The 124216-nt window shown below is 34.6% G+C and overlaps 6 protein-coding genes and 1 long non-coding RNA gene across 8 annotated transcripts; 2 read left to right on the forward strand and 5 right to left on the reverse strand.

Moving 5' to 3' along the window:
* Positions 1 to 27604: 27604 nt before the first annotated feature.
* Positions 27605 to 85539, reverse strand: LOC114874331 (membralin). 2 transcript variants are annotated; one of them, XM_029183514.2, is made up of 13 exons: positions 85353 to 85539; positions 84205 to 84619; positions 83888 to 84123; positions 83569 to 83791; positions 83362 to 83485; positions 83038 to 83272; positions 82871 to 82961; positions 80436 to 80493; positions 69297 to 69377; positions 60976 to 61108; positions 37385 to 37484; positions 31708 to 32125; positions 27605 to 30296 (listed from the first exon to the last, which is right to left on the reverse strand). In XM_029183514.2, the coding sequence occupies exons 2-13, from the start codon at positions 84466 to 84468 to the stop codon at positions 30070 to 30072; spliced, it is 2190 nt and encodes a 729-aa protein (XP_029039347.1). In that variant the 5' UTR covers positions 84469 to 84619; positions 85353 to 85539; the 3' UTR covers positions 27605 to 30069. The 2 variants fall into 2 exon arrangements, with proteins under 2 accessions (XP_029039347.1, XP_029039346.1); XM_029183513.2 differs by having other exon boundaries at positions 69297 to 69380.
* LOC114874338 (cytochrome P450 9e2-like) lies at positions 72020 to 74674 on the reverse strand. The gene has a single exon (XM_029183522.2). The coding sequence runs from the start codon at positions 74318 to 74320 to the stop codon at positions 72776 to 72778; it is 1545 nt and encodes a 514-aa protein (XP_029039355.2). The 5' UTR covers positions 74321 to 74674; the 3' UTR covers positions 72020 to 72775.
* Positions 74628 to 76760, reverse strand: LOC114874336 (cytochrome P450 9e2-like). Its single transcript, XM_029183520.2, has one exon. The coding sequence runs from the start codon at positions 76728 to 76730 to the stop codon at positions 75195 to 75197; it is 1536 nt and encodes a 511-aa protein (XP_029039353.2). The 5' UTR covers positions 76731 to 76760; the 3' UTR covers positions 74628 to 75194.
* Positions 77884 to 79537, reverse strand: LOC114874337 (cytochrome P450 9e2-like). The gene is given in 2 exon segments (XM_029183521.2): positions 77884 to 78620; positions 78623 to 79537. Coding segments are annotated over 2 exon segments (1509 nt in total). The 5' UTR covers positions 79518 to 79537; the 3' UTR covers positions 77884 to 78006.
* Positions 85540 to 85661: 122 nt separating the features above from the next.
* LOC114874347 (FYVE, RhoGEF and PH domain-containing protein 4) lies at positions 85662 to 88009 on the forward strand. Its single transcript, XM_029183544.2, has 8 exons — positions 85662 to 86008; positions 86082 to 86212; positions 86275 to 86496; positions 86556 to 86742; positions 86827 to 87239; positions 87313 to 87450; positions 87557 to 87721; positions 87790 to 88009. The coding sequence occupies exons 1-8, from the start codon at positions 85912 to 85914 to the stop codon at positions 87961 to 87963; spliced, it is 1527 nt and encodes a 508-aa protein (XP_029039377.1). The 5' UTR covers positions 85662 to 85911; the 3' UTR covers positions 87964 to 88009.
* A 394-nt stretch (positions 88010 to 88403) lies between these two features.
* On the forward strand, positions 88404 to 101217 carry LOC114874345. The gene is made up of 3 exons (XR_003789092.2): positions 88404 to 88576; positions 100753 to 100929; positions 101082 to 101217. It is a non-coding gene; the product is annotated as an uncharacterized LOC114874345 (long non-coding RNA).
* LOC114874344 (voltage-dependent calcium channel gamma-7 subunit) lies at positions 90198 to 121331 on the reverse strand. The gene is made up of 10 exons (XM_046287587.1): positions 120297 to 121331; positions 107148 to 107294; positions 106094 to 106953; positions 96866 to 96958; positions 96211 to 96354; positions 95533 to 95621; positions 95046 to 95201; positions 91898 to 92110; positions 91640 to 91815; positions 90198 to 91320 (listed from the first exon to the last, which is right to left on the reverse strand). The coding sequence occupies exons 3-9, from the start codon at positions 106431 to 106433 to the stop codon at positions 91651 to 91653; spliced, it is 1200 nt and encodes a 399-aa protein (XP_046143543.1). The 5' UTR covers positions 106434 to 106953; positions 107148 to 107294; positions 120297 to 121331; the 3' UTR covers positions 90198 to 91320; positions 91640 to 91650.
* Positions 121332 to 124216: the final 2885 nt, after the last annotated feature.

Below are 124216 nucleotides of genomic sequence, written 5' to 3' on the forward strand. Positions count from 1 at the left end.
GAATCGCTCGCATTTATAACACATGGAAATCAGCGAGCTTTTAGAGGCTGCATGGAATCTGCCAAATACAATCGCATATCAATGCACGTTTATCATGAAAACAGTGGGTTAAACGGAGTCAGGCGGCTGATATATTCCTGACAAATTATCTTCTGATTTTGATTGCTGGAATAATCGCAAAAATTTTCTTCTACATTCAGAATAAACTAGCTATGGTAAATAAGCAATCGTTAAGGCGATTGAAAGGCATTTGTCCACAGAAGGGGAAACTGTAATCGTTTGATTCGGTGAATTTAATAGAATCATTTTCTGTAAATAGTATACTATTCCTAACAGAAGACGACTAAATTATTCTAGCTTTTCAGAAAATAATTTACTGCTGGAGGCTGTTTTATATTTCTTGAAAAATTGAATACTATTACAAGAGATATGAATTACGTTAAGAAATTTTCCACGTGAAAAAAAATAAGGAAAATTATGGGAGGAATTTCAATGAAATTTTATTCATTTTTATTTTTCTTTTTTCTATGGAATGCATCCTCTTCAAAGTAACGTGTCGTGAATTCGAGTTTACTGTTAATCGAATTCTCGATAATTCCAATTTCGTTCAGATTCAATTACCTCGAGTTCCGCTTTAATTCGAGGCCTCGTTCTCATTAGAGTTTTGTTAGCGCTTAGATCAAGCAGACGATCAAACTTGCTGAATCCGACACATTTGAATCCACTTATGGTAGAATAACAAATACAGAAAAGGGTCAATAACTTTTTCTTACAGAAGCCTCAATAATTGTATTTCAATGAAGAGAAGATTGAAATGTGTTAATAATAATTATTGCAAGGTAAATTAGTGTAGATACACTTATCAATTTGATAAAATGAAAACTATACTTGGAAATCTCAAGAAGAGTTAATTAAATTAAAAGGAAAAATTGCTATCAAATTTGTTTAACGAATATTTTCTCAAAAATCATAAATACAATACACCAACCGTCCATACGAAAAAGAGGTGAAAAAAGAAAAGGAATCTAATCGATCATAATCTCCGGAAGGAAAGCTTCGCACGAACGGGCACCTCTCTCGAAACGGATCGACATGAATCCGAAGTAAATCAATTTAAGAGAGATGGAAGAAATCCAGAACGGATAGACAAAGGGTATCCTGGATCAAGAAAAGAGATAAGCTGAACTACGTGAAATCATCGTCCCTGAGGGATCGACCAATCGTCGCTATACCAGCTTCCAAGATAAACTCTTGGCACGTCTTCATTAGAGTTTTCTAGTCTATTTACGGGCGTGGAGAGACTTCTCTTATTACTGGACCAAAAACAACATGCCCTGTCTCATTCGTATCCTTCGATCCGCATACGAGCCTGTATCACACTCTATGTTTGTCCTGTTGGATCACAAGTTTCCTCCTCTTCTCGTCTACTCTGTCGTTCGTTGTTTTTTCAAGATCTCCTAGTTGCCTACAGAACGCAACGAAACTCTCGTTTAATGGTACTTTAGCCGAAACCATTTCTGACGAAGGAAATACTCGAGAAACGAGCCAATAAAAGCGTTCGCTTTCTTTAAGTAATCACCTTCGCGAGATGATCGTTCCTTTTGAAACACCTTGCTACACGAACCATTGGCAGAAGATTGTTTATTGAATAAAAATTTAATAAAAATATAGGTACTGGTTTTATATAGAATTTTTTTATATTTGAAATTTGTCCATTAGTGAAATTATATAAATTAATATTATTTCAAGCTATACAAGTCATATTATATTATTTTTTAAATAATGGTAGCAATTGTTGCCTAATTCAATTTTTAAATTTATAACTTGTTAATCTTTATTTATAAAAGGAAAAAATTAAATAAAGGCAATAATGTTTCAAGTTTCCTGATATTCGACCGGGATGCAATTTTCCCTTGAACACAAAATGTAACGTTAAAGTGAGAAACATGCTCATTTCCGGTAAAAATAAATATACATGTACCTCCTGCATTGTTCCCCATGTAATAAGAACCGATTTGCTCTATATTATACCCCACATTAACCCTGCAACGAGGGTCCGCCTAATAACGAGCAACTTACTCTTCCGCGTAATACTATTATAGATTAACAATGTTCGACTACACACGCATGAAATACTTTGGTTGTATAACTTTCACCCCATGGGAAAGAAAAATTTAGGACGTTATAATGTGGGTAATATTTTTTGCAATTAGCGTAAAATTTTAAGAAAAAGAAAGAAGCGGTATATTTGATTAAATTTCAATTCGTTTGTGAAATGTATATTTAACAAGATGAAAAGAGGATCTTTGATACAATATTAAAAATTTCTACCTTTCAAATATCTAATTTCGCTCATTTGGTAGAAAAATTATGATTATATTTCTTGAAATGAAGACATAGCTATCTTTGCTATTTTTAATTAATCCATAGTTAATAGAAACTCTATTGCAATATTAAGTTGTGCACATGGATTTCAATCAATTAAAATTAGCTGAATCTTTAAATTAAGTTTTTGTGAAGTTATAGACATTTTAAATTAAATAAATATAAAAAATAATATTCAAGTAATTATAAAACCCATTATGCAAGTAACTTAATACAAATTAATTTACAAAGTAATTTAATTTACTTATCCCTGATGAAATTCTTAATTATTCATCTTTTTATTAATAGTGCTAACTGAAGAAAAAACAAAAAATAAAAATTTTAATCCACAAGTATGATCACATTAGATAATAATATTTAGTATGTAATTATTTTGAATTGAAATGGATACAAAATAAAAATAAAAAAAATAATGAAATAATTTTGCACCCCAAGAAGACTTTAACGCAAGTTTTAGATCAAAGTCCTGTGAGGGTTAAACTAGGCCAGAGAGAAGAAAAAAGGTGCGTGAGCGAGAGGAAAGAAATTGAACAAGAAAAATACTTCTTCCACGAGAAATTTCAATATCCTGGTTTGTGCTTTACCAGCCTGCCTACCTCGTCTACGATCCACGGGGGAGGAGAAAAAAGAAGGTAAAGAGAGTCCATAAGGAAGAGAAAGAGAATCGTGTGGCTCTCATGACACTCTCGAGAGGTTCTTCTTCGTTCGTGACTCCAGTAGACATCGGGGGATCACTTCTTTCTGTTCGTCGGTTCCCCGTCGAGAGCCGTCCTTCCTGCCGGTTAATTTAATTCTTAAACCGAGAATAAGGGGTGGCCGAGTATGACGAAAAAGAAGGCCATTCTATGGAGAACATGGAAAGCCACCGTGAGGCCGTTTCCTTTTACGGTGAGCTCTATCCTGGATGATAATTGGTATAAGTGTTACTCTCAGTGAAGAGGGCTTTTGCTCTTTCGAGCCATGCTATTTTCACTGATTCATTTTTTCTTTCTTTCCTTTTCCTTTGTTTTCACGTCTCCAGACGATCGTGTCTTGAAATCAACACTGGATTTTATTTTTTTAGTAGATTTTCGTAAAGTCAAAGTGAAATGTCAAAGATAAATAAATTATTCTTTAACGGTGTAAATATATCAATTATTTAGGGGTAAAAATTTTTGTTAATAGCCCTTGATTGATTTTTCTCAATTTTAATTACTTTGTATCAAAATAAAAAAAATAATTTATAAATAAATCTTCATTTGATTCTTTACAAAAATAAAAGGATCAAAATCGATGGAAAATCATTTTGCAATAACTTCGATTTTTACTATTTCCACTTCGTTCGAACAGCTTGCCGGAAGGCAAACGATTTTCTTGCCATACTCCTACGTAATATGGTTTATGAATTGTTTTCCATCAATTTATCGCTTCAAAGGGAAATTATTTACGCGTAACAGACTGCCGGTGAATGAGTTAAAGCAAAATCATCTTCGCGTTAATAGACCGTGCGAGCTTTTGATACATTGCTACTCATTTCTGTCACATAAACACGTACAATATACAATAATTGTATCACATAAATATAGATTAATATACCCGTTATCGTGCGTTAGTTTCATTCTAATTTCCATGTTCTAACGTTGTTCTGGAAGAAGCCGGTGTCCACAATGTGGTTAGGAAATGTCTTCGGGGTCTGCCTTGGCTTTCTCAGCAGGCAGCTTAAAAGGCAGGTAAATAATCCATTTTCGCAGTCTAACGCATTTACTCGATCCGCGGTTACGTTCACTTCCTGTACACGACCTTACTTTCCAGATTACTCACGATAAGGAAGCTACACGGAATTAAAAAAAGAAATCCTTGAAGTAATTATGAAGGAACCTTTTTGGCGTAGGCAATCGTTTTTAAGCACGTTCCATAGCAGAAGAAATTTAAGATTTATGATAAATTTTATGATATCACAATACATCTATAATTTTTTTATCATTTGGTTAATCATCTCCTTTGGTTAAGTCATCATTTTGCCGATTTCGAATTTATTTAAAAATTACCAATTTTTGAAATTTGCAAATTTTCCCTTTTTTCAGACAATTTGTTATTTGTCTTCATTTCGAACACCTATAAATTTAACCGTCCATTAAACGTCGAGACGCAAAAATACGAGAAAACCTAATCCATCGAGATCATCGGGTTTCCAATTACAAATCTGTGCGTAATAACGGCTCGGTGATCCTTTTAGCGAACAAAAGGCATCGGAGAGGAGAACATTTAGTGTAATTTTCAAGGTATCAATGATAGCGTAGGAGGAGAAAACGCGATGACGGAGATGACAGGAAGGACGAGGCCGTGAATGGTGAAGGTATCAACGACAAGGCCGACATCTCGGCAAGGAACAACAACGGAAGAAGCCCGTACCGGCTGCAACGGAGCACCGGTACGAGATATTCTCTAACAAAGGCGACATAAGTTACGTAAAGTGGCCCTATACGCCCTCGCACGACTGGCTATTCTTTACTGACTACCATACAACACTGGAACACGTCCACCTAGCCGAAGAAAGACACACAGAGTTGTACACCTACATGTACCTACTAGGTGAAAAACAGCAGAACTGTACAGGGGCTTTCAAGAAAAATGGTACTTAAATGGAAAATTAATTTCAAGTTTTTAAGATACAAGGTAACATACACAGTTGTTGATCCCTATACGATGATTGTACTCTTTTCTTAAAAAGGTACAAGATAATGCATTTCTTAACTTTTGGGCGGCGGACCATGAAAAATGCCACAATTTTATATTTCCTTCTTTTGAAGGAAAAGAGTTATATGGGGGACAACTGTACACGTTACCCTAAGCCTTAATACAGAAATATTCAAGTACTGTATTTAAGTACTAATGAAATTGAGAGTAATACTTCAAAATTTATTAATAGAAAAAAAGGCACTGATGGATAATCAACAAATATACATTTCTATTTAAAATAACGAAGGTGATATTAAAATTTAATACTGAATTTTCAGTCTATCTTCTATTATTTCAAAGCCATAGTTTTTATAACTCCTTCCATGATTTGCTAAAAAATATTACCATAAAGAATTTATACGAAAAAGAATGCAATCTTTTTTGAAACATTCTGTAGAAAGAATCCGTCACTGAAAAGAAACACTTGGACTCCAAATATTAAACAACCCTATCTTACCAGAAAATAAAAAATCAACAATCAACCAATAATTCATGTAAATTTCAATTGATAATGACCTAATATTGTAACACTTCAGTGTATTGATCTCTCCTAATGAAATACCCTGTACAGACGGTGGATTCGCGTCTCTTCGAAGAAACAGAATAATCCGTGTATATGTATGCCTGTATATACAGGGTGTAACGCGGGTAACGAATGTTATTGATGTCCGGCACGATAGTACAGGATGGCACGCCCTTATTGTCATTTTATACGATACCTGCCTCCATTTTCGGTCACAAATATCGGATAACGGCGCAGCACTGTCGTACGGGACGTCCCTTTTTTTCGGTTGCGTCGTACACGACGACGGCTATTGGCTTCGTACGGCAAATTGGACGACAACGGATCGTTTCCCCGTAGGAAAATCTGTTCTCCGCCACGGAGGTGGTAACGTTTCCCTTTTTCCGTCTTGCCTTTCCACTTTTTCCTACGACGTTCCACCGTTCGATTCTTTTCACTCCTCTATCCGGATCTTTCCTTTTATCTTAGCGCGCTTTTTTTAATTAGTTATTTACAGGGAGTAATTAAAAATGGTATTATCGGAGGCATAAAGGGACTTTGTACCTCTTCGATACCACGACGCGTGTAATTACAACGAGGAATCCTGATGGACAGTATCGGTTGTGATGAAAATACTGGATCCTGTGGTAATTAGAAGAAAAAACTGTAGAATTTAGAAAATATTTCTGATAATTTTACAATCAATTCACTGAATAGTTATTCGTCCGAGTACTGTGTAAATCAAAGAATTTTTTAAATAAAAGAACCACCGAAATTTGTAGAATCGAAAATCGTAAATAGCATAATCGTGTGCCGAGGGTAATTGGTGTTTTTTTAAACGTTTTAATCCCCCTGATTTTCCCCAGAGTATTGAATATCAAGCCGTTCGTGGCCGAAAATCGATATAAGCTGTCGATTCAAGCTGTAAATCCGCCAGCTCGTCCGCTCTAAAACTCTGAATACCAGAACAGCATGGATCAAAGATTTAATGTGCAAACGTATTAAAATCGCAGCAGATAAATGGTGATGGAAACATAAAAAAATACACGGGATTTAATATCGAATGTGTTTTTTGTATGGACATACAATGTCTTTATCCCTGGAAAATCGCGACATTTCTATTTAATTTCTCAATTATATTCCAAGTTGGAAATTACAAAACACGAATGGCAATTAAAGTACAATTGATACTTTAACAGTGATTACTTAGAATAACGAAAACCTGTTTCCAATTAAATACGACCACTGTGGACACCGAATATTTACTTGTTCAAAATTTACGGTGTTATTTTATTTCGGGTGAAAATTGAAACAAATAAAAATATTCGAGGAGAAATTTCATTGACATTGTATCAATTTGGTATTTTCAGGAATTCGACATTTTTGCTTAATAACTTCGATAAATATCAAACAATAACATTTATATCCTAGTAATTAAATGAATTGAATATGAAAGGATTGAAAGCTGCAAGAACACGTGCAACGTTTTCCTGGAAAGCGTGGATATCGCGGAAATATCGGCAGAAAGGGAGAAAGAAAGACACGTGGAAAATTGGTTGCACCAACAGAAAATTTGGCGACATTCGATGGGCGGACTAAAGCGAATTCCCGGTGTCTCCCTTGGGAGCTCGGTACCGCCGGAAGTTTCTCTCGGCTTGTGAAATGAGAAAACCGCCCGGTACTCTGCAGCGATGCAGTCGATATCCGCCATCCATCAGCCTCGAGACACCAAAAACAACGACTATTGGGTTTCGCACGGCACCGCACATAACAACCAATCACCCGCAAAACAATCAGTTGTATACGCACATCCTACGATTGATGCCCGATACCCGCCAACAATAAAGTAATTAATAAAAATCCAATTGAACGATCGGGATCAACTACATTTCTATGAACACGATTCTTCATTAAAAGGTTAATTACGATTGGTGGTAAAATATATTAAAAATTATTGTAGTTAAATTTTAATCGCTTCAGTTCACCCTCGGATGGCGGACCATGGAGAGAATCTGAATTCTATTGTATGAACTACAGTGTTTCTTGCACATGTTTTGTAAGATTGATCAAGACTCCACTGTTTAAGGGTAAAATATTAATTTTTTGAAACTTTTATTTTGTTATTTAACCAATTATAAATGGCTAGTGGATAATATTATGAAAATGTAATATTCTTCCTCTGATGTTTCAAAGTAAAATTTCTTTACTGCTGCTTCACTAATTTACCTTGGAAAATTTTCATAACTTTACTAAACTTTTACACTCACATACACACACACATTTTTGAAACAATACTCGGCAGACGTTGCGTTGGTTGTTTATCGAGACTAACGAAGGCAAACGCTAATAAGCAGAAATCTTGCCAGAGTCTTCTTGTATAATTAGATCCGTTTTGAACCTTAATATAACGAGAAAACTCGGGAATAAGTAGGACATCCGTTTAGTGAGGATCGCGAGACATTTATTAGTTAATAACTAGAAGAAAATGGACGTAATGTTGGTTTAAATGTTTCTTTTCTTTGAAAGTTAGTCTTCCTGAAATGTCTAAATAAAACTTTACGACTTATTCAAATTTCCTTTGAAACTGAAGTGACATAAATATGAAAATCATTTAAGGAGAAAAATTTTGATCATTGGTAGGACATTCGAGCATTCTTAAGGAAATTACAGGGACATTTTTTCCACGCTATTCACCGAAATTATGAAGGGTGAACGCAGCCGGTGCAATTGGCGAGGGTGTCCCTTATTCTACTCCTTAAATTCCTTCACGAAGAACATGCAGGATCGTTCCGTTTCCTTGACAAAGGGCCCAAGACGAGAAATTCTATTCGATCCTTTTATATACTTTGACGATTCCTCAGAAATACACGACAGTTATAATTAAGTAAAAATTTGATATAATCAATTAATTTTCTGAATAACTATGAAATTAAAACACAAAGTAGATGAGTAACGAAATACAATTTGAAAAATTATAAAAATCTTTGAAATTATACTATCAGATTCGTAGCCACAAAGTGAGCAATCGAAGAACAGGATTATAAAATCAGCAGAGCAACAACATCGCAAAGTACCCTTGCTTTATAACCATTCTATAATGGATACTTCAGCTTGAGATCAGAAACATTTATAGACCGTAAAGCATCCTTAGAGGCACCATAAATGTCGTCATAATTTACAATTGAAAATTAGTCAAGCTACGATTTGCATCTACAAAGAACAAAAATATCTGAATGATAAAAATTCAAAATAAAAATTCAACCAAAATTAAAATCACAAATTTCTTACTTCATGGAAATTAATATTCCAAAAATTATGATTTTAAAATAAATTTAAAAAATGGTTATGTTAAATAATATCCACTTTCAAAATTGACGTAATTCCTACTCTAATGTTTCTTACTCACAATGCCAGATCTGTTTTCAATTTTAATCAGTTAATTGGTAAGATAAGCAGTGCCTGTTCTTTTCAGTTAAAGGGATGATGTAATTCGAGCAATATCGCATGATCGAATGAGAAACGATGCAACAGAACCGTGCGGTATTGTACCTTGAGTGCATCATAAAAGTTTAATGCAAAATGAAGTAGTTTCGCGTGTTGTTTTCCGCTTTTACCACTTTGACTGGCACAGTAGAAATATCTGTGTATAGTCCGGCGCCCGGTAATAAGAGAAACTATCAAGAATATTAAAAATTTATTTTCTTAACTCTCTGTAACCGAAGTTCATAAAATTTCTTTTTTAATAAAAAATCAAATATCGGATATTTTGAGGCATTGCAAACCAAATTGCAAAATTAAACTAATACTTTGTATTTCAGTTAGCTTCATTCAGAAAGGGTTAATTGAATGTTTCAACTCTCTATTTCGAGTTCATGTCTAATTTTTGTCTAATTACTTGACCAAATTAAAATACTAGTGAGAATCACCGGTCGACTCGTTAATTTCTTCGTTAAACTCGACTTCGTCTAGCAGTCTTTCGCGTAAATAAACGACAAAAGTCGTTACAAAAGACGTGGCGAGCATACTTGACGCGGCAAACGATTTATTTTTCATCTATTTCCAGCTCGTTTAAAATGTGATTAGACGTCGCGAGCAGAAAATAAGCGAGAAAACTCGCCGCGGAAATTTCGCTCTTCGCTTTTAGCGCAACAATTAAACTTGCTCCTTTTAGTTTCCTCCCTTTCTGTTTTTAACGAATAGTAGAAAAACATTCAGGTTAAATGTAAGATTTAACGAGAAGTACAATTTACCGACTGTTAAAAAAATGAAATGTACTTAAATAGGAGAAACATTTTTCAACGGGTTAATCACTAATTTAATATCCAATTGATTGCATCAATTAAAGTGACAAATTGCTTGGGAAATAATAGGCGAGAGAAGGAACGGAGGAGAGAAAATGGCGAGGCCGGGATTGGGACAAGAGAGATTAAATTAATAGATAAAAGATCGACCGAGAAGTTCGATAGATTAAACAACCGAGAATAATAGGCAGAAAGTGGAGCGTAGATATTCGGAATTAGATAAAGAGGGCGTAATTTGTACCTCAAATGTCATTTTAGAAAACAATACTTCACCAAAAACAAAAGATTATTATACTCCTAAAGGAAAAACAGGACATGGAGGATGGTGAATAACAAAAGACAAAAAAGAAATGGATCCAAGATTCATATAATGGAGCAAGACCTATTATTTGTAAGAAAAGAGCCTGTATCAATTTCCATTGTTCTGTTTTTTGACCTCGAAAGATCAAAGTCACCTCGACAAAGTATCATAATGGAGCAAAACATATTTTTTAGTTTAACTTTAGAAAAAAAAACAAGGAGCATTAATTAGTTTAATGTTTTATTTTTCTTATCCAAAGAATTTTAAAATAATTATTTTCACCTATACTTTCACAATTAATACTGAAAGGGGTGTTAATAAAGATATTGTAATTAAAATAAAAAAGTACATAAAAGTCAATCCTTTCAGGATTAATCATCAAATTCGAAGAACATAATTCTTTTTTTTTTTAAGGAACAGATTTTTAAGCTGATCAATGCAGATGTCACGTCATTAAATCTACAAAGACGTAGCTACCTTCCTGTTCGTTTCACTTTCTTCGACTACCACCTTGTCAGACAAATATTTCCTTGCCCTCTGCTCGCATAACGAGCACGTCGAATAACAACGTTATCCGTAACATCGTGGTTGCCTAGTTCGAAACCCATGGCGAATGTTTTCTGCCACTAAACTATGATTAAAACGTTAGCTATGCACCAAGTCAGCTACGAGTAATAGTTCATTTTAATGAATATTAGGGTCACTTGGACCTTGTACCATATGATCAAAAAAAACATTTTCTGAGAGCAGAAGAAGTTGAGCAAAATTTCTAGAAATTTCGTAATATGATAAATTCTTAATCAAATGAATCATAAAGAAACGGGGGATTTTAAATATCAGATGATCGACTTGAATTGTATCATTGGATTTTATATCGAATCGCTATCAGATACAATAAAGATTATGCGATTACACAGACAAGATAACACAATTGATTTTCTGTTTACATACTGTGATAGAAAATCATTTAACGGCTGATGTAATATTTTTAATTTTTTTATTTGTAAAATGATTAAAATCTATATTTTGAAAAACAATATTTCAAATAGCAAACAGAACAAAAGGAGGACTATAAATTATCAATAAGCAATAGTGTAAGCAAAATGCAGAAGAAAGTTTCATATCTGTAGAAATTCAACGACTGTTTAATGCCAGCCGATACATCTTGGCAACGATTAAACGAAACCAGTTGTTTCATACTCATTTCGTCTAGTTTCTTATCCGGTAACAGATTGGAATCTACGGTTGCCAAATTGATTGTCCGATCGATCACGAAGTTCGCGCCAGATCGAGTGGCAAGATATTGGTCCGCACGACAAAATACATCGCACTACGGATACTTGGCATCTTTGCGCGATCGATCATTGAGAAACAGATGATCGATACGTTTGCCACCGTCTGCTGGATGGAAGTTCACCGCCACCGGATACGCTATTCGACTGGACACAAGTTTGACACCGTGCGCCTCAAGTATGTGGCAAATGACGATAGGTAATCCATAACGATTCGAGGTCAACCATCCAACCAACTTATACTTATTGTTATTAAATATGCAATAGTTTAAACGGGGCCGGCTTCGATTAGTCGACAAAGTTTTTAATAATATTATTTTAATAAATTGTGAATAGCTTTAGCGATATAAGACGGGAATCTTAAGGTTTCGATTTGAAAATTGAAGAAATTAATAATGTAACATGGGAAAGTGAAGACTTAAATTGGGAAAATTAATAATGCAAGGTGAACATTGAAGGTTTCAATTTGAAAAGTGAAAAAATTAATAATGCAAGGTGGAAAACTGGAAACTGATATTGGAAAATTGGAAAAATTAATGATACGAGGTAGAAAACTGAAAGTTGAAATTTCAGAATTACAGAAAATAAAGAAAATTAATGACTACTAAAGAATTAATTTCAATGAAAAAGCATAAGAATTCCTATGCCGCGTGTACAGGTGTTATAAAACAGATGAAAACAGATGAAACAAAGTGTTGATAAAAGTAATATTAAGAACGGTAGACGGCCCAATAGGATGAAGCTTGAGGATAAGATAATATATTGGAGAGGAATTGCAATGGACAGAATCACCCCTTCGCAATTTGCTTCGAGGCATCCGTACTGGACTCTTTCATTCCCTCTCTTTCTGTCTGATAGAGGACCATCTGACAACCAATTATCCATCCAAGACGAAGGGAACGTAGGAAAAAGAGATGTAGAGTATGCTATGAACGAAACGCAACGAGAAGTTTGATTAATAAAAGTCGAATAGTGTAATGGGCCCACGTCTAAGAATAGATTGTTCTGCGAGTGATAGTTTATCAGAGTCGACCTTTCCTTTCCTTTGTACGTTGACTTGAAATTTCATTTCAACCTGGCGCGTAGCCAATCATTCTCCTGTTTCTTTCAATACGCTTCGATATTAATAATGGTAATATTAGAGCTTTTAAAAATTCATTTTTGTCAGAAAAATAATTCATAACACTTTATACGATACGTTTTTTAATACAGAATTAATACGACTGTTGCAGTGAAAGTCCATATAATTAGTCAGACATAAGTCGACCGCTGCAGTGAAAATACACGTAATTAGTCAGACACTCCATAGACAATAAATTTTTTAAATCTAAACTTCTAATTTATTACATTATTATTATTCTTATATGGGAAATATCCAAATGATTTCATTTAAACAAAAAAATGCAACTGCATTTCTATGATGCACCATGCACAAAAGTGCATAAAGCAAATTTTAACAATACTAACTCTACGCCATTAAATTTTCTTTTATTCAGAAATCAATTTTACTGACAGATGGTATTTAACTTTAGTGGTGTAAGTGACGTCCTATCTGACCACGATGGGGTTAAAATGTAGATGGGCACTACAGTTTACGAAACGCTTGAAAACTAACAAGCCGTACCCGTTTAATTAACAGAGAAATCCCAGCGGCCAATGCGAAAAGCCTAATTCCTTGGGTTACCGGTGCTCAAGTCGAACAGAGAACTTCAGCATAACATGCTACTCATTGGCATTCAAGCTCTCCTCGTTACATAAAGCTATCTTCAACGTTCCACAATCTAGACGATGACCTCGCAATTAGCAATGGCACGTCGAGTTTCACCATTCAGTCCTGCGCGTTTAGCCATCATGATAATTATAATTAACACATAGTTGCAGCTGCAACCTCCTACCTACGATATAATTCCTTTGAGTTCACGTGAAGAGTACTCCCGCTTAAATGGAATATACAGGGGAACCCGGTTATTAAGCCTGCTCGTATAAACGTTGCATCTCTCTGTCGTCCAAGCTGCTGTTAACTTACCCCGGAAACATGGATCGTTGTAATAACGGTAAACTTGCAACGAGTTCCCTTTAATGGACCAATTATTCCGTGCAAATTGCAAATCGGGAGCAGGATCAGCCGTGCAAGAACGAGACTTCCTTTGCTCGATCGCAAACTCCAGTTTAGAATTTAACAGATTATTGAAGAAGTTTCATTTAAGAATAGAAAATTAACACTTTGGGCGTCGAGGAGGTCACCAATGACCGGTGCCACTAATGTAATACAAAATTTGAAAGAAAATTTTCAGAAGTTCGTCAATGTAATGGAAAAATGAAAATTTCAATGAAATTCGTATCTCGTATCTTTTCTCAAACGTCATAACTATCGGTGGAATTTTAATAAATCGCACAATGGAATTATCCGTCTAATCTTAATATCCGTTACCGAACACGCTCTTTCACAAGCGATCGAGCTTGAATATCCAAACAGAAATCGGAAGCGATCATTCGTATCGAATGAAACGCAATGTTCGAGTTTTCTTCGGTGCTTATATTAAAATTTTTTCTTATTCACGGTTGTTCGTCAGGAATTCAATCCCAAAAAAAGAAAGAAAAAAAAAATGAAAAGAGGATGAAAACGCAAATTTGCAGTTATTAGAGAGAAGTTGTACAAGGATTGGCTAGCGGGTCGAGACGGGTATCGAAAAGGGCACAAAGATGAAATTCTTAGCGAAGCAGATAAGAATAGAAGAGCATCGGCTGTCGAGAATGGCGGAATTAAATTTATTCAGGCAGTGCCAATAAGTCGGAAAAGTCCTGCCCTAAAAGCCGGAATCCGCTCGGCTGCGATCCATCCCCGATTCTCTTTCCACTTTGACTCTGTTTTATTGTGAATCGAGGATGTTCCTTCTGCCCAAATAACGCTATTCCACGATGAAAGTGTTTTAAACATCCACCGCCAGTCGATTCGATAAATAAAAATTAAAAATTATCCAATTACCTCAGAAATTGAAATGAAAAATTCCCGATCAAAATTACTCAAAAATTGGAATAAATAATTCATAGAGAAAAGGATGGTAATATGACCCCTTCCCGAAATTTCATATTCCTTCCTACAATCTGATTAATTATTTACATTGCTTTAAATTTGTGCAGAATCTAGGTAAACTGATAAGGTTGTTTGTGACAAAAGGTAAAAAGAAAAATAAAGATTACCACCCTATTCGAAATTATTCGAATACCCTAAATATATAAATATTCAAATATTCACAGCAACCTTAATAAATATTAATTTCCACCCTGATCTAACATCCACTGATCCAAAGTAAAAAAAATTTAATCTACATTCTTATCAGCATAGATAACCATAAGCAGAAACACCTGTTCGCTCGCAATGGTATCACACTTTTCAAACCGATACGACAATACGTGTGTTTCACACGACGAGTTTTGTGTACACTGAAAAAACGGATGCGCCCACGACTCGACACGGTTTAGCCACGGTGATTCCTCCCGAAAGGATAGAAAAGGAGAGGGAAAGCAAAGGAAAATGGAAAGGGAGGAAGGGATGATGCGTTATAAATAAAGCGGCGGCACCTGGTACACACTGATAAACCCGAAAGGCTAGCCATGCGCGAAACAAAGGTTAACTTTGACGGGCGCTAACCCTATACAAGCGTATAGGTTGAGGCAGCAAGCGTGATGAAGCAGCCGAGAAACAGGACGCCGTGATACCGGATGTATCTTTCGATATGTATTATAGACGCTTCTGTTCGATACCGTTAAAGCACTTCCTCGACTTCTATTCCGATCATGTTCAGGCCATTGTGAAATCGTTCGTACGCGAAAGGACCACCCTCCGCCGTCTCGCGAAATCACTTTTAATTCGTCAAAGCTGTTTGTTTGACTTTTAACCGGCAAAGCCCGTTTCCGGTGGAATTTCGTCGTCTTCGTTTGATCGACAGGAAGTGAGCACGAGATGATCGAAAATTCGAGAATTTAAACAGATTCGACGAAAAACTGAAGAAAGACGTTTGAAGGGTCATTTCGACCCGCTTACACGAATAAAATAAATTATTAATTGAAATTTTCCGTTCGTTTATAATTTCAAAATGTTCCCGTTTTATGGAAAGAGGATTTCGATGAATGATTGAAAGTAAATTTGTTCGAAGAAAGCAGCTTTATGCTTTTATAACAAAGTGCATGAAAATTTATATTACCTATTTTTTATTAAACATTTCCCGGCTATTTTCTCGACGCGGAACGAGGCAAAAGGAATCTGACGAGTTACAAAGCTGAAAAGGAAGAAATCGGAGCCAGGTCTGGCGATAGTTGGTCGTTCGTAACGAGAGAGAAAATACGTTCTGACGAGGAGGAAGCTGAACACGAAATACGATTCTCGCCACTTGTAAGCATAATATTTCGATTTTTGTTCGAAAGATCGCCCGGTAACGAGAGAAGTTTCATTCATAACGAGTACCGCCAGTCGACTACGGAATTTCTCGCTTCTAATTTCCTTCGCTAACGATTCGGTCGAAAGATGAAACGGAACGAGTTAACAATTTTTATTTTTATTTCTAATTTTTTTTTTTATCTCGATACTTGATAACGAGTCAAAAATCGCAGTAAATAGCTGCCGGGTGTGCACCACACACCGGTAATTCGGCTAAGTAATAGCATTTTCCACTTGGATGTACGAGTTAATGCACTGACAATGCATCCAATGCACACGACTGCTTGATTTTTCCGATAAACCGCGCAACTTGATGGATTCACCGCGTTTGACCGGAAAAACGTTATAAATCGAAAGTTTAACGTTTCACGCTCGCTCGAATTTCCGCCTCGCAAACAACGATTTCGAATTTCTTTAAAAATATAGAAACACAGCAATTGTTCAAGTTGAACAAAATCACTGATTTCGATGAAAAATTCTAATTGGAAAATTATTCCAAACATTATAAATATATTAACCGAAAGCAATTTTTCCATTCCGCATCCTTTCCTTAGTGTATATTAATTTGATTTTACAAATATGTGGATAGAGAAAAAATGGCAGGCTTGAAATAAAAAAATAAAATAAAAAGAGACATACGACACGGAAAGGGTGAATTTCATCTCGAGGCAAGAAACAAATTCAGTTTCGTCCGTTCCGTCGTGTTAGTCGATTACATCGGCTTCGAGTATTCAACAGCAGCATCGTAGGTGCAGCATGGATCGTGGTTTGGATGCAGCATGGCACACATAATCATATTGGCATTCTATTAGGCAGCGTCTTCTCCCTGGCAGCTTCAGCTTCCTCCCTTCCGTCTAACACTCTCTCTCTCTCTCACGACCCCTTTTTCAACCCCCGTACACCGGCAGACTGTCGTGCAACCCCTCCGTGCACACGTCAATCGATAGTACAACGTGATTATAATATCTCGCTCATCCAACGAAATAAAGACTCCGACACCCTACGTGCTGGCTTGCTCACTTTTACCTTCTCGATATACCAGAAGGATTTTTGAACAGACGACGTTTCGAGAAATTTAAAGGAATTTTCTTAGAAATAAAGGAGATTAATTGATTCTATCATTGTACATCACTGAGCGTAAAATAAAATAAAAATTTTGATACAAGAGCTTAGAACCTAATCGCGTTTCAGCTTACGTAAATAGTAAATAATTAATGTATGAGGAAAATGTAGAATTAAAGCCGAGAAACGAAGAAAAAACATTTAAAAAATCACAGAAACACAAATACACGTAGATCCATGGGAATTTCAGTAAACACGCGGTATCAAAAGATCAAAAGTTCACCGCGTCTCTATCAGATTGAAAAACGGTGAAAGTGTACGTGTGCGCGAAAGGTAACTCGTCTTTTGCAAATCTGTCAATATTAATCTCGCTCCTCTCCCATTAAGCAGACACGCATGAAAATACTGGAAAATGAACGCGTTTCCTACGTCTGAACCGGCCCTCGTTCAAACGTTACTAAATACCTTTCATTTCCGCGAAATGAATCCAGTTGAAAATCGTTTACCAAGAACTAGCATTAATTGGAAATCCACGGTAAAAACAATCAAGCCTGATCGATTTAAAATCAACATTATTCGATGCTGAAACAACGGGGATTCACGATTGTATCCGCGGCTCAAAAACGTACGATTTTTATCCGTCGATTGAAACCAATTTCCACTTTGCGTGGAAAAATTCAAAAGAATCCTGTAAAATTAACGCAAAATCCGGAATTTTTAGCACGTGATTTCTGAACAAGTTTAATTGCAAGAATAATTTTAAAATAACAGTGTAAAATTTAGAGAAAACATATAATGTGTAACAAAAAATAAAGTTAAAATTGAGACTCTCTCCATGGTCCGCCACCCTAAGGTTAATTTAATTTCACAAAAAGATTGTACAAGAATTATTGCAAATTTATGGTTGATTATTGAAAACGACTCTAATCCGGATTACATCGTTAATGTACTTCTTTTCAGGTCAGATTCGATAACTGTAAATTAATTGTGCCGAGAGCAAGAGACGAGCAGGGTGAATAAATGAGAAATCAAGATAAGGAAGGGTGGCCATAAAAGTGACGGAGTCGTAGAGAAACGCAGCTTTGCTGAAGCGAAAAGCGAATTCATGTGATCGGTAGCGCGTAAAATTATTCGAAAAGTTATTATTCATGTTGGCTGTAACCGTGGCTATGGCAACACGTTGGAATATGAAAATTCATACGCATTCACAGGGAAACAGAAACTTCTCCAGATTATGTTTCTATTAACAGCATCGTTTGTCTATTGTAATATTTAACGCATCATTTTTACACATCGAAATGTAACCGAAAACCTAACTTCATCAAAACAAAATTAAAATCATATCCAACATTCATTTATTTATTTTATTTATACCTAAAATGATACTGCATTGCATTTATCAAAAATATATATTATTTTTTAATTTCAATGTTCATTTTATTATAAAATATCTTTCAAAGAATAATATTTTTAATTAAATAAAAAAATTCGTCCTCTAATTTCATTGTAAAAATTTCATTATATAACTTTTTCATTTATACTTTACAATGCATTTGTTATACCTACAATAATACTACACTGCATATACCACAAAAAGAAGAAATTCTATATGAAAAATGGAAATTTAAAATATCAGAGCTGGTTTAGTTCGAAATCTCGATTGACTGAAGTTCTACAACATAGCGGAAGTCAAAATTCATGATTTTACATTTTAATTAAAACTTTCGCTCTCCTGTTTTCAACGTAAATTATATAATATCTCCGACGGACAATGACCTTGTATTTAATTATAAAAACTGTACATAACAATTGAGCTTTATTAATTAAAAGAATTTTCACGAAACTCTGAAAAATTTACACAAAGTATTAATTTCGTAAACAGAAAATGTGACGAGTGATAAATAGATGATAAAAATATTTCTGTACGTCCTGAATAGAGCTCGTGTTCCATTAAATATCGTGGGAAACGGCGAAGACAAGGGACGATTATTAACCAGATCATAAATATGGAAAATGAATCAGCCTTGCAGAGGTCCATCCCTTCGTTCAGAGGTACGACCTCGAAAATACAAAAATTTCTCGCATAATTTTTAACACGATAGAAGCAACAGCTGAACGAGGAACGGGAACGAATAGAAGCGACACGAATCGATAATGGAACGGTACAAGCGAAGCGTATAAAAATTGCATTATCCGTTCCTTGACGAACACCTTGTCGGATTTAATAATTTGACATCGACGATACGAATTCATGATTTCATTGCCCCTTTCCGAGCCTGCATTTCGCTTATCAACCCGAAAACATATTTTCAAAACTACATTATTTCTTGAAAAATTACTTGTTACATGCACCATCAAAATTCTTTTTAAATAACTTCATACTTTTCAGTGAATTTCAAACCATAACAGGGGTGTGTTTCAGCTTTAACATCTACTCTATTTTAGTTGAAAGAATGATACTTTTTGAAGTTTAAATTTTTTTAATTTGAAGTAATTAAAAATTTTTTTAATTTCAATTCGCAAATTAAACCCAATATTTCTAAATTAATATAAATTCAAAGATACCTATTTTCTAATATGTAACTGTTACAATTTATTGCAGATTAAAAGATAAGAAGTACAAAATATTTAAATACAGGGGTGTACGAGGGTGTCAAAGTGTGTTCGAAGAAAAAAAAGATGGAAATAAAGGGAGACAAACGTTTAGCATGCAAGAGAAGTAAACGTCGCTCATAAAGGACAAGAGGAATCCACAATGAACCAATAAGCGAATAATTCAGCGAGAACAACCCTCGTGTGTTCCCGCTGAAGAAAAATTGACGAGCCCCATAAAATAAGAAGATAATATATTACCCGAAATTTTCAACTTTTCCAAATCATTACACATCTAATTCAAAATTCTTATGAATTTTATTTATTAATTTGGCAAATATTGTATATCAAGGAGTTTTCTTAATTACCCTCTTCAAGTGTATCAATAGATCAGTTTGTTGGAATGGCCGCTTGATATTCCTTGAAACTCGGAAACTGTTCGCTAGCTGGCCATGTTTCTCAGCGGCGTAGGAAAGGCTTCAACAATATTGTAATTACAACATCAAATGGTCGATTAACACAAATTTAACGGCCGCGATCTGCGTCTCGGTTGGTAATTAACTTGGTGGCGACATCAAACCGATTAGCACGCTCCCTTGAACCGAGTTTTCCTCCATAAAGCCGCGAATCGCGAGAAGGTTTCGCCTTTCCTGTTTGTAATCCATCCTTTTAGAATTTACTTTACACAACTTGAAACACTGGTGATTTAAAAGTTTTGTAATTTACAAAAGGAAAATTACCAAACCCTTCCTTCAGAATATAACATAAGGTGTCCCGTGCAATTGGAACAAACTGTGACCTTAAAATGATATAAGACGGAAAAAAAATTATTAGAAAAGTGCATAATCCCATTAAAAAAAAAATGAAATTGATTTCGAAATCTTTGAAATGCCTTCACTTCCGATACTAACACATGAATCACGCGATGCTTCATTCGACGCCATTAAATTTTGTTTTAATAACATCCCTTTCTATCTTTTAATCTTTTAAAGGTACAGCATGTCCTAATTGCACGAATAATGTTGCATTTTCTAAACAGCGCTTCCTGGGTCAATTATGACCAGAACTTACAAAACATGTATAAGAACAATTGTGGCTCTCTCCATGGTCCGCCACCCGAGGGTTAATTGTACAATTTGTACAAATGTAATAATTATCCATACTAATTTCTAACTATTTATCCTGGATTTAATGTTCTCAACCAGTTATCATTATAAAAAATTGCAATCCCAAAAGTGATCGTAATAAGCAGATTCCATGATAAAAATTCTTTTCTAAAGAACATTGGAAGCGATGCAAAAGACAACGGTGTTAACTTTTTAAGAACTATTCGATACCGCGGGTACAATTTTACACGGTTTCGATGCTGATGGTCGCGACCCATTTAACCAGCTTGTTAGGTGTACCTTTTCCTTTACCCGTCTCTTTTCCCTTCCTTTTCTTGTGACACTTGAAAGTTGAATTTAAAGCTTTCTAATGGAGGAAAAGTCGTGTTCGCCGTGGAGAGGACGATCCTCCAGCTTATATCCCTTTGCGAGAGTGCAGAGGTGCGAATATAATTGCTCGATCTCGAAAGGAAACTACGGAATAATAGTGTACCGTATGCGTACACGTATGCGTGTGTACGTATTCATGTAAAAAGGCTAAAGAGATTGAGAAAGGTAGGTGTAGACGCGATGTCAACGGAAAAGAGAAGCGTTTGATGTTTGAGTAGGTTGTTGGAAGTGTCTACCTATTCAGGCTGGTGCTGGAAAAATATCGTAAATGCGAAGCACTCGGCTTTCCACTTAAATCGACCAGAATCACTCTTTCTCTCTGTGTACTTGGATGCTGTACGAATGTTCCTATCGATCCTGGTAATTACTTATGTAAGCCTGGAAACTCGTGGCTCGCGTAAGTCTTCCACGCTGCCAATTGAACGACAGTTATTAATTCGAGATCTTAATTACAAAAGGTGACTGGGAACCGTTTATCTCGATTAGAAGAATCCTTTCGACATAAACGTTTTCACGAACATCCTTCGAGCTGAAGGATTTTTCCAGACTCGAAAAGTGGAGAGTCTAACAGAATTTCATGACAGAAAAGTATCGTAAAATGGTACTTATTATACATCAATTTAAAGCTTAAGGTTTAACGAAGATAACTACATAAAGGTTTTGTTAATATTCCTAACTGAACTTAAGATATTTAAAATTAAAGATACAGTACTTGTTAATCGACTTGGTTGGCTTTGTTTCAAGGACCGGCGATTTTGTGTTAATGATATTTATGAAATATTTATGTAGTTATTTTTATTAAAATTTAAGCTTCAAATTGATGTATGATAAGTCATATTTTACAATACTTTTATGTTATAAAATTATATAAAACCATCAGGGTCTTCATGGTTAGCAATGCTTCAAAATGAGAACCATATCGAATGAAATCTGTCGAAAGGAATAGCATGAATGCATAAAATGAACAGTAAACCTGTTCGGTCGAGTGGATGTGTATTTACTCGTTCTTAAGAGGAAAGTCAATCAACGCAAACGTTCCAAGTAATTGGGCAACTATTAGCGACGCACATGTGAACGAAGCATTCGATACGGAAGTATCGGTAGAACGCGCGACGAAAACGGATCGTGTGTGAAATTAGACATTCACGCGATTTGATTAGATTGGGAATGGATTAATTCGATCAAGTGGAACCTGGCATAGGTACAGGGGAGGGATACGAAGTTGGCAACCTCGAGTGGAAATCAAGGGGAAACCCTTACCATAGGCGTAACGAATAGAATCTACATATGTCACACGAATTTCCCATACTATATTTAAATATATATATTTACCTTCGTTTAAACTCTACTAGTTCGATAGAAATTCATTTATAAATTGGAATTAGACATTTATATAAATTATAAACCTTTTCTTTTTTCAGAGTATTCCTTCAAATGCATAGCTTGCAAGCCATTCAAATTGTGTCCTGAACTCTTTTCTTATCATAAAAAATAAAAGACGTATTTAGAAGGCTTTCTTTTAATTCACACTTTGTATAAAGGGGAGACAAAAGTGTGACGAAAAAATTGTTTTATTTCTATAAAAAAAAGTATCCCCTTTTTCATGAATATTTTTTAGAACTTGAATGCATTACAAGATGTTACAAATACCGGTTTACGCCAATGGAGTTGGAATTCTCACCCTTCATCGTGTAAAGCTTAAGCCAGGTCGTATTTCTACTTAGTTTCCAATAAAGATGGATCGTTGAAAATGGAATCGTACGATTCAACACCCACCCTGACTTCCTGACTAGATTATATAATTATCAGCCAACTATAGCCTTTATGACTATTAACAATATCTATTGGTAAATAATAAAACGGTTTTTCTGCGTTTGGTATGGTACATGAACGTACAAAAGTTAAACATTTCAAGTAAGTTCGTGTTCTGTGGCAGACAAGTAGCAGAACTTTCTATTGACCGAAAATGCGGGTGGTTCCATTGCTTTGGTCAAAGTCCAAGACACTGGAACTACAGTGGTTCGAGAATTGTTATTATCGGGAAACCATTAAGTTCTGTGGTTAACTTCGTGTATCTGTGATGAACACATCCGTAAATACACGTTTGAACGATGAATATTAGTTAATTTGTTGCTAAGTAGTTACATTTTCAAGCTAAGTGTAAAATATATTGAATTATACCTAATACCCTTGTTTGAATTAAAAAATCAAATAGACACTAATTTGATTTTATGCCAATTTTCAATTGTAAGAGAGATAAATAATATTTATATCAACTGGTATAATCATACCAATACTATAGCAACTGTTAACACATTATCTACCAGCAATAAACAAAAAAGATAAGTATTCACTTTATAACTCAACAGCAACTAAAGAGTAAAAGGTATAATTCTTTCTTGCAATTTCCTTTTAATTAAGGTATACTTAATCTTTATTATTCCAACTGAGTTATAAGAGAATTTGTAATAATTTCAAGAAATTATTGATTGGTTTTTTGTCAATAACCAATCGTGTCGAAAAGTTTACTATAATAGGCTTCGGGTAGATTATGTATTAATAGTTATTTGTACTAACTGCTTATAAGGTCTTCTCAATTTAATGAGTACAAAAATAGTATTTGTCACGAATTTCTACTGTTTTCATAGTAAAGAATTTGAGACATTTTTTATAGCAATTTTATGTAGTTTTATAGAATTGTCTGATTTGAATTGCGATGCGTATACGAATACAAGAGAAATACGTCAGCCATTAGCTAATTAATGAAATTCCCTGCAGTGCCACGGTGGCTTAAAGTACAAAAGGACAGAACACCAAAACAACTAACGTTTTTGTTTTGAAATTAGTACAGCTCGAATTTTTAACTGATGTAGAAAGAGAAAATAAATATCAGTACGTATAAACATTGCATAGAGATAGATAAGTAATTACACTAAATTCTAAGCAATTAATTTTGAAATACTATCATATTAAATTTCAAAATAATATGATATATCACAGTAACTTTACGTTAACCAAATAATATAAAAATGTTAAAAATTTAAATTTCTCTATATTTTTCATAAGGAAGTAATAAAGATTTGTGCAAGCAGTAAAGCTACTTTAAAGCAGGTCATATTAAATTTCATGTAAAACAAATTTTGACTTGAACACTGCAATACTGTTATTTATTTTCTTTACATACTTTTTTGTAAATTCAAGATTTAAATTAACCCTAGAAAGAAGGAATCTATTTTTCTTTTTTTAAATAATATTAAGTTCAATTCTAAAGTATTATAATTGAAAGCACCAATAACCATAAATTTTGGCAAAGTTTCTAAATAAGAAAACTAATATTTCCAATATTTTCTGATTGATATGCTTAATCAGCCTCAACCCTCTCCTTCAAGAGATAATAAATTTTAAATCTGTAATAATTTTAAAACAGTAATAAAATCAAATTTTTAAGATGGTCAAAACTAACACTAAATATAATTAAAACCAGTATTCTGGTAGTCCCAAACGATGAAAAATAGATTCCTTATTATTTCTAATTCATTTATAATGTAATGATCCTTTTATCTAATAATAAGTTGAATTTCAAAACTAAAAGTACCCTATTCGATTATCCAAACAATGTGTCTCATTAAAGTTCTACCTTCCATCTAACGGGAGAGTTTGAAAAGACAAACTACGATTTCGTTCGACAAAGTAAAAAATCGTTTAATAACGAGTGAGGCAAAGTAGATAGACGAGTACTCTTTTTTGCCGTGGAAAAAGACTGCATCACTATGATGCCTCGTTGGGCTTGTTTCTGCAAGCGACAGTCCATTGTTTCACGGATAAGCCGTTTTTATTAAACCGTATGATTATTCCGACGTCGGGCTCGACAGAATAAAAAACACCGATCGATGTTTCAGGCGTGGTCATTAAATGCAATTAAGCTTACCTTGTGTCGAGATGTACGCCTGGTTCTACGTTCTCCAGATTTCCCTGGCAACTCCAGACTGACCCGTCCAGGCTGACCCATCTAGACGTCCCACCGATCAAGCACATCAATAATTTTACACTTAGAAACGCTATTTTATATGCGTATAACGTTTCCATGCACGCGATAATCGAACACGACATTCCCGAGTCGTGGTTCAGCGAAGACTAAAAGGTAAACATCTACAAATTCAATAAGAACCTGTGTATCGCAGTTGGAACTCGGCGAGACAAAAATGTAAACATCGGATTAAGACCCGTTACGATTAGGCGACTCAGTGATACATTTGAAATATTCTATAAAATACGTTGATGGAAAAATATTTTCTCCGTTAATTATTTCTTAATAATGATAAGAATTTTCGTTATCTATTAATAACCCTTGCAATACCATGTATTTTTAAATATAAATGCTTATGATAATTAATTGAAATTTTATATTTTTAATGTATTTAAAAATTATGTAATGAAATGAAAATTATTGTAAGTAAATTATGTCTGTTATTAATATTTGCAATACCAAGTATTTTGAAGAATATATTTCTATAATAATTTATTAAAGTTTTATATTTTTAATATATTTAAGAATAAAGGTTTAAACTTACTGTTGCAAACACTTATTTTAGTGGGAATTTTTGTTTGGTAATGCAAGGATTATAAAATAAAGAAAATAATTTTTATTCACGTAGTAAAGAAAGAAAAAATTAACGCGTTATTCCTCAAGATACAAGCAACCTGTTGACCAAAGGATCGAAGAAATACGTTGGTCGGTGTTTGTTCAGACAGTCGATGCTTCCAGTCGTAGGAAGTATTATAGAGATTGAAGCTTGTCCCACTCTTTTGCGGCGTAGATCCGATTCAAGATGCAGAAGGAAATGTTCTAAGAAGGCTTAAGAGGTTCCAACGTGGTCCGCAAATCGCAAACCGTTTTCTCTGGGACTATTTCAAGGAAAACGGAAGAAGCAGCGAGGTCAAAGGAAGAGGAGAAAAGCAGATCAGAAACGGACTTAAAAAATAGAGAAGAATCAAAATAGATATTCAAGAAAAAAATAATAACGAAGTGGAAATAAAAAAAAAAAGAAGACACAAATTTTCCAAAAGATTAGGAAAATCCAAGACAGACAGTGAAGAAAATAAAAAGGGAATCGTAAGAGAAAAATGAGACGTTTGAAAAAGAAAAAAAGAGATAGACAAAGAAATGGAACGAAGAGGGGAGATATAGGAGAATGTACTTTTGTTTGGGCTTGTACGTGTAAGGGTAGAAGGCAACCCCGCGGGCAGCCAATCAAATAAAGTAGTCCGAGGTTGCTTTGCCGGATGCAAATTTGGCCCCCGTGGGCTTTCTGTTTCCCCTCCCCCTTTTCCCTTCTCTTTCTCTCTCTTCTTCTATCTCACCCTCTAACCCTAGCAGAATCTGTACACGAGTTTCCGGGACACACGAAAATCCTTTAGCTGCCCACCGATACTGTATATTCCGCTCCATTGTATTGTTCACGCGAGCCCTTTTCAATTCCGATCTACCGGAAAGCAGTTCGTTCACTCTTCGTCTAAAGTCGATGTCCAACTGTGTCAGTGAAGATAGAGAGGGATGTTAATCTTGCAGAAAATAATTCAATATAAAATTGCTATCTGTCTTTACACAGAATAAATAATTTTGTATATAACAAAATATAAAAACGATATTTCCCTTAATATTTAATTTATTTCTAGTTTATATTTTTTAGGCTAATAATTTTTAAATAAAATATTCTATTTGAAATCTACTAACTTTTATTAGAGGCACTCGAGGAAATTGTCTGGCTTTATTTTTTGTAATAAAAAATCAGAGGAGATTTTGTTAATTCCAACTGTGTATACGTGTAATAGATAGTAGTGTCTGTGTGTAAAAGAAGAGGAGGTCGACATCGAATCGCGGGTCTCGTTCCTAATTATGTCGTAATGAAAATAAATTGTTACATTTGTACGACAGTCGTGTCTGTTTGGTCGTTTTAGTAGACACGTCCTTCTCTCTCGATTCATCCCTTTCCATCGGGATTTTCTTCCTTTCCACCCGAACCTTGCTCATCTTTTTCGACTTCCAACGCCACCTGTTTGATTCCCTTTAAGGTACCGAACCACTATCTATTTGTCTATTTCGGCGTTTTCACGCTTCCCGCATCTTCGATGGAGCCGAGATCAACCCCGACGCTTGTCCCGCTTGAACAATCAATTCCAATTTCACGGGAATCTCTTTTAAATCTTACATCTTACGTATTTCGCCCGCAGTCGTTCGTTCGAGGATCTTCCGAGTAAAAGAAATTCAACGAATCGAGTAATATAATCCACTATACAACCCTTAATAATTTTCAACCCATTGATTGTAATTATTTATGTTTATAATCAATAATACAGCTATGTTTTGATAGCTGTAATTATTAATTTCATTTATCGTTAATTAGTGATAACCGAAAATAGTCATTAGCACCTGATCAGGTGCTATGGAACCAATTGTAAATTCAAGAATACAAAATAAATAAATAATAAGGAGTTGGATGGTTCAAATAAACCATAATTGCGACACCTTTACATTTATTCGTAATCAATCATTAAAAGTAGCAGTAATACAATTGGTAATTTAATTAACTGTGGTGCAATATTATGTACATTCAAAAGAGAGAAAGAGAGAGAGACTCTTACGAAGTAAGTAGTTTAAGAAAATATTTTACACGGGTAGCTCGAATTCCAAGATATTAAAAAAAACGATCAATAGTCGTTTACTTTACAACCCTTTACACGAAAACGTATAACCAGCTAGACGTTTCGTATTTACCCTTTCTTTTTTTTCTTTTTTTTTTTCACGGTACATTTTTACATATACACACCGAGAGTAGAACGTTGATATAATAAGGAATAAATACATATATATGTATGTATGTGCAGTAAGTATCTCTTTAAAAGTTCTGTCACCAATTAATCCTTCTTACTCTAAAATAGCTCAACAATTGTTCTCATGGTGTTCCATTCGAGCAAGTAAAATTTAACACATTAAATGCCGCATTGAAAACAGACACGTGTTGTCAATCATGTCATCATTTTAATTATTCAGATCAGGATCTTTTTGTTTTTCACTTGGTACCTTGTGTAATTAATATTAGTTACCACGTGGTACTTCACGAAAACAATATAATATCTATGCTACTATTTTTAAATTTCTTTCATTTATTGGATTATATTATATTTGTAATACTAGTCATTGACGACCCCAATGGCATTCAACGTGTTAATTTTGCCAGAAACACATTTTCAAAATGAAATCGCAACTAACTAACTAATTTATACTCGCGACACAAAGACCCGCCAAAACAACACGTTTCACCCCCAAAACGTATGATACAATATAGCTTATATTACAATAATCAGCCGCCTTAAATGATACCAGCATGTCAACATTGAAACCTTGCTGATTGTCATAAAAATGTACACTTTAATTGTTCTCGACAGCAAGCACGTGAAACGTTAAATAAATGCACGTGAAAGAATCGATATCGACACGTACACTCCCCATCATAATTCACGGGACACCCAAAATAATTCTGGATTATTTTTTTAATTTAATCATTTATTCCACGCACTGTACTGGAAATAATTTTAAATAATTCCTGTGCAATTGGTGTCAAACACACTCCATGATTTTTTATAAAATGGCCAATCTCGTAGCTAAAAGGCGTAGATCTTCAAGGAAATTATGTAGAAAAACGACTTGTATTTTGAGAATACAGTAACTAATACATGATTTTTGGTAAAATTCCTGTTTATACTTTATTGGCCCTGGTATTCATAAAATTACTCAGTAGCCATTAACGTGTATCAAAATCATTGAAATAGTGATTGCAAAAGTTCTGTCGTTTCATTAACTGCCAAATTATCTCCTTTAATTATAATCATATGAAAATAGTAATAAAAGGGTTAAAAATAAAAAATTTTGTAGAAATCTTGGAAAGGTGTCACAAGATGAAGTGAGGAACATATAGACATATAGAAAATGAACAAAAATTAAAAAAAGAAAAAACAATTTTATTATTTGAACAGACACAACTTTTGCATTCATCTAATTACTAAAAACTGCCTCTCCGTTTTGCTACCGAATAAAAAACTACCCTATTTGCTCGTATCTTTTACGATCTACATTTTTCTCGTTCAGTCGTCCCTAAACACGGTAACGAACTTTCAAACTCGTCTCGCTTCCTTCAGGAGTTTCGTCTTTCTGGCCGACCTCGGGGACGCGATATTGCATGCGTCAACTTCTCGTAAGAAGTAAGAGAATATGTTTCCAGGCCCATCAGTTATCCCGTTTGATCCCTACCGATCCTCGGTTACTCGTTAAAACCTAACACCTGATCGAAAGATCAACAACCTGTCCACGACTTTGAGACATCGATCGGTTATAAAATAAACGGTGTTCCTCAGCCGATTTTATAGTCCAAGGCATATAAGGTGGGTCAGCTAAAATCGTACAATTGGGCACAGATGATTCTATATTAAAAAATAAATTTAAATTGTAAAATAAAATTTTGTTTGTACACTGTTTCATTTTTGAAATAATCAAACTTGAAAATTATTCGAGTATGTACTTAATTCTTGACTGTAAATATTTGCAATTTTCAAAATAATTTTTCCAAATTAATACGGACATTTTCAATTTATTTTTTTATATTTAATCATCTTCTGATCGCATATACATTCAAGTGCAACATAGGCTACCTTTGGTTAGGGATAAATGTAAAACATGGATAAATAGCCGGAGGGTTTACAAATTATCTGAATTAAGGGGAGCCTAAATTGCAACTGAATGCACCACCCATCCTGAATCACCCTGTACAACTATCACCCAAGATATCGATCGTCCTGCGATCCTCAAGATCTCAGAGTCGCTGGGACGATCCTGTTCGCAGATGCAGCCACGCTGAAAACGACAACCTTTCTCTTCTCCTAGGCTATCCGCAATGCAACTGGCATGGCTCGAGGCGTTTAACATTCCTACTTGTCCTGACAGGACGTCGTTTCCTTTCGCGTCGCCTCGGTCGCCTCGATCACCTCGAAACCTTCCGACGTAGAAGTATCGGTCGATGATCCATTGTCCGTTGCCTCGACCGAGGGGTTCCCGTTCCCGGATCCAGCCGCCACCGTTTTCGGTTCCTCCTTCGTAATCTCGATCGTCTCTGTAACCGTGCTCGAAGCTGTCGACGTCGTCAGACCGTCTGTTGCTAAGATTCAAAGCAACACGTTGTTCAGCTTCGCTGGGTGTAAAACTGTTCGGGACGAACAAGCCAGGGAAATGCGAACGAAATAAGGCGACTAATTAGCGAAGGGACGGTGAAAATAACGACGATGAAAACGAAAATTCAGAGAAAATCAGAATGATCGTTTGACAAGGAAGACGTCGAGGAGCTGTTAATTTGAACGTCAACGGTTATGGAATCACACTTTGTTAACCTTTTAGCTGGAGAGATGAAAATTCTGCTATATTAAATTGCTAATTAAATCCGAAAATTTGCACATTATTTTATAATATCTATACCCCTTATAATTTGTGAATTAGTTACTGGCAGTAATTATTATTTATAAAATTATGAAATTTGTGCAAAAATGAGAAAATTCAATTTTAAAACCGAATCTTTTTTTTATCTTGTAATAATAAACCTTGATGAATCAGTAACGAAAATACATTTGGAAATTCATGATAAGCGTATCAAACAACAACGTCACACGAGTGCGAAAATTACAAAGTGAATAAAAACGACAAAGTGTCTTTTATGAAAATTAATATTTCGCGGTGGATCAATGGAACGAAAATAAAGTACAATGAATATTCATTAAATTTACAAAGCGCAATGTTATTCCCAAGCAAAGCTTAACAGATATTCTGCAGAAAAATCATATTGGACAAAAAATAGATACATGGAAAAGCTGAAATGAAACTAATATGGCAAAAGAGTAATTTGTGAAAAGAGTAATTAATGTTATTTTCTCTGATATTTACTCTCATTTCACTATTTAAAGGAATTTTTTCATTGAATCGTTTAAAAAATTGTTCTTTTTTTTCTAGAAGAGTATATGTTGTTTTATCAACAGGAACTATAATAACTAAATCGTCCTTAATAACGATATTAAATGAAAGTTATTTGACATATCGGTTTCGTTCGTTAAAAGGATGATCGATTGCCCGAATCAACGAACGACGCGTGGTGGATGAAATTAAAAGCGAGGAAAATAATCGGCGCCAGTGCAATGGTGCGAATTGAAACGCGATCATATGGATATCGTATGCCAAACAATACTAACGCTTTTGAAGTGACGTTTTGTATTAGCGACACAAGATCTACAAAGTGAACATTCAATGCTGTAAAACAATTCAAATCGTGCGAATTTTCTCCTGAACACCCCAGCAGCAAAAATATTAAAATTAACCATACTTTATATACTTTCGAGAGAAATGACGACAAATGATGATTTAATAAAATATGGTAAATTAAATTTCTCGCTGATAAAATAAAATGAAATGAAAATTAAAATAAGCAACGACAGGAAAGTTTCGCAACTGAACATGCACGTGCAAATGGGACACATGTATAATTTCTGAATAAATAATAAAAATTCTAAACTACCTTCACGTACCTTCTTGACTTTCTTGCTGGCTGGACTGTGCTATTTTCGCTGTGTTTGCAGTTTGCTCTTGAGACTGAACCGTTGCCAAGTTGTCCGCTTGAGAATGGACATCATTGTGCGTCTCGGCGGTCGTAGATCCACGCAACTCCTGAGATTGAACCTCAGAAGTGCTTGAATCCGATTCAGAATGCGTTGGGCTACTCGAAGAAGACGTTTCCTCTGTACGTTCGTATCCCGCTGTTGGTGCACGCGTTGAAGTAGGTTCAGACGATGGTTCCGGGCTGGGCAATGCTCTGTTCAAGCTTGGAGAAGGTTCGAACAGACGTTCAACTATTCTTGGCTGAGGATTGAACAGAAGATTTTGCAACTGAGCCTGTTGCAGGATCACGGGCAACTCGTAATGATGGAAAAAGTAGAGCATCGAATGCTGAAATCATAAGACAGTTGATTTGATTATTTCTAATCAAGCGTAGAGTAGAAGCTGAGTACTATGGACTAAGAATAATTTTTATTTTTAAAATTGAGAAGAAATTATTCATTCCATAATGTGTATAATGGGTTAACTAAACAGTGGGTAGTGTTTTTTTATTCTAAAGAATTTCCAATATCTAATAAAAGTATCTCTAATAAATTGAACGATGATAAAAAATCAAGTGGTAGCTGCAGTAGCGAAAGGGTTGCTATTCTTTCAACGTCTTTATTTGTTCCACAAGGATGCAAAATTATTCATATCGTATATGCACTCGGCAGAATGTTTGCAACTACGGTTGAATAAGGGTATTGCGATCGGTAGCGCGTTCGGGGAGTGAAACGATGATAGAGAAAGGGGGTTACGAAGGGTGAGAAGAGAACGAGAGAAACGATATAGAACAAATTTGGCGAATTTCCATATAAATTTGCTGGGCACGAGCGACGTACACGAATACGCTGCTGTTCGCAGAAACAAGCGATATCACGAGACCGTGTGCTTCACGTAACACTTTCGATGTTCGCCACTGTAGCCACTATAAATTCGCAAACCAAGTGAAGCCGTTTTAATAACGTTTCGAATTAATGATACGTGATACGTGTTTATTAATTGGTTTACGCGAGTGGAGACATTTATTCACGTTTGATGTTTAAGGAGATGTTTCGAATTAAATTGACAATTAAATTCGTGATTCTCTGATGAATTTCATTTTAAAATAAACTTCTGTAAATAAATGAAAAAATCATTACATAAAAATGGCAAAAAGATGGTTTCTGGTTTGATTGATAATTATATAATAGGAAGTGGAATAATAGAATTATTTTTGTTGAAAATTGATATCAATTGATATCATATCATAGTGATCTTTAGAAATATGACGCTAGCATTAATTTTATATTACCTCATTCTATTATTTAAAAATCTCTTTGTTAATATATCTAACAGTAGAATGGATAATTATTCTCCACAGAATGTAACGTAGTATGTATATTTTAATAATTACGTAATTAAGAACAATGGCAGAGTTGATTTTTCGAAAAATAGAATCGTAATTAGTTGTTGGGGAGTGGATTTTCCGAGTTGAATGAGGTAAAATGGAAGGAGTGTGTTTTACAAGAGATTCTACAAGGATCCTGATGAAAGTTCTGCTATTGACAGTAACGATAGCGAATGAAAAGCCATTGCTTTGCAGCCTAGACCTGCCATCGCTCAAACTTAAGTTACGTAAACGTAGCCAGGACAATGCATTTGACAGTTCAATCGATGGGAATAATTTAATGGCAACTTTGTATTTCAATGAGCAAATATAAATACCATTCAGTTTTAGCTGGCCGTGTAAAATTCAATTTTCAATACATCTTCGTGACGTCCCCTTGGCTTTGCTTAATGATCCATACTTTCTACTCAAAATTATAATCTTCTATTATAAATGAATTAATAATTTTTGGTCATTATTTATAACTCGTATAGACTAAAATTACTGATAACTTTATTTGTTAATTTATAGTTTTTTACTTCAATTTTATTTTCAATTTTATTTCAATTTTACTTACAATATTTTAATTTTATTCATAAAATTTTTATTTCAATATTTTTAATGTAAGAAAAATAATAAATTTAGTAGATATAACTTTTTTTTTTCATTCAAACCATACAATTATTTATCTCAAAGTCATGTCACCTATTTTATTTCTAATAATTTAAATTTTGGAAGACCATAATTATGCGTATTATATCTACGAATGGTTAGAATTTCGGGCACAGAAATAAATTTTTCAGTCCGCCAATTATACGCCAGGTAATCTGATTCGATAGCGTACTTTGATAATCCAATGAATCATAATTAGATCATCGCGATGGGCGTATTAACAGTTATTATTATAATGGCGTTACAATACCTAGCTGTTGCGTTAATAACTACGTTCGATATGTACTGTATATATATTTTGCGTGGAAAAATTAAATACCATTAAAGTGTAATGGAACGGCTAATTAGCCGATAAAAGATACGAATGAATAACAGATTGGATTGTTTTATACGTGGATAAAAGGTGTGTGCCCACTTTATGACACCGTTGAGGATTAAAAGTGTGTGACAATTTATTTTTTCCCAATAATTGTCATAAAAGAAAAAAAAAGAAAACAATAAAAAATCCATCATTTTAATTAATTTGGTGGTTCTAATATTTATATAATAATTGAATTTAATTCAATTGAACAAATCATTTCATTTTAAAAATAATCCATTTTCTCAATGAATTTTATTCACTTATGGTTGTAGATTCAATCACGCAAAAAGTACAGTGACCGAGGTATCACGAATTTCGACATTATTCCTCTAGCATGGAAATTAAGTTGCTCACTCTTGTCCCGGTCACGATTAACATCTGCCGATAGTTAAGCGGTGCTCGTTAACAGGAGCAACCAGCCAGGGTCAAGCTACGATCAGAAAATTATTTCTCAGGAACGAGTTTACGAATAGAGCGAGCCGCAGGAAAATCTGAAAACCCGCAAGGCAACAAGAAGCGACTGGATAAACCTAATCATTGCCACCAGCTCTCTCTCTCTTTTTAGTTCAACCGCGCGATCTACAGGGTGTCCGCTCCAAACCATAATCATTTTAACACACTTCACTAAATTTTGTTAAATATTATCTATAAATTTCCGTTTAAAAGTACATTTAACTTCAAGTTGAAAAAATTGAAGAAAATTTGGAAATTTGGAAAAATTCAAATGTAAAATAATTTTTGCTAAAATTATAAGATTATTTATGGAGTTATATATACTCGGGATCAAATCAAGCTTCCCCAGGAAAAATAGTAATGTCCCCGGTTCTCACCCTTCCCCATTGGCATCCACGGAAAAAATGACAATGCAGCAAAAGGGGTCTCGCATCCAGAAACCTGTACCCCTCCCTCCTTGCATGTAAACCATTTTCAAATCACTTAATATTATGTAATATAAGAAAAAAAAAATTAATTTCCTAAAAACATTTTCCGTATTCTAGATTGCAATCTTTAGGTAGATAATTTTATTGTTTCATCGAATAATCGTGAAATATAATAAGAGGTATGTTTGGTGTGGACACTGTGTATGTTCCAATCTCTCTGTCGTTCCTTTTCTGTATAGATAAGTGTTCAAGCGATTAGCCCTACGGCGTGATTATATGCCGGTCGATATCGATGTCATGGCCGTTGATTATCCAGCAAACGAAAATCCGATTTCCTCGGTAACCTGTTTCAGTCTAGCCATCGTTTAAACTCGGCTTTCCTTTTTCTCTTGAGCGCGAATCTCCTATCATCCCCTGTTCTCCCGTCATTCTCCGATCTACCTTTCAGCCGTGTTCTTTTTCTGAAACGATGCAGATTCGTTTCGTTATACTCCGGACGAATCACCGTGGATACCATTTCCTTCATGTCGACGACAGGTGCCCGGTCTCGAGATACCTATTTTCCATATTCAGCCGTATCATTCCTCCCTTCCGTCTCTTTGCCCGCCTTCCCTCTTCCTACTACTTCTTCTTTTTCTCTGCCTTCTCCTTCGTCTCTGTTAAGCTATCGGTTTGAGCGTTTCATTTTGACGGTGTTTTCTTTTTTTTTTTTTGTAGCTGGACTACTCTGTCTGGCCTGGAAGAGTCGTTTCTCTCCAGGATTTTTATGTCGCTCTGGGCGCGAATGTATTGATTGAAACTGTGATGGAAAAAGAGACACAGACTGATCGAAAAGTGGCCTCTATTATTTGTCTTCGATTTTGCAAACATAATTTTAAGATCGTTAAATATCGAGGTGTGGGTACTGAAAGTTAGCCATTTCAATTTGTTATCACCCGATTATTATTCATGTATCAAATAATCTGATCCAATATCCAAACGTAAATAAATCATTTTACACAATTTTATTTGCAACGAAAAATATTTGAACGTAAGCATTTGAATTTTTAATTGCCAAATGAAAATTTCCATTGTATGCCTGTCACTGTGTCCGACCAATCCTTGTTTATACTACTTATATTATGACAACTATGATTCAGTTCTTTCGCTCGGACGACGGACCATGGAGAGAGGCACAATTTTAATTTAATTTCGTAACAGGCTCCGCTGTTCTAGGGTTAAATATACATCTGTACATTGTATAAAATGTAGTTTCATAAAAAATGATTATGCTCTTGGTTAATCAGGCGAATGAAATTTCCGACAATATACCATCGATTTAATTCGACCAGGCTCGAAGGTGAAATCGAACGAGCTCGCCGCACGAGGAAACATATTTCCACGCGCAACGAACATCCGGAGCTAAGCAATTTGAAAGGCAAACACATTTGCAGCCCTCTTGAGAAATTTCTCGCGATCGATGTCAGAGATGATCGATCGGTAGACGGAACGAGAAAGGGGAAAAGTACTCTGTGACATAATTTCCAAACGTATTGGCCGTTGTTTGAGCAAGGGTTCTTTGATAACTGGCCACCTCCTACCACGGGGAACGTTAACTTTGTCCCACGAACATATTTATTCGCCGCTCAAGTATTCTCAAGTAGGTCGCAAAGTATTCCTGATTAATGCCCGTTTTCAACGCGAACGAACCCACCGCCGATGTCCTTTGCAAGAACTTTCCTCTTTCCCGTGGGAAAGCTTACCCGAACGACAATTATTTCGCCATCCACGACCACTGCTTAATCCCGAAACATTTTACCCGAGTACATATTTGCGAGAACAGGCTTTCATCCTTGCAAAATGTTCGCGCATTTCTCTTCTCTTAAAGAGGTATTCTCACGGCGAACAAAAAAAAAAAGGATCGTTTCCTTTGAATTCTTTTCTTCTTTTCTTTCAAGGAACATATAAATCTGATTGAAAATATTTTTTCGGTATATTGCTAGTATTTTTGCATTCACAAAAAAGTGAAATTCTTGTGAGAATAATTTATTTTAGAAACATTTTGTCCCCGAGAGTGGGCAGAGTGAAATTTTAGAAAGAACAAAGGTAACAAAGTTCCAGAATACGGTGAATATTCCGAGAATTTTAGAGCAAGCATTTAGAGAAAGAAGGCGTGCAAATATAAAGGGAAAAAGTTTTTCACCGGTGCTACGTTTATCTTCTATTCGCTTTAACTCGTTCAAGTTTCCTCTTTTACTATATTAAACTGTTAGCCACCTCTTTTCTATGTAGGCGCTATAAAAAAATTGTAATACAATGAAAATAATTAAAAAGAAGGAAATGCTTACCTCTATGAAAAGCCAAGATGTAACAAGAGCCAAACTGCTGTACTGTCCATTGAATCGGTAATGATACGCGTAGAAGGAAAAGTGATAGAGATAGAAGAATCTGAAACAAAAATATTAAAAGAACCGTCATTTTTTCTACTTGCAAACAGCATCAAAGTTACTTAACAGATTACGCAACTATCCGATATTTACGGTATATTGCCAATGGTGCAACAACATGGACGCTTTATCGATCACATTGTATCGGGTTCCTGCCTATTGAAATATCAAGGCTGACGCGTTACATGGAACGGAACGTCATTATTGTAACTGAAAAATTACACACAATGGATTGCAGAAATATTCGTACACAATTATTAATTTCTCTAAAAAATTTTTCATTTGTTCAAAATTCAGCCTAAATTGTTCTTTAACCCTTCGAGGAGGGAGTATTCTTAAACCTGCATAGAGTATTATTAATTTAAATTAAAGGAAGTAATAATTTCATTCTTTAAAGCATATATTATAAATCTTTACTGCCTACACTTATAGCTGTGTTTTGTATCAAAAATATAATGCAATATGTATGGGATTATAAATTACTATGACAATTATGTATGAACACATATGCGTTGATGGTCCGCGAAGGGTTAAGAAGAAGAAAGTTACCGATTTCGTATCTCGAGAAATAATAAAGATTCTTCTCATCATGGCAAGAATTAATCCAGCTGTATTTAATGGTAAATAAAACAGAGAAACATTTTATCTCTTAATCTCCTTCTAACTTAATTACTTGTTACGGTACTTCGTGCTGTCTCGTTCAAACGAACAAAGTCTCCAAGATTTTCCTTCGTAATTGTTGTTTGGAACTGTTAAAAGCAATTTCCATTTATTTTTTTTTTTTTAATTCGTAGAATGATTTATAATTCCTTGAAAAACAAACATGAATTTTATCAAACTTCGGAATACCAGCAAAAAGCTTTTAATATTTCTCTTGAATATTATTTAAACGCGTCCGTTTGAATTTGTATTTGTAAATCATAATTTCGGGTTTAATCAATATGTTACATTTCACACATGTTTCCAAACGTAAGCGTATTCGGACAGAAATTTGTCATCGTGCTTTCAATTCCCCCTTTCAACTTATTTTACATATTACACACGCATATTTTATAAACAAAATAAAAATCATCGAAAGATAAAACCATAAAGATAAATGTACATACATATACCATTAAATGAAACAGATATTTTAAATTTAACTTTACAACTCAATGATTGTATAAATAAAAAGAATAAAAAGGTACCTTTATAATAATGATTTATGCATCAAAATTAATAAAATAACTTCTGAAAGGAATATGAGAATGGAAGATCGTGCGAAACTTTTTCAATGTCAAATTCAGTGTTTCACATTAAAAAAGTCGTGGGATGACTTTTTTAACTTTCAGCCTCATCTTATGGAGACCCTCGAGGTGATAAGGGAGGGGTTGTAATCAAGTGATTTTTACGAGTAGCTGTTACGGGGTCGCCAATATTTGCGGATCAGGGTGGAGTTCCGACTGCAACACCACCCTTAAGCGAGAGAAAAAGGTGGTTGTCGGTGTGAGAAACGATAGGAAAAATGGGTATTGTGTGGCCCTGCGATAAGCAAGGTGACTAATTTCTTAATGTATTGCTTGAAACTTTTATTAGTTTAGCTTTCGTTCAAAAGTCATACAGCATTTACCTACTCAATTTTTTAAAATTAGAAAAATTAACATTAATCGTGTAGGAAACTAATTTTAAATAAATATGTTTCTTTCCCAAATTATAAATAAGCGAATATGGAATTTAAATTAAATAGAAAATAAAATTTCATCTAAATAATGCTCGATACCGTGTATAGTTTATTGTTAATTTAATTTGCAATAGAATGATTTTAAATAAGATCACGTGTCGTTGCATACACGTGTTTTTTCTTTCACGAAAAGTTATAAAGAGTTCACCCTACTACAGGACATTGCCCCTATCTATCTTCTGTCTGATCAATGCTCGTCTCGATCTACTAGATGTTCGCTTAACTCGTATACTACGCCGAAAACGGAACAGACCGGACGCTTAAACTGCATTTTACGACTGACAGCATCGTAAAACGTAATGCAAAATGCTTTTGGACCGTTTCTGGGCGTATATAAATTCTCGACGTGTAAGATTTTGGGCGTGTTACGCGTTCAGACGGAATCCTTTAAAGGCGAAACGAAGTTGTGACGATTGCAACACGTATAAAGTGTATCAATGAATAATAAATTTTTTCTCTATCATATTCAGCATTTATATAAAAAAAAAAAATAACAAATTATTTTCTGAAACTTGATGATTAAATACCTAATTTATTTCCATAAAAAAATTAATTTCTATCAGTTTTAATCTGATAGAAAATAACGAGTCAGGTAAACAACTATTGTCATAGTAATAATTACGATATTATCTTGAATCCACCTGTGTAATACCTTCCACATGCTACCTGCACGCGATATTGTATGGATTTTTTGTTTTTCCACGGTTTCTCTGGCCACGGTTTCGCCCTCGTAATAGCGCGTTGCATACGATTAATTATAACTATTCAAAATGAATACATTTAATATTCATATAGAAACGTCGAAACATAATTATACAACAGCTTAACCGTAACGTGGTCATCATACATAATATAAAATTTAGTTACTTCAAAATTAAATTCATCATAAAGTTTTCATTATTCCACGCACCAGGCGTAATGATAATCGCGATTCAACGTAATAAACATGTCCCCCGATGTTGGCCGGGTATTATCTGTCAAGAATAAATTACCAGTGTAATACCAAAGAAAATTTACCATCCATAATGACATTTTGATATTTTATGCAATTCTTGGAATTAAAGTAAGTAAATTAACACTCTGATAATTAGGAATTTTATAGAATTGATAGATTTTGTAATTTTAGATTTCTTTTGACAAAATTATCATTTTTATTAACAAATTAAAAATTTCTAACGAACATAAATTAAATTCCAAAATCACAAATACGCGACACTGGCCGACAAAGTGTTAAATAAAATTTCCAGTAGTATTGGTCAAACTTTAGCGAGACAATAGAATTTTCAGTAGTACTAGTCAGACTTTAGTCAGGCATACCGGTCGAACCAACAAGCCGATAAATTCACCGTTTGCATAACAGAATAATTCGATTTTAACCTAAGTAGTGAAGGAGAAAAAAACGAAGAAATTGGAAGAAAAAGGAGTAGAGTGCAGATGGAAGAAGGATGAGAAAGAATGTACGTTCAAAATCCCGAGTTACGTATTCCGGGGACATAGCCTCTAAAGTGTCTCACACTCAGGGAACCGCAACCATCCGTCGACGATTCATACGTCTTTTCCTGAGAATGGAAAAAGGTAAAGAGGGGACTAGAGACTCTCCAAACGCATTCTGAATTCAATGAATAGCCTAGCCCCTCTCTCTCGAATCCCAAGGAAGGACACTTTCGGACTTTCCAGCAAGATTTTTACAAGTTCCCAACTTCCGACCCCTCCATCAAGATTTTTCACGCGATAAGCTTTATCAATTGATACCGTGGACTCGGCGTTCACGTCCGATTGACATAAACACTTTAAACTACTTAAAGACGATTCGTCCGGATGGTGGGCAGGTGGTAACAAAGATACAAGATAAAATTTGCAGTTTGCAGTTCATCGTTCCTCAGCTAGGGAGATTTACGACGCAATATAGGAGTCTGTGGACAGACCAGATCGCAGGAAATGGATTCACCAGGGTGCACTTTGTCTTTCATTCACTTTCTCCGAGGATACAATTCATGATAGCCCAACGTACCGACAATGGATTTACGATACACCATACGGAACCCTTTTCTTCCTCCAAAAAAAAAAAACACAACCGGAATTGTCCTTTTATTCTCCTCCCACGAAATAATTCCACCAACACGAAACAAACTACAGTATCATTTTTAACGAACAAAAATTCATACAGTGGAAGAAAATATATTTTCTCCAAGGGGAAAGTGGAAATTTCATCTCCTCTAAATTCATTTATTAAATTAACATTGCATAACTCGAGCAAGGCTAAACAAAGAACGAGTATTATATAGACGAAAGAAGCTCTTTTTTCTCCTTTATGCCTGGTGTATTACCAGAAAATGGTCCACTTAGCAGGAGCGAAGAAAAAAAAAAGGAAAATAACAGAAAAAGAGAAAAGGGAAGGAATATCCCGCAGCGGTGGCCCGATACAGGAAAGAGGATCACATTAGGTAGAGCCAAAGAGAAGAGGCAGAGAGAAGGAAGAAAAGAAGAAGAAAGAGGAGAGGGCAATAGGGGGATCTGACCGTCTCCATAACTGTACGGTCCACTCGACTAACGTAAGTATATTGTCAATCAATCCACGGTATAAAAGCAATCTGAGGTTCGGTCGACGGGGTGGCAGGATCCCGTGGGGCGTAGACGGGCCAAAGATTCAAGGAACAGAGAAGGAAGAGTGGCTCGAAGAAGAAGGGATATCGAAGAAGAAAGGAAGGGATAGAAAGAGCAAACAATCCCCTTCTTGCTTCTAGAAGAAGGCAGAAGCGAGATAGGAAAGTTGATAGAAAAAGGAGAAGTCCTTTACTCTTGGCCACTCGAAGGACCCTGCCCAACAAGTAGGATGAAACGAAACTCCTGCATCCTACCAATACTTAAAGTCACGTGTGCGACGGAATACGCGTATGGTTGTGATCAAGTATACAGGGTGGTCAAGCCAACCCTATGAATGATTTTTTGCTCTAATAAAGGAAAACTGTTAATTAATATTGCTACATTTTAAAATAAATTTCTCAATTTGTGCCATTTATTTTTCCTAAAATTTTCATATTTTCAATTGCCAAGTAAATTAATTTCGTAAGTTTATAGAAGATCTGGAAAGACATGAATGATTTTTTGTCACTGAACACTGCGTCTTTAATTTATTTCTTCGACCTAGCTTTTAAATTTTACCCCTTGGCAGAAAAATTTTAAAACTGTTCGGATAACTGAACGATTACTATACAAATGTTAAAATTGAAACAAACGATACGTTCCACGAAGCGACAGTGTGAGATTCTGTAAATACATTATCCAGATTTGCCAACCGTCTGAACGTCGAAAAATCTGCGGTATCCGAAGAGCTTTACCACGTGGTAGGATCCCACGATGTATCCCGTCTTTTTACCCCCCGTTCCTTGCTTCTCCATTTCTTCCCTCTTTATTCCCAATCTCCCTCTCCCATTGGTATACACCCGTAAACTCTCTTACGTATTTATCCACGGCTTTTTTTGGCATTCAGTCCCGTGTGTTTGCGCCGATATTATTTCATTTTCCGCTAGTCCGCACCCTCGTGAACCTCACTGGAGGAGGGACAAGTTTCACTTGGGTCACAAGGGGCGTGTAACCTTATTTGCTGGTGCATGGTTGAAGTCATCTACGTTATCCTGTCTGTCTTCTATCTAGACACTAGATTAATCACAGTTTTCCTTTCATCGAATAGCTTCTCTTATCTAATTTTTATTATCCTTGCAAAGATATGCCAAAAAAATGCAAGATATACATTTTAAATATTAAGATGTTCTAATTGCCATAACGCGTTACATAAAGGGGAGAGATTTTCAAGAGATTCAGAGATTCCCTCTTCACCACTGCCATTGTCTCTTTCAACGATCAGACCGATATATTTTCTCAGCACTCCAGGATACCCGTGAACAGAACACGTCACCTCTTCAAGAACATCCAACTAGATCTTCTAGCGAGGTTGGGATATATACAGGGTGTCATCTAGGACACCTTTATCTTAAAAATTGTTAAAGGTGAAAGAAATTAAACGACATGTCTGACTTATCGTTGCATCCTCTACTAGATTTTAGGAACATCACAAAGGACGGACCATGGAGAGAGCCCCAATTTGAATTTAATTTTGAATTTCCTTTTCTAAATCTTACAGTGCTCCTTTGAAAATTATCCTTCCAATTAATAGAAAAATTCTGAAACTTATTCGAGTTTATTCTACCTGAAAGATCAAAGACACGATAAAATAAGGAATATATAGCAGATTCTGCTCGGAGAGAATTGTTGAAATAGACACAGAGTCCCCACGAAATCCGTTGAGCGTGATAGAAGAATCTCTTACGAGCGTGTCGACCAAGTAAGACGCTAGTGAAGATCATTAATCATGCGATACCACCTGTGGACCACCTTAGAAGCAGAAGTTCGAAAGAGAGGGAGGAAGAAGGGCAGAGAGTTAGCAGAGACAGAGTATTCCAAAGCTTGCGTCAGTTATTGTACGGCTGGCAGGTTTATCCGTCCTTTAATGCGACCCACTGCATTATGCCAGTTATATACAAGGTTCGCACTGTAATAATACCGAATAGAAAGCGAAAATTGTTGATTATTCCGTGAGAGTACGTCGGATTGCCGTACTCCACGCTGAATATACTGACTTGGGAACAGATGATAGTAAGACATCCACAGTGATAAGAGGACGTGTGTATATTCGTCGAGGGCTACCTTGAAAATCTCACATGATTTTTTCTTTTTGTTTTATAAATTTTGTTATTATTAATTTGATTCTGAACGATTCAATTCCAATCACTTGAGGGTAAACTGTCGAACGTTTAAGCAGCGTTTAAAATTAATCGGATCGAAATGGACATGGGGAACACCCGAAGGACCATCCCGTATGCGAATCACGAAACTCAAAACTTTCTCTAAAATGTACGAGATGGTAATCAACCGTCCCAAAGGATCATATCGATTGCCAGGGAGATTCCCTTACGCATTCACGAACTCGTGACGGTCGCAAAGCAGATTCGAGAAGATCGACGACACGATGATCCAATAACCGACCGGTATATCGTTAATATTTCATTGGTCTGCGTCGCGAAACTTTGCGGTCACGCGTTCATTTCGTCGATCAAACTTCCTACACACGATGCAAGATCGAATGTACAATTTCATTTTCGGCTTAATTCAATGGACAATTAAACTAGTAAGGAGTTAGATCACTAATTAACGTTCAAAAGTTTTTAATTTAAGGATTTTGAAATACAGAAAGCATACTTTTATATGTGTCAGGTTACAAGCTGATCGTTTCCTATAAAAACACTTCTACATCTCCAAATAAAGGTGAAATTGCTTATTTTCTTGAAAAGATGGTAACAGAAGCATAAAACTCGTCTTTGTGGGCACCATAGGGATCGTTTCGAGATGGTCAGATATGGTTGAATTAGAATTTAAGGGATCGATACCTATCGGCAAGCTATTGGTGAAAATGGTTACCATTGCTTGGGTTTTCATATCTTTTTCAACAACTGTAAATGCAATCGAATATTCGAGCAAATTTAAAATATGAAAGTGATTTACCAAATTTTATTTTATTTTCATTTGAAATTTGCCAATTAAACAATTATGAAATACGGAATTAAAATTGGGACTCTCTCCATGGTACGCTGTCCGAGGATTAAAAAACCACGTTGTTCATTATAATTTTTTTTTTTATAAATAAAAATGATTTAATATTAAAAAAGAATTGTTTCGACGAAGGATCTATTTACCTTTCACGTTTCCCCCAATAATAAAGTGAACGATGTAATAGCGCCACCTAAGAACCCTTCTTTACCACCCTCTTTCATGGTGGACTTGTTTTCTAAGTGCAGTGAAAAAATAGCCAATCGCTAGGTGGTATATGGAATGACACGAACGGTGCATTACCTTGCACCACCAGGACTTCTCTGATCAATGAATGACTTTTATCTTGTAAACTGTAAAAGCGATATGATTTTCGTAGGAAACTATTTCTATTTAGAATTCCATATTTTTTTATTATAATCCCAAATATTAACTCTTTCAACTTGATATTAGACAAATTTTTGTACGCTTTGTATATTTTGTGCAATTTCTTGAATAAATTTTAAAATATATTAAAGCGACAATTTTTCAATATACAAAAACAAAAGGAATGTGTATACTGCAGATTACTAGATAAGCTATTTCCATGACAGCAGAGGAGAGAAGGCGAGTCGACAACAGCTTTCGTTGCGACACGATACCACTCCACTAATTAGACATTAGCGCAACAAACAACCCCAAGGTACCGTGTACCCTGCTTTCCACCTTGTCAACCACCTCCAGAAACCGCCCCAATCCCCCTGATGGAATGCTCAAGTTACAAATTAACTTGCAGAGATCATCCGTTTCCACCTCGACGCTCACCGACGCCTATTTCGTTCGCTTCGTCGGAAACTCAAATACAGACGAAAAAAAAGAAGCGCAACCCCCCCCCACGACTAGTTCATCCACCGTAATATGTTTAAAATCTATGAGGTTAATATTCTTGCATATTTTTCGTAAATTTATGTCACGATTAACGCTAACTTCGTTGTTCAAAACTTAATATTACTACTAATTAAGGATCCCTACAAAAATAATATTATTAATATTTTTTCTCTTCTTTTTCCTAATTATATTTGGATCATTGATGTTGTTTTGTCTTTCATCTTTTTGGGGAGTTCACTAGTTACGCCGAAACGAGTAGTAATTAGTATTAAATAAATATGAGGGACAAACGTCTTAATTGGCTCCGGATACTACATTTAGCCAATTAGTTCTTAAGTATCATCAGCGTCACGATTCAGAATCGTCAGAGCGATTACGTTTTAACGAGAAATTACTCGATCGCACAAAGCATTATTAATTTGATCGCTTGAACGCTTAATCTTCTGCCCTGTTTCTTTTTTATTCTTTAGGATAGAAAAAGATAGTCCTATCGAATGACTATTCATCGAATTGCGCAAAAAAATCGAGAAACTAACAAGGATTTTTATCATCGGACCATGACAACGGTTTCCAAGGCATCTGATTCTGTTTTTGTGTTAGTGAATGATCAGTGAAAAGAGACAGAAAAACGGTGAGTAACTGGAAGTCAGAGAACCGTGAAAAATTCGAGAAAAAAATTGGAGCTGAACGTTATGAAATCACGGCTGATCGCTTTCAAGATGTAACTTTTGTTGTGCCTCGTTAAGGGAGTCTAGTGTCACTAATAAAGCAAAAAAGATAAACGAACTTAGAAAAATAAGTCCAGTTTTTCCTTGGCACCCTGTTTGTATCTATTTTTTTATTTCAAGAGAGACGTAGGCATTAAACTATGATCATTTCAATAATTATTACAATTTGTTACAAAATGCTACAGATGTATAAATAATAGATGAAATATTATTATTATATTACTAGGGAGTGTAGAATGGTAATCAATATTCTAATAGAAGGGGTTCTGAAGTTGTGAATAATTTTCCTATTTTGCAATATTTTTACTTTCTAAAAATTAGCATTATTTTCTGAAAAATTAAAATTTTTTCATTTCGCAATTGCCTAAAATAAAAAATGATCCAGTACTTTTGTACGTTAAAAATAAATAACTTTTTCAAACAAAAATTGTCACGTATGTTAAGCAGATCATTTTTGTTCAATAAATTCACAAAAGTCGCATAAAAAATGGATATTCAAAGGAGAATACACCTTGAAGATCATCGAGAGTAGGCAACTTTCGGTCGGAAGGAGCATGTACAAAAATACCATTAAAATTAAAGGGCAGAGGACAACCGGATTCTTATAATTGAAGGAAGCTACGACCCTCTGGGTGTGACGGTACCCTGGCAACCGAGGCAAGGCTTTGCCTTCGTAGAACCTTAGAAGGGCAACGAGAAGTGCGAACGGTGGAGGGGATGAAATTGAAAAGAAGAAGAGTAGAAGAAGGAAAGAAATGAAGGAGAATCTTCAATGCTCTCTTTACTTCCACCGATCTTCCCTCTCCGCAATCACCCCTTCGTAATTAACCTCCATTACGGCAGTTTTCTGTTACCCACCCGCTCCCGTCCGAACAACCCTCGGCAAGCCACCCCTTCCAGAGAGGGATAGAGTTGCCTGTTTCCTACGAACCAGTAGGTATCGGTGATAGTTTATTATTCTTCTAATGGAAAGCAGCAGATATCTTCGTAGTTCTACTCCATCCACCGTCTTCTTCAACCCCTTCCTCCTCACCGTCTTCCAACCGCCCCAATGTTTCTCTCTTCATCCTCATCGTCTACGTCGGCGTCGTCGTGTCGTAATCGTCTTACGCTTTTCGAGCAAGCTTCTAATTATCGCGAATTTCGCTTCAAGATACATTTCCATGGATATCTGGCACGGAACATCGCGGATTTTCGCGGCAGACTCGAAAGGTGAACAGGATAATTAGGATTATAACGAATAATTGGGGGATCGCGACTCGTTGCAACTGCTACCGCTTCAAGTACGATTTCAGATTGTCTTGTAAGCAGGCTACATCGGTGTCGGATCTCACAATCAGCTTCTAATTATCGCGAACATTGATGTTTACGCTGAATTTCGTGCAACTTCCTTCTCTTGAAACGAAGTTGATGCTTTGAATATTCTTGCTTTCAGAATTAGTGTGAAAAGCTCGTATCAATGTTCTTAGAGGGATTTGTCTCTCGAACAGGTGTAAAAAGAATTTTTTTTTAATTTATTAAGCTATTCTTTTATTTGAATTAGTTCAGAAAATTAGATTTGTTTTATATGGTATTGATCAATGAGGTATTATACAAATCAAATTTCATTTTTCAAGTTAACTGTGTTATTAAAAAACAATTAACAATAATGGTAGTTAATTAGGTATCGATCTAATAGGTACCTAATCAATCACGATCTTTATTAATTTTTTAATAATTCTTTTAACTTCAAAAATAAATATTAATTTTTGCTCCATTTAAATAATCCTCTTTAATATTTCTTATTGAACCAAATCATTTAATTACGATTAGACTTCAATCATGAGAGAACTGTATCAATATATTGAAGCAATTACTCGCGGTTCAGTATCGCCTTCAACTGTTTATATTATCTTTGGTAATTGCTTTCAAATAATAGGAAACTTCTGATACCATTATCCAGAATCCTTTAAACAGCTGGAAATTCATCCGAACTATTACCTGATTCCCCGTAAGTGCACAACTTCTTAATAAATTAATAAGTATGTACAACTGGAAGCCGATTATCCAAATGATTTAAATAAAATAAAATGAAATGAAACTGAATATACAATTTATATTATCGATCAGAAAGAAATAATTTTTCAACTACACGACATTTCTTGAAATACAAACCAGTTTCCTGTTGCATGTTCCACGGTAACGACTACCCTTTTTGCAAATAAAACACGAGCCTGCTTCAATATTGAATTAAAATGTTGGAAAAAGTTCAGTCTAAAATCGAGTCGAGTTAAAATATTGAAAAAGTCAATGCACCGTAACGTCCGAAATCAAAATTTACCTACTCTTTTTTAACCCATATTTCGTAAAATCAAAAGCATTTAAACGATCAAAGTTACAATCGGGTAATTGAAAATAACTGAAAAGTTTAAATTGAAAAATGAAATAGTGATTACAATTATAATTTGTATATGTTCGGATCTTTCTGAAATCCGACTCTATCAGAAATCATTCAGCTTGAAATCGATTAGAGAACAAGGATCGGCTAAGACATTTTCCTTCGACCGGAAGCGTTTCTAGCATCGGTATTTATACGTTAGAGTATGGCGTTGGGCAGATAGGGAGGAATGGGTGGCCGGGCGCCATTACTATGCAAATAGATTCGGAGTGACACGACGAGAATGGGCCATACCCCGGTGCACCTAACTGGCGCCCGTCAGGACACCATTTAATAGTGTAGTTTCGCCTGCACACGCTGCCACACTCGCCAATCGAGCCCTCTGGTGGTCGAGCCACCCACGCGAACCCACCCTTGGTACACCCTCTTTCCGCCATCACAACCACCGGGGCACAGCATCACCGAACCAGCCCCGATACAGGTAATGAAATTGTCCATGCATGAACCGACGTACGCGGGGTTTGCCGAACGTTTGTTCTGCGATCGAGCGAATACGTCGTTGCGTGCCTTTTGCGCAGCGAACCAGATTCCCAAGGATTTGCCGGAATTTCAGGTACACAAATTATTGTCTATACAGGGTGAGGCATCTAAAACCAGGCCATTCGAATAACACATCCGTTTTTCATCATGAAAAAGATACATTGAATTAATCGACTTTTGAACGACGGACCATGGAGAGAGGCCAAATTTCAATGTAACTTTGTATCTCATATTATTAAGATATTATTTCTTTCAAGATTCTTAAATACATAATTCTACTTGCATTTTATAGTTTTTTGTTGTCAATATATCAGAGAGTAAAATAATATAATTGATAGAGGATAATTTCTTGTGTACACAGAATTAATTTCTACATTTTACGTATCATGCTTCAATGGTACACATTATTTTCATTACTCGCATTACATACAGGAAATGAATAGCGCGTACATGTCGTTGAAATAAAACTGCTAAAAATATATATACAAGGTGATGAGAGATGGATCACCAGCGAAAACACAAACATCACGAAACTTCTGTATGGTAGATTTGCAGTTTGTTTGCGAGCGAGTATTGTATTCTCAGCCGGTTTGCTTTCTCTTTGTTTGACCACGTGCGATTTTTAATATAATGAATCCTTGCGCTATATTCCGCGGATTCTCTGTACAAATACACATGTACCGATTTCAAACATCACATACGACTGCGCAGCATCAAAAGAGGAATGTAAAAGATAGAACGTACGTTCACGATATGCAAAGTGTTAATTTTATGGAAGAATGAAATAGAAGAGTTTCACTGAATTTAAAAATCTGTAATTACCATCTTCTTACAACAAAGAACAAAAAAAAATACAATTTTTATTAAATATATGTGAAATTTTACCCCCACAAACTTCCCAGGAATTATTGCAATATTATTTATTATTTGCAAATTTACCTACGGTAAACAATTTTATTTTAATAACTCCAATCATTATAATTATCATAATTTTGCGAAACATTACACGTTTACAGAAACGCGGAAAAATATTTAAATTTAAAATAGTGATTAAGAAGGCGTAATGCTAAAGGCTCCGAATTAATTAGTACACCTAATAATTGTATCTTAAAATAATTAGGAATTTAACAAATGTCCTGGCGATAAAGCGTGTCTTTACAGTACGTATGAAAACGCATCCCGGCGATGGACATTTACAGTCTCTCCCCACGATCGCAGAATGCCATTTTGAATTACGCATACCATGAATAAACAGGAATTTCATTTTGATGATGCCGTAAAACTTGCCGCACCGTTTCCAAACTTGCGCGGAACCGTTTAATGACACGCCGAATTAAATATGCAGACACGTTGCAATATCTGTTTCGACGACTACACTTTTCAAGCGATTGCTTTAAACGCGAAACCAGCTTGTCAAATGAAATATTTATCGGCAAATATATAAACCCCTGCCGGCCTGTTTGGGATTTATTAAATATTAATAAAGAGACATCGGGGGTGCGCGTATCCAGAAAATCCCCGTGAAAATTTCTCCCAGGATCAAGCTAATTTTCCCTCGTACCGTAGTGTTCCGAGAAATGTTAAAAAGTATTATTCGTGTTTCATAACCGTTCAACGTTTTATTTCATACGCTTCAATGATAGCCGCGATTCGAAACAAACGCACATAATAAATCATGCCGAGCAATTCGCCTCTGAATATCATCGAATTTGTACGATAATCGTCTTAATGTCGTGTAACGAATCAAATTAGCGATGCTTTCAACGCTAGAAACGAACGAAATATCGCTGGCTCTACGAACGCTTTTTTTTTTAAAAAAGGAATGATTTAACGATATCGTCGATGCGTCAACGACAGTTAATTTGTTACAAAATATCCTATCCGTCCGTTTCATCTATTTCATTTTATCCAATTCCCCTTTCGAATGATATTTGCACTTTCCAGAGAGGGCGTACCCGTGATATTAATATTTCGATATTAACGACTTTGGCTCTGTATGCGCTTCGAATGAGAAAAAAAAAATCCAATCCATGGATATATCTAGCCACGATAAATGTATTAACAAAAAGAAAGTTTTAAGGGCGTTTGAAATCTTTGAAAGATTAAAAAAAAAAATTATGTGTATTAAATTATGTGAAAATTACCTAAGTAATTAAAATATAGAATGTTTTGTAATTTGTTTTGATTTACAACCATATCAGATTTGTTATTTTTGGGATAATATTATAGAGGCTCTGTATGAGGAAGAAAAATAAGAGAACAGGTAATGATTTATTTCAGAACATTTTTCTACCTGATAACGGGCATACTTTCTTGTTCTGGGTCCTTATCCCGAGTTAAAACAGTGGAAATCTGTATTCATTTCGAGGCCTTCCCGTCAGCACCGTTGGCTCGATAACACGAAGAAAATATCATGGTGTGCAGATTGCTATCATCGTCGTTAATTCTCATCATCCCTTAATTTTATAAGCGTATCCTCGCAGCACCCAAGAGCGGACATACCTACGCAAAACTACCCTCAACACACTCGGTTCCTTAAGACGACAATATTCATCCTTTTATTTGTCGTTGAAATTTTTTTTTTTAGAATATTGAAGTTACTATCCAAAAAATTCTATCATTTCAAATATTTAAATATTTTAATTTCATATTTGAAATTTTACATAGCTAGGTTTGAAATAAAATATGCAAACAACATGCCACAGATAACTCTTTTTCCCTTTTAAGGTAACATTTATTCCTTTTTTCTGAACACAACCGAAGGGGTACTTTCTATTTAGTATTCCAAACTTCACGCTCTCGACAGTCACGAAAATTAATTATGTTAGCTAATTATCTTACGGGGACTAATTTTCCATTCACTGTTTACGATTAATCACGCGTCTTGTGTGGTAAATAACGTAGCCACGTTTTCGTTTTGGGGAAACGCCACGATATCCAACACCTTTGCATAATGGTATTCTCATGGCTTTGAATAATTCACGCTACGCTACGAATAATATGTAATTGAATCACGACCGAAATTACAAACTCTCTATAGAAGTTAGGTAAACATTTCAAACGAAATATTGTTCTAAATAATCATTTAGTTATTCTTTTTCAAATTATTTTAAATCATCTTGTAGATAAAAAATCAACAACTCTTCAATTTCTCAACGTATTATTTTAAATTAATTTAGCGAGAACTGAAGATTTATATTATATTATATTTATATCAGATATTCCAACAGGACGTGTTCTTTGAATTACAATAACATAATAATAAAAATTATTTAGATTAAATAATGGAATATATTAAAATAACTGAATAAATTAAAGGAGCAAAAATTTCTTAGAAAATTAGAAAAAGGGAATAACAGTTACAGATAGCAAAGATTGCAATTTGTAGTATATGTACTTATTAGTATTTGTTGATAAATACGAAAATACGAAAGACGAAAATTCACCATTGAAGAAGCTGACAAATCCTGAACAAGGTATCATATCATCGTATTCTTATCGTTGGAATTTTTCACATTCAGCTCTGTCGGTTTCATATACAGGGTCTATCGATCTTCGTAGCGGGATAAGACGTAAATCTATACGTCGAGAGGTAAAAGGAACCCCCTGCGGAGGGGTGTTTTGGCACCCTGTCGCGTGGACAAAAGCGTTGACCGATCGTATATAGACGGAATTCGAAAGGGCGATCCGTGGAAAATGAAGTCAGCTCTTGGTCCCGTCACCGACGGAGCCAGAGCACCGTTCGGCTGGCGCCTGTCTGACGATCCCCTTACACCCTCCTCCATGCATCCCCTATCACCGTTCTATCCGAGATACCCGAGACGAACGCGACACCCTGATTAAAACGCCAACTCGGTGTGTATCGGACCTCCATGCTTCGCTATTTCCTTCCGAAGTCCACCTCTAGGAGGTAAACATAGGGGATAACGGAAAGTAATTATAGCTTCTTGCAAAATCCGGAATACCAGTAAAGGGTTAACCTTTCTATCAATAACGGGTTATTCATTTAACAATTTTTTTCTTTTCTAAGGGAACAGAATTTAGAAAAGCTACATTCTGATATTATAAATAATTTGAAAATTATAATCTACATCGGATAAGAGGAATTTATAAAAAAAAAAAGAAGAAAAAATAGGGAGACAAGAATGAAATGAAGGCAATTCGAGATCATCGGCCCCACCTAATAGCGTACACCAGCAACGTGATGTGCCCAAGGCTCGCTGTGTATAGGTACAGGTTATGTTTGCACTGTAATTTTCCACCCAACTCGCTGGTGTTCCTGGTCGACAGAGTGCGGGGGAGGGGATAGCACAGAGAAAGAGGGAACCACCCAGCAGAACGACCCATACCTCCCTGTACACTCACCACCCATCATACTGAAATAACACCCCAGGCAGTTGAGCCGTACTCGTGGTATGCGTTTATGGGGCCCTTTCCATATACCGTTGCCACGGTGTCCGTGCGATGTGCTTGTTATTTATATAATTGCTCAATAGCCTCAATTACGGGCCTTATTCAATCATAATCATCCTCCGGTGTTATTTGCGGACAAGCCCAGCTGATTGTAAGCACTCGACGCGCCACTTGCGAGCTGGCGACGCGTGGCGTCGACGCCGGTAATGGCACACCGACGGCACCCGCAGTGGACTACCTCCTGCGACAGAACGATGCCTTTCGCGGGGGTTAATTCGCTGCTGGCCAAATGCAAATACACCGCCAAGAGAATGGGACACGTTGCTGGAACCCTGATGTCCAGTATTGGATCATCTATCTTTTCGTCATAGATGATTTAGAAAACTTTTGAAAACGCCATTTTAACTAGAAGTTAAAAATACTTATGGTATCAATGATATGTCCTTTTAATTTTATGTTGAATGATATCGGAAGAATAACTTTTAAAGAAACAGTGTACAATTTAGAAAATGAATGGCCCATCCAAGAATAAATCCATTCAAATGTTCTACTACCTTCCTGTTTTTTAATTTCATTTGATTTATTCATTTAAAAAGTGTACTGTGTTTCATCAAATGAACCAGAAACAAATTTTTAAATGTATTAACTTGCTTCCATGTTGCCACCTAAATTTTAAGACGTAAATAAAAAATTTTAGAAAGCCCGTTGGTACTAATAATCTTATTTCACGAAGTTGACGGGTATAATGGAATTATAACTGCAGGAAGTAGAAATTTAGTACCATCCTCCTTCTAAATATAAATCAAGACTCAGGAAGTTGCACAACTAAGCCGGAACAACTTGAAGAACTATTTGGAAGATTTTATCAACTAAAATGCGACGAAATCTTATCTTTAACATTCCCCATTATAAATATGATACAAAAATAATCGTCTCGAATGGGGGATGGTATTAAATTATTGCATTAGACCATTATCCGTCCCAATGTCACTATTTGCACGAATCCAGCAGAAGAATAAAGGGACTGCGTGTCTGTATGTGTACACAAGTTCAGATAAGTGAACCAAGCAGAATGCCGAAGGAAGAGACAGTTTCATCTAGGCTGAAATGGGACTGAACGTGCGTTATCTAGAGATTGGCGAGAATCCAGACCCACGTTTACGGATCGAAAATAAAGTGCACAGCCCCCGTGACGAGCGAACATCCTCGAGTATCATGAAACTAAAACCTTCGGAACGCGGTCCAACTCTATCCTCGCTTTTTCTCGGCTATTCTGCTGCTAAGAGTGTCCACGTTAACTAACAGTAAACACATATGAACGGTATAAAAGATACGACGTGACAGTAAATGCGAAAACATGGAACGTATTTCCAAGTATAACTGTAAAGAACCAATGATGAGTGCACTCTAATGCCCTGGAGAAGATTATATGGGTTACAGAAGGCTATGTCCATTATTTTCAGTTGTTCTTGGCAGTCATGGGCTGTGAAATGCTTCAAACTGCTTCTAATATATAAATATATGAAGAAAATTTGAAATTACTTAGAATTTTATTTGAATCCTAATAATTTTAAAAGTCTTAATAGCTTAAAAATTCTTGAAACCCTTGAAAATTAAAAAATCTGAATTAATCCTTCCATCCCTAAAGGGTTAAAATTATTATAAACCTGCCTCGAATCTTATTATACAAAATTATTGAGATAAAATACATCAGTATTCCAAGTCCAATAAAATAAATAAAAAATCCTAATAGTATCTAAGAATACTGAACACCTAAGTATGAAACTTTGCAACAGATTTTTATAAAAAGACTTACAGAACGTTCTGATATTTTTCAAGGAGATACTGTTCACAAAGAAAGTAGCACACGAACCGATAAACATGTAATTTTTTTTATTAGCAAACAACGCGAAGATACGAACGTCAGAATATTTTATCTCCATTGACGAGCATGTTTACTCGTTAACGAAAAGATATTAAACTTAAAAATGGCAGCATGACACAATTTCGATAATTTGTTGAAACGACGAATACCGGCAAATATTTGTTATTGCCGGATAGCGAAATACTGTGCCACTGTCAATGATAATTCGCTTATGGTTTAGTAATCCGAAACCATACACACCCTCTCATCAATCATGCTCAACGTCCACTATTGCCTCTAATTCTTTATAATGGATCACGCCGGAAAATGTATTAATATATATTAGACAGATTATTTTGACATAATTATCAAACAACGTAATTAAACATCGTTTTTTTTTCAAATCCTACAATTTAAATATTTATAATGAAAATGTTTCTATTTTCTCCCTTATGAATAGGTAGATAATTTAACAAAAATTTTCTTAATTTTCTTGAACATAATTTAAATGTTCCAATCATGCCAAAATTTTAACCTTATCAGAGAAAACGTAACATTCGTGGCACAATGATTTTTCATTGCTGTACCTCGTTTCATAACCGTGAAAAACAAGGTGGAAAAAAAAAATAGAACGAAAGCGTGGGCGCGTGAAAACAAGCGAGAAAAATGATTAAGAAATTCACCCCGGCGAAAGATAATACAGAACGGGCAGAGAGTGCGCTAAGACCCGCGGAAAGAATGAAATATTTCAGCCGAGTTAAATTAAAAATACGTTCGTTCTTAATTATGTCAAATTTATACTCGACCCTCTCTCAAATTATTTACCACGAAACTACCACGAGCAAATCCTCGCTCGCGAAAAATATGTAAATAAAAATAAAAAATACCACAAGATAAAGTGGATGTACAAAAAAAAAATTACAAGACAATCGTTTATGAAACACCGTATTAATTTTAATCAGTATTTTTCCAGTTTTTTTAATTCTTCTTTTAACAGTCTTATAGTGTAATCACTACCTATTCATTTTCTGTTTTTTTTTTATTATGATTTGACCCATATTTGGGCTAAATTTTTGGCTAATTATATTACTCTATAAGATCTGTTAATATTAGGATAAAAAAAATTAATCACTTTCATTTCCAAAAATTACTAATTAACGATACTGTTTAGTTGTGATAATTAATGAATTATCCTTAATCATAAAATAAAATAATTATAATGAGTCGTTGATTTAACGGATCATGAAAAACCAAACACTTCTTTTCGTCTAGCTTTGAGAAATCAAACGTCGAATCGATATTACTCTGCAACACTCCCCGAAATGCTTCGACAAAGCACTTTTCTAATTGTTTTCGGCAACATACGCGAACACACACGAACGTACACATTTACTAGGCTACGAGTAGCGACCCTTTTAAATCGTTGAACAAATGGATGAAACTCTTACCACGGGGTTGAGGTTTTAACCGGCCGTGCCTGCCTGCGAAACCAATTGCTTGATTGCGTTTATCCTCGGCTCTTTAAAAGAAATAAAAGCGTATTGCAGATTACTTCTTATGACGACAGGCTAACGCGTATCACCTGTTCGGCTTAGCCAAGCTTTATACAACAATAAATCGATCGTGTAACTAGTACCAGATGTTCATTGCTTCTATTTATATTTTGAATTGAGATAAATATTTTATTTGTTAAAATAGGTACCATCTGACGACTTACTTTCAACATAATTCTAATAAAAAGTTTTTTATAAAGTCTTAAACTTAGAAGAATGAAAAATTTTTAATACTCGTCTAATTTAAAAAATATTTTATCTTAAAATAATTATCTAGTGTTGTTTGGATATTTGAAATTTAGAATATTAGAAAAAAGAAGTTAATGCACCCTAAAATATACAAAAGTAGATTTTGAGTTCTGCAGATTTATACAAAAATATTATAAGAATGAAAAAATCTGCGATAAATCTCTGAAAAGTTAAGGAAAAATTATTCGTTCTATTTCGATCAAACAGTTGTAAGGTTTCTCGTGTGCGAAAATTGAGAATAAAGAAACAAGAGAGAAGATCCTGGTCGAGCTATCTCGAGTCTACGTTTCAGAATATGTGAAAAGAGTACTGAACAACACGTGAAAACACCTAACTTCGCATAGAACGGATATCAGGCGTGACGATCGTTGAACTTTCAGTAGCTTTTCCCTTCTGGCAATGTCTATTCCTCTATATTGCATACGATTTCCTGTTCGCGAACGAAGAGGAACGTAACCTATTGTGCACTGTCTTGATTTTACTTCAAAGTTGCGTTCTCATTCCTACGAAAATCACGCATTGAGAATTTGAATCGCAAGAATTTCACGCGACACTTGAATTGCATTGACTGTACTGTTAAAATGATTGAATAATTAATTAAAAGATCAATAAATTTTAGAAGATAAGTAAAACGTAAAGACTTTAAATTATTCTATTCTGATTGACATTTTAACTTTAAAAATCCTTTAATACACTTATTAATAATCATCTTGTTTAATTTATCACTGATTTTACTACTTCCAAAGATATTTAAACCATTTTGATTTAAAAACACATTCTGAATATGTGGAATTTTTTACAAATATTTGGGAAATGAAATTTCTCCATTTCTGATAACAATTATAATTACAATTGACCATTATCTTAATTTCTATGCGTGCTTCCCGCTAAAGGCTTTGGATCACGAATGACAGTAGAATAGGAACGACGATTGAACACGAAATATCGGCTAAACCGTGTGTAAGCGGAAGTCGAGTTTCTAATTAAAACCGGATGATCCGTAGAAACAGTCAATCGACGGTGTTAGATGTTAGTTGCATACCATCTCTGATCCAAAGTCAGTGAAACCAAAATACCAAGAATCGAAATTCGTAGAGCAGTAGATTACGTTTAACATGAAAGATCTTCAAATAAAAAGTATTTTAGATAAATACAAGAATTTCTAATCAGCAATCTGTAATTCAATAATAATTATCTAGAAAAATAAAACGTATTTTCATAATTATAAATTTTCAATCTGTCCCATACAAAAATTGATTTCAATGAAGTCAATTTTAACTGGAAACTGAGGGATTAAATTTTTGAAGAATTTAAAAGCAGACTTGATACAGGTTTGATTTTAAAAAGCTAATTTCAGCAGAAAGGGGCCATTACCGTTCGTTAAATCCATTTCCTTTACGTGACGAAAACCGATCCAAGTACGGACTTGAAACAGCTCGAGCACGAAAAGGAGGTCAGACGAAGTAGTTTTCCTTCAATTTGAAGAAACTAATTTCTACGGGGCAAAAGGAGCTCTCGATTAACCGTTTATCGAATGTATCCTGTTCCTGTGATTAAAGTCGATCTAGTGTAAACGCCGCGGTCGACGACACAGATTCGATACAATGGAACGCGTAATTCAGATACTTGGAGGCGATACTGCAGGGATATTACCAGCGTCAGATCTGTTTAATTGTCGCCCAACACCGGTTGTTCTAATGCTTCCTGTCTAACCTCGAACTAACCTACAGGAAACTTAACTGTCCTTACGACCGTGTTCTAGCAGAAGCAAAGCCACGTCGATCTATGATCTTTCCTCGTTTCGGTATCAATGGATCAACATAATACTAAAACCAAGTAAATTATTGTCAAGCATCGACAATTTAATTTTTCCGAAATAGGAAGTTAAACCTATAAATAATAATGTCTTAAGGAAATGAAAAAGCGTCTATAATAAATTTAATTTAAATTCTTGTCATTTTAATGATAAATGAAATTAATTTAAACTAAACAAAACACGCGAACAACTTCATTATCATCCACCTTGATTCTTATCAATCATAGTCACGAATTCGTGACAGAGGATAAGTCGGATAGAGGTGTCAAGCACAGTTTATAATGCCATTAAAATTATTACCAAAGATATATTATTCATGCATTATACTCTAGTTACTTCATATCATGGTGTCAAATTAATATCCAAGTAGATACGATCAAAAATAATGCCACGTCTGACATATTATTGACTCGTACTACTTAAAATACAAAAACCATTTCATTAACGTTTATGAGACAATAATTACAAATCTATCGCTAGGGCATGAAAGAATAAAAAAATTCTATCTTCTAAGGAAAAAAAATTTCATTTATGTGTTAAGTATTTAACCCTTTTGCTTATGTGTATGTGTACGTCCTGTATGTAGTGGATCAGGGGAGTGCTTATGTGGTACATTAAGTTTCACTGTAACAATTGTAATTAAGGATTGAAATATGATTGCAATATGTAACTTGTAATAATTTATTATAAAGTTTTAGGATAATTTAAAGTGTTCCGCTTTAAGCTGCGTGCTTTGGCTACGAACAATATCACCGTCCGTTCGATCGCGCGTCACTGATCTGTTCAAACATGCAAGGCGACAAGAAGGGACCATCACCGGCGACAATTTTGTTTAATCGTCGCCTAATGTCTCGGTCTATACCTTTGTGAGTCTAAGGAAATTACAACGTAACTGGGCCTCGTAAGCCACATCGAGCGTAAAACTCAATTTCTATTACGCTAGGGATTCATTCTGATCCTATCTTTGACGTCTGTGCACAACTGTCCAATGGGCAAATGGCCGAGGGACATTCCTAGAATTTAGACTGATCGGATCGAATTAAGTCCTCGTGCTGGCAATTATATACCGATATAAATGAATTCATTAAATTCTACAACGATTCTTCGAAAATTTCATAATATAAGAACTTGAATTCTTTAAGATAATTAAATGTGTTGAAATATTATTAAAACCTTGATTCAAATAAATATTTTCAAAATACCGATGCATAAAAAACCTTAAATCTTGTAAAGGTCTATTCAACTTTCATCGTTGCAAAACAATAAGTCTTTATTTTTTAATTCATTGGATACTAAGCTCTCGTTGATTCTTTCGCGAAGTTGCTACAAGACAGACAAGACGTTTCATCGTCACCCAACAAAGGATATTTCGTGGTGAAGCAGATACTTTGATCGCTTCAGTTTTAGCCGGAATTGCAAGGACCGGAATAAAGAGAAAGGACGAGGTGGCTAGGACCACGATCAACTCGTTACTTAATACAGCGTAATCCTTTTTAATTAAATGCTCCTTCGATTATCCTTATGACAATCTAAAAAGTACGAAATTAACGATTTCTCTTCGAACGAACTTGTTATCGCTAGGGGTAATAACACTTAAACAGTACTATATGCAGTTTCTAAACTTATTAAAATTTCTAATTTTGATTAATTTATGGACTGCGGTGGTAGCTTTATCTTCCAAACGGAAAATTCATAATAGAGCATAGAATATTAAAAAGAAAGCTATAAAATATTTAAAAAAGTAGATTTCATATCACTCACCGAAGCCAGTGTCTCTTTGTGACAGGTGTGTGACAGCAAATAGCATCGTACTGGTCAGCAATCCAGACGGTAAGTATGATATAAAAGGCAGTTGTAGTATCGTTGAAAAATTCTGACATAATCGCCTCCATACCTGTAACAAAAAATAATTTTGCATACAATTTCTAATAATTTTATATACTTTTTATTCACAACCCTGGTAATCTCTAAAAATAAATCCTGACAATTTTCAAAAAAGATTTGAATTTATATATATTATAATAATAAGACAAGAATAATATGTTAATAATTATTCTAAAGCTAATCTTTTCAGCACAAAAATACGTTGCTTTCTGTTCTCCGAGAAAAGCCGGTACACATTGTCGTTAATTAAAAAGCAGCTCAGTTTGAAAATGAAATTCATACGGGGAAAAGGTTGGCGAAAGAAAGAAGAAAACATTTCTTTTGTCGAAAGACAGAATAAACAAGGTTACGTTATTAATTCACGAAATAGCTATTGGCAGTAAGCATCGGAGGTTTAAAAATAGCGAAACAACTGAGTGAATCGATACCGGCAATCGTCTGCTATCAAACCCACCGGCTCGTCCTATTAATCGAATAGTTTCCGCACAATTAAAAGTTCGTGGTGCAGCGTACAAGACTCGCCCCATGTAAATTTAATACCAACCCCCATGGGCCATTATACCGTTAAAACGATACGTTCGGTACGTTCCGCCAGTCGTTTTTATTGTTTCGCAGGCGTTGAACGTTAAATCTCACTTATAGGGTGAAACATCGCCCAAGTTATTTCGTCTGAAACGACTTTCCGTCAAACTAGCCGTGAACGAAAATTTACATAGCGGCCAACGAACGGCATAACTCGAAAATATGCTTCCTTTAAGTTTACTAACAATTTGCCACGTCCCACTGAAAATTTCATACCTCTATTTCGACTGATATTTAACCCTTTGAAAACTCTTGGTGCGTATGTGGATGGACGCTAATCTCTAATGATACAAATATGTATCATAATACTTTCTTCATCCCCCAAATTATTTTTGTGTTATTAAGGAATTTTAGGATTTTAGTCTTCTAATTTTCTAATTTTCGTTTTTGAATTTTAGTCTTCTAATTTCCTAATTTTCTAATTTTGGAGTTTTAGAATTTTAATCTTCTAATTTTCTAATTTTAGAAAAACCTAGAAAAAAAATTTATAGAAGTTGCAAATAACATGAATGTTACCCATTAATCTTCAAAGGGTGAAATTTGAAATGTGACCAAACACCTTCTCAAAATTAACAGAAATTACTAATTATCAAACTGCGATTGGTACCTCATAGAATAGATGAAACTAATTGTAAGATGAAAAATAATAAAAGAATTACCAACAGGTGACAATGGGTGTTAAACATGATTTCTTAAACGATCTCTAAAATAATGCAAGTAAGGTAGCAAGTTACTGGTTGGATCCTGTTCATAGAAAACAAAGCTAATGCGTTTCGAGGAAAGTATAGAACAATGTTATACAGCTAGCGTGTTTCCTAATGAATTGTAACGATATGAAAACCCCCTGGGGCCGAGCGGAAATAATAAAAGTATCCTAGGGTGTGTCGTGGCCAGGTCACGAAAGTGCAAAACGACCAAGCAGAAATACGACGCTCCGGGGTGATTAATGACAACGTTGAAAGTTTTCTAGCGAAGAATCGACACTGTATTTTCTCGATTAGCTCGCGAAGAAAAACGATAAGGTCAATTAGCATTATGTCGAATTTTCGAAGCCACTAAGGCAATACGATGACTATAAACAAACTCACACAGTCACTGATCACAGTTATCAGATATGTTAAGGATGTTGACAATTTTATTAAGTAATATTTTTATTTTTAATTGTTATTTTCATTGACCATAATTTTAAGTACCTAATACGATTTTAATTACAGTTAAAAAAGAAGATTGTAAATTATTAATAATAACATCTGGTTCGTGGCTTCTGATGTTATATAAAAAATGAACACAACCCTTTTTATACCATTTTTAATTCTCTACTGGATTGTAAATTCTCAACGTGTATCGTTCCTTCGCATAATTACTAGATAATATACATAAATTGTAATAATTAACTCCACTTCTATAGATAAATTACGATATTACTGTTCATTAGAATGCATTGTTTACTCGAGCTAACACTAATACAAACCGAATTAATCGTACATGCTATGTGAACAGCAAGTTTATACGACGAGCATTTTGAGCAAATATTTAACCAGCTGACAAAGCTTCATATTTTATCAATCTCCAAACATGGAATATAGAAAGGTGATAAGAGTAATAAACATAAAAAATTTCTAATCTGATCTCAGTTCCCCCTTAATTAATTTTCATTTCGGTAAAGATATTTCGAGGAATTTTCTTCAAAATTTGACAAAGGCAATTGTTTTTAAAGTTTATTATACGAACCCTAATATAAAGTGTAGAGGATCAAAAGGAAACCATTACCATCTCATAATTATCTTTTCCTCTGTGCTGATGAGGACGAAGAAAAGGGACTCGACATTGCTTTCCGAAATATTAAACAAGGAATAGAAGACATCGGTATATTGAAGAGAAAGGTATATATAAAAGGAAAGGTACGCCAATGGATGAAGGCACTTCACAAGGAAAAGGATGAATGGTTTCTAGAGCAAGGGGGCCGACCTCGGATAATTAGTTTCTTGATCAGACACGGTACAACAAAACAAGACGAAAACAACGCGAAGAGAATGCTAATGAGTATCCTGCTAATAGTTAACACCCTGAATGTACAAACCGACGAGGTGGCAACGTGTGACACTTCTCGCTAGGGTAGAAATAACGACGGAGTGAAGAATTATTCGTCGACAGACTAGTTAACGCGACGAGTAAAAGTAATCTAAATGATTGCCTTGGAAATCGTTAGAAAAATAGCATAATAGATATAAGACTCGTTAGAGAATGAAATGTCACCTCTTATGAGTAATATTCGAATTTTATGAAGTGAAACTCTTTTTTATTGAAACTAAGTCAAATTCGTAATTAGTATATTGAACTCGGCTATTAGAAAATGCCTGTTTGAAAACTTCATATTAGAAAAATTCACATTAAAAAAAATCAACTATTAGAAACATTAAAAAATAACTTCATAATAATGTTCTATTTAAATGTTCCAAAAATATACCAATCTATGTATAAATTATGAGAAGATTCAATGATATCTTATTATTTTTCTATTCCTTCCATTTACTATGTCAAAAAATATTGACTGAAATCTCTTAAATGTTATTTAATTTTAATTAGAATAAATTTTAATTTTTGAATGAAATTTATCAGCCAAGGTCCCAGGTCCCAGAAATCTTAATCCTTAATTTATTATATTTTTTTTTAGATCACTGATTATGATAACATAATAAGCGAATCCCATTCTATTTGAACTCCATGAAATGAAACTTTCCTATTGGAATTGACTCGAATTGGTAACTACATATTGAACACGATCCCGTCCTAACATAAAGAGGATCAGTGTCGCAAATATCGTTATTTGGGTAACAACATCGAGACGCATGAATCAGTTACATACGGGGCCTAAGCCAAAATGATCTTAACGCCGGATAATGTACGGATAATGCACTCGTTTAAATGCATACTAGCCGGACATTACCTCAGCTTGGTAAGCCGGTTGCGCAGACTCTAGCCGAGTGTGCAGCCCAGCGGCGGCAGGCAACAGCAGCACCAGTAGAACTACGGCTTCGACATTCTCCTCTTCCTCTTGACTTTTATAAAGACGTTAAAATTCCTCGAGCAACTACGACGAACGCTCGCTCGATAATCTCGCGCGACGCTGAAATTGCACGGGGAACGTTCCAATTTATGTCGCCAGCATTTTTCCGCCGCGAAGAAGAAAAAAATAATAAAAAGAGAAAAAAGCCGATCAAGAGGATCCTCGTTACTTGAGAAAAATTTCTCGCTGTTTCGGGGGATAGCTGGAAATTGTTAACGGAAGATCCGTTATATGTTTCGCTATAATTGCGAACCCGAACGCTTTGCTCTACTCTTACTTTTCTCGTCCTTTACACGGGGACCGACCGGTACGAAAATGTAATTAAAATTACACTACTGTTTCGTGTTACAATTTTAAAATAACACATCAAAAGTGTAAACTGAAAAATTGAATCGTTAAATTAAAAGAAAGGAATATTCCCATTTGGAGAGGGCGAATTCGAAGCGGTTTCGCGTTATCTTCGCAAAAACATAAAATAAAGTAAATTGTAAGAAAATTAAAAGAAAGTATCCCGTGTAAAGTCGTTTTTCTTGCTTCCATCTCGACGGCTATAAATGCGACCGTAAACCCGATCCATTTGCGAGCATATAAATATCAATGTGCATATGTGTTCTGCTCGATCAAGGATGTACTAGACAGTTTCAAGTAAAACCGCTCGAAACCGTGAGAAAATCGAATAAAGCGTAGTATTTTCGAGCGATAGCGTAAGATGCGTCTTTGTAGATCAATTTTCTGAAGTGGCTCGATTAATTTTGTCATAAGACAAATAATAACGCGTTGAGTAATCATTCGTTTTATCAGAAAATTCAATTATCTGTAGATTAACATACAACTCGATTTAATTCTTTTGGACTCGAAACAACAACCCGATCAATCTTGAAATTTTAAAAATAAATATTATAGGCGAGGTGACCAGATTTTAATAACTTGTGTGATACAATACTAGTTTCAAACACACTATATAAAATTTAACTTTGTTTCATTATAGTTAGAAAATGTACGTGCTTTTTTTTTTATTTCTGAATGAAATTATACCTGAATTTGCATCCAAGTTTCATTATATCCTCCTCGAGAACATGAAATTTCTAAAATAAATAACACAGCCTTCTTCCAAGAAGAATGACGTTAACCGTAAACTCCTCAGGCAAAATTCTATTAACCTAGATGAAGTTCATTGACTCCTCAGAAAAGACTGTAATAATCTACGCAGGTAGGTCATTGAACTACGAACACGATAATCATGATTCGAATGATTCCAAGATATCAATTTTGCGATAAGAGTTAAGAAATGTCGAGTCGGTCGATACATCGTCTATCAAATTACATTAAAATTGTGGCTCTCTCCATGGTCCGTCGTCCGAGAGTCAAGTACACAGCATTTATCATCATACTCAAGTTTGAAAAAAGGAGATAGCGATTGAATAGAAAACAATTAACAATAATTAAATTCGAAATAAAAGGAGCACGATTGATAGCGCAAGTATTCAATTATCAAACGATAAGAAAATATCGTTACTTCACGGTTGAATTACACGTTTAACGGAGCCTGTAACCACGGTATAATTATAATTTCCGCCGCGTTGGATTCACGACGATCTCGTGAATCAAAACTAATTCGCAGTCGTGATTGACAAGATAGGTGTACAGTCGGTGGCATGTGTGACACGCGTGTGTATGTACGCGCGAAACATCCATTTTACACGCTCTCGCACCTACGCGCATGGAACAACGATGCTGATCGATCATGCATGAACATCGATGTCGACAAACTTCGAGATTCGAAACTTTATCGAAGTATCGTTCCACCTTTCATACAGAATTACATCAGAACCATCGGGTTATTACATTGGCTGGCTTTAACTTCCAATAAATATAGAATTTCTAATTTCATTTTGAAATTCTATCCTTCGTTTTTTCATTTAAACAACTTGGCTCATTTCCGTTCTTTTAATTTATAAAAGAAATAATTGAAACTGATGATCGATAAAAAATTGTTATTAGAGACGAATATTCTGCGGTGAAATTTTCTAACCGAGTGTACGCCTGCCACTTTGAGGTTGGCTGAAATTTGTTGCATTCGTGATTGATAGTTTAATAATATCATGGAACACGAGGCGCAGCTAGCGCGAGCTTATGAAAGCAGATTTGCCGTCTATACGTGTAACTAGGTGGCATCTCATCTATCCGAATCCGGCGGAAATGCTCCATGGAATCTAGGAGTTGAGCAATAGTTGCAAAGCAAGTTGTTAGGGTTAGATAGCTGAATCAACATACAGACCGTCATTGATCAGCCCGTGTTCGCATACCTTGAAACACGTGTACAATGTATCTGCATATGTCCCAGGTAAAGCAAACATGCTAGTACACCGATTTTCTCTCTTCCTACCCCCTTTGATCATAATCTGACTGCTATAGAATTTGCATAGTAGATGCCTCGGTGAATCGTAAATGTCAAAATATGACGACGAAACAAACAGCTTCGCATAGAGAAATGGACTGCACAATATAATTGCAATTATCAGTAATTTGCTGATTATTCCGAAATGAAGTCATCGGAAACGAAAGGGGATTCAGACCTCCCTGAACGTCTATCTTTACATATTTATCATAAACTTTAAATTTCTTGATGGAACGTGTTAAAAACGTCTGGCTAGATGATTGCGCCCTGATACGGATAGAAGCGAAGTTGTTTCGACGGGGTCGTAAGCAGATAAACGAAACAGCAGCGAGTTCAACATGTTCTGACCGTCCCTGAAAATGTGTTTACAGCATGTTAGGCGGTCGATCATGCGTCACTGATGCGCAGGGGCGCCAGTGATTCCGTTCTTTGACGTTCCATTATGCAAAATCGTCTTCCTGGTTGTTTCCCGACGCCAAATGCCGTACGACGCGTGCTCGATTTCACGTGAACTCAGCCCGATGATACAGTGTATTCCGATAAAATCGTGGACGCAACAAAGGGTACCGAAAAATGTTAAAGGGTAACTGTCCCATCAACGATAACGAAGAAAAATGGATGAAACAATTTTTTTTTTTTTAAACGATCTTATTATTTCTCTGCTACAGATATTATAATCATTCAAATGCATTCTTGCAAACAGCGTTCTCCAATAGGAATAACGAGCATGGTAAAATGATAATTTCGTCTAACGTATATCAATGGAACAGGCTTTTTTCCAGTATTTATCGTCGCAGGAAACGTGATAGCGTTCTCGCGAAAAGCGAAGAAGAAAGGAGCGGAAAATATGGTGGGTGGATAGCAGGGGAACAGAGGGCTAGGAGGGCAGAGAAATCGTGAAAGTACTCGCCAGAGAGAACTGCAGGATGACGGATGAAGGGCAGGAAGCGACACAGGAACCGGAACCCATTACTCCAGATAACAACTTCCCTAAGGCTTCCTTTCCTTCTTCTACATCCACCGGTAAACCCAATATAACCCACACGTGTGCGGCCGCGATCCTCACGAGCACGAATCCGGAAATTTACCACTCCTGTTGCCATTTTCCTCGAATACCGTGCAACTGGTGGCCCTGCAAGACGCTATAAACCTCGATCGTTTCTCAAGAAAATTGACCATCCTCCTATACACTTCAACCTCGATTTCGTGAATATTGAAAGAGCAATTCACCGATTGATATCGACCGTTTGACGAGACTAATTTAAATTCTAACGCCCGAGGCATGGTCTCCAATTTCCTAGCGAAACGAAGTTCTAAGGGAAAGTAGTCACTGCTTTTTTATTATTACATTTTGTATAGTAATTCAAAGGGACTACATTCTTCCATTTATTAAGAAGCCGTTCAGAGGTTTAATAGCGCCGGGCCTAGGAAATTTTAGCTTGGTCCTGAGTACTCTGTTAATTTAAAAAATTGATTGATGAATGTTTTTAAATATCGTTGGACAAAATTCCAAAAGGATTAGCGATATCACACTTCACACAGGTCAATTGGATGGCGCTGACGGACATGCGAAGCGTGAAGAGGAGATTCAGGTTGAAATGGAAATGGGCGTCGCGGTGGTAGGGAAACCACCGACGCCGCCACCGTTACTAAATGGGCTCCGAGCGGGTTACCCAACTGTTGCGCCTTCATCAGAAATTTATGCAGAATCCTGGGTTAACCGTCCCGGCCAATCAGCTTTGTAACTGAGCTAACATCGTATCAGCGGGGGAACGAAACCGAGAGAGGCTCTGATTTAGTAAAAAGCCTTTAATATTTTGCACCTTCGCTACCCTGACACGTGCTCGACTTTCAGACACCATTGCTAACTGAACTCAACGTTTATACCTTTTACTTTTCATCGATTCTGTTCCTTAAATAATATATGTAGCACATTGCAGTAACTTACATCTTTTTTTTTAATTTTAGCAGTTTGATAGCCACTATCACATATTTGTAATTTTGATAAATGGTAATTCATATTATTAGGCTCTAATTCATTTTTATGTAATGTGATAATTTGTATCGATAAAAACAAATGGACATTCATAAAAACGCTAGTAAATTTAATTTATTAGGTTTCTTAGGTAAAATAAAACTTATACGACTTACCAACAAGAGCGAGGATCACCGTGAGCAAAGATGCAGCAGGAAACGTTACCGTTAAGTTGAACTCCAACATTTGAAGTAGATCCACTGAAACAAAGAGAAAAGAAGTATATTTCCTGAAAAATTAGGAAAGGTATTCGTGCGGTCCATATCTAATCAATCGTAATCTTGAAAAAATTAAAATACTTGTTACAATCATTTTTATAATTAAATTAGATCATCATCTTTTTTTCATATACAACTTTCAAAATTTCTATAATGAATTTCTGAATTTCATTAATGAAATATTGCAACATTATATGATATAAATGCAAGAGGACACGATATTGTATCGAAATCGTTATGCTCAACGACGAACGGTTCGAATTTAATATTTATTAGATGCTCCGTGACGAAAAGTTTCCGAGCGAAAGGTTATTACACAAGTTGAGAGCCGTGAAGAAATCGTGTCGTGTTCGACGAGTCGGTTCAAAGCTCAATAAGAATTAATTTCAAAACTTCCTCGATCTCGATTTAAGTTCTAGAGAAGTTTCGATCGACGCCTTGAAACGGGGGGAAAGACAGGATTTCGCTTTTCTTCCTACACTCGATCCATATACAATCTTTCATTCATTTATTTCCATTCGCTTTCTTTTTATTATTCACTGTCCCATGCTTTGAATTTTTAATTTTAATTTTGATTTCTACATAAAATATGTCTGAGAACGACTGAACCTTCAAACATTTTTAGAGTATTAGATAAAATGGAATCTTTGGGTCAGTAAAGAAAGTGCAGGTGAAGTACTCAATTATTCAAGGATAACTAATAAACTTTCATAAAGGTACTTTCTTCTATAACTTAGTTGAGGCACGGCAATGTAATTAAGAAGTTGAGCAATTCCCAAATGACGACGCATGTCTGCTCTTCTTTATAACAGCTCAAGGATCGCCGTTTGCAAATTTCCGTCACAACCTTGCTGTTTCGATTTAATGAATTTTAGATTTCAAGATATCACCCACTAAAACCGCTCCCACTGCTTATTAAAACTCCCGGCTCCTCCATCTTGTCCTATATAATCTAAAGTTCGCCAACCCGGCAAACCGTGTCATGAAATTATTTTTTCATGCATGCCAACGTGTCTATTTTATTTTCATTAAGCTACAACCTCTGATTCCCATCTGTGTAACAAGTTAAATGTATATATGTACCTGTGTTTTTATTTATTGAAAATTGTAAACACAGAGCTTGTTATTTTTCGTTCCTTTTTTTAAAATATTATATAGGGCAAAGTTTTTGTAGTACATCCACGATCAAAACAGACTTCCCCAGGAAAAGTAATGATGCCCGGATACTCGCCCTCCCCCTTAGGTAAATCTGGTAAATTACTTTTAATATTAATATTGCCAAAATTAAGATTTTAGGAATTTAAAAAAAATAATAGATAGTGGTAGTATTTTAATGATATTGCAAATAAAAATGATTTTATTTCTTTTTCAATTACGACTTTCATAACTCTGAATTATTATGCCCATTTGATTAATTTATGACAGGTATTCTTTGAAACAAGCGCTCTTAAATGATAAAAGCAATAAAGATTGATGATAATTTTCTAGTTACTATTGATTCACTGATTAGGCTACACCTATTAAGAGAAACGACTAAAAATACTTACAGGTCATTGAACTTCCTTGGTTTCTATTTCTAACGTTGACATTAACAAACGAGTAAAAAAATAATAATATTTCTTTTTCTTTGTCAATATTATTAAGAGTATCTTTAGTATACCACTGATAAGAAAAATCGAACATTTATAGATTTCTAATCGCATCGATATCAACTGTTCAAACTAAATCCTTGGAAATGACATTTGCATATAGAATGAAAAAGATAAATTGCAACGACATTTTCAAGGTAAACAAAACAACGTGACACGGAAGAGAAAAATGTTGACGCGATAGGAACACGATTAAACCTTGCATGACAAACAAATCTAATGCTCTGTGCGATTAGATAAACCGGTTTGGTATCGTACGTACTTGATTGGAGGTTACCGCTATTACGGTAATGAATTACTCACTATGACACTGTAAACATTAACCGAGAAGAAATTTATCTGTGTAGGTCAAACGATTTTCCATATCACCAAAAGGAATGAAACTTACTCCACCTTACAAATAAAACACAGCATTGACCTAGATTCAGAAAGTTCTTAGTGTTTACATTGAGAAATTAGAAAAATACAAGTTTTCTGTTAGGAATATTGACTAAATGTTTACGCAGTCATTTTCTTCAGATCTCAATCTTTAAATTGATGCACCATAAGTGCTATTTTGCAGTACTTTTATGTCATGAAATTATTTCTGACCTCATACGTTTCGAAATCGATCATTGTCTGCTACAACATTAATGATTTCATGATTTAAAAGTAATGCAAAACAGTACTTGTGTCATATCAATTTAAAGTTGAAGGTCTAATGAAGATTATGAAGAAAATATCGGGTCCCTGATTAGAACAAATAATCAATCAATTTGTAATTTACTGTTATTATTATGTATTGTTCCTTACGATCAAGTACCGCCCATTTTGTATTAAGAATACTGATGACACATTTATGTACTTATTTTTATTAAATCCCAAGCTTCAATTTGATAAATAGATGCCCCCTTGAAGATATCAATAAATTTTACTGCAAATTCTTCAAATGACCCAATAAAAATTCTTAGCCAAAGAAAATAATCGGTCTCCCTGTATTTCAAAATATTTATTACAATCCTTTATTAATACATCTATTTTTTTCTAACAAACCAATGATAATTACCGTCTATTTAAAAATTGTCAGAAGATCATTAGACTTTGGTATGAATATTTTTATACGAATGTAACAATAATTTCATCAAAGTCACTAACCGAGATAATGATAAAATTGATACATAACAGTTAAAGTTCATTCAATATATAATCAATAATATAATCGAAAAAAACCGGTTCCAAAGTGTAACAAAAGAATACAGCTCCCAATGCAGATAAATTGTTACATAATTAATTATCATTACGTTAAGATACTGATACGAATATGAGTATAAAGCGAAAATAAAAATAATATCATTCGATTAACAGAATCACGAACTCATTATACACTTTTGACACAAACATCACACAGTTAATTAAGATATATCGAAACAAAGTCGAAGTACAACTTTTTCATAAGAAATTATTGACGATGATAAACCTGTTCCAGGAAAAAAGAAAATTATATTTCTTTGTAGAAAAAACATAGTTATAGAGTTCTTTTTGTTCCACATTCAACAATTATTATTTATAAACACATCTAATATAGATAAATAATAATTTTCCTTACATTTCATAATACAAAAACAACATACAAAAAACATACTCCTCTTCATTTACAAATACACAACACACACATAATAAGCGTATTAGCTAAATCAAAAAGAATTATTTTCGAGATATCAAAAAGACAATAAAACATCGATAAGTCAATTAAACGATCCTTTTTTCTAAACCAATCCAAAATCCACCATCTGGTGTTATGGAAAAATTCTTCTTACTAAATTCAACCTGTATTTTAGTCTTTTCAGTACACTTTAAGTAAAACCTGTGCAGAAGATGAGCTATCAAAATCTTAGTCTCCATTAAAGCAAAACGATTGCCAATACACTTTCGAGGTCCAAGTCCAAAAGGCAAATAGGTATAAGGATCAATTTTATCCTTGTTCTCATCACTGAAACGTTCAGGATCAAACTTTTCGGGTTCAGGAAAACATTTTGGATCATGATGCAACGCGTACACAGGAAACAGGACGACGTTATCAGGATGCACAGTAACACCATTATAACCAGGTCCAGCTGGAGGTAGTTGAAACTTCCTTGCGCACAATCTATCAATGAGAACCAATGGAGGATACTTCCTAAGTGCCTCTGAGGTCACCATTTCCATGTACTTCATTCTGGACAAAGCTTCATAGGATATTTCTCCATTTCCTTCCTGCATATAGCGATCAATTTCTTGACGAAGCTTCTCTTGAATATCCGGATTAATCGCCAATTCGTGGACAATGTAACACATCAATGTTGAAGACGTATCGAAACCAGCCAAGAAAAAGATGAACGCTTGAGCTGTGATATCGTCGATAGTCATCTGACGGGATACCAGCTTCTCCTTATCCCTGGCCTCCATCAGAAGGTGAATCATATCCGGTCGAACTATATTTTGCTCGTCCCGTGCCTTCACCGTCTCGAAGACGACTCTTTTGAAGAAACTGGCCGTGTCGCGAGAAAGAAACGAAAATCCAGCCATCCTGGTCAATCGTGGATTCATACGAAACAACAAGAACTTCATCAATCGGAATAAACCACCGAAGTTGGTAGCATCGGCTCCTTTCTTATAGAATTCGTTCTCGCGGTCTCTTAAGGAATTCACACTGATCCCAAAAGCAACAGTAGCAATGGTGTCATTTGTGTATCTTGTGAATGCATCTTTAGCCTCCATCGATGAAGAAAACTCCGGATGATTGTAGAGATAATTGACGAATTCTTGAGAACACTTGGAGACCAATTCAAAAATGAATCTCATTTTACTGGCGGTGAAAGATGGGCTCAAGGTACTTCTCATCTCTTTCCAACGTTCGCCTCTCAAGGAGAATACATTTTTTCCAAAAATTGGATCGATCTTTTCGTTGATGAAGCTCTGGTGATCAGGGAAGTGTTCGAAATTCTTGATTGCTATTTCTTTTATCAATACTGGATCGCGAATCACCACACCAGGTGTCGAGAAATCCATCACGCACACGTATCGAAGATTCGGGTAATAATTGTAGATGAATTTGCAGCAGTCCGGGAAGGATATTCGACGAAGGAACAGCCTCCACGAGGAACCGAACACTGGCACCCCTTTGATGTAGGGAGCATTCCTTTTTTTCCAATATGTGTGCTGGATGTAGACGATGGAAATAAGCTTCGCCAAACTGATAATTAAAAATGCGAGCACCAACAGTTTCAGTGGAAAAGAGAACGACACCGACTCCATTGCCGCGGAGGATGGATTACGAACGGACTCTATCCGGTAACTAGGAGGAATGTTATAAGTATGGACGAATACGTATACGGGTTTTATCGTTGCACGAGCAACAGAGAAGGAGGGAGTGGAAGGCCCGTTACGTAAATCACTTGAACAAACTGCGTTGTTCTTCGTCGGTGTTCCTGCAAATAAATTGCAAATAACTGCTCGTCGATGGAGATCAATGTGGAATTCGTAAACACGAGATTCTATTTGGAGACTCTTTTGTGAAACAATGGAATTATATTTTGTATAATGAAGAAGTCTTTCCTTTGAATTGAATTTATGAAGATTTATTAGATAACATTTTTGTTTCCAAGAAATTTTATCTTATTCACAATCAAGTAGAAGAATTTTTGATAATATATATGATGGATTTATGTGTCACCAAAATAATGGATTTCAAATTTTTTATTTTATATTATAGAAATTAGCAACTTTTCCTACGCGTAGCTGTTATTGTAATAAAAATAATGGTTTGAAATAGAATTATTTTAATTTTTTGCAGAACAAAATTTTCAATGCTTAATAAAACGCAATTCTGTCTTTGTAGGTCCATTCTTTTTATTCGTATTTTATTTTACTCATTGTCAGTTTCAATTTCAGAGTGTAGATAAATTTCAAAATACTTTATAAAAATTACATTCATTTTATAATGCAATACTATAATACTTTGAAGAGATATTTAATAAATACCTGCTAGCAGAAATTACTTTTCCTAAATGAAGGATAAGCATCCATGCCTCAGATAGTAAAATTAAATTTGTCATCGAGATATACTTAGAATAAAATAAAGAAGACATTTAAATATTTTTATAGAAAAAAACAACGATGAACAATAAATTTAAAATTTCCTTTTCTCCAAACTGAACCACCATCCATCTACCGGAACCAGTGCAAAATTAGCCTTTTTAAATACAAGAGGAACCGAAGTCTTTTCGTTAGGTTTGATTACAAATTTCCGTAATAAATGAACCATCAAAATTTTTATCTCCATCAACGCGAACCTATTGCCAATACACTGTCGAGGTCCAACTCCAAATGGAAGATAAGTATAAGGAAGAATATTCCCTTTATTCTCTTCGTTAAATCTTTCGGGATCGAATTTCTCTGGATCCGGGAAATATTTTGGATCATGATGCAACGCATAATCAGGAAACCATACACAATCACCGGGCTTAATAGTAACGCTGTTGTAACCAGGCTCTGCAGGAGGTAATTCGAATTCTTGCGTGCAAACTCGATCAATAAATACCGAGAAAGTATGCTTCCTATTAGTCTCCGATACAACCATATCCATGTACTCCATTTTCGAGAGGGTCTCGTAATTAATTTCCCCATTAGTCTCGTCGAAATACTGATCCACTTCGTTACGAAGCTTCTCTTGAATATCCGGATTCAATGCCAGTTCGTAGACCATGAAACACATCATGGTAGAAGAGGAATCGAAGCCAGCCAAGAAGAAGGTGAATGCTTGAGAAACGATATCGTCGACGGTCAGTTCTGTCTCGGAATCCTTGTCCTTAGCCTGCATCAAAAGATGCAGCATATCCGGTCTAACGATGCCCTGTTCGCGACGCGTCTTCAGAGCATCCGAAATTGTTCTGCGAAAGAGACTCGTGGTCGCAGGTGAGACAATCTTCATTCCGATCATCTTCGCGAAAGCTGGACACGTGTTTATGATTAACACTTTAAAGATGCTCCCAAATATATCGTCGAAGATCGTTTTCCCTCGGACAAAGTATTCGTTCTCCCGATCCTTCAACGAATTCACGTTTATTCCAAAAGCTACGGTGAATATCACGTCATTGGTGTACCTAGCGAAGGCGTCTTTGGCTTCTATGAACGAAGAATACTCCGGATGCTCGACCAAATAATCCACGAAGTCTTGGGAACATTTCGATACAAGCTGGAACATGAATCTCATTTTACTTGCCGTAAAAGACGGACTGAGAATGTTCCTCATCTCCTTCCAACGTTCACCGCGTAACAGGGACAAGCTCTTCCCGAACATAGGCTCGATTTCTTCATTGACGAAATTGTAACGGTCTGTAAAGTGGTCGAAATACTTCACGGCTACGTCTCGAATTAAGTCAGGGTCACGGATCAACACGGCCGGAAAAATGGCGCTGATGAATCCCACGTATCTGGCGTTCGGATAGGAGTTGTACATTTCGTCACTGAGTTCCAGAATTGTAATTCGGCGAAAAAAGAACTTCCACATAACACCGAGTATTGGGACGGACCGGATGTAAGGCACCTGTCTGCTCTTCCAGTACGTCTGCTTTCGATATATCACCGTAATTAATTTCGCGAGAATTATAGCGATCAACGTGATCGCTAATATTGTGAACGCTGAACAAGTCACGAGGATCTCCATGATAAGTCACGCACGCGAATAGCTACCAATTCAGAGCTACATCTTTATAAATACGACGGAATTATCGTTGTGCGAATAAGAGAAGTAGAATGAGAGAATGAGATAGGAAATACGCGACTGCATCGATCGTGCGCTACGTGAAACGATTATGACTAGAAGACCTCGATTAACGGCGGACTTTATATTATTACATGATTTTTATTTTCGAGAATGTTTCTATAAAATTTTATTCACATTTCATGGACAATGTGCGTGCCATGTAAATGTTTCAGCCAGGACCGGATTAAGATTTCTATGGCCCAGGGGTATCAAACTTTCCAGGGCTTCCTTGGTTGAAGAAGTGGATTCAAAATTTGAAATTCATTCCAAATAAAATTAAGTAATATTTAATCATAAAGAAAAATAATGATCTATAAATAAATAGTAGAAGAATTGTGACCTTCGTTTAAAGTAGTCTATTAATAGGGGACATTCAGTAAGAAGCAACTACACTACCAACCAAAAGAATGCGACCATTTATTAATGAAGATATAAAAGAAAGTTTTTTAAAAGAAAATAATATTGGTAGGTGAAGTTTCACTTCACTATTTTTTTTAATTGACGAATTCTAATTTAAAATTTCTCCTAAGTGAAAAGGAAACTGGTATTGGCTCCTTCTCATCAAGTGGTTTTATTATGTAATTGTTCCATATCTTTTGACCTTCATCAAGTTATGATTAGGTCTGTATTCTGAGCAACCGTGTGTGCGAAGATTATTTCAATTTTTATTAAAAAGAAAAGAATTTTTAAAATGATTTTAAAAAATTATCCTGATTTCTATTAGATTCTTTTTAAATGCGAAATGTTTCAAAAATCTGGACTTTGCAACGCGAAAAGGAAAAAGAATTTTGGTACAAGTTTTCATTTATTTGGAAACGAACCAACAGTTTATCATTCTTTTACTCGACATAAAACTGGTTAACAAAGTGTAAAAGAATTTCATGAAAGTAATCGCGTATGACACAATAAATTGTATCGTAAAATGAAGTCTATCGATTCGACAGTTTGCTCAGTGTATAAGAAAATAGAACAGAAAGTGATCTAAATTCAATGCATATGGAATACGAAAAAAGAATAGGAAAATATAAAACGCCACTTGCAATCTTTAAGAATCTTTTACAATTTGCACAATTTTTTTCCATTTTATTATTCAAATCGAATAAAAGCTCGTCTTCTTTATTCATCTCTCTCAGCAACAAAATATAAACAACAAAATACATAAACAATAACGACGAATCTAATATTCCCTTTTCTCGAAACTAACCCAAAACCCATCTTTCGGAATCAATGTAAAACTAGACTTTTTAAACACAAGAGGAATCGACGTCTTTTCGTTAGGTTTGATCACGAATTTCTGCAATAAATGAACAATCAAAAGTTTTACCTCCATCAACGCGAACCTATTTCCAATACACTGTCGAGGTCCTGAACCGAATGGTATGTATGTATAAGGAACAATATTATTTTTATTTTCATCGCTGAAACGTTCGGGATCAAACTTCTCCGGATCTGGAAAATATTTCGGATCTCTATGGATCGCAAAAATAGGGATCCAAACGTTTTCACCTGGATTTATAGTCATACCATCGTAACCATCCCTAGCTGGAGGCAGTTCTAACTTTTTCACGCAAGTTCTATCTGTTAACAACGACGGAGGATAAAGCCTAAGTGTCTCTGATATCACCATGTCCATGTATTTCATCTTCGACAAGGATTCGTAAGAGATTTTCCCGTTTTCTTCTTCCAAATAACGATCCACCTCGTCGCGGAGCCTTGCCTGAACATCCTGATTCAAAGCTAGCAAGTAGATCGCGTGACACATCGCGGTGGAAGACGTGTCAAAGCCAGCCAAAAAAAGATAAAAGCCTGGGCAACGATATCCTCGATAGTTATTTGGTGTTTCTCATCATCTCTAGCTTGCATCAGAAGATGGATCATGTCCTGTCTAACGATGCCTCGTTCGTCACGTGTTTTCACCGTTTCGTTGATCACTCTCCAAAAAAATTCCGACGTTGAGTTGGATAAGAACTTGATGCCAACCATCCTCGTCATACGTGGACTAATACGGAAAAGTAGAAACTTCAACAAACGGAATACGCCGCTGAAATTTGTTGCATCCTTTCCGTGCGTGTAAAATTCATTGTCACGATGTTTCAAAGAATTCACGTCTATTCCAAAAGCTACTGTAGCTATCACATCATTCGTGTACCTGGTGAATGCATCCTTAACCTCTATCATTGAAGAGAATTCTGGATGGTCGTACAGATAGTTGACGAATTCTTGAGAACACTTGGACACCAAATCGAAGATGAATTTCATTTTATTGGTAGTGAAAGATGGACTCAAGGTGTTTCTCATCTCCCTCCAACGGTCACCCTTCAATGAGAACACGTTCTTCCCAAAAATTGGATCCATTTCTTCGGTGACGAAGCTCCGATGGTCCGGAAAATGGTCGAAATATTTTATAGTCACCGTTTTTATTATTTCTGGATCGCGCAAAACAATAATTGGCGTGGCGAAATCCATAAATACCGCGTACTTTGCACTTGGATAATGATTGTAAACGTATTTACAATATTCTATGAAATCGCCGAAACCAAAGAAAATCATTAAAGATGAACGCAGTCGTGGTACTCCATGCTTTTTCCAGTAGGACGATTGTTTATAGATTATTGAAAAGTATTTAAACAAAGCGAAGATGATCACAACGACCACCAGTGTCTGAATATAAATCAATAACGAATCCATGGCAGTTATGTAGGTACTTTAAAGACGATCGACAATTACTTACGATCTTTATAAAGCTTTGCAAACAGCCATATACACGGAAATAAATGAGGAGAGAGGGTATAAATGTGCAGGAGTTTCTGGATAAGAGGGTATTAATCTTAGATGTTCAGATAAGTGGTATTTTTTTAAGATGTACTTATACAATAGATAAAACGCTTTTGCGAAACAATATCAAGCAGAATTTTGAATTGCGGATGATGAAACAATCGATTAATTCCGTCGTACGAAGTTATCTGATATAAAAGTTCGTTCACTCCTTCCTATCAAAAATCGATAGAGAGATTAATGCCCGAACAAAAAAGGTACAAAGTACTTTTGAAAAATTGTGTTTTACTGGATGTTCTTTTATAATATCTGTCGAATGAGTAATGTAATTTTGCTTATCTCTTTACACTTTTGAATTACAGAATCATTGCTGCACAATTTTTAAACGAATTATAATATTTTATTTTTGCATAAAGAAAACTTTGAAAATTACTTTCAAGATTACTTGAAAGATCATTAAATAAATTTTGATTTAAAATCACCCGAATTCAAAAATCAGAAGAATAATAAAATTAACAAAATATTATTAACTCGTTATTTGTTAAAGCTTAATAAATAATTCTGTGAAAAGGACATGGAAGTTGGCAAATTTATAACAAAATTATAAGAATTTCTATAATTCTTTTTTATCATTTGCAATTCATTATTCTGTTAATAATAACCGTATGAAATTCGTTGTTGAAACGCGAAATTTCATTCAAAATCGAACCGAACGTAGAAGCATTATTAAAAGAGATATTTAAAAGAGATACGTATCAATATTCATATCTCCAGAGCAAACGCGAATAAATTAAATCATTTTTAATACAATTATCAATTTCAATCACTTACCAATGAAGACGAAGATCTGATGGTGCGAGTAACGCAGCAACATAGAAATGGAGATCGTCTGAAAAATACATAAAAATAAACGTCAAATTATTTAAATTCATAATCTTCAAAATAATAAATAAATCCTATAACATTTCCAATTGAATCATTTCGATTTTCAAGTTCTGTTTTAAATTAAAATTACAGCTCTCTCCATGGTCGGCCCTCCGAGAGTTGAGTAACAAATAAATCATATAATAAATAATTTACTACGTTCCGTTTTGAGAAAATAATTGAAATGAAGATTCGAATAATTCAACGCGAAGGAGCGTAATTTTCACGGATCCTTTGCAAACGAACGGGACGACACCGTGTCAATTAATGCGCGCAGCAAAACAGGCTGAAGGTGTTTATTATTTAATAAAAGGAAATTGCAACGAAGACGCGTTGCGAGATAAATTGCAAGCCGAACGATCGCACTCGGTTACCGGGTTGAGAGCGAATGGTGCAATTGAATTGCGAACGGTTCGGATTGAGCTAGCACCTGACACCCAGCAGATAATTCACTATTTGCAATGGGAAACCTTGGTAACGGAAGCGTTTAATGGTACTTTGCAGACGCGTCGATGTTATTTACGAGGAAAACCGATGGACCAAAAAAAAAAAAAAAGAAGAAAAAGAGACAGCATCGACTCTGAGTTCGGACAAAATGAATCCGAGTAGAACAGGATTATCTATCTAATTGTTTAGAATGTTTTTTATTTCAACTCTCTGTACCCCATACAGAAGGCTTTCATCATTTTGAAGAAAATAGTAATTAGTCAAAATAGCCAAAAAGAAAGAAATAATATAGGTTGCATTTTACAACATTTCTGAAAATAATAATGTTGTCCCGTTAGAGCTGGCTTGTACGAAAAGTAAGAAAAGGTAGGTGTACAATCAAGTGGAAGAGAAAAGAGAAAAGGGAATAGTATTTCAAGATACATCGTGTTGAAACAGACTATGTACCCAATGTCGTGTGCACATGACACAGGGAATATGGGGTAATACGTAGATGACGACACTCCCCGCGTACACGTGACTCTACAACGGTGGGGTTGACCGAGGGTGGTTCCAGGTAGAGCACCCCAAGCACTGAAGTAACATTCACGTGTTGTGGCACGAGATTCACCCATCTCCTGTCTCAACCACCGGCTACATCGAAACATTTCCAATGTTCTACATGAAATATTACACGAGAACTTTGTTAAAAGGAGAACCGGATACCGGATTTAAAATGTATAATAATAGAATGATTTGTCAAGAAATTACAGCATCAGCGCGATATAAAATTGTGATACTAGAATCCTATCCATTTAAATTTATATTTAAAATAAATTTTTAAAAAATAACATTATGATTCATTTAATATTGTATATGAATCGATTTAACAAATCTAATGAAAATTTTACCATTTATATTTGAACATTTATCCTAACAAAATTATTCATGCATAGAGTAATTGGATTTTCACTATGCACCCATCATGAATTCCTAGATACGAACTAGATGTAGACTGGTACACAGTGCATTGCATTTGAATCATGGTTAGTAGTATGCAATATTACTCATTTGTTCGACCGACATAAACCCATTAAACACGAGTGGAGCTATTCGTTGGTCCGTATATGATCCAATCACTTCCTAACACCAGGGAATACCCCAAAATTTCACAATCTATCTGACAACCATAATGTTTATGTTGCGATGTAACTAGCGATAATATACCTAATGATAAGAATCACTTATTTGACTACGAAGCAAAAGTTGTAGGTAATGCAAGGTAGACAATGAATTAAACGTTCCATTTTACGTTTCAATATTAAATGAAAATAATGTTGATTAATCAAATCATTTGAGCCCATCGAAAATTTCTAACAATCATTATAATCACTCATTGGATGCGACGTACCGTATTTGGGAACAATTTGATACAAAATTACCGACTTGGGACCTCTACAACGAATATGATGCCTCTAATAACGTTGATTTATACTCAACGGTTCAACTCCAAGGGGATAACCATGTGTAAGGGTGCAAGGGGTTGGAGGGTTATAGAGGGGGGTTATCTCAGTGCGTGGTTACTTTGAATTGATTGCCATATCCTTTTACACGTACTAGGTTGTCGCGCGGATATGTGTGATACTATCCCCTTGACGGAGAGGAATATATCCGGATCGAAAACACGTAGCGCATGAAAGTAAATCTAATTTGCGCCTTCAGAATATTCTAGACCCATATCGCACGTAACATTTCTGATACTACAGCGCATTTGTAATAATTCATAATATAAATAACTTTCCATGAAAGAGAAATCAATCTAATGCAACTATTTAGAATTTAGAAATCTTTAACTATTATAATATTTGATTTATATAAATAACAAATATTTAAAAGTACATGCAGTAACTACTTACAAAAACCAACATGATGAAAAAGGCGGCAAGATAGGAAGTTCTGGCCATCCACATGCTTACAAATCGGTAGTGTTCTCCCGTAACCACATTTCTGGAATAAACGCACGATATATTGTCATCAAAACAAGTATAATCTATATAAAAATTTATCAAACAAATTCACTCACCGTAAAAATCCTTTATTATCTTCGTGTTCTGCTAAGGTCTTAATACTCGCCATCAATAAATCATCGTACCCCAAAAATCCATCAAGTATTAGCCTCGAAAAATCATCACCGAAACACTTATCGTTAGCAGGATCTAAAGTAACGATCTTTACAGGAATGTTTAATCTTTGTCGTGCTACGGGTGATAACCTCAAGAAACCATATTCTAATGAATATTCCACGATATAACCATCGTCTAAAGAAAAAGGGACAATTTATTTATAAAAACAATATTTCATCGTCGTTGTCGTCGGTGTCATATCAATGTTTACAGTATAACCATACCTGTTCTCACTTCGGAATTAGGATCCTTTAAAGGTTGAATAACATCATCTTTGTTTACTTCATTTGCATCTTGTTCTACAGTATTATTATGAGCACTTAGCGGCACTACATTCTCATCTAGTACCTAAAACATTAATTCGAAATATGATTTAAAAATAAAGTACTATAAAAATAAACTTAATATTTATTTTAGTAAGTGATATTTACTTCTTTATTGTCCATATTCATTTCATTCCAAAGTTTTGTTGACAATGAAGGAGTTGTTGTATTATTTATATTCAATTTTGAATCTTGTGTATCTCCAGAAACAGCAGTACCTTTTAGAATTAATTCTTTCTCGGATAATGTTAAACTGTCATGATTTTCTTCATTCGATACATTAACGCTATCACGTTCTTCGTCAACGGCAGATGGTTCAATGTTAATAAATCTGTAAACGAAATAGTAAAAAAATTAGCAATTAAAACATTTAATAATAAAAATCGGTATGAATTTTTTAAAACTAATACGACGTGTTTGTTCTTACCCATCTCTAGTTAATATTCCCAACGCATCAGTTAGATCATAAAATTTCTCTTGTCGTAATTTTTCTTCTTTTGCATAGCTTTTTTCAATACTATAATCGTCACCTCCATTTCTAAGTATTTCAACTCTTAATATACCATCCCGAGGCCAATCATCTCTTATATGCTCTAAACAGTTAGTTGGTGTTCGTGAAAATACTATATGAATATAAGCCAATACAAAAAATGCTGCTATGGCCTAAAAATACAACATTTACGATTATATAACTTATATTATATTCAACTAAGAAACCCTTAATAATTATGGAAACATAATCACCTTTAATAATGTCATAAATTCTAAAAATCTTCTGACTGGCCTTGGAAATGTCCTTGCATAAATTAACGCAGCCTTAATAAATATTGCATGAAATAATCTATCCCGAACGTTAACTAGCTGGTGTTGGTTATTATTGTTCCTAGCAGTATTCATGTTGTTGTTACTTAAAGTTGGACGAGTTGAACTATTAGTATTATGATTATGTACAGTTTCACTAGTTTGATTATTTGTTGTTGGTATAGCAGCACCATCCACTTGTGGCATTTTAAATACTATATAATATTTGTTTTTAACAAGTGATGTATGTATAACTAATAGTTTTTACTCATACAGTCTTTGTGTATGATATTTTTTGGAAAGTACTTATACATGGTGTATATGTACATTTCCATGCCAGAATGACTGCTTAATTATTCTGAAACATACAATAACAATTATATAATATACATATACTGATATATACTGATACATATACTGATATAATTATACTTTAATTGTTATTATATTGCCTATCCTTTTAATTCTAATTATATTTACTTATCCTAATAATTAAAATTAACATTTCACAAAATAGTTTATTATCTATATGATAAATAAACTTTTAAAACATACATTTTTATATCTATCCCATGTACGCAAACCAAAACTTTTTTCTAAGTGACTGAGGTCATTGTAAATAATAAAAAACAAAACTAATACTAATGAATATGTTTTTACAATTCTTATATACTAAATTTATTATCATTAATTTAAACACGGCTAATGTAAATTATAACATAACAAAAGCATGACATGCATCATAACCTATCTGACAATGTTATCTGGACCTTAAAAGTAGCAATAACTTTAAAAATTGGAAACAAAAATTGCTGACAGAAAGTATTTATACTCTTCTTAAGAATAATAAAGAAATTGTTGTCGTTTTAAAAATAAACCTACATAATAATAACATACTTTGTTACGTAATTATGAAATGCAGAAAAATAATTAAATGGTGTAGAATAAGCCTCAATAATATTAATGTTAATGTTTCATGTTATTGTAACAAACGTTATTCCCTTTATGCTAATAATTATTACCCGGACGTGACATTTCACAGATGACACGAGAACCATCAATAAATTTTTGAGAAATCAACCATATCGTACCTTATTTAAAAGTAGAATGTTATGTTACACTATTATACTCTTGATGTTTCAATATTTCTTTCAGTGTTATTACCGATAACAATGGTTTCATGAAAATACCAATTAGAAACATTAACAGATTCAATTCTGATTAAATTGTCACTTCATCATATGTTTTGATATTCGACAACTCGCATATGCTAGTCCGGTTATAGTTTAGCCAACATTAGCGTAAGAATGTTTAGGGACTTTATTTATGTAAAAAAACTCCTATTTTCTAGTTACATTGATGGAAGTTTTACCCCAGATTTCACATCAACCAATAAAACAACTCATCTCTATTTACACTACCTTGATTATACTTTAAATTGATGCAACAAAAATTAAATTCTAACAGGTAGTTTTGAAAGCAGTGCTAAAGTAACATTGTAATAAAGTATTATAAATATACTTCTATTTGGATGCAAACATATGATATATATGTACATGTTTACACATAAATTTGAATAAATGCACAATATACAATATTAAAACAAGAAGTATAATAAAATTCAGCAATTGAAAATAATTATTAGTTATTATGAATTCACCAAGATCACCACAAACTCCTTTGAGTTCTGAACTAAAAAAGATTATAAATGACAGAAATGTTTTAAGTATGCGGAGTCGTATGAAAGGTATATAATTAATAAGTATAAAAGAACGTATTCTATATATTTTTTAATGTATTAAATATCCTTATATTTGCAGTTCTCAATAGTCTAAACGAGAGTCATCAAAAACAGCTTGAAGAAAAAGAGAAGAATTTAAGATATCAAGCTATTCAAGAAATTTTAACAACTGAAGTTACTTATTTACGTCAGTTGGAGATCTTAATGGAGGTACATTTTAATTACATTTAACAGTTCCTATAATATTGAATTAATGTATAAATATTTTTCAGTATTTTATACAACCTATGTTTGAAAGAAAGTTATTAGATCACAGTTTACTTTCAACATTATCTGAGAACATAAAAACATTGTATAATGTTAGCGGAGAATTAATAAAGGAATTGAAAGAGAAATCACAAAATATTGCTGGTGCATTTCATAAACTGGCTCCATTTTTTAAACTGTACTCAGTTTATGCTTATGATTATGAGCAGATTTTATACTTGATACAGGTATTGACTATAATTTAGTAGTTACAAATTAGCGATATCTAACAAAATTTGTTTTCCAGGTGAAACAAGAAAATGATACTACATTTAAAAATTTTATTACTGGACAAGAAACAAGACCAGAAGTTGGTAGAAAATTACCCTCATTATTAATTACACCAATACAAAGGGTACCTAGATATAAATTACTCCTGCAAGAAGTCTTGCAACATACACCGAATAAACATAAGGAATTTAATCTTCTACAGGGTACATATAAAGTATAATTTAATATTGGGTCGAATAACTTAAAATATTATAGAACAGCATTATTAAATTTCTTTATTTTTAAAGTTTGTCTAGTAGAAATTGAGAAAGCTGCAAGGCATATGAATACTTTAATTGAACAACACGAAGAAACACAGAAGTTATTAAAACTTCAAAAGTGTATTGCAAATCCAATTAATTTGGTAAAACCCGGTAGAAAATTGATTAAACAAGGAGCATTAATGAGAGTATCAAGACGAGGAAATTCCGCATATCGAAGATACTTTGTTCTCTTTGATGATATTTTATTGTATTGCAAAGGTGACCCGCAAAACTCATTAACTGTGTGTTGCGTTTTACCATTAAATAAGTGCAAAATTGAATCAGTTTTGAGCGGAGGATTGTTTCGTGTTACTTGTTTAAATGAAATACTTTTACTTTACTCTGAAAAGGAGGATAGTAGTTTATGGATAGAAGCAATACAAAATTCCATAAAAAAGGTATTTTTGAAAAACAGTGTTCCTATTTAAAAATTTTGTACATAAACTAATTTGAACTGTTTTATTTTGTTAGTACGTAGAATGCCGACAAACTTTAAGAAAAGATAGTAGTTCAAGAAAACCATTAAGGCACAATAATCTTAATTTATTTCCATCTGAAAATATCCCAGTAATTGCTGGTAAAAGGAAAAGATCAGACGAAGAAACAGAGGTTTGTATAACAACTTCTAATTAAAAGATTCTAAATAAATAAGGATGTAAATTGTCATTAAATGTTATTAGGCTTCATACTGTATATTATATTGTACGTTTAACAGGTTAACTTGAACGTATCAAAAATTGTATATTTAAAGAAGGATAATGAAGCAGATGCAGATGTACAATCAGAAAATAAATGTTTGCTCTTATTGAAGAAATTTAAAAAATTTAAAAGTGATAATAATTATAAAGAGAATAGATGCTGTCTACAAAATATCAATTATGTAAGTTAAGCATTAATTTGTGTAAATAATAAAAATGAATACCTTCTTTATTTATATGTGCTTTACAGAATATTACGAATGCAGAAAATGTGCCTTATGTACAAGAAAGCTCTAATGCATCATGTATATCCAACATTCCTTCTTTTAATACCAAACCGGAAGCTTCGCCAACGTTGAAATCGATTAGTGATTTCTTTTCCTGTATTAGATCGTCAGTGGTGGAGTTTTTTAAATTTAGATAATGTACTTTATTATTTATATATACAATAAAATTGATGAAACATTAAACCGTTTAATCTTTTATTTCCTACTGAAAAGTATATATACAGACAATTTGTCATCATTCTATGTAAATACTTACGTTTACAATTCGAAAATTTAAACTGTTTTCAGCGTTCACCGCTTGAGGCGATCTGTACTGATAATTTGAACTATTCAAGTCGGAAACCGGAAGCACGTATTAAAATATCTTTTGCTTAAAAAATACTTTATTTATGTTTCTTTTTTCGTTTAATTAGCAGCTTTTTTTTGTTAAGCAGTTCTGATTATAAGAGGTATATATTTATTACTAAAATTCAAAGAAATTATAAAATACAATTTTGAATTTTGAATTCCACGAATGCTGATGAGACGCCATCTTCCCTCTCTCCTCCCATAAGGAAGGAAGTTCGAAACGCGTCATTTGTTGCGGTCGTTCAAAGTGTGGTAATTAATTAGTTGTTTTAAATGAATTAAGTTCTAAATTCAGTGTAAACTAACTTTTGTTAAAGTGTGGATTTTGTTTTTTGTGTTATTTTTGCTGTTCGCTGCAGTTCTGAGCAATTCTGATGGAGAAAAATGTCCAGTTCGTAGAAGGTAAGGGTTTAATACATCAACATTACTAACTATGACAATCAATCGTTTTTTATATTTTCTATATATAGCATGCATATTTTCATGATAATAGAATATTTATTTTGTTTGATGTATTTAAGAACAAACTTATTAATCAAGTTATATATGAATTTTGCCAAAAAATCATTGCATTTATTTTGAAGAAACTTTATTGTACAAATTGTAAAGTTCAGACAAGCTTATCATCACTTAATATATAATCAATAAATTCCTATTAAATGCTAGTGAACATGTATTATTTTATAAACAATGGCAGCTTTGTAAGAAACATGCTTCTTTTTTTTGTCCTTAGACAAAATATTATGTTTGTTATATTGTGTTGCCTTTGTCACGGTTCATGGTGTCAAAATTATTCAGTTTTATCTTATCCTTCTTATAGACTACCACATAGTCTTGGTATCTTATAATTAATGTTATAATTTAGAGCATTATAAATATATAATGCAAAACAATTTTTCTTTGGCAATGTATTCTATACCACATATTATATTACATTGCAAATATTGCATGTATGTACAAGTAGGTTTTCGAGAATTACAAGATGTTCTTAGAACAACACATTGTTTCAGTCACATAAAAGTAAAACAATATCTTATAATATAATAAAAGATATTCTTTGATTTATACATGTACTCTTTCAAAATTTATGTTTTAATCATTGTTTTAGAAATTTTGTATTGTATTAACTATCTTAGGATACTCTATAACATTCCACTAAATAATCAAAGTGATTTTAAATTTGTTTCAAATAATTCTATAAGCAATTTAAGTTTAACAGTATATTTAATGTCCCATAGTATATATTTTATCCTTATATAAATAATGCTTAGTAGAATTTTGTATTCTTATGTGATTGAAACAATTTTATGTATTAAAATGTTTTTCTTTTTTTTTTATTACAAAGAAAGAAATTATAAAATTGTGAACATGGTGTGCTATATAATTACATCAAGTTTAATTGTAAAAATTGTTTCATTTAAACATGATTGCTATTGTCAAATTTGATAACAATATTGAACACTAGAGCGGAAACGCATTGGTACATTTTATTCTCCATTAAAAAATTAGCAACAATGTTTAATATTACATAGAACACATATTGCATTTAACCAGACTTGTAATCAATTTTTTTCTTGTTTATGGGTTAACAGTTATTTGATGAAATTTTTTTTCTTAAATCATCAATTATTTAATCAGCGTATAAACTTTTACTTGCAAAATCTCAGTGAAAAATTGACCAGCGTATAAAAAACTTATTTCATGATTATTTAAAGTATTATTAAAAATCTTCAGACCTATTATTGATACAATAACGTTACTCGTTCTGTACAACGAATATGATAAAATTCCTTTTAATCAGTTCGATTGTAAACATGTTTATAATATCATTAAGAAATCAACGAGTTCCAGTTTTGTAATTTTTCACAATTCCTTTTTTTATAACTGTGCTAAAAAATGCCTCTTAGCATCCCAGTCTTCTCTTTATTTTTATTCACAATTCTGTGGACATCTTTTGTGATAATTTCTTTATTACGTATAGTAATTTAACATTAATTATAAATTAAGCATTGCAGTTAAAAAAATTAATTTGGAATCGTTTAAAATTATTTAGGATTTTAATTTTGCAAATTGTCACAATTGGAAATAAATATAGAGTTGCGAATAGGAACAGTAGAATTAAAATTCGAATTATATTTTTTAAAATTTGTGTGTAAAAAATAATTCCATTTCAGACAATATAGAAAACAAAAGATTTTCACAGTAACAAAAATTCAGGTGTTCCACGATTACACATATCGCAATTACAACGAATATATTAATACTTATACAATTATACCGATTGATCGATTCACAGTCTCGATTTTAATTAACTTTGGCAGATATAGATTGCAGTCTTTTAAACAAACATCTTTCCTTCCTTTTGCAAGGAAACAGGAACCAATATAAATAATCTTAATACCTATAAGATCGTTATCGCAGCAATAATCATGAAATTTGTCTCTCCCAAATCCAGTGATTTCCTTTTTAATTTCCATACTTCTGTCTCTTTCCTGTACACTCACATTAAAATTTCACGAATCACGTGAATGATCATTTACATCTCGATTCGTTCAATTAATCCTTAAGTTCATCCACGTGTCCCTTTTATCTCGTTCATATTTTTCATCGCCAACGGTTCATTTTCAACAAATTCACACTCTTCTTGTGTTCAAGCGAGAATCCGAGCGTTAGCAGTTGATTAAAAGCCTTTTAAAACTGGTGAAACTTTCTTAGAACATTCATCGAATTAAACGAGTCATTGATTTACCTTTGAAAATGTTCACCGTCAAGAGAACTATAAAGTTGGACATGTTAATTACAGTCGAAGCACTTTATCGTTCGTGGATTAATTCCGTTTCTTCGTTCACTTATTTTCATCGGTGACGAGCGAATTACTTGCCACGGGATAGTTCTTCGATAGCTCCAAGTTCTTCGATCGATAGCCATTCGATAATTCATCGATCAAGCGTTCCAAGCTTCGTTTGTTTCCGCGTCGATTGTCGACGAGTCGTGAACGATGAAAGGCTTCCGGTCGCGTTGCAAGGTGTCTCGTTAAAAAATCGACCGGATCCGTTCAATCGCCGACTAGGTCGTGGTCCTCTTCGGTTTCCGTTTCCTCCTCCTCGTCGTCGTCGCTTTCAACGCTTTGTACCAACCGCGCGTATCTTTCGAGAAAGAAAGAAAAAGGATATTGAATTGAATTGATCCTTTGAAACACATTATTATATTATATCTGATAATTGACGAATGTTGTATGGTGACTATGATCGCTCAATTTATTTTGCAATTTTGTTAGTTGTAAAATAATTGTTTTTAGAATGAAATATTGGAACATTTATTAGAATAAAATATTAGAATAATTAGAAAATAATAAAATTTAGAAAATTAAGAAAGCAGAAAATATTAGAGTAAAATATTTTAATATTACAAATATTATTATGGAATATAATGAAAGAAATAAAAAATGTAATTTAAATGTTATACCTGACGGTATATCAGACGGGAGTCGTTTTCCTCAACGTATCGAAACTCCATTCGCTACCCCTAACGGGTGGTGGTGGTGGTAGTGGTTCGTCTAGATCAAAGGTCACGAATTCGTGTTGAACACTCGGGCTGTATTCCTCTTCCTCTTCCTGGAGCACATCAGCTGTTGTACTAACCTATGTTTAATTAAATGATTATTTTTAGAGAGCAAAGTTATAAAATAAAGATTCTTTCTTAGTACTAATCCGAATCGCTTACTGTCTGGGTGGTAAGATCTCTGGGAAATTGTCTGGAATAGTCATGGTAGTCCAAATTTGGCGGTGGTGGCAAAAATTCGTCGAAATCGACGTGATCCACGGAATCCCTGCTGAAAAAGTATCTCTTCTGATGCCTTTCGCACAGGAAACCACTGTGACCTATTGTCGCATGATTTGCATGATGCACGTGGTGATTGTCTAAGTGATACACACCCTGAAAAGAAATGTTATGGAAAAAGAAAAGATGTTCTTTCTATAAAATGAAAAGTGTTTGCAGCATTTAAATGCAAAACGAAATTAATCAATAACAAATTAATCCATTTTGATGATCAAAGCATTAACTGTTATAATAATGATAGATAATGTTCAAGAATTAATTTTATTTTTATAAACAAAATTTTTATAATTGATTCTATGCTACTGGAATATATTAATCACAAGAGATATTGTTTCCGCTTTACGTTGGTTTTGCATTTAAAATTGCGCTCAATACTAGAGGCGTTAAAGGTGCATTGTTTCGGGGGGGGGAGAAGGGGTAGTAGGTCGAATGCATAAAAGATACATTAAACCCTAATTTGCATAATTATCATGCGCGTGTTGCAGAAAAAATAGTTCCGGTTCTCGTTTTCATTGTTTCTAATTTAAAATACATGAAAATGTAGCTGGTGTTGGTGTTAAATAAACAGTGACACTTTTTAATAAACTTTTTCTTTTCTTATTTTCTCAAGTCTTCCATGACTTTTATTACAATATAGGATAATTACTGTTGACGTTAATAATTTATTAAAGTTATTTCAATTTATAGATAAATAAGATGAGAAAGGTAAATAAAATATATTTTACTATCAAAAATTGTTAAAATACCGAGAAGAAATATGTTATTTGGTGCAACGACTTGATTAATGGCCGGTATATGGTTGACCTATTCTACTTGCAGTTTCTTATTGCCTGGAGAGTGGTGTACTTCTACCACTGACGGGGATAAATCAAGCAAGAATGAATAAACAGAGACTGGAGAGAGATCACTGTACATTGTGAATTGTTCTCTTTCTTTTCTGTTTCTTCTTTCTTTTCTGCTTTTTCGCGCCCTGTTCGTGTTTATCATGTTTTGTCAGTTTCCATTCATTGCTGTGTTTGTTTTATAATTCATCTTTTCTTACACATTTTTTTTGGTTAATGGTTATTCTTTGGAATTTATATTAGATTTCTTTCTCAGTTATCTTTATTTATTTCATAAGGAAATAGGTTTAATCGTGATGGGAAGAGATAATCCAAAAGCACAATTAAATATTTTTTAATTCAAAATATTTTTCATCCCTAAAACAGAAATCAGAGAATACTGAAATGGAGGGAATTTTAATTTTAATCAGATTACCTTAGATTCAGTTGAAATTTTGAAAAGGATGGAATATAAAAGTGCAGTGCTTTAGATAGCTCTAGATGGTTTAATGAAATTCCAGGGGAACGCAGCTCCTAATCTCTATCCCAATTTTGGTCCAAATAAAATAAAATAAGAAAATTTTCTTTTTCTCTAAAACTAAATACATATTGCGATATACAGTGAAATAAAATTTTACAATGTAACATTGCAGAATAATAAATTATTTTTAGCAAAGAATGTTTAGTGAAGTTCTAATATTTAAAATTTTATCTCGGCCCTCTTTCGTTCAAAATGAACAAATTGGAATCATTGATGGATTGGATGTAATATACGGAATAAATGGCAGGTAGAATGTGAATTTTTGCTTTGTACGATAAAACGTACTTACAATTAGTCAGAAAAAGTAGAGAGTATCGTTTGTTTCGTGATAGGATGGCGTTGTGCAAATAAGATCTCAAACACTCGAGCACCGAGAGCCAGTGCTCCGCGTTCCGTTTCGTTTTCATTCGGTGTCTGTTTACTAGTTAAATGTAATTTACCCCTAGCAGCCGGATTGCAATTCAGTTAGAGTAAGTCGCTAAATTTACTTCAAGTCAGTTAATAGCCCACCTAAGATTTAATTGCGCCATCGTGAAAAGCATCAAAAGAATTTATCCGTTCATTCGTTTTCTTACTCACCAATCTCACTGAAACTTATTTCTCCTATACTTCTCTAAATAACAAAAATTAGAATTTTATTTTACAATTTAAATTTATTTTCGAGAGACTTCATATTCACCCCTGATCAATGCTCAATTTATGAAAATTTTAATGCCATTATTTGAAAAATTTTAATATCTTCATTGGAAATATTTTAATATCTTCGCTTGACAAATTTTAATATCACCGTTGGAGGCTTTTTGTTTTCGCGAATTTCTATGACCGCTTGTGAAATGATATGCAGATGAGGGTTTAATAATAATTAAGCGAGCTATTCAACTTGGACAGAATATTTAACGAATTATGTTTCAGTTCAGACGGATCTTTCGCTGGGTGTATCAAAATTATCCGAGTTATTCGTAATAATTAGTTCAGTGATATAAGTACCTACATTTCATAGAAGTTTAATTATCCCGGAATATCGTAATTACGAGACTGATGGAAGTGTCACAGAGGAGCTTTTCCCTTTTCACTGAAATTTATCTTCCCTCAGAGATAAACTTTATTACATCGAATTTTGCAGTTTGTACAAGAAAGAGTTAAGCCGCGTAGATATTTAACTAATTGCAAGCTAGAAGTCCATTTGCGCGAAGGTTTTACTTGGCCGTTAAAACCTTTGAATCTTTCAGAGAAGAAGTTATCTGCTTTAAAATTCTCTGAGAATCTTACGAAAACACTTGTAGCTGATAAAAAGATTGAAATAAAAATTGCAATTGGAAACTTGTACGAACCATTCAGAACCAAAGGGGTGCAAGTAACATTTTAAAAAAATTTTTGAATTAAATAATAAAAAATAAAAATGAAAGTATCATCTGTATCTCTTTAATTTTAAGTGGTTCATGTATCATTTCTTACAAAAGTTCCCTTATTAAAAAGAGATTCTAATTTGCATACACTGTATAATTTGATCACTTTGATACTCTGCCAAAGAAAGGTAAATAAATTGAAATTGGCCAAATGAAAACTTCGAAAGGGATGTTAATTCTGTCCAAGTTTTTTCAAAGCACCTGTGATAAAACTGTAGAGTGTGTCTTATGAAATTGTAAGAAAAGAAGCTGATACTACCAACCCCGTAATTTTTTCGCCTGGAATCTCTCCGTACCAGTTCTTTTTGGTGCCAAGAGATATACAAGAAAATGGCGTAAGTGCCAGCGACTTCGGTCGTGATGAAGCCACTCACGTACAGCAGAAATGAGAATCCGTACCTGTAGGTGAAGGGCGGTCCCTGAAATCGCAAGATTGCGACGATGGTGTTCATTCGTATGAGCACGATACGGATAAGAAGCAATCTAAGCTGCCAGAGAAAATATAAAATCGAGAATTTCATATCTTACTTTCGTTGCTCCGTATATTACTTTCGCGTGGAAATCGTGCTTAGATCGTAATTTACGTTTAAATTCATTTATTTCACTCGATAGACAAAATTTAGATTCCTTATCGTTTTATAAAAAAAATTTTCAGCTGTAAAATTTCTGCTAGTTTAATATATATCTTTAATAACTTTCTGCGAACAAAAGGAAATGCTTAAGCCATTTAGAAAGCCATATTTCACTGACCTGAAATGACGACCTTGGTCTGAGCTTACTGCCAACCTCAGCTTTGAACACAGATATGTACATCACCATTCCCACCAGCATTAACAAACCTGAAAGAGAAACTGATTTAATAACTTAAGCTTTATCTCTGTGCACCAGTTCTCGCGACAATTTCACGGAGGCTGGCCAGCTTACGTAATGGGATTATTTCAATTTTAATCCGTCTTCGTACTTCCTCTCACTTACCAACCTACAAATTTTATACAAATTTATCTAATCGATTTTAGATTTAGTATGAATTTCATATTTTCATTTATCATTTCCAAAAGATTCTTTCCAATTTTTCCATAATTTATAAATGATCAATTATGATAATTATGGTAAAAATTTGGAACAAATGATTTGTTAATATCTTTTATTTTTGCAAGGTTTAATTTTTTCAATCCATCCATCAGTTTTATAACGTGTAACTTTTGAACAGATGGATTCCTAGAATAAAAGCTTGTACTTATTTTTGAACTTTCGAAAAAATCAATAATTTTGTGTACCCGAAAGTAAAGTTAAGCCAAGAATTTTATTTCTGGTATCATTTTATAAGACCTTATAGTTGTTCCGGTAGTTGTGTTCATGATCCCCGAAAGAAAGGTGATACACGCAAAGTAGTACGTATGATATAAGCCGGTGTACTTTATTGCTCACCGGAAACTATGAAGACCACTCCGGCGACAAAGACGCAAAGTCTGTGTCTCGGGTGAGTAACGTGAGCAGTGAAGTAACAAACTTCAGCCAGCACCAGCAGCGATGTTGCAGCGAAGAAGAACATCGCCGACTTGGTAACTGCGTCTGCGGAGAAAAAATATGGCTATGAACGGGCCGAACGAATGGGAAAAGTTGACGAGGAAATTTTTTTCTTCTCTCTCTCTTTTCTCCCTTCTGCCAAACTATTCTTCCGTTATTATACGAAAACATGAACGCCCCAAAAACAAGCGAAAAATTCCTGGAATTCAATCGGTATACCTTTAACCAGAAAAGAATCTCTTTGATGAGAGCTCGGGGGAAAAAAAGTACCGATAGGATAATTCCCTTCAATTTCACGTTATCCGGACCAGTTGAATTTTTTCTTTTCTCCATGATAAAATGAAAATCGAAAAACGGGGAGGGTGAAATTGTCGGATCCAGTTTATCGTGGCAGGTAGATTCTACTGGCTGAAAGCATTTTTCCGCCGAATATTTTACGGCCGTGTCACACTCCAGTCCAGCCGGTAGACAGAGGACACCTAATCAACCACCTTCAAAGGCACGCGTTTCCCATTCCATTTGTCTCATGATGCCGGTTTTCTCTCGTTCTACTCACATGGTATTGCCATGGTCGAATCGCTCGGATCCGGGCTGTACTCCTCGTTCGGGAAATAGTCAATGCTCGAACATTCGTATTCCATACGAGAGCCTGGAAAATAAAAGCAAACGATTCATAGTATCGCCGGTATAGCATTCTACCGGTAGATCCTTTTTGTAACACGTTAATCTGGAAATTGTTCAATAGCAAAGTAAACGACTTTTTCATTTTTGGTCACGGGCTCGTTGAATCGCGTGCATGCAGTGTCGTTCCGTTCAGCTACGGTTTAGCTTTATGGCTCTTTCATTTTGCATTCCATTGTCGAGGAAACAGAGGCAGACGGGTCGTTAGTTATGCCGCGTCGCGTTGTTTCTCACTTGCATACGTTACGTACAAAAGGCATAAATTAGACGTCGGAGCCGTTTTATGAATCGCGGTTACTGTAATTGCGCCCCTAATTTCTTTTTGCCAACGAAACGGTCTGAAAGACGATACGTTAAAGGGTTAGTACTAAGAAAAAGAGTACTAAGTCAAAAGTAATTACTTTCCACACAGAAAATACTTTTATGTAATATCAATCTTTGAATTAAATTATATTGCTTTTGTTTTTGAGAACGATAATTTAGAAAGGTTGCAAATAAAATTGTTTGCGTTAGTACAAAGAGGAAGTTAGATGAATTTAAAATGAAAAGAGAAAGAAATGGAGAAATGTCATTTCTGCGTCTGGAACCAGATGAATTATTCGATCTTTCTCGCGATCGTCCAAGTAAAACCAAGCCTTTTTCATTTCTCCCGCGGGTTTGAATTTAATTGAAACGGAGGAATCCGTGACCTGTGAACTCTGAACGGTTTTGATGCTGGTTATTAGACTGGAGTTGGTCGCAACGATTCTGTTTTATACGATTTGATTTAACACGATCGATAGCAACTTGCCGTGGCGGGTATTATATCCTCCTGTTGGTACTAAACTTCCGTTACTAACCGGAAATAAAACGCAAGATACGTTTCTGGTTTAATACCCCGAAGAAAGTTCTATGATTAATGTGTTTGTAGATCTTCCTCATCTCGGAACTTCCAGCGTTTAATAAACAACAGTCAAACTTATCTAATTGTAAATAATATTAGTAAGTTTCAAATTGTTGATTTTATAGAGAAATAAAAAATATTTCGAATAGAGATGCAAGCGGCAGTGAATATTGCAGTCATGAAAATCCAACTGCGATCGGTAAATTTTATTGGAATTCTTCTTTCTATAGCGATATTTCGTATTTTACGGATTTGCTCTCGTAAATCCTGCAAATCAGTATGAAATCGTGAATATACGATACTCGTAAAGTGCTCAAAAATCTGTTTCATCGTCCATCCTATGGAATCAAAATCCAAAAATATGAAATCAATCGACTAGTATGCACTTGTTTTATCGAACAAATGTTCCGCTCATCTGTGAAAACGATGAAGAATATGGGATAAAACATATATTCAAACGATTTTCGAATAAAATATTGTACACTGAATCTCAAAAAAGTATTGGCACGTTTCGAATAATCGCAAGAAAGCAGAGTGTGCCAATAATTTTTACAACCATTGTAGATGTTGTAGGACGATTTGTTTCAATAATTTCTTTGGAATAAAACGAAATGTTTATTAAATATTTCATCACCGTAAGCTGTAAAATATTTCCCTCCGTGAAAGCAACGCCAAGTTAGAATAGGTGATAAAGCACGCTCCTGTTTTCACCGTATTTACCTTCGATAATTATCGTTAACACATTCGAGACCAGCGATGCAGTGTACGTGTTCTACACTATCTGTCCGGTGCAACCGACGATGCACCAGATGCATCTTGTACAGAAATTAATATTATCAGCCGGTACATGCAAAATTGTGGGTCAAATAAGATCATAGAAGAGTGACATAATAATAAATCTTTATATAGCCATTTTCCTGAAAGTTTACGTTATCAAATCATAACTCGAACTTTACATATGTATTGTACATCGAAATTTATTATGTTTGTTATAATTTGCAATTCGCCATTTTGTATTAGAAATATCGATTAATTATTTATGCAGTCTTTTTTATTAATCTTTAAGCTTTAAATTGATATAGCACAAGTGTTATTTTAAAATACTTTTGTGTCATGAAATTGTGTTGGAATTTATTTCTTAGCATGTCTGACTAATTATATGTTTGCACTACTTACTGCAGACTACTTGGTACTTATTAATACGATTTCATGACAAAACTATCTCAAAGTAGTACTTATGATACATCAATTTAAAGCTTAAAGTTTGAGGAAAATTACTATGTAAACGTTTTGTCAATATTTTTAATCCAAAATGGCTGATTCTTGATCGAAAGAAACGGTAGATCAACCGACGTAACTTATCCATTATTTAACAAGCTAATTAACTTGGCAAATATATTGTTTTATATGTAATCTCCTTAGATTAATATTCAAACTACTACAAATTCTGAACTGATTAAAAAATATCAAATTCTACTGCATGCGCCAAGCAAGATCGAAATCCTGTTTCTGCTCAGAATTCCGAATACACTCGGAGGTGTCGTATCTAACTATGAAAGCGTTTCTAAAAATTATCCACAAGGGAGCATAAAGCGAGGACTTTTATAGTTACGCGAAGAGCCGAAGGGACTATGGGATTGTCAAAGGGGGAACGGGGAATTGGGCTGGCAGGCGTGGAATAGTCATTTCCGGTTCGTGCCGGAAGTCGGCCGTATTGCCTCCCTTCGACGGCTGAGAATCGATATTCCAGGTTCGTTGCCGACGTGCCCACTGACAGAAGCATATAACAGAAATAATAACTCGCCATTCGTGTACACTGTACACTGTTCTGACCACTGTTCAACCGTGACCGAGTAACCGGACGTAGAGGATTCTTTTTGGCAACTTCTCATTTCGATAATTTCCTCCTTCTTTCCAGTTACAACTCGTTTATACTTCTCCCAAAGGAGAATTGTTTGCTCCGTCGAGTTTTTAAAACTGCAAAAACTTTCGTGTATTGTACGCCGTCCAATTTTCGATGTTTATGAAAATATTTTCCCCTCGGCTAATAAGAAGTTTCGCGGAATGAAGAATTAAAGCTGCTCGCGGGAGAATTGTTTTTTTCAATTTACGGATTTCCCTCGAGCTTTATATGTTCTAATTTCTTCCCGTGCTCGTTAAAAATGCGAACAAATAGTAAATGATTATTTATGGAAAGCGTTTGTTGATGCCGACTTACATACCTCTCGTTTACGAGCCACTTCACGCTTTTTTATCTTCCGTAATTTTACATGCAATCGTATATTCTGTGTGATTATAATTCTTACTCATTAGCATAACATGTCAGCGTCGGGTTGTTAAGGACACGTCTCTTCCATAACGAACACATTTTATCATGCACGCTGGAATTAAAGGGTTAATTGTAGCACGTCCAACTTTCATTATTTCAATTAAACCATGCGTGACTCAATAACAGTGAAATGCTTATTAATATTAAAAGACTGCGAACACCGTAGATATTATTTTTATTTATTTTATTCACCCGGCGAATATCTAGTTCGTAGTAATCGATGGTGTTAAAAACTCTATTAACACGTTCGCTGCGAATACCGCAGTTGAGCAAATAAAATATTATTAAAAATATTAATAATTCCAGCGGGTGAGGTGTTAAATTCGTGACCCCTCCTATCCCCAATGTATTAAATTCTTTCACCATGGAGATTCGATTATATTATTTTACGTCACTTTTCCATATGCAAAACGAGAAGAGTAATCAAATCTCTGATAATCAAATACGAATGGGGCGCAAGTTCCCTTTAGAAAGAAAACTTTTTCAATCTGCGAGTGTAATTGGAAAGCATATCGTAAGCATTTTAATTAAAAGAGTTTCCATTTCTTAGATCTCACACGAGCTGGAACGAAGAAGGGGAAGGATAAGCTTCTTTTTCCCCTTCGTCTTGATTTTCTGATGGGTCAGTTCAAAGGAAAGAAACCAGCCACACGAGACAGCCTCGGCTCGAGATAAAGTTTACAACGAAATTGGATCATCTAATTTATAACTGCGATGGAAGAAACAGGTACGTTGTGTGAGCCCTATACCCCGGTGTGATATTATTTAACATCAGCTTGGCTAATTGGTACAAACGGGTCGGGCTACCTTGGTACATATTACCAAGACTCTAAGCCAAGCACGATTACTCTATTAAACGTCTGGAAACATTTGTCACAGAGCTGGAGTTTTAACGTCACGGCTTCGCAGCAATCCATGGCCCTTGTACTCGATAACAACGGTATCCGATTCAACTGCTTCGAATCTGGAGTCACGTTCACGGGTTATCAGTTTTAATGGGACGGTGTCTTCTGATGTTTCATCTACAAGGTAAGTGACTCTTTGCAATATTCTTTCTCTTGAAAGGTTCGTTATTTTGTGATTTTCGATGTACGGTCTATTTTGGAATTAGCATAGTCACTGTTATTTCATATAACAATTAGAACCATAATTTTGATTAATTTGGGGAGAATCTCAATTTTAATATACTATAATACATTATTTATTTCTGATAGGAAAAGTTGATAACAATTATCTATTGAATTTTTTATACAAACAAAAAGTGTTTACTATTGTTTTCATTTTCTACATTTTGCACCGTTTCTTTAAACATATTCTTCTAATTTATGAAACTCTTTCGTTTAAAAATTGTACATTTAAATTTAATTTTGGAATTACAATTGAACCAAGGGTTAAGGATCTTATCCATAGTAAAAAAAAAAACAATTTATAAAAACATATAGCATTAACAGTAATGTGTTATATTCTTCTTTTATCAAATACACTAATAAAGACGATTGTTAAGTATTCAACGTTTAAGAGGATTTCTAAGAAACAATGATCTCTTTAACCGAACCGTCATTATCTTTCACGCAATTTTCCTCCCTTGTTCTTTTTCTTCTGAGCAAAGAAAAATTCATGTCCTTTCGTCCGCGATAAGAAGTTATCCGATGGTTAGATGAGGAGGAAGCTCTCCCATCGGTACTTCTATTTCTTTTTCGTTTATTTCTTTATCAGTTGGTATAGCCGGGGGCATCGTTGCTGGTAGGCGTGGAGCTACTAGAGACCGAACGATGGTGGCTGAAGCAGTCCGGTTTCCGGTGCCCTCGGTAACGAGTCATTTCCGACCCACTGTACTCGTCTCCTTTAGACCGACTCCCACCCCATTGCGTTATTCCCATCGAGAGATCTGGACCGGAATCACAGAACGCTTCGCGAATATTACCGGTTAAATGCTTTCTACCCTCGTCTCTACGGAGGGTAAATCTCAGCTGGTAGTAAGTGGATAAAAAAAAAAGATAGAATAAGAAACGTTTGCAATGGGAATTGGGGATGGTTCGTAATTGTTTCACGAGGAATATTGTGTTTTATTGATACGGGTAATTGTCTAGAAGTTATTTGTTGATCGCGATGTTTAATATTTGAAACATAGGAAGTTTGATAGAATTTAATGACAGAAAAGTATTGCAAAATAGTATTTATAGTATACCAATTTCAAGTTTAAGATTCTATGAAAATAATTGCATAAAAGTTTCGTCGATATTTTTAATATGAAAGGTGTGGTTGCGAATTATAAGGAGCAGTGATCGATTTTGTACCATATAAAGTTTAAGTTAGATCTGGTTTATGTCATCACAGTTTGATGACATAAAAGAATCATAAAGTATCGCTTATAGTATATCAATTTAAAGTTCAAAGTTTAAGGAAAACAACTATGTAAATCTTTTATCAATATTCTTCATACAAAATGGCTGGTAGTATACATTTTGAGTTAGGTCTGGTTCGTATCATTATGAATTCATGATATAAAAGTATGGTAAAATAGTACTTGCAGTATATTAATTTAAAGCTTAGAGTTCGACTAAAATAGTTACATAAAGATTTCGTCAATATTCTTAATATAAAATGGCGGATTCTTCATTGAAATTCATAAATGATAAAATTCATATGTAGGTTAATAAGGTTACAATTAATGTAACAGAAACGAGGAAAAGAAAATAGGTATTATATTATAAAATAGCAAAATGAAGATATTATACAGCATAGAATATTTCATCGTGACAGAGTAAAATCCTTATCACGTAGCACAGGAAATAACATTTCATTATATTACATTACACGTACAGTTATATATCTAATTCTGTTTCGTTCCATTGTGAGATAGCAAAGTGAAATGGCAAAACGCTTTCTGAGTATTATGAATTAAATGCCATTCCGTTGTATTCTCTGGGGAAGAGAAGCTTCTGCGACAGAAAAATCTTCAAAAGCTTGCAATCAGTTATCAAAGGTGTACTTGAATAGTTCAACTAACAATAAGAATTGTATTCTTTTCAGCAGATTTGTATTCTTTTCTTCAAATCATTGGAATATTTTTCCATTATCTTTCTATTTCTATAGTTGAAGAAACAAACATTGATAAAAATTCATCAGGAAAAGTATTTAATATTCAACTTACAATTAAATGTGTGTATTTTCTACAAGCTTTCTAAATTTTTGTTCTGTTTCTTTCTGAATATTACGAATACAAATATTTACATTGTAAATGTTATATAAATAGAATGTATTCGATTGTTGGCCGTAACGAAACATTTACTATGTCGAGAAAGGACTGCAAATTATAGCGCAGGAATATCTTCCTAGTATCACGACTACGTTTAGACATTAATATGCAAAGCTTGAAGCACGTAGAGCTACGTGTCCAGCGATGCAGTTAAGCCTGGTCCAGCATGCATTTCGCCAGCGGTGTCGCAAACTATGGAAGTTAACAGAAAATAAAAAGATTTATAATTTTCATGCACGAGGAATAAGTAATACGTGGTGGTGTGACCGCGGAATTAATGTTCCTAGAAAAACAGGTAGAAAAAGGGTGTTTTATTATAGCCAAAGAGAACAATTCACAATGTGAAATGAATAAATGTATAGAGTATAATTTTAGAGAATTTTGGAACTTTTTATTTTTAATTATTCAGTTTCAAATTTCAAAAAATTAACCTGTTGAATATTAATTAATATCTTCTATATTTTCCCTTATTTTTGTATACAGAAATTGTGACATTTTTTTAACGGTTTCCTTTTTAAACAGAAAAACATTTATTAAAAAACATTCATAAGATTTTCCAAAAAAAATTAATTCTTATAGATGGATGAATATTTCTTCTGGCCTCTTAAGTAGAAAATACCTAATGGTCCTAAAATATTATTCATGAAACGAAAGTTAGGAATCAAAAAAGGGTTAAAATAATCAGAATATGAACATACTTCATGATTTCGCGTGGGAAATTTAAAAAAAGAGTCGCGACGAGCAAATTCTAGCAGAAACAGACGCCATTATTCAGCCATAAGGGTCCCACGTATTAAAGTCGGGCTAGAACGTTACTCCTGGGATGTCGTAAGTCTTGTCGGTTAAATATTCAAGAAAACTACGCAAAGCGGCTATGCAAAGTAGTCAGAGCTGGGAAATGGGCGACGATATCTTCAGTCGTCGAAATGAAGGATCTACTTTTTAATAGTATGATTTTGCTGGTGGTAGACTCTGTAGAAAGCTACTTGATAAAGTGTAAGTAAATATTCTAATGGAATTAAATTAATCATTTAATTCTATTAGGATAATGTGTGCAGCATGAATAGTCACCTAGAATAATATTATAAAGGACACACAGGATATTAAGAATATTTATAAGGAGGTCGAAGAATTTTGGAATATGTTAGAGAGATGCAGAAACTAAAAATTAATTTGCATAATGAAAAAGTAGATATTTTAAGAATGTTTTATGCTTTTATCGATCATAAATCTTGTGTCTTACTTTGTTTTTAAAAAGCAATGGTAGGAATTTCTCAATTTTGAATCTGATGAATGAAAAAATTATTTTCATCAAGCTAAGAAATATTAAAAATCATTAAATTTTTCTGAAAATAATTAGATTTTCAAAAATGCTTTGATTTATTCTCATAAAATATTGAAGTAGTACAAAATTCATAGAGCAAGCGAGTCGTTAGCTAAAAAGCAGTAGGTACTTCCTGTTTCTGAAACGACTGCTCGTTCTGGTCAATAAGCAACGTTGCTTGTAGATGTGATCGTGGCTTTTACTTCTTGACACGGTTCTTGGCTTGGCATAAAGCTCGAAAGAAGCGAAATTAGATTCCTTTAAATACGATTTTCTTCGTGGAAGTGCTTAGGTGCACTTCTAAAGAAAGTCCCAAACAATTTTCAGCCTTTCCGACGATGCATCATTTCTTTGAGAGTTTTTCAATTCCCGTTTATCGTTCTCGTTGCCGTTTCCGTTTCTACTACATGCATCGTTGTTCGGACACGATGCATGAAACATAAACGTATCGGCTGTTACTAGATCGCGAATTTTATAAAAAAGATTGGTAATACCCTTTCGTAGCAATGAAGTTGATTTAAAATGGTTTTAGAGATAAAAAAGTGTTTGTTATTTTATTCTATGGAAAAATTGATAATAAAAGGCATTTTATATGTGCATCATAATACTTATATTTGAGCATTTATTTTTAATCGGTTTAATTATTACTTATTAATAATTCATTAATCAATTACTTAATTACCATTTAATTTTATGGACAAAAATTCTTTTTTTTCTGTATGGTTTTTAGTATCATATTTTTTTCTTCAAAAATTAGTAAATAAATTCCTCTTGGAATAAATATAAATAAATTCCCGCAGTGTCAATGAAATTAAAAATTCATTTTCCTTCCTCCTCGTCCGAAGAAATTACTCGATAATAAAGTTGTTTTTGTTTCCAAGTTAATCTCCGTGACTCGCTTTATCATTATTTTTCTCCTGAACTTTGTAAGCTGATTACGGTTTAAGCTGATTCCAGCAATTATAAGAAATGTTATATTCTGTTTACGGAAGGGATGAAACATTAAGGCGAGTCTAAGCTTTTGAACATTACGGATTTTGATAATATTTTAATACCGCTGACACTTTACACCAAACATGAAATTTATTCGTGTTCCTTCTTATAAATATGCTATGATTTCCAACAATCGTGATGCTAGAAAATGTTTAATCAAGAATGACGAGTTAATTAATCACCATTCTGCTCAAATTCTTATTATGCCTTCAAAATAAAAAAAAATATATTAACTGAAAAAACGACAATAGTTTTCACTTCAATGGTAAAATAAGGGGTGAAATTAAGCGTATAAAGTGAACCGGAAGTACTCACTTATGGCAACGCAGACCCTCCAGAGACCGCTGTAGGTAACTTTGCTGTCAGGCTCCGCAGAAGCGTTCGATGAAGTTTTCGGCAGTTTCTCTTCCGTTAGAAGCCACTCTCCTGTACTGATGGCCACCGTGACAACGACCAGCGATAGCATTGCAGAAAGACCGGAAGCAATACCAAGACCACCACCACCGGCGTTATTGCTGTTACTACCGACAACTACACTGCCACCAGATGCACCGGTAACAACATCCCCAGCACCAGCACTTGAAGAACCGGCACCGCCGAGGCTGTCGCAGCACCAACAACAACAAGACATCACCACGTGCCGCCCTTTTGTCATGGGGGCATCCCACCACTAATAATAACTACCCTCCCTTGTATTTCTCCTTTTCTATTTTATTTGAAACTGAAGAATTTTCTTCTATTTTTTACCCACTGACAAGTCCGCTTTGAGAAACTTCACAACCTGGAAAATTCATCCAGCTTTCATGAAAATTTCTCTATTTTTTATAAAGTCGAAGATCGAAAAGTTGGCAGTTTGGAAAGTTGATCCGGTTTCGACGAAAGTAGAAATTATTGTTCTCTTTATTTCAAGATTTCTTCTTACATCGTTATTTTCAAAGTTATGAATGGAAGTTGGAATCGAGGTCGATATTGGAAAAGTGGTCGGTACTGGATTCCCGTTCCGTTAACACTTTTCATCGATAATGCAGTGGAGGTAACGGGAACAGCTTATTTCCAGCAAAGTCTTCTTTCTTCGCTGTATGGTTGCAAACTTCTCTCTCTATCTTCTTTTGTCGTCTTCCTTGCTTGAAAAGATACGCCGAAAAATTGATCCGTAAAAGCCTCCAAGAGGATCCCTATAAGCAGAGCTATTGGTAAGGGATAGGCTTTCAGGCTTAGCAGCGCCGAATTGTTGATAAAAGATTTCAGGAAGCAAAAACTCGATCTTTTTCGACAGATTCTTCATAAATATTTCTATCGTTTCAGTTGATCGTTGTACAAATAAAATTTATTAGTACAGTCAGAGAAGTTTGCCTTTGAAATATCGTACTAGAAGTTGTCCACATTGGTTGACGTATTCTTGGGTTAGGTTTAAGGAACTCCTCGAAAGCTCCTGAGAATCGCATGGCCTTTTGGCTTTCTAGAAGTTCGCAGCTCGAAGTTCGTCAAGGTAGCGGCAGTCGTCCTTTCTCAAACTCTGCAACAGAAAGCGTCAGTCTAGCTAAGATTTATGAGCTACGTGTGCTGCTGTTGGTCGAAACATTCCCGGAATTTAAGATGCATTAACTGGAATTCGTGAATACTCCAACCTGGTACGTTGGAAAATTTAAATCCGACACCTTGCAATTTTGTCGATCCACGTGAAATTCACTGGAAATTAATTCGCATTCTCGAATAAAAGTTTTAAATATTAAAGCTTCGATGGATATGCAGTTACCTATATAGAGCTTACGATGCACCCGATGCAATCTGAAATGTATGCACCCGGATTGTGATGCAATTAAAACGAAATTCAAATTTCATCGATATCTATCTGGAGCCTCGAAAGTGTATCGAATACACAGTAGAGCTGAAAACAAAAGCACAGATCATTATGATACTGGAATCCGAGGGCGGTCCACGAAGCGTGCAAGAGCCCTATAACAGAGGGCCGCAAGAGCGTCAAGTGTCAAAGGCTCGTTGGATTATCATGCCCTCTTGAGTTAGTCGACTCGGCAATGCTGGAGGATCCTCGACGAGACATATTCTAGCTTTCAGCCAAGAAAAGAGACGACGAGGATTTGAAGGACGGATACAAGAGAAGAGGAGATCTCTGTCGTTCTAATCTCACGCGTACGTCGTTAATCTCTTAATCATAATTGAATCGACGTATCGGCGTATAGAAATGGAACTTTCTAAAGGCTGTGGCTGGTATGAATTTTATAGGGGTTCCTATTAGCTTAATCCTTGAACTCGCCACGGTTCGAGCTTTCTCGAATGCCCTTTGGATCGCGACTTTTCATCAGGCGTTACCTTCTTTCCCTCCTGCCGCCCACTTTTAACCCAGACTCTTATCCCGTCGAGGATTATCGAAGCTCAGACTAGTACCACGGTCGGATCTTTCGATTCGTTCGCGGTGGAAGTCGATTGAAACAAAAGAAAAGACCGTGGAATTGACGTACATTGAACTTCAACATCCGAGAGTCATGCTATATTTCGATTTAGGTCTTTAGAAGGTTGAATTTTTAAAATTGGCAATTTGCTAAAAAGTAAAAAGGCCCAAGTGTTTTGTTGCACCCAGACAGAACTAAATTTAAGGAAAGGGAGTTCTCTTCTAAGTCTTTCATTTATTATGTAAAAAAATATTGAATGTTATTTAATTATATTTAGAATAAATTTCAATTTTTGAATCAAATTTATCAACCAAAAGGCCCTCGAAATCTCAAGGGGTTCGTAAAAATCTATTTTCTTTTTATTCTATATTTTTCAACTTATAAAATTCGATAGAAATCATTACACATCTGTATCATATGCTATTCGATCATCGCGTACTATGTTTAATTAGTGTTGTTGAAAGCATATCGCAACTTTGCTCGATGTAACTCATCGAGGACAAAATTCAACCATTCGGATGGAAATACATGGCTCCCTGTAATTTCGTTTCAGAATTATTTGGTGCGGGGAAAACTTCCAAAGTAATGTTCGCAGGTGCGGCTCGAGGGTGTGTGCAGTAACACGGGTGTCTGCTCACAGGGTGCGAATGCGTGTTGCGGTTTTATCGGAATATCGTTGGATAGAGAGAGAGAGCGATCGAAGTTCCCTAGAATGATTTCACGTGGCAACACGTGACTTCTAGTTTCTACTTTTCAAGTGGATGCTTGATAGTCGAGTGACTTTTCCAAGTTACGAGAGCCGTTGCTCGATACTCGGTTGCTAAACTTGATTGCAAAGTTCGCGTAAGAAGACATCGAGAGCTTCTGCCCCTATCACTTCGGCGTTTCGTATTACTCCTCGCACCGTATGATTCGATTAGTCACATTCGATAGCAGTCTGTTGGAATTCTGTCGGTGTAATTCAAACAGGAGAATAATGTTGCTACTGTTCTTCACGTTATAGTTTTTTTATTTTTAATTTGAATTTTTAGTTCAGTGATTCTTTCATCATTTTTAATTATTTGGATTGTTAGTAAAGTTATTGCAGTATTTCGTGTATTACATTGGACATACAGTGAGATTGAAGTAAGAAAATTTAAAATAACTTCAAATTTTCACGTGTACAATATTGAAGGATTCTCCAAGGTAGACGTGTTTCTCGTCTCACATTTTCAAGCTTTATTTTCTCTACGTGTCTTTCCGAAAAGAAAGACGTGCTACCTTTTCCCCCAACAATGGTATATACCAAACAAGAGAGTACTTACATGCTTTCATATAGACGGTGTTGAAAAAAGTTACAACTAAATTTCTCGTCAAAAGGAATAAAAAGTTATAATAAAAGTGGGTGCTTAAATTCTTTTAAATTGTTTTAGTGTTTGATTTATTCAATTTATTTGATGTTCCAGAAAGAAAGATTGAACAGTTACGTAAAATGATTCGGTGGTGTATGTACATACAAATAGTCGTAAAGTTTCAGAAAATTTTGCGAAACTTTCATGAAAAGTTCTTTTCAAAACTGAGAATTCTTCGTAAGATTCGCGCAACCTACTTCGCGAAAAACGTTTGGCCAGGCTATAAGAAGCTCCTGTACTGTACTGCATCATGAGAATGATTCAACTTCTTAATCTGAGCCGTTTGAGATGCAAATGCACCTTCTTTGCTCTCTTCGCGTACTTTAAAGTAGCATTTCCCAAGCTTCTTTTAAGTTAGGATCAGTCACGAGTTGAAAATTAGTATGCTTCGAAAAGAGAAATCAACTTTCTCTTCGAATACTAGATTTTCGTTTACAAAGCAGCAAACATGTTTCTATTAACATCATAACTACTTCATTTCTTATAAAATTCTAGTTGCAATGTATACTTTCGTTGAAAAAAAAATTTTAGCATATACTGAGAATAATAAAGATGCCTTTTCTTTTTCTTAATTGGAGATTTATTTTTAAATAGTCATGTTAATTTCAAATTTAATTCTAAACGGTATGAAAATAATATGAAATAAGAAATTAAATTAAAATTAGAGCTCTTTCTATGGTCTGTCGTCCGAGAGTTAAGAAGGAATTGATTTGTGGGATAATATTTCTATCAGAGAAATACATTTTCAGATATATTTTCCACTTATTATGCTACAAACATTCCATTTAATTAATGTAAATTTACCGCCTCGTATGGAACGATTGATAAATAGTTTCGTTCATTCGACGTGTATCCTTGTAACGGGAAACATTTCCTCGCCGCGACGAGGGTTCATTTTTCTTTTCGAGAAACTGGTTGGAATCGATCGGTGGTGCTTTGCAGAAAAGCTTCGTTAAGTACGGATAATGAAGCAACGATGAGGCGGAACTGCGGCAAGCGCAAGCAGAGCTGCTCACTCGCGAACCATGCGGTTGAAGAACAAGTAATCGTGCAACCGGTATCATTGCAATCACGTCATTCGACTCTAATTGCAATCGGTTTTCCCATTATTCATTACAGCCACCGAAACAAGGCCATCGTTTATTGGAAAAACGTTCTAACTGAGGACCATTTTACGAGGAAACCTAACTGCTTTCTTTCTTATCAATAAGAAATCTACAAATCTAATATTTCAGTTTCAACGTTCAGATTAAATATTCTGTGCCCTTCCTATTTTTTTAATTTAAGACTTACTTGTTTATTTTTATTAAAACAATAATTAGAAAAGCGTAATACTATTAATAATTAAACAATTCGTTAACTATCGAAGCGCGAACCACGGAGAGGGCCCCAATTTTAATTTAATTTCGTATTTCATATGATTTTTATTTTTTAAATTTTACTCGTATATCTTTCGTAAGTTTGGGTCACGACTGAGTCTATCTCTGTTATTTAGCAAATTTCTGTAGTCGGTCATTAACGAAACTGTGCTCGTCATAAATAGCGTAAGTCCATACCCGGAGGAAGGAAATAATTCAAACGAAGCCGAAGCTTTTCGCTTTGAACCTTTGAAAAATATAATCTTGTTTCGTAATGAGAAACGTCATAAAATAGAAACATCTAAAGTAATGCGACCTTTTGAAGTTTCAACAAGATGTAATATAAATTATAATATAATGCTCCGGAAGATGCACGTTCCTTATGGAATACAGGCTCCATGTTTTTCAATGTGAACGTGATAAACACGGTATCGATTTTGCGTGAAATCTACACGAAATTAAACTACTCCATGAGCACTCAATTTCAAACTTTACATCGTGTTAAAAAGTTTCAACGCTGAATGGATTTTCAGATCCATTAAAACGCATCTCGATCACGATACTTGATCTTTTTTATTCCATAACACACCGTATGATATTTTGTATTTCACGTTTCAGAAGCTTACATTCTGTTCTTCTTTGACTAGCTTCTAATTAATCGGATTATGAGTAGCGTCAGCGAAATTGATTTTTGCTAAAGGAAGCTGAAAGCACTCATCCTTTTCACCGAGGGAGCCATTGACTGCCACCTCTTGCCACTTTTCTTTTTCTTTTTTTTATGGACTATCAGAGAGACTGAAAACGGCATAATCCGATCTTGCTTGCTCGAAACGAAAATATGTATCGAATGAAAAATTATTATTAATAAGATTGAATATCTCTGCAACTGGAAAAAAAACTTGTTATAATTAGGATTGAATTTTGGAGTTCGTGTTAGATATTTAATTTTTTCTTATAAGGTCACTTTTTAATAATTTTGAATACTTGAAATTATTTTTGCAATATTGTGATGTTCCAGCTTTTTGAAAAATTGATATAACAAATTAACCCTTCTAGAGTTCACAGAGTTCCATTTTTATACTATTTTACTTCCACTCGGTTCAGTATTTTTCGTTTTCCTTTCCCTTTCTTTTTCATGTTTCTTTTAATGAAAAATATCGAGAGTGCGGCACGATGCCAGACTTTTACTCTCAGATATTTTTAAAGACGGTTTTCAATACCCATTAGATGAATATTTTCTTTACAACCGGGATCAAAGAACTAACACACCTTACGGGTTAGTTTGTAATTTCAAAAATCTTTTCAAAATTATTGTGTCGTGTATTATACTTTGAAAAATGGTAATTTAGTAAAGTTTAAAACCAGAAATTACAAAATAGGTATTTTATCGTATAATAGGAAATTCTATGAAAAGTGCAGCTGTGAAAGTGTAAACAGAGACGTTTCGTAAAGAAAATATGCAATTGAGTATTCTGCAATGGCAACGTTTGCATTGATCCGTATTTTCAAGAGGGCTTTTCTATTCAGGTGATATTTTTGGTCGTCGAAAGATTCTGTAGTCGACCCGACAGGCGTTGAGGTCAACCCCCGAGGGTTAACGTCGTCCCCACCATTTATAATCATGTGTGTCCGCACACGGAGAATTTCTGTGAACCAGGAAAGGTTGAAAATTTATCGAGATCCCTGTAAGACTGGTAAACGACCCGAGTAAACTTGTTTCTCATCGAAATTTACAAAATTCTCTTCTATCAAAGGAAAAGATCTGCGCTAATTTAAATACCGTGGCATAATAGTATGATTGGGATTATTTTCTACGTTTAATTTGAACGCTCGTTTTGGAGAACAGTCTTTGTAATAAGATTGTTCAGGATATCTATTTGTCTCGAATGCGACAGTTTTGTGGTACGATGTATAGGAAAGGTTGAAATAAATAGGGTGACTCGTACAGAAATACAACCATCTATCTTACTGTTTTTAATCCAAAGGCAAGTTCTTTGTTATTTATCTGTAAACCATCGTTGGATGATAACAAATTGCAAAAAAGTTAGGAATTCATGTTCTGTTTTAAGAATATTACAGAACAGGAGTATGTACAACTTTTAATAAAATTTAATTTATTATAATTGCAATTATTCAAGCTTTCCATTTTCCACCTCATCCAATTAGTATTATTTTAACAATAATTCAAATTTGGTTTCCAATTTTGTGTTTTTCATTTATTAAAACTCTCACACAAATTAAGTATGTGAAAGGATTAATTTTTGTATTTGGAAAAATAGTGCAAAAATCTTTTGCGAAATTTTTCGTACGTTGCACAGTTATCTGCACATTTTTATAGTATATCCCAGGTATTTGGAAGCAATTTCTCCTTAATGGTTTCTGCATTCAAATATCACGTTGGTTGACAAGAGTTTCCACACAGCCAGTGATGTATTATGAGCGGTCCCTGGGGTTCGATACATTTACCTTCCGTAATTGTACGTACACTGGCGTGGAAAAACTCAAGTATACGAATAATTTCAAAGTAAATTACTTTTCTCTTTGGAACAGCACACTTTAGTTAATGAGAAATATGATCTACGAGCTTACAATGAATGTTACATTTAACCAGACATTATTTCTAATTAACACTTTGATCGATTATAAATTCTTAATTTCCTTCTGTATCAAAAACTTTTTAAAGAGATCTTTATATGATAATATGCAGTCGCTTATGAAAGAATTAGAATTTTTGCATTAGAAGTTATTCAAAAATCATGCTGAATTGTAATTCATATTTTTGCATGTTGCGTTCAGTGAAGGTTGTATGAATTCAAGTATCTCGTTTGGTCGTCGAAAGGTTCTTGAGCTTGTGGCAGGTTTACTAAGGGCCAACATTCTCGTCCCTGATAATCATTCTGCTGCACGTACGGACTTCTTTGCGAATGCAAAGAAACGAAAAGCTCTTCTGAACGGTCCCAGTTTGAAGGACTTCCTCACCGACCTATGTAACAACAGTTTTGCGAGTTCCGAGAGAAGTTAACAAGCGTAATTACATAGAAGAGAAATATTCGAAAGTTTTTAACCAATACTCGCACTGCTGAGAGTTGCAGAAAGATTGTAGCATCTGTCGATTTCATAATAACGAAATCTTGCGACAGAAAAGGGTTCGAACGTTCTCTTTTAACCCATTAATTCCCAGAAAATCGAAAATGTATTTCGGTAATAATTAGTTTCCAATGATTAGTTTCCAATGATGGTTTTTCTCGTTTAATACTCAGGATAGTTATGGTTTTGCATGATAGGCTTCGAGATAATTTTACAAGTCAAAGTTTCTGTAGCATGCGAAACTTTGTGTGTCGATATCGGGTCGGAAGGGTTAACGATCTTCATGTAAGGTTCTTAACCCTCTATCTACTATACTTACCCATCATTAAGCCGTTTACTGAGGGAATGTTCAACACGTTCTCTTTGGTAAATGACACAACAATTATTATCGCAAAGGGACAAAAATAGGTAACGGTAACGAAAGGGTGAAAGAGCTCTTGTAAATGACAAAATCATATTGGAGAATAATCGTGTATATAGCCCTTTTCGAGCTGGGAAAAGGAGAGTGCAGGAAACTCGATGTTTTATTGGTAAAGAGGAAGAAACAGAGAAGAGTCGCGGTTCTGTTCATGGGTCATGAATTGTAAAGCGTCGCTGTTTATATTCAGACATTCGAGCCGGTGTGGCCACGTCGTTTCGTGCCAGCTTCCGGAAAGCGATATCAAGAGAAAAGCGAAGCGACGACGTTAAAAAGGATCGCCGAGCCTTGCTCAAGAGGGATCCGGCATTTTAATAAATTGAAATTCAACTGCGAAACGAAGGCGGAAAGCGTTTCGCTGCACGACGAAAAGGAACCCCACGGCTCGGGAGGGTTCGGAAATTCTTCGATATATAGATTAAAATACCCTCGTTCTGCTCGATTTACTTAGGAACGAAGGAAGGGTCGATTCGTTGCTTTCGATGTTTCGAATCTAAATTCGAATCTTTACCCTGAGCTTACTGTTTCTTTTCTTCTTTAGACATTTTATAAGGTTTGCACAGGATGAATACTGATATAATTACTTACATTACTATTCATATTATTAAAAATGAAAATATAGCAGGTTTCATATGTTTTCATAACTTTTTAATTAGTAATTAACCCTTAATGAGTGAGGTGTTGTTTGACATACCCTAATTGAAGGGTTGCATGCAAAAACCAGACAGCACCATTTTTACTAACTTTACAGAAATTACAAAAAATTTTGAAACTACAAAAATTTTATTCTTTTATTGGAATTTTCTGTAAAAGAATAATTATAAAAATATTCTGTAAAAGAAAATTAAACAGCCATTTCATTGTCATTCTCTCATTAAAATTTTCGTTGTTCCTCAAAAACCACCCCATTTTAACCCTACTAAGGGTTAAAATTGCGTAATTTAAGAGATATTTTAATTTCAATTTTTCAAAGTTGAAAACTATTCATTTTTGAAGTATATTTTGGATATAAGAATTTCAGTTATGTAAATTTAATTATTTTCTAGTGTACTCTACGTCTTGTACATAGTATATCTGTACATGCAGAGTATATTAGAAGTGTACTGTGAATATTAAAATAACCATGATATGCAAACTATGTCGCTGAGTATATAGATGTTAAACACGTCGTAGAATGTGCTGTTCCGTGGAATGATGTTCGCGTTAAGTATCGCAACGTGGAAAATTGTTCACGTGGAACGTTGTAGGGGAGAATACTACCAGGCAGAATAATGCGAAGCATATTTCATACCTACCCCAACATTTATTTCAAGCAAAGATTTTATTTTTTTCTTGGAATTTTCTAGTCTTAGCGGTAGTAAAATATTCAACGCTGCTTTTTTACGTGGTTGATTTATTTTAAATTCGGAGCTTTCATAATTTTATTATAGTTTGATTTGGGAGGTAGTGGGAATAAGGAGAAGGATCAATAAAAATTCTTGGATATTACTAGGGCTAGAAGGGCCAAGTGTGTGATTCAGGGTTGGTGAGTAATTAATTAAAGGGTCGTACGCGTAATTATGTACAAAAAATAGAAAATTTTGAGTTAATTTATCTTAATCTAAATGCAAAGTATAAAAATATTTCCTGATATAAAACTTTTAATCCTTGAATAGCGGAGCCTGGGTCAATTGTAACCCTTTACGGAGCCTATACAAAGATATTAATTTAAAGTTAAATGTATGATTTTTAAACGAAAAAGTTTCATATATTGAAACAATCATTTTTAATGAAAGAGGGTAAAATTGATAAAATGAAAATAATATGAAATACGAAATTAAATTAGAATTGAGGCTTCTTTCATAGTCCGCCGTCTGAGAAATAAAAGAAATATCTAAAAAATTACATTTTTGCAATTGAAAATTGTAATTAATGCCTCGTATACCTAATTAAATTCAGTATTATTTTCCAGAATTATTTGCTTTTTATAAAAAATATAATCATTACATTGTGTAACGATTTAAAACGAAAGTGAGATATTGCAGTATTATCTAATATTTAAAAAATATCATAAGCAATTGGAAACGGAATTTGGAAGCGTATACGTTGTGTCAGTTCATGTTTGGGAAACTTAAATTAGTTTTGCTCGATATAGTCCAACTTTTGTGATACAATTGCAGTGACCAAACTAAGATAAAAGGAACATAATTAAGTCTACTTTCTAGTATTCTCAATTCAAACTTGCATTACTGTGCTGGAATTTTTCACATAATGCATAATTATTCTGTTTTCCTTTAAATTGTTAATTCAACGAACTTGAAACAACATCACTTTGCATGTAAATAATGTTATGCATTTGGAACTAAATGGCTAGTGAAAATGTGATGGAAAATAAATTTTTCAATTTTTTGTAATTAATTTTGCAATGTAAAATTGGTAGTTTCTTTAAATATATCAGTCCGTTCGCATGCAGCTGATGGATATATGAATCCTCCACATTTTTGCGACTTGGCGAAATCGAAAAGTAAAGCTTGGAAGTACAAATGATCTATCGTTCGACAGATCGCGTATCGAAAATCCATTAAATGGATACGTAGCTCGAGTTGAAAGAAGAATAAAAACTTCAGTCGATGTCTCGAGCGGGCAACGTTGATTCGAACAAGTGAGGATCCTTCTTTGATCCTACAAGAACTTGGTATCCTTGCAATAATAACAAGATAAATTGCTTTTGATATATTGATTACACGGGTTATAGCAATAAATGTAACTTAACACTTGCTTTTTTACCTTATTATTAGATACTCCGTTAAATACTGATTACTATTCAAAATGAGCAATTTCAGGTAGTAATTTTTTTTTTTTATTGCAAATGCATATAAAATTGCATAATTTTATATTTTATATATTTTACAACTTCAACTACCATATCACCCATATATGGTCACGTCGATCCCCATAAGAATCACCTCGCATATAACTAATTGTAGAAATGTCTCTAATTGTCTAATTAGAAATACTCGTATTAGGTACTTGAGACTATAAATCATCGACTTTCCACTCGAATTAGCGAAGGTGTTAATATCATTAGAACTCCTAACACTTCATCTACCGGTGTGCTCACTTTTATGAATGAAACGTTACGCTGATAATGGTTTCAATAAGTAAATTAGAAGTGTTCCGAGTAAATGTGTTAACGTCTGAAAAGAAAGTCGATTGTACGGGTACCCTGATGAAGGCAACGATGTTGGCGAATGGTCTGTTATAAACCTGCACTCAACGAGGGCATTAGCTAGAAAGCTGGACTTGTTCTGCAATTAATAGCTAGAGAAGAAGAAACGCTCGTGTTAATTGAGATAAAAGCTGTTCACACGTGTACTGTGATGCACAGTTGGTGTCAAATTTTCTGTCCACTAATTCGTTCTTCAACGCGTTAACTGGGGATGATGAATTAACTTGTCAGTAAAATAAGAGGCATACAAAAGATTAGATGAAGAATATTATTGATGAGCTTTTGCTATGTTCAGAGATAATTGTATTTATTTAAGATGATCATCATCAAAAGAAACATATTTTAATATTCAAAATTGTAACAAAACTTCATTTAATGAATATCCAAAAATAGTATTTGATATTTTTTAAGAAAATTGTTTTTAGGGTCTCTGGGGTAACTTTCTTATTGAATATTGAAATATATTTTTCAAATTGATTGAAACGCTGAAATTCTAAGATTCTGTCAGAATTATGCAACTTAGTGATCAAGTTCCCTGTAGTATGTTTCCGTAGAAATTTCTCAAAGCGAATTGCACGCTGATTTCACGTCGATAAATAATACTGTTGATTACACAAGAGGACGGAGGTACTGAGAAGTTCCAAGGGGAAGGAGAATTCAATATGCACAAATCTGCCTTTGAATTCACAAGGATCGGATAATTCTCTTTGCCCTAGAGTTCTACGTCCATTAATGGAAACGCTGGGAATTCCTTGGTGAAACTGAGAAAATTCTTTCAACTCTTCGCTACATTCAATTCCTTTTTATAATCCTTCCACTAGATCAATCACGAAATCGAAAGAAGAACACCCTACCGAAACTATCGATAGCTTTTTCTTAAAGAGTCACCGATAAAAAAAGTATTTAATTAAATTTCTCCTCGCAATTTTAACAAAATCTTTCTGTACAGATTATTTCAATTTTGTATTCTTTTATTTATTTATTTTTTTCTCATTTTCTTTTAATACTTGTACATACTAGTTACCCTATAGAGGATGTTCCCAGCCACGATTGTTATCCATGCTGGTAAAAAGAGAACGAATTTTATTTCCGAGTACCCCGCTATAATTTCGGCCGTACAAATAACTTTTCAACGGTAAATGGAATAATGAGAATTGTGGCTTGCGATTTTCCTAGACTGAAAGCAGACTTTCTGCCTTCTATTTGTACGTACGCGTGTGTTCACATATGTGCAGCGTGCTTCCGAGTGTTCGTGCAAATAATTTGGTCGTTCGTGTAATTGTTTGAAACCAATATTATTTTAGGTTTATAATTTATAGACATGAATGAAATAGAATTTTGGATATAACATTTTTGCATAATTTTGATTAGGAAGAATTCTATATTTCATCGTCGTTTGAAATTTTTCCTTTACAGATTGCCTTAATTTAATTAAAATCTTTCATTCTTTCTCTTTATTTAAATTCAATGAAATATTCTTGTTTCATTTCCATCACATTACTTTACGTATTTGTCCTTCTCTTGTGATTGCATGTAGTAACTATTTCGGTTGTAATGAATTTTAATTAGAAATTTCTGTTCTTTCCCTTTATGTTTCGCCACTGAGTTGTTTTTATATTTTACGTACGGCTTGGAAAGTTTGGTATAATTGTAATTTGTCATTTTCAATATTCACGATAAATTGAGTTGTTTGATCGGTGCATACACTTCGTTTGATCTCAATTTTAATGAATACTCCTTTTTCTCCTGAAGTTAATAACATTCTTGTACTGGAATTAAATATTTCGCAAAACAGAGGGCGGAAATTTCAACACAAAGTATACATTCAGATTAATTTACCTGGCGATTCGCGAATTATTGTAAAAATATCAGAGAACATTTCAACATCCTTTTTAATCCATACTATTTTTAAAAATATTCGTTCTGTCAGTAGCAGCTTATATTTTTCAAATTTTGTGGAAAGAAACTTGAACAGTTCAATATTGTTTAAAATAAAAGTTTCGTGGCCATGGTTTTCCCTCATCAAGGCTCGAAACTTTATTTCAGAAGGGAATATCGTTTGCATGAACAAAAAAAAGTTTCGAGATGTGTAGAAAGAAGGAAGAAACTGTCTGCCAATGGCATCGAAAAGCAAACTTCGACAATTGCCAAGTTTTGAAAGTCGCAACGTTCCAGTAATACCAATTGAAATGCCTCGACGAAAATCCATTTGCAGTATATCATGGAGCTCACATATCACGTTAAAATTATCGATATCACCGGCGAGATTTACTGTACCTTAACAGCAACTTGGAACTGGGAAAGTTATCTTTCGAAAATTCGAAGAAAGTCCTTTCGACGTATCAAAATGGAAAAACAAACGAGAAAAGAAATATGCTGATCTGATCATTCATTTTATCAGCTGTGGAAATAATTTTGTAACTTAAAGAAAATTAAATTAATGGATAGTATTTAATCCTGAATTGGACAGGGTACGTTTAATTCTAATCTTGCTGCGATTGTGAGTGTCACACATGCTCTTGAAATAGGAATGAAAGAAAAAGGAAAGGGATAAGAAAAGAGGAGGGTGCAAGACATCGGTGAAAGAATCGACGATCGAAGATTCGCTGGTTGCCTGCTAGAAGCGGTATGTTCTTCAAACATACCTGAAGTTCCTCGACGAGTTCTCTACGCTTGTTCCCAACGCCGTGTTCAATTTCTTCTGTACGATGTAGACTGTTCACGAAGAGCGTTAACCCTTTGCGAACGGAGTACTTTTAAGTCTGACACGAAATCTTATTTATTTACGATAAAATCGACCAAAAAGGATTGATATGAATTTGATTTAAAAAATTTTAATTGTTTACTTCTTGCAAATCATTTACAAATCATTTTGCTATCTCATAAAAAATACAATAGATCATGAAAAAAAATTATCTTTGTGATTTATGCAGAAATGTGGCTCTGAATAATTCAAACTGCCATGAACATTAATTTTAAAACACTATATCAAGATATTAAGGCTGCAATGAAAAAAAAAGATATATTAACAATCACTATAAATTACTTTCACAAATATTCTAGATCCCATAATTAGATGTTGGGAGATTCTGCTAATTAATGATTTTCTTAAAATTCTGTCTGCTACACATTTTTACACAAGTGACAATTACACATCCCTTAATTGTATAAGGCACAAAAACAATTCCAATACTTTTTTTTTAACAAGAATTTTAATAGTTGTCCCCTGACTTTCGGACAGAAGTGCATATACTCTCTCTACTGTTACGTTCACGCTTACAGTCGTATATTCTTTGAAAAAGTTAGCGCAATACGTGTGTAAAAATTTCAACGTTACTATGACGATTTTGTTTGGACGCGTATACGAGTCAATCGTCCGCAAAGGGTTAAAGATGCTGTCTCGCGCGCGCACCTGCGATCATCCCTTTTCTCTTCTCACCCCTTTACTCTCAGCACCCTCCACGATCACTGACTGCAGCAGCGAGTGCACACGGCGCTGCGACACTCGCAGTACCGCGCTTCCTCGATCGTTAACGCGAACTCGTGTACCGAGAAGCAACACTGAAAGTACCGAGCGAGATGAAAACGGGCTGGCACATACACACACCCCCCCCTCCACCCTTTTCAACCTGAGCAATCCTTTCCACGGTGTCGAAGGATCGCGCAGGTAAAGAACGTTGTTCTCGTCGAACGAGCGTACCTGCCTGCTGGAAGCGACGAATTCGACTATCGGACGACGCCCGTCGACAGCGCAGCACCCTCTCGAAAGCGCGGCGAGACGCGCGCGCATACACGCGGGAGAAACGCACCGATATCGGAACGAAGTCGTGCCAAGGATAAGGGATGATTCTGAACGCGAAACAAAGAAATCAGTGGATCCTTGTTTCCGCGGAGTAATGACTAATGATAGAGCGCTGGACGATGACGAAAGAGATAATAAGAAAAATAAAGACTGCCTTAGTATTCTTTTTCTTTTATGAAAGGTACAGTGCCTGCATTACCTTGATGAAGGTAGCTTGGAGGAAGTTAATGGAGGAAGGAACTTGAAATCTTTCTAGTTCTATGAATTATATTAATTAATGCAAAATAGCTCCGAATGCATATTCGTCTACCTAACTTTTTTACTCTGAGAGAAGAAATCCAAAAACGTGAGAAATTGCATAGAGAAGAATGGAAAGGAAGAATGTAAAAGGATTTGTCTACAATCCGTCAGACAATTGTTTCTCCGAAAGATTCAGGATCGATGGAGATTCTAGATATCACTGGTAATCTCTAGGATAGAATTCTGGGTATGGAACAAAGGGACGAGAGTTCGTAGTTTTCGTGTACTCTACCGAGCGAGTGCAAGATATGAAATATTATATATTGGATGGAATATTAGAAAGGGAGAGCGTGTGTCGTACTGAAAAGGAAACAATGAAAGAAAGACAAAGAAGATGTATGTACGTGTTTTAGCAGCATGCGTGATGGTTGTATGTACACGGGAATAGAGAAGGAGGAAAAGGGAAACGAGCTCAGTGCGCGTGACTGTAAGAGTAAAACCACCACCGAGCGTTCATCCTGCAAAAGCGTTTGTACGAAAGTTCTACACCCTGGAATCCCTCCATCGAAGAGCATCCTAACCCACCGATGTCGAAGCAGGAGGACCTTTGCGCAGTCTCCAGATCGAACATCCTGCCATTGAAAGCACGAAAAGCACTGACGTAGACCAAAGGAGGAAGGTCTTCTACAAGGATGAAACATTCCGACACGTGGGGGTTTGCGGAACTCCTTGTCGATGAGATTTCTCGGCAAACGTGACTGCGGAAAACGAAGAAACGAGTTTCGAAATTTTAGTGAATAGCCTTAGTCACTTCACATCCCGAACTTATTTTTATATTATTAATGTTAGGATTTCTGAATTTTAGAATTATAGAATCCTGAAGTTTTAGAATTTTTTGATTTTCTAATTCTTCAGTTTTCTAATTTTCCAATTTTTTAATTTTTTAATTTTAGAATTTTAGAGGAATCTAATCGGACCTCCAATTATACTTATGTTGATTATGAAAATGTATAAAAGTTGTAAATAACACAAATATTAACAAGGACTATGGAGAGAGTCATAATTTTAATTTGTGGGATCAGTTAAATTTATATTGAAATAAATATCAGCTATATAGAAATAAACTTAATAAATATACAGCTTTATTTTCTTGTTTAAGAAAGCTTAATCGCTCCCTTTTACTAACACTTCTCAAGCTGAACTTTTCTGCCTTATTCATTAAGACTTCACTACTTTACACAGCCATAAATAAAAGAAATTTCAATAAACCACTCAATCATCCAATTATTTCTGATTGAATGGCTTTTAATTATACCTTATACTTTTTAAAATCAACTGATAAATGGTGAAATTATTTCCTGTATATTTTTCAGATAATTTAATGAAAAAGAACCTACACAAATTTTAACGTTACCAATTAAATGTAAAGAGTTGCATTGAAATCGAGTTAAAATGTTAAAAGGCGTTCGATTTCACGATTGAAACATTTAATTGCAGATTCGTGTTTCGTATAAATACATTGAATGGGAAAATGATCATCGCATGTCACGAACAGACTTTGATCATAGCTAAATTGCTCACTACCAAGATAAGGAAATTTTTCATTCTTTCCACTGCATACGAATATCGCGCGTTGCATAATGAAAGTATTCAAACACACGTTGTGTGCAGATTAAAGAAATATCAGATAGTAAAAATTGTAATAATTTAAAATAAATTGTAGGCACAATAAAATTGGTAGCAAATAAAAACCTGCAAAGGAGATAATGTTAATTTATAGATATTCTGTATTTGAATCAAAGTTTTCATGTAATTCTGTATTCTTACAACGTTACAATAATAACAGAATGACATCATAGTATTGGAATTGTAGACTTCTGTGATTCAACTTTTTCCTCGAGCCTTTATTTCCTGTTGTTCGATTTCTGATTAAAATGAAAAAATCATCATTGTATAAATTTTTCTTTATTTTCCGTCAATTATTCTATGTAGAAACGTTTTCATTATCGAGCCATTTCAACCGATTTGTTGCTTTTTTTCTTTCAATAAAATAAAAAGATCAAAAAAAAATTTGGAAACTAAAAAATAAAATATAAACAAAGAACACGAGTTTCGTAGTGATTCCAACTATTGTTGCGTTCAGCATGGAGTGCTGTTCCAAACGGTACAGAAAAAAGGAGAAAAAAATTTAGTATGAAATTGTTTTCCAAACGTTAATATTTTTCCGTATATCTGGAGAATCATTAAGCGTTAATGGCTCTTAAGTAACGAGCCATGACCCCTGTATGAACCACTGAACTAGGTCAATTGAAAAGATTTATACTTTCCGAGTGAAACTTCAACGTAAACGATCGATTTTCCAAGACATTTAGAATGCTCGTAAAATTTTCATTTTTTTAAAGGTCGCAAGTTGTTGATATATTTAATCTGACATATTAATAATTTAATACTTGGTGTGTGATAAAACAGTTATTCAAAATACCATTAATAATATTAAATTAATGTTACTTAAGATTTTCTTGA

This window comes from Osmia bicornis, chromosome 10 (genome assembly GCF_907164935.1).
Source record: "Osmia bicornis bicornis chromosome 10, iOsmBic2.1, whole genome shotgun sequence".
Lineage (NCBI taxonomy): Eukaryota > Metazoa > Arthropoda > Insecta > Hymenoptera > Megachilidae > Osmia > Osmia bicornis.

Excerpts from the sequence above, each read along its gene's own strand:
- LOC114874338 (XM_029183522.2), bottom strand. The coding sequence starts at position 74,320 with ATGGAGTCGGTGTCGTTCTCTTTTCCACTGAAACTGTTGGTGCTCGCA.
- LOC114874336 (XM_029183520.2), bottom strand. The coding sequence starts at position 76,730 with ATGGAGATCCTCGTGACTTGTTCAGCGTTCACAATATTAGCGATCACG.
- LOC114874331 (XM_029183513.2), bottom strand. The coding sequence starts at position 84,468 with ATGCCACAAGTGGATGGTGCTGCTATACCAACAACAAATAATCAAACT. Across the intron at positions 82,962-83,037 it reads GATAATAAAGGATTTTTACG|AAATGTGGTTACGGGAGAAC; the intron begins GTGAGTGAATTT and ends CGTTTATTCCAG. Across the intron at positions 30,297-31,707 it reads CCAGCAAGAAAGTCAAGAAG|CAACAGACGGTCTGACGACG; the intron begins GTACGTGAAGGT and ends TTTGAATCTTAG.
- LOC114874347 (XM_029183544.2), top strand. The coding sequence starts at position 85,912 with ATGAATTCACCAAGATCACCACAAACTCCTTTGAGTTCTGAACTAAAA. Across the intron at positions 86,743-86,826 it reads GGAATTTAATCTTCTACAGG|TTTGTCTAGTAGAAATTGAG; the intron begins GTACATATAAAG and ends TTATTTTTAAAG. Across the intron at positions 87,722-87,789 it reads GTCTACAAAATATCAATTAT|AATATTACGAATGCAGAAAA; the intron begins GTAAGTTAAGCA and ends TGTGCTTTACAG.
- LOC114874344 (XM_046287587.1), bottom strand. The coding sequence starts at position 106,433 with ATGACAAAAGGGCGGCACGTGGTGATGTCTTGTTGTTGTTGGTGCTGC. Across the intron at positions 95,622-96,210 it reads AGTGGTCTTCATAGTTTCCG|GTTTGTTAATGCTGGTGGGA; the intron begins GTGAGCAATAAA and ends TTTCTCTTTCAG. Across the intron at positions 92,111-95,045 it reads CCAGGCGAAAAAATTACGGG|GGTGTGTATCACTTAGACAA; the intron begins GTTGGTAGTATC and ends ATTTCTTTTCAG.